Genomic DNA, 144179 nt, shown 5'->3' with positions numbered 1-144179 from the left:
AAAAATGTCTCCTGAAGGATATTCCTGCTGCAGCTGCCCTACTTGCTCCATTTGCCGAATATGAGATCAGCCTCATGGAGGAGTTAGCTATGGAAGTAAGGGTGGAGAGCTGCATAGAAACCTTATCCATGGAAGCCGAAGCTACTGAACCCTGGTGGGTGTCCCCTAACTCTTTCAGGAGTTCCCACTGAAGATGAGTAAAATGAGTCAGGTAATTCAGCAATCTTAATGTAAATGCCGCTGAAGAAAAAGTACACTTCCCATACCTATCCATTGTCCTGGACTCCTTGTTAGGAGGATGATATTAGAAGACGTCTCAGATAATTCCTTCTTGGTGGCCACTGCTACCACCATAGCATCACCTGAACTCCCTTACTAAGGAAAGACTTGTCCTCAGGTGCTGTCATAAATTTGTTTGGCCTCCTCAGGACAGCTTCCACTGAATCTGGAGAGGTCCATGCTTTCCGCGATATGACCCCCGAAAGCTGGTCATAAGGCAACATCACCCAGGAGGTGGAAGGCTGGGAGCCAAAGGCCTCAAGATACACTGATTCATCCTCAGCAGGGTTAGAGGTCTTCCAATCACCCCTCTATCTAAGGATTTCTAGGATGTCAGAGAAAGAGACATCCTCAGAGGGGGATCTAGGGGACCCTTCTGATTCCCCTAAATCAGTGTCTGACGTGACAGACTCAGGTGAGTCAACATGTTTCCTCTTACACAGCCTCTTCCGAGGGAGCTCTCCAGTGGGATAATCTGGGGATGTCTCAGAAGAGGGAGCACCTCCAATGGGAGCTACTTGGGCCTCTGGTTCCCTACGCTGTAGGGGTGGCAGGGGGAAAACATTGCTGCCTGCTGCTGGTGGGACAAAGGTTCCAGAGGAATGGCTTTGGCAGAGGATAAAGCCTTCTCTATAGCTTTGAAAGCCCCCTCCACTCCAAAGAAGACCTCCACTCCGAGGGGGCAGATGGTCGACTCCCAGCAAGAGGGAATGGCTCCAAAGCAGAAGTGGGAGCTGAGCTGAGTCAAGCCAAAGCTCAGAGAGGGAGGGTCATTTCCGACGAGAACCCAGGGTGACTGTCCTCCTCGGAGTCGACAAGAGAGCATCAGCTCCCAGAACCCTTGGCTCCAGAGTGAGCCATCGAGGATAGAGCAATTGGCTCAGAGGAAACAGGTTGAATCCCCGGAGCTGAAGGATCCAAGACAGAGGAACCTGATGTAATAGGTTCTGAGAGTGAAGCAGTTGGAGGAGGAACAGTGGTCAGTAAGGGGGCCGGCTCCGAGACCTTTGGGACTGGAGGGGCCAATTTTCTAGCCAGAGCTGGATTCAAAACCAACCTCTTCACCACCCTCTCGATGTCCTCATCTGATAGGGTCCTGGAGGATCTGGTGGAGACAGAAGGAGACCTCCTTCTCTCCAAAATAGGAGATCTCAATGTAGGAAATACAGTCTCGATGTCAGGCAAAATTTTTGGTACCGAAGGTTGTCTCGGAACCGATGAAATCGACAGCACTGAAGTAGATAAAGCTGAGTCGGAACCAGAACTTCTTGAATCCGATGCCTTAGTCTTTTTTGTCAGCTCTGTAGCTGGGGCCAATGATTTTCTCTTTGAGGATTTTGGGGCTGCCTGACCAAGTTCCAGTTGTTCCTGGAAGGAACTGGTCATGAGACCCCTGTCAATGAGTTTTCTCTTTCTCTCATTCAAAACTCTAGTGCTAAAAGTGTGACAGTAGGCACAGGGTTCCTGTAAATGAGCTTCACCAAGGCAATATACACAAGTGGTGTGGCTGTCTGTAAGAGACATATTCTGCGCACACCTATCACACTTTTTGAACCCCGAAGGGCGATGATCCTTATGATCCTTATCTTTATCTTTTGACATTCTTATAAAGGAATACAAAAAGATATCAACAGTAAAGGTATTAACTACAATAAAGGTGAGAAGAGAAGAAGATAACTTCTTTTTTTTTTTTTTTTAAACAGTCACACACACACACGGGGAGGAAAGGCCCTCTAACTTAAACGGGCTCTATGGCCCTCTAACTTAAAAGGGCCGTACAGTCCTAAGGGGGGAATAGGGGTTGAATAACTTTCAAAACAGTCACACAAGAGACAAGAGAGTATCTATATATAAATCTGAAAGAAAAAAGTAGGAAAAGACTAAATATAGCAAAAAATCATTTTATTTAGCTAACAAGCCAGTAAGACACAACCTTGAAGCTTTCGCGGCAAACGAAATCTAGGAAATTGCTATGAGGCATCATGGAATAGGGGCTAGCCTCGAGCCAGTAAAAGCTCTTGAGCTTTAGTATCAGATGAGTCAGAGCCGACTATCAGCTCCGAACCCATCCAGCAAGAATTACAGCAAGATAGGATTACATAACATCAACAATTAATATGTATTTTCCAGCACTAGACATAGGTCAAATATTAAAGCAGTTGAGTTTTCCACTATGTAAGCTTTAAGATGAAATCTTTTGAAACCTTCTACATAGCTCAGCTTTGGAATTATTGATGCAAATAAGAACAAGCAATATTTGACAACTAGAGGTGTCAATAGGAGTTAACTGCAGATGCACCTGGCGATATCACTCGGATGTAATGAGTTAACTAGAAGCACTGCTTACTGAGTGTCTAGACACAATTCGGACATTAAAAACTGAAGCTCACAGCATATTAATAATAGACTAATGTTAAAATGTAAGTTAGTCCCAATATATGATGAAAGTTAATAATAGGAGATGGGAATTAATAGCCTGTTTGTTTAGTTTAAAAGCAAAATGAAAGTTAGTAATCTTTTTGCTATTAGCTATTTAACATAGTGGTCTTTTAAAAGAAGATGTGTGGTCTGTGAAAGTAGTAGAGAAGAAGAAAATATCTGGTAGAGAAGAAGAAGGTATCTGGTATATAATTACAAGCAAATAATTGATGTCTAAAATGTTGCAAAGTGTGTGAATCTTGAAGGAAGGACATTAGACAGAAAAGCTTATATCTAAGGAAGCAGAGTGACCTTAGGTCAACCGGTGCCATAGGCAAAATGGCTCCACGGTGCCCCCCACCACACCACCCAGTGCCCCCATCCTGGTCTACCTACATTAAATAAATACTGAAAAAGCACCCCTGCTAGAGCGGCACCCTAGGTGACCGCCTAGTTGGCCTATGCCTAAGGCCGGCTAGACAGGGGAAATAAAAATAGTTCAATGGTAGAGAGAGTGAATTGCCAGATTTAGAATGGCATGGTTAGTTAAAAATACTACTGTAGACAGCAATTGAGTTGAGAAGATAAAATAACTCGATGGAGGGGTTAGAATATGGAGATAAGTTGATTGGCGAGAGGATCTGTCCCTCAGAAAGCTCTGTAAGAAGCAGGCAGGTGAGGGCTGGCCTAGCATGTATGCACTGTAGTAAAACATGAGTTAGAGAGCATTCAGTATGATTAGAAATAGGATCAAGAGAAATATTGATGCAAAGAGGGGAATGATGAGTGGTGTGTGGGATAAGTGAGCAGGATGTAATAAACATAGGAATGGGTGATGTGTTGTATTGTGGTTTAGATGTAATCTTATCCAAAAAGATGACAAAGGGGGAGGGGGGACCTGCCTTACTGGCATATGGGTACGTCTTTCCTGATACCCTATCTCTGGCAGTCTACCAAAGCTCAGAGCTCCTCTCCTTGCATGTCTGTGAGTGTGACAGACTAATCACCCAAGAGTACAGGGACTGCCTTTTAGACCTACAGACAGAACCCTTTCAGTTTTCTAGAGTCCAGAGCAAAAAGAAGATGAAACACAAGCTTGCGGACTCCTACTGTTCCAAACCAAAAACTCCACACACACACACACACACACACACACACACACACACACACACACACACACACACACACACACACACACACACACACACACACACACACACACACACACACACACACAAAAAAAAAACACTCAACACAAAAGGCCACTGAACATAACACACCAGCAACTCAATACCCAAACTATGTACATCCAAAAGGAGGGGGTTGTTGGGTGGTCACTGCCAATAAGACAGTGTATTCTGGTGAAGGATGAGTGGACCAGAGATTGCAAGTTATTAGCAGTTTATTGTACACCAATATAAATCCATTTACATGCACATCCAAGACTTACTTAGTACCCTCCCCCATGTACTGCCTTAACTACAGTGGTTGTCAAGGTACAAAACAACAGAACATAGTCACTGTTCTACTTCCTCCCTCTTTAACTTTGTTCCTTGTTTCAAATAGATGAACCACGTTTACTTTAATATTTTCTTGAACCACATTCAAGAAATAAACATCCTATTAACAGTTCAACATAGCCTGTCTGATTTCAGGTCCAATTCACTGTATGTATTTAGGATTTGATTTGCAGACTCTTCCTGCCCATGTCACATACAGATTTTAATTTGAATTAGAAATAGGAACTGTCTTTAGAGGTTTATTTGGTACCAAAACATTACTTTGTACTTCAGAATTGTTTGAATAAGGTTGTTGGTCTTTTTGGAGTTAATTTTTTGGTGATTCAATCAAGAAACTGGAATCACTAGTACACAGTGTGTTGTGGCTTTGGCTCTAGGACAGACAAAATGTGTCTGTGATTTCTTCTGTAGTCTACTCCTTTTGACTGAATGACATAGGACCTTAGTTCAACACAAATGCCCCTCACAATTCCTACACGATCATGACCTTTTGAAGTCTGCATTCTAACAACTTCACCTTGCAACAATGGTCAAAGAAGTTTATTGGTTTTGTCATGGAATGACTTCTGTGAGTGGCGTTTTTTGATAGTTGAGCTTTGACTACCATATTACTCTTTCAGGTTGGCACTAACAACTGTTTGCTAATTGATAGAGTTGTTCATGTTTGTCATGACATCAGTCTTTGAGCTGGTAAACCAAGTGTCTGGTCATGGGGAATGTTTTGAAGGTTTAGTAAATTAAGGAATACATCAGTTCCAGCTCTTTTAGACTTTTCTATGAAATGTTTTGCACTGCAGACTGCACGTTCAGCCAGACCATTAGCTTGTGGGTATTCTGGGCTGCTGGTTACATGAATAAAATCCCAAGATGCAGCAAATTCTTTAAAATGTTGAATAGTGAATTGTGCACCATTATCTGAGATGACTTTATGTGGCTTCCATGGAGTGAGAAGTGCCTCTTTAGTTTTGTAATAACTGCATTAGATGTCAAATTACAGAGCAAGTCAATTTCAAACCATCCGGAGCCGGAGTATAAATCAATTCCATAAGAAAATATCTACTACTACTGCTGACCGTGGTAAATCAGGGATTGGAGTGTAGATGAAGATGTTCTTTTTGCTGATGTGGTTTGTTATTGTTGCAAATTGAACATGAAAATGTCTTTCTTTCAATATCTTTGCACATTGAGGGCCAGAACACAATGCCTCTTACTCTACTTTTAGTTTACTCCATACCTGGGTGACCTCTGTGCAGAATTTTTATAAATTCCTTTTGCAATGATTTAGGAACTACTACTTTTGGGTCTTTCATAATGATGCCATCTTCCACCATGAGCTCATCCTTGAATGGGAAATACTGGTGAATTTTGGCCAGCCTTGGCTGATAAAATTACTCAGTTTTTGAAGAAGTGGGTCTGCAGCAGTGTGGCTTCTTAACTCCCATGATGATGAAATGTGTTTGACTTCTATGATTTCAAAATCAGCTGTTTCATTTTCATGTTGTTCTGTTGTCTTTCTGGGTACATGCAAAAAGGCATCAACAAGATACATGTATTTGCCTTTTGTGTAGATAATGCTAAAGTTGTATTTTTGCAACTTTAACATCATGCGTTGCAATCTTGCTGAGGCTGTATGCATCGGCTTGTTTAAAATTGTTACTAGTGGCTGGTGATCTGTCTCAATCTGGACTGACCTTCGGTATATATATAGTCTCTGTATTTGGAGCATGCAAATACAACAGTAAGAAGTTATTTTTCTATTTATGCACAGCGTATCTCTGAGTCAGAGTATGTGATGTGTATGCAACTGGAATGCCCACTTGAAGACATGCTGCACCAAGCCCATACTAAGAGGCATAGCAGGTAAGTGTCACAGGCTTATGGATATCATAGTATCTCAGTGTGGGTGGACTGGCGATTCTTTTTTTTAAAGTATGAAATGACTCTTGGTGCTGTTCAACCAAGATCGTTTTTTATTCTTACTTGTCAGCTCATGCAATGGTGCAGAAAGCTCACTAAGATTTGGGATGAATTTTCGTAAAACAGTTAATCATACCCAGGAAATTACGTAAAGATCTGGGACTGCTGTTTTATTGATTGCTGTTATCTTTGGTGGATCTGGCTGTAGCCCTGAACGTGTGAACAAGTGAGTTCTTTCAGTTTAAATTTACATTTTAAGGATTTAGCTTGAAAGTGACCTCACATTCACAGTCTAGAAATTTCCTGAGATTTCTGTTAGGTTCCTTTTCTCCATTGTCTCCAACAATAATGTCATCCACAATAATGGCACAAGGATATCCTGCAAATATCTGTTCCGTGGCATGTTGTAATACCTCAAACTAAGAATCAACAAAACAAAATGGGAAAAAATAGATGAATCAATTTTGCTCTCTGGACCTGTCCAAAGAATAAAAATGTCATCCAGAAAACAGACATAAATGTCCAAGGTGGGGGATTCATTTATTGGGTACTTAAATAACTTTACATCTTTTTTTAAGATATACATATTCTGTCTATTCCACTAAAACCAACTATCTGGATGGAAAAATTAGTAAAGATTCAATATTTGGATGTGGAAATTAGTAAAGACTCAGTTAATAAGAGGCTGCTTAGTAATATTTATTGGAAGCCTATGTACTCCAATAGCCTCCTTTATTATTCATGTTGTCACCCAGAACACAAAAAAAAGGCATTGTTAAGGGGCAATATGTTAGACTGGCCAAGCTAGTATCTGAGGTGATGCCCTCTAATATGAAGGGCAAAAGTTGTTTAAAATGTTTAATGGCTCCCTATATAGGATTAAAACTTTCCTTACTCCACATACCAGGACTGCTATTGCTCGCTCCCACCTACTCTCTAATCTTCTCTATGCCTCCCCTTTAATCACCAACCTGAACAAATCCACTCCTAACCAACTCTCCAGCTGTTATAACCACATTGCTAGATTTGCAACTGGCACGGCTTACAGGACTCACCACTGTCATAACCTAAACCTCCTAGGGTGGCTAGAATTGCCTAGCCTATTACAGTACAACCAGCTCATAGTGGCTCACAAAATTCTCATTCATTCTGATAATATGCCTGCACTTAAAAACATAATTGGACACTATAATAACCCAAGGCCACTTCGCTCATCTAATAGACTGCTAGTTCAAATATACAAAACCAACAACTCAGCTGGGGACTCTTTGTTTGCCAACTCTGTTGGCAAAACTTGGAACTCTCTTCCTGCAGATCTTACCCTAGAATGCTCCCTAACTAAATTCAAAAAAAGCCTTAAGGAATATTTCAAAACACACTGGTTATGTCTGTGTTCTAATCCTGACTAGATCCTACTCTATAATTTGAATGCTATGCAATTATTGCTGTACTTTATATGCTATGTTATTATGATTGATATTTTGAATAAGTGATTATATTATTTTGATTAATCAGAGACTGCAAACTATGTGTAACATGTAACTTTTGTGACTTTGTTGTATGTTTTTGCCTTGGAGCTTTTCTTCCCGGGCCTCCACTGAAAATGGGCATGTATCCAGTCAGACTATCCCGGTCAACAAATGTAATTCAAAGAATTTTTGATGAGATCAGTGATAAAAGAAAAAGTGAGAATTTTCCTCTCATTCTTAGAAATGACAGTGACATGGTAATTAACATACAAAGTGTTAATGGGAATGACTATTTTTATTCCTTTGTTACTACTTATACTATGGATTACCCTAATATTTTTAATATACTTAGGAGAAACTGGAGAATTTTATCCTGTTTTGAAATTTTGGCTGGTTTAGTGGGTGAAATCCCATGTATTATCTATAGGGGAGGGAAAAACTCTGAAACAATATTTTGAAATTGCGTATATAGTTACCTTGAACTATACTAATAAGAGAAAAGGTACTTTCAAATGTGGTACCTGTACGCAATGTAATTTTATTTTAGGGAAGGATGAACTGGTAATTAATGGTCTTCACATTAAATATACTTTTCACTGTACCTTTAACTCTGTGGGGGTTGTTTACATCACAGTATGTCAGCAGTGCAGTGCATTTTATGTAGGGAAACCCAAAGACGCTTTAGAGAGCATATATATGAACATACAGCAGAAATTAGAAATGAGAAGACACATAATGCTTTCTTTAACCACATTTCTAATTTCCCTTTACACCATTTTTGATATTTTGGTTTAGACATTATTTATGAGAACATTCCGGGGGGGGGGGGTCCAAGGGAAGATTTAACTGAGGCATGCAAGCTCAAGTGGCAAATTAGACTGAATTCTCTTTTACCACCTAGATGAAATGAGAATTCGTCTATTGCGAGTATTTTAAGGTTACATTCATATTTGGTGTGAATTTTTATAAACATAAATATATTATAAGTTTCATCTGCACACAGATTTTTGTTATTAATATATATTTTTTTGAATGTATATTTTTTAATGCTTTCATTTTAATGGTTTTAAAGAGCTTTCCTGACATCTCAATAGTTCTTTTAGGCATGTGATTTGGAAGAGGGTTATTTAAAGAGTGTTTGAGGTATATGTTTTTGATTTTGATGAAGTCATTGATATAAACTGAAGAAAGTGCTCAATCTAATAAATATTTTTGTTGGCTGGCTTCCTGGGTGATCATTTCTTTCCAGTTCCTCATGTTGGAATGTCTCACTGGTGGAACTGATCCTAAATGGCATCATCAAAACATGAATCTCCCAAATGGTGTGCTGAATGTTGTTAATAAAGATCTGTAATCCAGCAAGATTTGCCAGAAAGAGTTCTTGGCATCTAAAACTGAGAAAACAGTTGAATTTGGCATTAATGCTGCTTTTTCCTCTACCGTGTGCACTGGGTAATGAGGACATTTAAGGGCTTTATTTAAGTCCCTAGGTTCAATGCATATCCGAATATCATTTGAGCTTTTCTTATGGGTAGCAACCATAGATGATACCCATTCAGTAGGCTATGTCACAGGAGTACGAACACCTAAATTTACCATCCTAATTCTGCTTTTGCTTTACTTTGCATTGCTACCAGGATCTTATATGCAGGTCTAACAACTGGGTTTACTTTATGGTTCAGCTTCATGGAATATGTAACTGGAAGCTTACCAGTTTCATCTTTGAAGATGTCAGCATATTCTTTAAAGATATGTTGTGAAAAACTGTCATTTTCATTTGTATTTAGATGGTGAACTTTATTGAGCAAAATCAATCCCATTCTTAGTCTTTCTAGGCCTAGTACTGACTATAGATCTCTTCTAACTACATAGAATTGTAAATCATAGGTGTTTCCTGCAGAATGACAAGAAAGGACTACAGCACCATCTGTTTTAATGTCTTTGCCACCGTAAGCAACTAGTATTATGCACTTTGTTGAGTCAAGGTTCTCTCCAGCTTTTTATTTTATATAAGCTTTTGCTGACATGACATTACATTTGCATCCAGTGTCTCCTTTAAGCTCTTCTGGTCTTTCATTAGTTTCTACATTGCAAAATATTTCACTCTTTGCTGAGAAGTGGGAATTCACTGTGTCAACTGTTTTGCCGATGACAGAAATACCATCAACATAAAAGGTTTCATCACTTTCATCAGGGTCTGCTACAGTCTCAATTTGATCAGCTGTGTTGTTTGGATAAAATTTATTTATAAGTCTGTGTTGATTTGCAGAACTTTTTGAAATGCTTCACAACTGCAGCAATTAGAAATTAGAGGTGGTGTAGCATAGCTCCTCAGTTTACACTTATGAGGCCGTATTGTCTTAGTTTTTTGTTGCACACTGTGAACATCTGCAGCAGCAGATACAGCATGCCTACTAGCATGTTTTTCTGTGATTTCATTTAAATTTCAGTAGCTTTGCTCAATATTAATTCACTATCATGTAATAGAATTTTCCTTACTGTATCATTATTAATGCCAAATACTAGACGGTCCTTTATTAAATCATTTTGTAGATCCCCAAATCTGCATTTCTTCACTTTATTTCTCAGATCAGTAACATATTTTTCAATAGTTTCACCAGGCTTTTGAAATCTTGTACTGAATTTATGTCTCTCCATCTTTATATTCATCTGGGGGTTACATTGTTCTTGGAATTTATGCTTTAAGCATTCCGGATCTTCAGATGGTCCAGCTTGAGCAATGACACGGCAGTTTTCTCTCTCCCCTGCATAAACAGCATGTGTGTATACAAAAGAAGGCTCTCACTTGATAGCCTCTGAGCCTGCCAAATTGAGAAGTATAAATGCTCATGTGTGTGCATCTTTGAATGTGCAGCTGCTATGAAAATATCATAATCTGTGAAAACACACTCAGATCTCCACAACATTGCCACCAAACACCAGTAGTTCAGGTTTACGAAATCCTTCTGCCATGCTATCAATGTATATGCATTTACCTTTTGCACTTCGGTCACTTGTTGCAGGAGACTTAGTTACCAACAACTTCTGACACCATATTGAATGACGATTGGATCAGAGATTGCAAGTTATCAGCAGTTTATTGTACACCAACATAAATCTAGCTGCATGCACATCCAAGACTTGCTTAGTACTGCCCCCCATGTACTGCCTTAACTACAGTGGCTGTCAAGGTACAAAACAACAGAACACAGCCACTGTTCTACATATTCTATGAAAATGTATGGTATATGTAAGTAGGTCTTATGCAATGCACTGTGTTCAACAAACACATTGCCTTACTGGCATATGGGTGGATCTACAAAGCTTACTCAAACTGGGAGGAGGAACGCTAAAGGTCCAAGAGTCTCTAGAGAGTAGTCCTAGTAAAACCTGCTCTGTCTGGATTTAGAAAAGTCATCCAGCTTGTAGTGCTTAGTAAATGTACGGACAGAGGCCAAAGTAATTGCCTCTAGAATATTTCTAGAGTCCACTTGTTTCCAATACTCCACTGAAGAGGAAAAGGCACTGGTAGAATGTGTCATTACCTTGCTGGATTTACCTTTCCATGGAAAATGTGAGAAAAAAACAATGCCAGAGGATGACCAACATGCAATGGTTTGCTTAGAGACAGGCTGGCTATTCTTTGCCCCTGTGTAAGAAACAAAACCTTTCCTAAAGGGTTTCATTCTGTCAGGATAGTATCTGAGCTGTCAGTGCACATCCAAGGTATAAAGTATCCTCTCTCCCTTATTCTTACATTTTGGAAAGAACACATGGAGTTTAATAGACTGATTCAGGGTGAATTCTGAGACCACATTTGGCATGAAAAAGTGGGTTATTGCATAACACAATCCTATCCCTGTGGAAATTCAGGTAAGGCTGTCTGACCATTACATCTTGCAGCTCATAGACTCACTTTGCAGATGAAAGAGCAATAAACAAAACAGCTTTTTCATGTTAAGAAATTCAGATCAGCCTGAGTGGGAGGTTAGAAAGGTGGTAAGGTCAATTTGTCCAGAACATAGTTGAGATCCCACAGAAGAGGAATTTACTTGCAAGGGTATATCACATGCAATACTCTTTTCATAAACTATTTTACCAAAAGAGAAGAAAAAAGAGGGGGATCCATTGCAGGCAATCAGGGATGGCTGCTAAATGCACCTTTATGGACAGCTATGATAAGTCATCCTGAAGTAGCTCCTACAAATATTTCAAAAGCAGAGGAACGTTAACTTCTTAAGGGGACCCTCTATTCCCATTTTTGGCACCACTTAAAAAATCTCACCCATTTATAAACAAGATTTTCTAGTAGTAGGTTTTCTGGCCGCCTATCACACCTGCTAAACATCCTCATGAAACAAGTACCTAAATGGAGCCAAGACTGAATTATTCAGGCTGTTAGTTGTAGTTGATTCAATCTGGGGTGCACCAGTTTATCTTGAGACTCTATGAGCAAATCCAGAATGTTTAGAAGTCTGTGGCAATTGCCCTTGGCCAACACCATTAGAAGGGAGAACCGGATTTCCTGGGTCAATAGGGGGTCACCACAATAATTTTTGGCATTTATTTCTGAACCTTTAGAAGTACCTTGTAAATCTGTGAAAATGGTGGAAACGCATTGCCGGAACATTCCCATTGAAGGGAATGAGAATGTGTCTATCCTCCAAGCATGGTTGCAAGGATGTCTGTAACTGAATTTTTCCAGCTGTCTATTTTGAAAGGAGGTAAACAGATCTATTTGAAGTATTTCACACATCTGGACTAGATTGCGGAATACTACTGATTGAGCTGCCACTCTTGTAGATCAGCTTAATCTTAGTCTGTCTGCCACAACATTTTGGTCTGACAGGTGTACAATTCCTGAAGGGGACCCTCTATTCCCATTTTTGGCACCACTTAAAAAATCTCACCCATTTATAAACAAGATTTTCTAGTAGTAGGTTTTCTGGCCCCCTTTAACACCTGCTAAACATCCTCATGAAACAAGTACCTAAATGGAGTCAAGACTGAATTATTCAGGCTGTTAGTTGTAGTTGATTCAATCTGGGGTGCACCAGTTTATTTTTTTTTTATTTTTTATTTTACATTTGTTGACTGGGATAGTACGACTGGATGCATGTCCATTTTCAGCGGAGGCCCAGGGAGAAAAGCTCCAAGGGTAAGCAGATACAGCATTACATAATACCAGCATTACATATTACAAACAGACTATTTACAGAGATTACATAAGTAAGCAAGTTAAACAAGTTCCACAGGTTAGAGTTAATCCCGAGCGTAAGTCAGGATTAAATTAAATTACACAGTAAGATGGTTAACAGATTTTTTACACATTCTAGAGAGAGTTAGCCAGGCTTGATACAGTGACATAGCCAGTTAAGTGACAAATGTTGTTTGAGTCTAGTTTTAAATTGACCTAAGGTGGAAAGTAAGGTAATATCAGCTGGAAGAAAGTTCCAGGATCTACTTACAGAGCTTGCAAAGAGAGAGTCACCGGCTGTGTTATTAATTTTGCTAGTCTGAATTAGTAGTTTGTTAGATGATCGAAGCGGTCTAGGATTGTTATAGGGGGTGATGATATTTTTAAGTGCAGGAGTATTGTCCGGATTACAGAGGATTTTATAGGCCATAATCAGTTGGTTATACTGGATTAGGCTGGGTAGTTCAAGCCACCCAAGCTGGTTTAGATTGATGCAATGATGTGTCCTAAATGGCAGTCCAGTGGCAAACCTGGCAATGTGGTTGTAGCAAACTGAGAGTTTGTTAAGGACAGTCTTGTTTAAATTCAAGAGTAGAGGGGATGCATACAGAATGGTTGAAAGAAGGTGAGAGCGAGCTATGGCAATTTTAGCTGGAGGGGGTTAGGAAGGCTTTTATTCTGTAAAGTGTCCCTAGTTTTTTATTGATGGTTTTGATGGTTTGGTTAACATGTAGGTCGAATTTTAGATTATTATCTATGATGACACCTAATAGTTTTGTAGAGGGGTCAGGGGAGATTATTGTGCCATCATTTGAATTTATGGTAAAGGTGAAAGCGGTAGACTTACGTGTTGGTGAAAATAACAGCATTTTAGTTTTTTTGGTATTTGGGATCAGACGATGTTCAGAAAGCCAGTTTTCTTTGTATTAAAGGTGGTCTGGGTGGCTGACCATAACTCTATTGGAGATGTGGCCGAGCAAATCAGAGTAGAGTCATCAGCATATTGGATACAGCTGACTTTTGGGATGACAGTATAAAGGTCGTTAATGAAGATGGTGAACAGCAAGGGCCCTAGTATAGAGCCTTGTGGTACTCCAAGCGTGTTAGGTAGAAGGTTAGAGAGTTTGTTCTGCCAGAGGACAGCCTGCTGTCGACCATTCAGATAGGATTGAAACCATTGAAGGACTCTAGTATGTAGACAGAATGTTTGCAGGGTGTGGATTAAAAGTTGGTGATCAACCATATCGAATGCCTTGGAAAGACCCAAGAAGAGGGCTGAGGATATATAATTATTGTTGCGATTATGGTATATGGTGTTGGTAAAGGCTAGAAGGGCTGAAGTAGTGCTGTGATGAGGATGGAAGCCATGCTGAGTGTCTGCCATAAGATGATTATCTTGAGACTTTATGAACAAATACAGAATGTGAAGAAATTTGTGGCAATTGCCCTTGGCCAATACCATTAGAAGGGAGAACCGGATTTCCTGGGTCACCACAATGATTTTTGGCATTTATTTCTGAACCTTTAGAAGTACCTTGTAAATCTGTGAAAAAAGTGGAAACGCATTGCCGGAACATTCCCGTTGAAGGGAATGAGAATGTGGCTGTCCTCCAAGCATGGCTGCATTGATGTCTGTAACTGAATTTTTCCAGTTGTCTATTTTGAAAGGAGGTAAACAGATCTATTTGAGGTATTTCCCACATCTGGACTAGATTGTGGAATACCACTGATTGAGCTGCCACTCTTGTAGATCAGTTTATAATCTTAGTCTGTCTGCCACAACATTTTGGTCTGACAGGTGTACAATTCCTGAAGAGTCAGGGAATGCTGTAAAGCCTGCTTCCGGGCCATCACTCCCAACTGATACAAGGGGTATGACCTTGTACTCTCTTGTTTATTGAGGTACCACATCATTGCAGTGTTGACTGTAACCACCAGAAGAGAAACTGGAGTCCATAGGTGATGAAGGACTTTCAAGGCATGGCTCACTGAGACAGCATTTGCTTGATATTGATGTGGTTTTGTGCATTCTTTGGCCCTGAAGTGGACTCCACTTGACTCTCAGTTCATACAGCTTCCCATGTGAAGTCAGATGAATCTGTCTGAACAGATTGTGCTGGAAGATGAGGGAAGAAGGAAATTCCTAGACTGATACTCAGCTCTGCACCACTGTAACTCTCATCTGATGAAGGGCAGCACTTGTAACTGAGGTTCCTGGGGATGTAGATGCTAGGTCCAACAATTCCAGACACACCACTGAATTTTCCTCATATTGAGATGGGCAAGTGGTATCATGAGTATCATGGACACTATAAGTTCTAGAGTTTTAGGAATTCTCTTGCCAAGGCAAAGTTCCTCCTGGAGAATTCCTGAAAGACCATCAGGTAAGACAGGACCTTGTTGTGAGAAAGATAGGCCATTGTTTTGTAAGAGTTGTTTAAGTACCCCAGGAAGACATGCCTTTGTAAGGGTGTCTGGCATGACCTCTGAAGATTCAACTTGAACCCTAGGTAGGAGAGTATGATTGAGACATTTGCTAATGATTACAAACACTTAGATACAGAGTCTGCACAGATCGGTAAGTCATCCAAGTTGTTGTTGTTGTTGTGTCTTTTGGCTTTTCTCGGTTAGGGGTCACCACAGCGGAACACCCGGTCCACTAATGATTGGCAGTAGATTTTTACGTGCCGAGTTGACGGTCCTGACACACAACCTTCAACGAAGGTATGCCCATTCACGCATGTCTCCACATAGAAGATGCTCTAGCTGAGAATCGAACAGGACAACGTCTTACTGTGAGGCGACAACGCTACTGCAGCACCACCACCGCAGTACATCAGTAAGTCGTCCAAGTAATGAAATATATAAATGACAAGAGTCTATCAGTGAGCCAGTGCAGCAGCAAGACATTTGGTAAACACTCAAGGTGCAGTGAATAGGCCAAAGGGTATTGCAGACAATTGATAATGCAAACCAGACACAACAAATCTCGGATATCTCCTGAAGTGGCGAGTAATGGAGATATGATGATATGCATCCTTCAAGCCCAGGGTCACCATGAAGCAGTGATCCAGTAAAAGAGGAAGCATTGTCTGCAGGGTCATTGTGTTTAACTTGAGGATTCTAACAAAGGCTTTCAGAAAGGACAGGCCCAACACCAGTCTCAAAAACATATCTTTTTTTTTTTGGGAACCAGGAAAGTTCTGGAGTAGAAAGCTTTCATTATTTCAAAGGACGGATCAGTTCTATGACCACCAAGTCCAGCATTTTCTGGAGAATAGGAGGAAGTAACAAAGTTTGGTCAGGCGGAACTGAGGCAAATGTTTCATCCAATCCAACCCGTAATCTCTGCTAAATGTGTTTTGCACCCATTTGCCAGAAACTACTGAAAGCCAAGCTGACTTGTTCAGAGTTAAGTTTCAAGATGGGGCACCCAGAGGAAGACTTGGAATAGACAAGTGTCACACCTCTGCATAGTCATAGGTAGGAAGTGGGGTTTTACTTTTTGGAAAAGGAACCTCTTGTTGTTAGATTTAGTGGTGCACTCATCTTGCCATTTCCTTTTCATTCCTTGGCTTTTGTTTGGCTGGGAATTCTGTTTCTTGGGCTGCCAAAAATTATCCTGCTTAATGAGGGAAACTTGGAAATATGGAACATTTTAGATACCCTTTGCATCAGTTTACCTCTGTCATCCCAGAGTTTAAGGATCAGATTAGCTGATGTACCAAACACAGAGTCAGAATTAAGTGGAACATTCATAATCTCATTTTTAACTAATGAGAAAAGTTTTGACTGTGCAACCAGCCATACCTCCTTATTGCCACAGACATTGCAGCATTTCAAGAAACAGTATTGGCCCCTTCTGAACCACTCTTTAAAGCACGTCTAGACACTTGAGAAACATTGGACACAATGTCTCTGACACAGACTTTTAGCTGAGCAGGTAACAATGCAGCATATTTGACTAAACTATACATACATCTCAACTCAAACTTCCACATAAAACACTTGTAGTTAAACACCTTAACAGCTACCATGCTGTACAGCACCAGCTTCTTTCTCCTAAGATTCTAGCCACTTGCCTCATTTACCTGAAGAGTTTGGCTTTGATGAAAACATAACCTGTGATTCAATAACGCCTACACTATGTACACACCGTTCTGACTGAACAGACGACACAGACATAACTCACACCTTCTTCTTCATAATTTTACTTTTCCTACTGATATTCTTGCAGTTTTAAATATTGACAGGGATTCATAAAGGTTACCACAAAGTGCAAACTACATGCACACTTAGTGTGATTTTTCTGAGTGACTGGAAAGCACAAAAAAATGTGATAAGAATGTTCTTGAATACATATTGTGTATACTTAGTGTAGGCTTTATTGAATCTGACCCATAGTGTTTTTTGTTGGAAAATGTAACTGGGAAACAGGAGCAGGATCTACAGACAAGGGAGCTTGGAGACTAGGCATTGTTGAGTGCACCCTGAATTTCTTCAATACTTTTTTGGGCAAAGAATCATTCATTATAGGAGAATTGCATTTTCTTAAAAACACCTTCCAACACTGTGATTAGTAGAGGGAAGGTTGCCACATCTGGGGCCTCATTCACCAAAAGATCATACAACCTGCTCAACTCAGGAGTAGGTGAGGATTGCTCCCAGTTGAATGCATCCCTAAATATAGCCAGAATTTGGGAAAAAGATACCATCTGTTTGGTTTTCTGCACATGTTCATACTCAGAGGTAGCTGACTGATCAGACTTTGCCACTTCTGAAACATCAGATTCTGAATCCCTTTCAAAACTGGGATCCTTAGATGGTTGAACAGGGTTGTGAGCCCCAGAATTACTCATAACCTGGGGTTGCACCCTGTAATCAATTGCCTGACCAATGGATCTAGCCATAGCTGCCATCTCAGGTGAAAACATAGTCAGAGAATGTTGCCATTCAATGTGGTGGATCTTGTGCCTCTTGTCTGCATGCATTACACTAGTGGGAGAATTCATGGGTGGAGGCATATCAACACTGGCAACAGATTCTGCACCCCTGATTTCCCCTCCACCTAAACAGTTTATTTCTCTCATACCTGAACCAGGTACTATTATAGCCCCAGAGGACATGTTGGACCCTTGTGTCATGGGTAGTTTTGGTATTAACACCACACCAGGGGACATGAAGGCAAAAGAAGGCAAGTGGTCTGATAGCCTGCTTAAGGCTACTATGGAGTCACAAGCCATAGGCTGAGGCATATTTCTTGAGTTATTTCTATGTTTTTTAGCTGCACAAGGAGTAGATGGTGGTACTATATCTGAATTCATCATGTCAAGGGACAAAAAAATATCCAGCTCAGTACCAAATACTGACTGCATGGTCAAATCCCACTATTTTCCCTCTAAATAGCAATCTAAAAACTATTTCTGTAGGGATACTGTCCTGAGCATTGCACTGAGAAAATGGCAGTATTTTTCAGTAACACAGATCACAACACAAAATACATGTCACACAATTTCCCCAATTTTATCCAATAAAGGCTAGTTTCAACACCAAATGACTAATAATATTCTAAGACAGTATTAGACAAGAAATAAATCATAAACTGATGAGAAATGGTTGTTAGAAATGTTTAACATACAAAGTGGTGCTAAAAGCAATCTGAACTCTATTTCTACAGGGGTTACTGTTCTAAAGAATGCACTGAAGAAAATGACAGTTCCAGTAGCACAGTTCCAAGCAGAGAATACATGGAAAAATATTGCCTAATTTTATAGGGAAAAAAAAGCTAGCGTCAGTCAAAATGAATGTATATGCCCTAAACAGTATTGGACAAAACATAAATCATAAACTAATGAAATATTTCTGTTGGAAATGTTTAACATACAAAATGGTGTCAAAATTGCAATTTAAATGAATGCAGCTATTTAAAATGATGTAATCCTGCTCAGTCACCTAAAATAATCATAATCCCAAAGACAAAACTACTATCTAAGCAAGTCTTCCTCTCAAAACTTCCAAATGAAGCTTTTAATTAACAGCATATGCCTTACTGTGCTTGTCAAAGTAAAAAAGAAGCATTTACAAAATTTCTAATCAGAGAAAAAAGTGAAAGTAGCAGAATACACTATTCAGGCACTGATGGAAAAAGGCAGAGAGAGAGAATAAAACATAAAGGATTTTTATCTGAGCTCGGCATCTGAAAATTCAGGGAAAGAAGCAATGCTCTCAGAGTTTATTCTCTTACTGTGGCAATAGAAAACTGAAAGGGTTCTGTCTGTGGGTCTGAAAGGCAGTCCCTGTACTATAAGGTGATTGGTCCATCACATCCACAGACAGGCAGGGGGAAGAGCTCTGACCTTTGGTAGACTGCTAGAGATAAGATAGCAGGGTACTACTACCCATATGCCAGTAAGGCAGTGTGCTTGTTTAATATCAAGTATACTTCAACTATGAAAAGAATAGTTGCAGAGGGGTTGTAAAAGATAGCTGGGCTAGGCTAGTGGGTTGCAGTTGTTAGGGAAAGTATTATGCAGTTAAATCATTTAAATAGTTAAGAGAGAGTCTTAGCTTGGAAATAAGGATTAGTGGATGCTTGTTAGGCTTTGTATATACTTATGTTAAAATCTATGTTATTTGTAGTATATCTTGATAGTAAGGGGACAAAATGGTTTAGTAGTGTGAGTGAGCAGGGAAAGTTAAGTCAGCAGAAATTAAATATCATCAGGCAAAACTGTGCGTTCAGAAGAGGTTTTTACTCAGTGAAAGGATAACATTACAACTAGAAAGACAAGACAGCATACAAAGATATAAGTGAAAAAGAAGAGAGGTAATAGTTTATTTTAGAACATGAATATTTTACTGTGGAATGTAAATGGGTTAACAGAAATAAGTAAACGGGAGAAGGTGGAAGGTGGTATCATATGTACAAAAATGTGTGCTCAGGTAATTTTGCTGGAGGAAACATTTAATGGAAGAAGAGCATCAGAAGTGGATAAGAAAAATACAAATTGTGGGATAGTATGCAAGGCAGAATGCCCAAGGGAGCAGGTGAGTTGTCAAATCAATAAAAGAGAATATTGGGATAAAAATGAAGGAGGCATGCCTAGACAGAATGAGACATCCTAAAGCTAGGATGCAGGAAATTAAGCAAATCATGGAGAATGCAATTACTTCCCAGCAGGGAATGAAGTTAACAAGGGTAGACTAGAAGACGGTATGTAGTTAATATGAATGTGTCAGTGGGGTTTAGAAGGATGAACATAATTTTGGAGGAGAGATATTTAGCTAAATATTTGAATGCATTTGTGTAAAGTGGCAATTCATACCCTGCTGCTATCAGTCCATATCCCTGTACAAGCAATGTTGAGTGATAGAAAAGTAGAAAGGGGAGGAAACCACTTGCAGTGTTTTATTTCATTAATGAAAAGGAAAACACTGACCAGTTATCTTGGCCTGAAAAGTAATGAAGTTTTGGAGGATACTGGAAAGACTGAGGAGGACCTGGCAATTGTTTGTAATTAAGTGAAAGAGGGAATACATTTTTTTAGTAATCATGCAAGCAGTCAAGGTTTTTGGTGATGAGCCAAAACAGTTTTTTAGAAGCAATAGCAAAGATTAAGATGATGCAGGGAAATGTAATAAGTGTTAGGAAAGGAGACTGGGAAGGACAAAACAGGCTAGACAAACAGTAATATTCTGAAATCAATTCAAAAATTACAAAGTACCTGTCACAGAGAATGAGGCAGAAAAAGGATGAATACTTGGTAACTAAATTAAGATATTGCAAAACATGGAAATTGATAAAGATTCTGATAGCATAATAGGATTATGAGGGAATAATATAGGCAATTATGTGGGCAGAGCCCTGTTGTGGAGGCAGAGCGATTGCAAATGATACAATATATGGCAGAGGTGGATTTGCCCCAGGTCATTACTGAGGAGGGAAGAGGATTAATGGCAGAGATTACTGAGGAGAAACTATGGGAATTAGTAAGAAATCATTATATAGGGAAAGCATCTGGGGCTAATGGTCCTGCTTAAAGGACATAATTCTCTTCTCTTCCATTTTTCCATCTTCTCTATATATCAGAATTCTTTTTCACCCCACTCCCTCAATGAACTCCTAAATACTTGCTGCTTCCACTTATTTAGCACATCCGTAGTTCTACAGATCCCTTTTGTCCTTTTACTTTCATCCTTTCAATCATAAACTTCCTAATCCCTAGTTTCATTCCTTTCTTTCTTTCCTTTTTTCTTCCTCTAAAAATATCCTCCTGACCCCCTATTATCTTTCCAAACCTTCCATCTGACCTTATCGTTTTCCAAGCCTTTCAGTCTTTACATGACATTCACTACCGAAATATACCTCTTAAAGTCAGGCATGACCTACTGTCCCACCATCTTTTGGACTCTAACTCTTTCCTTCCCCATCCTGTATATCTTTCTTCTCCCAGTAAATTTATCACATGCTTTCTGCATTTTCCTTAGTCATACTGACACTGATTTAATCTGAACATGCTTCAGTATATAAATTACTAAAGGTAGCAAATCATTTTCATCATTTCTGTTCTCCCACTCAGTTTGTTCAACCATCTGGACCATTCATCTAGCATTCCCTTCATTTCTCTCTTTACTGTTAAATAAACTTTATCTCCTAAATATTCTGCCCTTTTTGATTATGGTAACCTTGCAAAGTGTTGTACCCCTCCCCAACTCATATTACTAATGATCTCTTTGGAATATATTCCAGGTATTGCTCCTTTCCAAACTTTTCAAAAATCTGCAACACCTGAGGCAACATCCCCTCAGCATTCTTCAGTAACATGCACTCATCTGTGAACTGGTTTTTGTCAACCTAGTTATTCATTATGCCAGTTTTCCATAGCCAAGACAAAATTTCTTCTGGAACAGTGGACATTCCTGTCTTGTTTCTCTCTTTAGCAATAATGGAGAATACTAGACCTTCCATAAGTGTGATTCTAGAATATAAAACAATGTAATTTCTTAAGGTCTGTTGTTCTCTATAATAGTCATGTGCCACTGTATGAGCACTCCTTTGTTTATTTATTTATTTATTTGCAGTTGGTTTACCAGGATAGTCCATTGGGCCAAGATGAACCCATTTTCAATGGAGTCCTGGGGAGAAAAGCTCCAAAAACAAACAAGATTACAGTAAGATTTGAGGTTACAATCATTACAAATACTACAGACTAGTGAAAAACATTACAATATGAATACTGAGAAGCCATTACATATTAAGGAACCTTGCACTTAAGAGGTGCATTCTAATATATTCATTGCAAATAGCTTAGTACATGCCAGAGCAGGATGTATGAGTTAGGAGAATAAGTGAAATGGATGTTGCTAGTATAAAGAGGGGAGGAAATTATGTGGGGTGGGAGCAGGAGCATTCCCACTGGGATATTAGATGTGAGTGAAGAGATTTTTTTGAATGAAAAGCAGTTTGAGGTGGTATGGATGGGTGGTGGAAGGGAGTTCCAGAGATGTGCAAGACCATAGGATAGGAGATTTTTACCTGGGGGACGAGTTGGTTTATACAATTCTATTAGGTTTTGGTTGTTAGATCTTAGTAGTATATGAGGGAGTTGCATTTTAAAGACAGAGGAAAGAGAGGAACAAAGGGAGGGGTTGAAAATGAGCTTGTGTGCAAGAGTAAGTTGAGTGTAGGTGAGATGATTGGATAGTTCTAGCCATTTTAGTTTGTGGAGAGATATACAGTGGTGGGTGGAGGACTTATGGCTGGTAGCGAACTTGGCAATTTTGTTATAGCAAGAGGAGAGTTGTGTTTTAAGGGAAGATTGTAGGTTAGTTAGGAGTGGGGCTCCACAGAGGAGGGAGGGGATGGAAAATGTGGTAGAGAGAGTGAATTTAGTAGAGGGGGTGAGGTAATGATTTTGACGGTAAAGCATGCCAAGTTTTTGGTGGGTTTTTTTGATATTTAGTTGTAGGTGGGAGTTGAATTTAAGCTGATTGTCAATTTGGACCCCTAGTAATTTGGCCTCTGATACCAATTTGAGAGATGTATTATTATGGCTAGTGATAGAGAATGGGCTCACATTGAAAGAGGTGGCTTTAGACAGAGTAAATACCTTTAATTTGGTTTTAGAGGCATTGAGTGTTAGGTGATTTTGTTTCATCCATTGTTCAGTAGTTGCGAACGCGTCTTGTGTAAGCTTTAGGATCGTAGGGATGGAGGTACAGAACAGATAATAGTTGAATCATCTGTGTATTGGATAATATTAGTGAAATGGATGGAGTGGCGGAAATTGTTTATAAATATATTGAAGAGGAGGGGACCCAGTATGGCTCCCTGGGGAACTCCAGTTGGGATGTTAAGGAATGAGGAGGTGGCTTGATATCTATTGGATAAGTAACTGGTGAACCAGGTGAGAGAGGAAGGGGATAGGTTAAGCTTAGAGAGTTTAGTTAGAAGACGATTATGGGAGATAGTGTCGAAGGCCTTAGAGAGGTCAAATTGAAGGGTCGATACAATGTGACCAGAGTCCTGGGCTTTATTCACAGTTTCTGGGAAGGAAAGAAGGGCGGTCATAGTGCTGTGACAGGGTCTAAAACCATGACTTTTCTAGGAGTTTAGAGATGGGAGATAGAATGGCGATGGGACGGAAATTAGTGATATTGTTATTGTTGCCACCTTTATGCAAAGGTATGATAAAAGCTTTTTTCCAAATTTGGGGTACAAAACTTTCTTGGATAGAGTGGTTGATTAGAATGCTGATCGGGTAGGCAATGGCTTTGGCAGCTATGCTAAGAAAGTATGAAGAAATGTTATCAGGGGCATTAGAGCAAGGCTTCAGTTTTTGAAGGAGTTTTTTATGGTAGATGTGGGTATAGGTTTTAATGAGAAAGGTGAAGACTGGGAAGAGAGGGTATTTAAGGGTGGTGATGTAGAAGAAATGGAAGGAGAAGCAGATGTGGGGGGTGTAGTGTTGTTAGAGGAGGATAGGGATGAAGTGGAGGGTGTGGTGGTGTTAGAGAAGGATGAAGTTAGTTTGGAAATAGAGTCAATGAAAAAAAAGAGTTACATTGTGTAGCCAAATCTATGTCTGGTGCATTAGGGTCTGGGCTAGGGTTATCTGTTTTACAGGGATTAAGGAGGGTGAAGATTCCTTTCCAAGATCTTGAGGGTTTGTTTTATGGTTGTTTTGGAGTATGGAGAAGTATTTCTGTCGATCAGTGATTACAAACGTTTTGACTTTGTTTCTAAGTGTTTTGTATTCATTATGGGTGGGGGAAGTCTTATTTTTCTGGTAGTATGTCCAGGCTTTATCTCTGAGGTGCATGGTTGCTAGTGTGTTTTTGGTTAACCAAGGGTCAGTTTTGATTTTTGTTCTTTTTGTCTTTATGAGAGCATGGTGGTCTAAGAGGTTTAAGAAAGTTGAGTTGAAGTGGGCAACTGTGTTTTCCAGGAGTAGAGTTTTTAGAGTGTTCCAGTTTATTGCTTTTAGAGAGTTAGAAAACGTAGTAGGGTTGAAGTTTTTTTGGTAGCGAGTAGTAATATAATTATGAGTAAGATGTAAGGGTGAAGGAAGTCGATGTGTGAATGTGGGTAAATGGTCACTAAGAAGATCAGGAAGGGTGCCACTATCAGAGAAATAATGGGGGTGGGAGAATAAAATCCAGTCTAGGGTACTACCACTGGAGAGGTTTTTTGAGGGCCGGGTTATGGAGTTGATTAGCTGTGAGAAGTTGTAGAGGTTGATGTTTAGTGGGTTTGTGGGAGACTGAACGGAGGACCAATTGATATTCATGTCTCCCAGAATTATTGTTTCATTGCTAATATTGGTAGAAAGCCAGGAGAGGATGTCCTCGAGTGTAGAAATATTGTCACCGGGGGGATGTAAAGGGAAACTATACATATGTGTTTGTGTTTATTAACTTGAAGTAGTGCTGGGAGTAATTCAGCATTATTGAAATGGGGAGTAGGGCTGTTATAGGGAGTAACTGATAAGGAGGATAGGTATAGAAGAGCTACTCCTCCCCCTTTTTTGTGGGTTCTATCTTTTCCAATGTTAGAACGGTTGGATGGTGTTATTTCAAAATCTTTTATGTGGGGTTTTAACCAAGTTTCAGAAATGGACAGGATGTCAAGTTTATTATGTGTGAGCCAGGCATGGAGATTAGGGATTTTGTTAGCTATACTTTGGGTGTTTAAAGAGGTAAGTAGGATGGATTTATCTGTAGAGGGGGAGGTGGGGGGGGCTGGGTTAGGATGTATATCTCCAGATAGTAGAACAGTAGTTAGATGTAGGATTAGGTTGGAGAGGTACTTGGACTGCTTAGAATCTAGGTTGAGCTTTATTAGATTTGTAAGGGTTTTGTTAGTTACTGAGGGGGGTAGGTTACTTATGAAGAGTAATAAGTTTATAGGGAAAGAGTAGATTTTTTTTATGGGATATAGGCAGGGAGCTATTGGGACATATGGGTATAAGAGTGGTGAGGTAAGATGGTTGGTTATATGAAAGGATGGTGAGTGGTTAGTGTTAATGGGCTGGGTGAGGTAGTAGATAAGAAGTAGAAGTTGAATAGAAAAGGATGAGGGTTTCGAAAGCATGGTGAGATAGGGCTAGTAAGAGTAGGTATGATTGTGATTGAGTAATTTACAGGGGCAGGTGAGTTGTATGTTTAGGGAGGAGCAGGTGAGAATACAGGTTATGGGAGGGAAGGGAGAGGTGACTAATGTTTGATATGGGGTGGGAATAGGAAGTGAGTGTTGCTAGAGCAATGGAGATTAACTGGCCAGGGAGGGAAGTAGGTGAGGCTATGAAGGAATAAATGTAGAGGTGCTGGGTTAAGAAATATTAAATATCAAAAGGGAACATGAAAATCACTAACATATGTTTCCCAGTATCGTTATGTATCCATAACGAAAAAATATTTAAGCTGTAAAAATCATTATTATATCATATACTCAAAAAGATATTGGCTTGTATAATTTACTTGAACATTATTAAGTCCATGGTTAAACAAAGATGATATCCAAAATCCAACTGTCTATATATGAAAAAAGTCGAAAACAAAATGTCCGTTAATACCAAAAAAAAAAAAGCCTACATATACTCCTGGTTATGTGATAGTCAATCCAATAATCGAATGATTATTCCGTCACAAAAATGTTGATACGCTTAAAGCCTTCAACAGCACCTAATTAAGACACAGTCAAACAGACCACGAAATTGCATGTAAACAACAATGATATCCAAACAGTAATGAAAGTTCTCCTATAATGCAAAACCACCTTCCAATATGGACGCCACACTGTACATAAACAATTTGAACAGACTGAAAAACTGAAAACTCAACTGCCACAAAAGATAATTAGCTCCGTACAGAACAAAGTCTAAACAATATTGTATTGCTGCAAAGACTGTGGCGATAAAGTCCACCTCATGTGATAAAAAGTCCAGGTTCAAGGAATCAGTTGGTGTTCACCTTTTCTGACACCGAAGACACCAGAGAGCATACTATTAATAAATCCACTTGGAAATAAGCAAATGAACCCCCAAACACATTTATTTCAAAGAACGACAGGTATTCACCTCCTCCAAATCCGCTGTTAACTACCTCTCAGAAAGAACTTTTGCATACTCTTGTAAACTGGTTAGTATTCACCTCATCTAAATGCCTGGAACTTCAAGGAACGACAGGTATTCACATCCTCCAAATCTGCTAACATTTTTAAAATCAGAATTTGTTCTTTCTGCATTAGGAATGTTCCAACATCAATACTGTTCCTTATTGCAGAAACTGCAATACTTCAACACACAAATGCACTTTAATATATCAAACTAAAAATCTGCCAAGAGCTTGTAAATCCATACAGCTACCACCTCACACAGACATCGGCATACATTACAAGTTGTGCCAACCATACCTCTAAAGCTTTTGAGCTTGGTGGTACCACAGCACAAAGACCTCTTGTTCTGTTTTCTAACAACAGTAACTGTACCGATCATTCTACCATTCCCATGGTGGTCAATTGAGGAAACAGTGAGATCATGATGGTGGGTGGTATCAAGCGTACACTTCAAGACTAGCTTAATGAGAGAACTGAGTTACATTCAGTACTACAGGATTGCTGTGGCAACTTTGTTTCATTTGACAAGCAGCTGCATGCTTGTCAGTCTTGACCTACCAAGTACAGAAAGTTACAGACTGAGAACTGTTTGCTGTATTTATTTATACTGTATACATAAAATATGTTTTTCATCAACTATGATTAAAGTTTAGCAATGAAAAAATATATCAATAGTAACTAAAAACAGCTTCATATTTTCTTGGCTCTGATTTCCTTCCCTTGAACAGCTTAGTTTCTTTATGAAGCAGAGTAAAACATCATTACACACCTCATAGCTTCTTTACTGAAAAACTCTAAACAAATGCAAATATAATGCAAGGACAATGTCCCAAAATCAGAGACATTTTTAAATGTTGCTCTAATTCACTCAAGAAGTTAATAGAACAAGTTTTGCATTAACATACACTTTCCTAATAAACATAATAAGTATGAAATACTAATGTCTGACATTATTGACTGTAATCCCCAGAACCTTAGGGATTACTGACTGATACCATGCAAAATACATTTATTTTTACTTTGTGTATCTCTCTGTGAGTGTCAACCTTATGTCATAACTAACCCTTCTATTTCACAGACTAAACATGATGGCATTTCTTACTACTGGGATACATTCCTACCAGGATAGAACTCTAGAAACAGCATCCTTTACTGCCAAGGGGTGGAAAACTGTCAGAATGTCACAGAAACATAGGTAGCTCACATAGTGTTCAGTGCCTTATCTCAAACTGGCACTCCATGTCTTTATGTTGATGAGCAAAAAAAGGTAAATTCCCTGATCTAATGTTACTATTTTTCCCTGATCTCCAATCTGCACACTCATATCCAAGTTGAGGAGTAAAATACAAAACATAAATGCAGCCACTGCACTACCTTGCACCCAGGGTGGTTGTCCCCATTGCCCTCCTCTATGTGCACTCCTGGAATGTTACAGTGGCAGCTGAGAAGTTACCATACTGCAGTAGCATTTTGACAGCTATGCAAAAACAATGGTAAAATCCACATTTCTACATTACTGTACTCTCTCTAACCTACCATATCTGTCAAACTCCAATTTATTCAGATTTGAACATACTAGTAATTACATACTGTTATCCCATTAGTTTATTTTCCACTACACCAAACTCCTCCCACACATGATTACAGATACTCACCACCCTCCTCATCACTTGGAGCTGAAGGTTTGTCATTCCACTGTGATGTTCCTCTCCTGCACTACTGCCAAGGTACTAGCTGTGTTGTTAAGCAGTTATCTTTTTCAACACAATGACCCAACAAACTCTATTTTTATGACAATCAAACTATTCCCGGCCAATACAAAACCATACAAGTCTTAATAACTTATTACAGCCTTAAAGATTTTCTAGATGCAATTTATAATATTGAATATGGTTTACCCCATTTTCAGTATAGTTTTCATTACAGCCTAATTTATTTTAAAAGTTTAGTAGGATCCCTTCCAAAAAAAAAAACTCCTCCTGCCTTTAGAATTTTTTCACCATAATAGAAAAACAAGTCAGTTCAATGACTATTTCAGAATGGGTTCACAAATCATATTTTAACTCATCAAAAGTGATTGCACTACTAAAACCAGAGAAAGATGCACCCAAAATTGAGAACTCTCTCACAATATAATAGTTTAATACAGAATGCAAGATTTGTGTGGAACAGATTAATAATTATGCTGTATATTACTTTTATATGTTACTTAATCAATGTTGTTTTATCCTGAGCAAATTAATGAACACTGTATGTCATATTCTCTAAGTAATAATTTCATACATCCAACTAGTTCATGCAAAATACCTTCCAGGAAGCTTATGCAGGTGCAGTGTTTATTTCAAATGGCACTCGAAAATCATTTGACAAAAATAATCATAAACACTTTTTTGTACTTATCACCAAATGAGAAGTTATGTACCTACCATAACGTTCCATGTTAGTTGTCTTCTCTCGCCTTCTTTCTTGCTTGGTGGGTTCGGAGCCGATCCTCGGCTCCGACTCGGCACTTGCTAAGCTCGAGAGTCACTTTTACCAGCTCGAGGCAGCCCCATATCCCATGATGCAAGGCGGTAAGTACCCAGATCTCGTTTGTTGTCCATAGGCAATAACACCTAGCATAAAAGACATCCCAAAGGAAGAAAGAAGGAGATAAGGTTTTGGAGGACCAGTACTGTATGGTCTTAAGAAGTATTCTTCCATGTAGAGAGCAAGGTCTGTCCAGGCCAGGGGGAAGGAGGGAGGGTCGCAAGAAAGAAGGCGAGAGAAGACAACTAACATGGAACGTTATGGTAGGTACATAACTTTTCAATGTTAAGTTGTCAATCTCGCCTTCATTCTTGCTTGATGGGACCGCGTCCCTAGCATCTCTATCCTGGGTGGCTCAATGGAACAGACTCTTGAGAATTGTAGAGCCAAAACTGGCTCTGTCCCTGGAGGCCAAATCCAATTTGTAATGAGAAACAAAGGTATGAGGAGTGGCCCAAGTGGCTGCTGCACAAATAGTGTCTAATGGAAGTCTAGCTTGAAAAGCTGTGGAAGTGGCTAAACTTCTGGTTGAATGCGCTTTAGGTTTCGAGCACAGCTGTTTTCCCCTAAGCTGATAAATTTCGGAGATGACAGCAGAAAGCCATCTAGATAAGGTCACTTTTGAGACAGGAAGGCCTTTTTTGTTATCAGCATAAGAAACAAAGAGTTGATCGGATTTCCTGAATTGTTTTGTTCTGTCCAAATAATATCTGAGTTGGCGGTGAACATCAAGATAATGTAACTTTTGTTCCGATCTGTTTGAGTAGTTTGGGAAAAATACAGGAAGATCAATAGCCTGATTCAAATTACTCTTTGAGGCGACCTTAGGCAAAAAGGTCGGATTAGTTCTCAATGATACTCTGTCTTTGTGGAAGACTAAATAGGGGGGGCGAACAGAGAGAGCATGAAGTTCAGATACCCTCCTAGCCAAAGTAATAGCAACCAGGAATAAAGTTTTCCAAGAAACTAATTTCAGGGAACATGAAACAGCTGGCTCGAAGGGAGGAAGAATCAAGGATGTCAGCACTAAATTTAGGTCCCATTGAGGAGGAGGACTCCTGATTGGAGGTTTCAGGAGAAAAATTCCTTTTAAGAAGGCTCTACAAAGCCTGTGGGACATAATGTTGTGATCTGCGAACCCGACATGAAAGTTCGAGATAGCAGCCAAATGAACTTTGACCGTGGAGGAAGAGGAGCCTGCATGAAAGATTTCCGCTAAGAAATCCAAAACTGCTTGTACTGGAGCAGTAAAGGGATCAATATTTTTGGCTTTTGCCCAATAAGAAAAAAGTTTCCATTTGCTAGTATAAATCCTCCTAGTAGAGGATTTTAAGGAAGCTACTATGATGTCTCTAACAGGATTAGAGATCATAGGAAGCCTGGCTAAGGAAGGAAGTGGAGCAACCATGCTGTGAGGTTGAGAGAAGGAATAGACCGATGCAGCTGACCCGATTGGTGAATCAGAAGGTCTGGCACTGGGTCCAGATGCCACGGCTGCACCAAAAGGTGACGATGAAGGAACGGAAACCAAATCTGTCGAGGCCAATAGGGAGCAATGAGAATAATTTCGGCTCTCAAAACGGTGGCTTTCTGGAGTACTTGTGGAATCAGAGGAAAGGGAGGAAAGGCATAAAGAAGTCCCTGGGGCCAATCCTGGGTTAGAGCGTCTCTGGGGGGATGGCCTGGCAGTGGGAAGAGAGAGAAGAAGTCTGGGCATTTGCTGTTTTGGGGAGTAGCAAAAAGATCGCAACATGGGCGGCCCCATTCTAGAAAAATCTCCTCCACTATAGATTGTTTGAGAGACCACTCGTGAGGCATGAGAATAGCTCTGCTCAATCTGTCCGCTAAAATGTTGGTTTTCCCAGGGATATGCGTTGCTACCAGAAACCAATGAGAGGAGATCACCCATTGCCAAAGTCTGAGCGCTTCTCGACACAAGGGGTAGGACTTGGTTCCGCCCTGTTTGTTGATATACCATACTACAGACATGTTGTCTGTGTGGACTGCAATTGTCCCCAAGGGAAGAAAGTCGTTGAGGGCTTGCAACGTCAAAAGCACTGCTCTCATCTCTAGGACATTTATGTGCAGGTGGTATTCGAATGGTTGCCACGTCCCATGAACCATCCTGCCCTGATAATGACCCCCCCACCCGATCAGGGAAGCGTCCGTAGTGACAGTGGCTACCGGGGCTGGGGGTACAAAGGGTCTGCCTCGATGAATCTGGGGAGAAGTAATCCACCATGAAAGATGATTCTTGCAAATCTGTGTCACCAGTATTTGGTGACGCATGGGAAGTTGTTGGTAAGACCACTGAGTGAAAAACATCCACTGAAGCAGGTGCATAAAGAAGCGGGCCAGGGGAAGAAGGGTAATGGCCGCAGCCATGAGGCCCAACACCTTTAGAACCATTCTGGCTTGAACTTTCTTGCTGGCTAGGATGATCCTCACATGACTTTGAATGTCTGATATTCTTTGATCTGTGAGGGTAGCTGACATCCGAACAGTGTTTAAGATTGCGCCTATGAAAGTAATAGACTGGCAGGGCAATAAGGAGGATTTTTCGTAGTTGATCGAAATTCCCAATTGAGTGCAAAGATTTATTGTGTAATCCCTGGCTTGAAGAAGTTGATGCCTGGTGGTGGCTGAAAGGAGCCAGTCGTCGAGATACGGAAACACCTGGAATCCTTGACGTCTCAGGTGAGCCGTGACCACTGCCATACATTTGGTAAACACTCTGGGGGCTGTAGTGAGACCAAAGGGCAGGGCTCTGAATTGGAAGTGACTGGACCCCAGCCGAAAGCGGAGAAACCTTCTGGAGCGCCTGTGAATTTTTATGTGATAGTACGCATCCTGAAGATCTATTGAGCACATCCAGTTGTCCTTCTCTAGGAAGGGCAGGATTGACTGAAGTGTGACCATTCGGAATCTTGTCTTTCTCACAGACTTGTTGAGTCTGCTGAGATTCAATATTGGTCTCCAGTCTCCCGTCTTTTTGGGAACCAAAAAGAATCTTGAGTAGATTCCGGGCTCTGAATGGTCTGTTGTAACTGGCTGAATGGCTCTTTTTTGTAGAAGCTTTGATACTTCTAAATCTGCAACTTCCCTTAGACCGGGTGGTACATCTGGAAGGGAATTTGTGTGAGAGAAGGGACTTTCCTCGAAAGGAATTTTGTAACCCTCGGATATAATCGACTGTACCCATCTGTCTTGAGTGAGGGAATGCCAGGCTTCTGGGTACAGCGATAGTCTTCCCCCGACTGCCTCCAAGGATGGACAGCCGGGCAACATCTCAGGGATGCTGGAAGGGCTTGTCAGAGAGAGGCTCTCTGCTTCCCTGGTTCTGTGGACCCCCTCTGCCTCTAGAGCTGCGTCTGTTATTATTACCCCCTCTGCCTCTAGGGGTAAACTGACCACGTGTATCCGGCGTGACTCCTTGGGATTTGCGGAACCACATTTTGCCACCCTTCTGTCCTTTAGGGTAAGGTCTAGAAGGGGTGGAAAAACGGACCCCTACGGCAGAAAGAGTCTTGCCGTCCTGCTCACACCTGGTCAATGTATCCTTCACTTGAGGGCCAAACAAAGCTGACCCATCAAAGGGAGAGTTTGTGAAGGACGCCTTAAAGGGATCTGCAAAATTACAGAGCCGCATCCAGGCTTGGCGTCTAAGAGCCACACCTGTACCTGCGGCCCTACTCGCTCCATCTGCTGCATATGATATCAGTCGCATGGAGGAATTAGCAATAGAATTAAGGGTTCCTAGCTGCAAAGCAATTTTTTCTTGAGCCCCTGCAGCTGTGGGATCCTGTACTACTTCACCTAGCTCCTTAAGGATGTCCCTTTGGAGTCTGGTGAAGTGACATAAGTAGTTCAGCGAGCGCATAGCAAAGGTCGCTGAAAAAAACATCCACTTACCATACCTGTCCATGGTCCTAGAGTCCTTATTAGGAGGATGGACAGGTACGGAAGGATCCGCAAGTTCCTTCTTAGTGGCAGCCGCCGCCACCACCATGGCATCAGCAGGGACACCTTTCGTAAGGAATTGCTTATCCGAAGGGGCAGTAATAAATTTAGACGGCCTCCTAGGAACTGGCTTTACAGAGTCAGGAGCAGCCCAAGCCTTTCGAGCAATAACCTGCATAAGGGGGTCAAAAGGCGGAGACACCCAGGAGGTGGAGGGCCGAGATCCAAACGCCTCTAGGTATACCGACAAATCCTCAGAAGGATTATTGGAGGGCCAGTTTCCCCTCTGTTTAAGGAGTTCTAGGATGTCTGAAAAGGAGACATCCTCAGAGGGGGATCTTGGGGATCCCTTCGACTCATCTAAGTCAGTATCTGAAGTGATAGACTCAGGGGAGTCTACGTGTTTCCTCTTACAAGTCCTCTTGCGCGGAGGATCCCCTGACTGATCAGGAGAATCCTCGGAAGAGGGGGTTCTTCCCAGTGGGGAAACCTGAGGCGGAGGATCTCTGGGTCCGGGAGCAAGAGAGATGGCAGAGATATTGACAGGCACCGTAGAGGGAAGAGCTAAGGGAACAGACTGCTGGCTGAGTCCAGTGGCCAGCACACTCTTCATCACCTCGAAGGCTCCTCTCCCAGGGAGGTCCGAGAGAATCCGTTCCGAAGAAACCGGAACTCCAGGGCCCACCGAAAGGGAAGGCTCCGAGGCAGATGTCGGAGCCGAGCTCACCAAGGCCGAGGCTCCAAGGGGAAGAGTGGGGTCGGACAAGGGTCCGATGCCACTCACCCCCTCGGAGGAGACCAGGGAAGCCCGACCACCGAATCCCTCTAAGGAAGGTCTCGAAGAGGAGATAAGAGTAGATGCTGAGGGAGCAGAAGGGGGGGGGGTATCTGTCCCTCAGCCATAGCAGAAACTATTCCCGAAGACTCCAGCTCCAAACTCTGAGGTAGAGTCGAAGGAGGAACTGCAATAGGGTGTGGACTAATAGTCGTCTGTTGAGACGGACTATGTAGCATCTGGGCCAGTGCCTGTGATTTCAATAATCTACTGACCACCCTCTCTAAATCATGGTCAGATAGCCTGGATGACCTAGATGATCGGCTCCGATGGCTCCGTTCCGACAGGAAAGGTGAGGTCGGAGAGTAGATGCTGAGGGAGCAGAAGGGGGGGGGTATCTGTCCCTCAGCCATAGCAGAAACTATTCCCGAAGACTCCAGCTCCAAACTCTGAGGTAGAGTCGAAGGAGGAACTGCAATAGGGTGTGGACTAATAGTCGTCTGTTGAGACGGACTATGTAGCATCTGGGCCAGTGCCTGTGATTTCAATAATCTACTGACCACCCTCTCTAAATCATGGTCAGATAGCCTGGATGACCTAGATGATCGGCTCCGATGGCTCCGTTCCGACAGGAGAGGTGAGGTCGGAGCCAAGAGTATCGGTTCCAAGGAAGGAGACCTGGACCTCTTCCTCGAAGGAACCATCGGAGCCGACGAAACCATCGATGCAGTCGGAGCCGAGGACTTTTCGGCACCGACAGAAGGTCTCGATGCATCGGCTCCGGCCGGAGCCGATACAGACATAAAAGTAAGGGTGTCAGAGCCGGTCGGCGCCGACACCGAAGCCTGAGCCACATGGTGGTCGGAACCAGTCGGAGCCGACACCGATGTGGCTGAACCAGTATCGGCACCGATAGCCATCGATGCCGAAGGTTTATGCAAACCAGGATCGGCTCCAGCCGGAGCCGATCTCGACTCAGAAGGAGTCAGAACCGAGGCCGGAGGCTTAGACACAGAAGCCTGGGCCTTGGAAGACTTGGAAGTCTTGCTCGGAGCCGACTTAGCCGGAGAGCCCTCCGGCTTAAGAAGACCCCTTAAAATTAATTTGTTTCTCCTTTCCTGCAGGACTCTCTGGCTAAAGGAATGACAAATCGCACAGGAGTCCTGCAGGTGGAGAGGTCCCAGGCAGTATAAGCAAGAAGTGTGACCGTCTGTCAGAGACATCTTCTGACAGCACGAGTCACACTTCTTAAAGCCTGAGACCCTTTCCTTGGACATGGTTGCAGAAAACACACACAACACAGTCCCAAAGAACAAGTTATCCCAAAAAAAATTATAGATAACTAACATCACACACACACACACACACACACACACACACACACACACACACACACACACACACACACACACACACCCTAACAAGGGGGGGGGTGGGAGGGGAGAAGGCCTGACTAAAATAAATTAAGGAGTGAGGGAAATTTTAGTCAGAAAAGGGCTTAAAATAAACTAAAAACGTTAAATGTTAAGTTTTAAAGTGAAAAAGGGGCTAAAATAGTATTATATAAAACACTTACCAGGAGCTGGTAAAAGGAGGACCTCATCAGCAAAGCGGCAAACGAGATCTGGGTACTTACCGCCTTGCATCATGGGATATGGGGCTGCCTCGAGCTGGTAAAAGTGACTCTCGAGCTTAGCAAGTGCCGAGTTGGAGCCGAGGATCGGCTCCGAACCCATCAAGCAAAAATGAAGGCGAGATTGACAACTTAACATCTGCAGATTTCATGTACATTATTAATATTATACTATTCCTTTTCCCATTCAGCCTCCCTTTAAAAAAAAAAAGACATTAATTGTTAAGGGTTGCTATCTAAGTCTTTGTTTTGGGGTATGTGGTATGATTGTTTCCTGTTCCCCTGAACTAGTCATCATTGCTCTGAATATACTCATTGCCACTATACATCTGCATGCGCACATTTGTTTCATAGAAATTGCAGATTTCTCTATCAAAATGTAATTTATTAAGCACTAAGGATATTATAATCACGGTGTATATTTTAATACTGGCAGGTGAATCTGTATGATTTTCTTGATGAAAAGTTAATACTAACAAGACACAAACCTTAGTCCTAAAAATAGATTTCTGTGGTGAAGTCTGATGAGTTTGTAGACTGTCTCTTACTAATGACCTAGCAACTTTCATTGACATCCAGATAGCTACAGTTCACAAAAAGTCATTAAAAACTATTGAAAAGCTGTTTCTATAGAAGCATTTCCTTATCACATTACACATCATGTATGAATCCACATTACAAGAACAAAGGGGATATTCACAGCTGTGGGCACTACAGAGGCATTAAACTCCTATCACATTGCATGAAAGTTGGAGAGGGAGATTGATAAATGGATACGTAGAGTAGTGGAATGTAAGATGAGAGATAAGCAGTTCGGATTCAGATCAGGATGCAGCACAACTGACCTGATGTTTGCATGTGGCAGGTAGTTGAGAAGAAGCTAGAGATGAGGAAAGAGTCCAACTGGACATTCCTAGATTTGGCAAAAGTATATGAAAAGGTCCCACGAAAGCTGATTTGGGCAGTACTGTGGTGGTCCAAAATCCCAAAAACATTAGTAGAATTAGTACAGGCTATGTACAAGGACCCAATGACTCAAGTATGAACAGTGTTTGGCCTCACAGAGGGGTTCCCAGTGGGAGCAGGTGTACATCTGGGTTCACCTCTCAGCCTACAGCTGTTCATACTAGTAATGGACTACATTAGCAAACATGTTGGAGGGGACAGATCAACAAAGTTAGTGTATCCAGACAATGTAGCATTACAAGCAGACTCAGAGCAAGAACTTCAACAAAGGATAAGGGAATGGAATGCAAAACTGAATGCACATGTGATGTAACTAAGCACAGATAAGACAGTGATAATGGCAGCAAATTGGGGAAATCAGAAGAAGCTAAGAAGTGAGAAAGAAGGGAAGATAGTGGAACAGGTAAATAGTTTCAAGTATCTGGGAAGGGTTGTTGAGGAGAAGGGAAGTCTGAATGAAGAGGTCAAAGCTAGAATCAGAGGGGCTGCAGCCAACTGGCATAGAGTCTCAGGTATAGTCTATGGCAGAAGAATGCCAAAGAAAGTGAAAAGTAAGGTGTACAAGACAGTGGTGTGACCAGCACTACTGCATAGTACAGAAACCTGGGCAATAAATGCAGAGCAGATGAAGAAGCTAGATATGATGGAAATGAAGTGCCTGAGAATGGTGGTAAGATGCACACTGTGGGACAGATGAAGAAATGAGGACATAAGAGCAGAAGCCAAAGTAGCTCCAATTGCAGAAAAGATCAAAGAGAACAGATTACTGTGGTTCAGACACATGTGTAGGAAAGCAGAAGACAATCTGGTGAAGACATTTGGGCCAGACAGGAAGAAGGTAATAGGAAAAGAGGATGTCCAGCAAAGCGGTGGATGGACTGTGTGAAAGAAGATCTGTGACAGGCAGGTATGAGTGTTGAAGAAGGCAGGAGTGTGGCACTGAATTGAATGAGATAGCAACAGTTAACACGATACACCGACCCCAATTAGCAAATGGGAAAAAGGGTGATGATGATGATTTCAATATCAGGTAGTCTTTCTGACTGGGTTTCCTTTTTGTTGCTGAAATTAGGAGCACATTGATTCCTTCTGATTATGGATGGTGCAATAAATTTTGATTGATGTAGATGACAGAAGGTTCACCCACGGGAAACACTAGCTGATAGCAACAGACTTACATGTGCAGGATTCCAGACCAAGAACTATATATGCTTGCAAAAAAATGTTATGAACAATACAAATTCACACATCAGTCTTCAAAAACAGTACTGTTTCTTCATATCTTTTGGTACACTAAAACCATCAACAATTTTTAAGATGATTTTGACTATACAATCAATAGATTCAGTAGATGTTATATTACAAATGAAGTACCAAACCACAGCCATGTTGTTGGTTTGAGTCGCAATTGTTCCAAGAGGGAGGACATCCTAGAAGGCTTGCAATGCTAGAGGCACCACTCTCATCTGTAGGATATTAATGTTTGAATTGGTCTCTTCTATGGATTATGTGCATTTGACCATCCTTTCCAAGAATGGTCACCCCACCCCAGTTGGGAGGTGTCTGCAGTAACCGTGGCTACTGGGGGTGGAAGAACATGATGATGGCCTTGAAAAACGTTGTCCAACTGAATCCACCAATGCATGTGGTCTTTGCATAAAGGTGTGAGCTTGACCAGTAGAGACAAAGGATTGTGAAAAACTGACCCCTAACACCTAGAGTCCAGTGAAGAATCCACATTTAAAAATGGGTCATAAGAACCAAGGTTATGGCTTCTGCCATTGACCCTAAAGTCTGAGGAATCAGCCTGGCTGTGGGAAAAGAGTGTGAGATAACTTGCTCCACTTGACACCTGATTGTCCATACTCTGTTTTGGTAGAAGGGAGACCATCTGACTTTCATTGTCCAAATAAACACCTATGAACTCCAGTCTCTGCATGGGTTTAACATGTGACTTGCAAAGGTAGATTCTGATGCCTAGGGATTGACATAACTGGAGCAAGTAATCCATTCATTTTTCAAGGAGTTGTCTAGTTGGGATGGTGAGGACCAGTTGTCTAGGTATGGAAGCATTCAAAATCCTTGCAGATTCAAGTGAGCTACTACCATTGCCAAACATTTGGTAAACACCCTGGGGGCTATGATGAATCCATAGGGCAGGACTCTGAGATGATAGTGACTGACACCCAGATGAAAGTGCAGAAATCTTCAGGATTGTCTCCTTATCTTGATGTAATAGTACACATCCTGAAAACTGATGGAACAAAGCCAATCATCCTTGCACAAAAATGGCAGAATGGACTGAACAATGACCATTCAGAACTTTGACTTCTTTACAAATTGATTCAGTTTGCTAAGGTCCAGAATTGGTCTCAGGTCCTCTGTTTCCTTTGGTACTAAAAAGAATCTCGAGTAGGTTCTGAATACTTTCTGGTCTGGTGGGAGATCCTGGATGACTTTTATGTCTAACAGCGTTTGAATTTCCAGAGCTGCTGCCTCCCTTTGACTGGGTGGAATGAAAGGGAACCTCTTCAATTTGGGGGGGAATTTGTGAAAATGGTATGAAATAACCTCTGGATGTGATATTAGCATCCAAGTATCTTTTGTTATTGATACCCAAGTGACTGGGTGCAGTAACAAGGGTCACAGGACTGACCCAAAGATGAGTAGTCTGGCAATCTATCAGTAATGCTTAAAGGGTTTATCCAAGAAGGAATCTCAGAAGCACTGATTTTGCAGGCCTCTTGTGCTGCAAGGATGGTGTCTTCCAATATGAACTCTCCCTCTGCTCCTGGAGGAGATATTCCTCTGTGAGTCTTGGAAAGGACACTGGCACTTAGGGAACCACATTTTCCCTAACTGATTCCTGGAAAATAACCTCTGAGGGGTAGAAAAATGGATTCCCTTCAGCAGATAAGGTCTTTCCATCCGGCTCACTCTGGAAAAGTGTTTCCTTAAGAGTGGAGCCAAATAAAGACAGTCCATCAAAATGAGCATTGATGAACGAAGACTTTAAGGGAACCGTAAAGTTGCACATGCATGTTTTCTAATGACTGCTTTAACCTGACACCTGTGTGGTACCCTCAGCAGCATGGGAAATTAACATCATGCAAGCATTAGTGATGGATAGAAGAGTGGTCAGCTGTGAAGAAAGCTTCCTGTGGTCCTTCACAGATATGGACTCATATAAGGATTTGGAAAGCTCTTTATTCAAAAACCACTGCATCCTGGTGAAATGTGCCAAGTAGTTCATCACTGTAAGGCAAAGGTCACTGAGGTAAAAATGCACTTCCCAAATCTGTCCAACACCTTGGACTCTCTGTTAGGGGAACAGACAGAAGAGTTCTGCCCTCCCAGCTCTTTCATCATAGCTGCTGCAGTGGGCCCTGTCCTTAGGAGGGGCAAGGAACTTAGCAGGACACTGGAGAATGGGTTCTACAGTATCTAGTTCCATCCATGACCAGTGAGAGACTAGGTCTATAAGCTCATCAGCCAAGGGAGTCAACAAAGATGAAGATGAGCTACACCCAAACGCTTCCAGGAACACTGAATCCACCTGGAAAGGGGAATCAGAGGACCACCTACCTTTCTGCCTGAGGATTTCTAAGATGTCACTGAAGGTGATATCGTCTAGTGGAGATCTTGGGAACCCATCCCCTTCGTCAAAGTCAGTGTCTTCAGAGAAACACTCCTGAGGGGAAATCTATATGCCTCTTCTTGCACTTTCTCTGATGGGAAAGTTAATCAGTGGGATTTTCTGGACAAGTGTCCAAAGAAACAGGAAAGTCCTTGAGGGGTACTGTCTGGACATTTGATAGGGCTGCTTGTCCCTGTGTAATAGGTCTGTGAGGCTCAGAGCTTGGAGCTGAAGATGAAAGAGTAGCCATGTCTCTTGGATGAGATAAGACCCTTTCCACCACCACAAAAGCAAAGAAACTTGGATAAGCCATACCTGGCCCCAGCAGCACCAAAGCTGCAGATGCTACCATGCCTTCACCCTACCTGGATCTCTGCCTCAAAGGCGGAGTCAGACTTGAGTTGTCCAATGTCAAAACCCACAAGTGGCAGGGATGGATCCAACATCCTTGGAGTTGAACCAAGCTCCCTGGACCTGGCTCTGGTATTTCATCTCTGAAATTCATACTGGTACAAGGGAACTGGTGCCAGAAAAGTCTGGGATGCAGTCAGAGTCAAAGACCTAGCTGTCTTCATATCCAACTCAGACATTCTCTTGGTTCTTGAATCCAAAGGCTGCAAAATCACTGACCGGATCAGAACAGGAGAAATCACAGTGTGGGAAACAGAACAGAGACTCATGGATCCGATGGGAGATGGAACCAAGATAATCTCCATCTGAATCTGAGCTCTGAGGAACTTCCTCATCATCCTATCCACCCCAGCTTCAGATAGGCTTCTAAAGGATCTTGATGGAGGAAGTAGTAGATTGTGGCCAAGACTCTTTCTTCATGTTCTCTTGTAGGAAGGGAGAATGGAGCTGAAGAGAGGCAGGATCCAGAGAGAACTCTGGGGACCATGTCCTTGGAGACTTAGACTGAGTAAGTGTCAGATCCGACTGTTTTTTACTTTGGATCCAAGTTTCTTATCTGATTTCTTCTGTACTTAGGCAGGAGGCTATGAAGTAGAAAATGACTTTGAAGACTGGGTTGCTGACCACTTTCTTGATTCTTTGCCTTCAAAGAAGCCTTATGGTTTGTGTGGGGTTTGAGAACATGAAAGAGAAGAATAGGAGGAAAAGGATTCAAACCCTTTAGGAACAGTTTGTTACATCAGTCATTAAGGGCCCTAGAATTGAATTCAGCACATAATAGAATAGTCAGTAGTTAAAGGTGACACACTAGGACAATAAACTCACTCCCTGTGGCCATCTAAATTAGAGATCTTGTGCCCACAAGAAGTGCATTTCTTAAACTCAGTGGGTTTGTCAGCCATAATCACAAAAATGCTTAAACAAAGGAAAGAACAAAACATTTTTTTTTAAAGCAATCAACAATGGTAGGGTAAGGTAATTACCCTCTAAAGGGTAGGAAAAAAGAAGAAAGGAAGTATCAGCAATGGTACTGAGAGCTACCAACTGGTAGAACCAGAAGAAATTATAAATTACAACCCTAACTCAATATAACTCCGAGAAACTGAGGTAAGAGAAGAAGATGAGATTAGAATGGATAAAACTATAAAAAAGGTACTCACTTTAATTAAATATTACACCACAAATCTCTGTGAGAAGTATCCACATCTGTAGCTATAAGGCAGCAAATGAGATCTGATGTATTGCAGAATGACTGGGGCATTGTGGGTAAAAGGAGGAGCTCAAGAGTTGGATCCAAAAGTCTAGTAAATGCAGCGAAGCTGAATCTGAGGTTGAACTTAAGACCCATCAGATGAGGAACGAATGAAAAGGACAACATCGTATCTCAAAAATTAGCACATAATGGCATAGGAATGTAGTAAGTACAGGTTATCAGAGACTGGATTGTCAGTAATACCCAAATTGCTGAAGTCACCATTGGTGCATAACAATGTGTACAATGAAGTGAAAGTAAAAGAAAAGAAGACAATAACATTAACTTGAAAGCACTGGAAGACATCAGTGAAAATTGTACCCAGGTTAAGTAACTGGTAGTCACTAATATTAAGAAAGGTTCCACTGACAGCGGGATAAAGTATAGTTAAGTAAGTTGAACTTACCATAATAGTATATGTTCAAATGAGCACTGCTGCAGAAGCCTTAGCTATGTGGATTACATCCTGTCAAGTGCTCAAATTGTCAATCAAATTGAGATGAGCTGACTAAAAGACAAGTTTGGGTACAAAGCCCTTCAGAGCTTTCCTGCCAGCAAACAGAGAGATGCTGAGCTCTGAAAGGAGAACACTAGGAACAACATAATGTCCACACCCTGGCATAAAAAAAAAACTACACCAAAAAACAAGGGGGGTGGAGAGAGGGAGCAGCTACTGCAACAGTGATCATTCAAACATCTACCATTATGGTAAGTTCAACTTATACAAATGTACTGTGTTCATCATGTTAATCACTGTTGCATTAGCCATAGCTATATGGGTAAATTACCTTAGAAAGCTACATATGAGAGGATAGAATAGAAGAGTCCAAGAGCTGCTAGAGAATGGGTTTATTAAGGCTTGATCTGCACCTAGAAAAGGAATCAAGCTGATATTGCTTTTAAAAGTGTGTACAAAGGAAAAAGTAGCAGTTTCTAGAGTACTTGTAAAACCAAGCCCTTTCCAAAAAGCCACAGATGAAGCCAAGGCCCTGGTAGAGTGGGCTGTAACCCTGCAGGAACGGTTTTGTTATGGTGAGTATAACAAAAGGTAATGCCTAGACAACTATTTGGAAATATACTCTTTTGATACAGGCTGTCCCTTCTTCCTACCATCACAATAATTGAGCAATTATTCTGAAGATCTGAAAGATTTAGTTCTTTCAAGATAGAACCTGAGTTGTCTGTGGACATCCAAGGTACAGAGTATACTTTCTCTCCCATTTCTAGTTTCATGAAGGAAAATGGGAGATGGATAGTTTGACATAAAGTAAACTTAGATAGCACTTTATGCATAAAAGAAGGATTAATTCTCAATGAAACCTTTTCCCTATGAAAAACGAGCTGACTCACAATAAAAGCTTGCAACTCAAAGACCCTTCTTGCAGAGGCCAGAGGAATAAGTAAAACTGTTTTCCATGTTAAGAACCTCAAGTCATCTAGATTAGCTGGTTCAAATAGTGCACGTTTTAGTAGAACACAAAATTAAGATCCCAAGTAGGGGCCACCATTGCTCTTGGAGGCCTATAATGCAAAACCCTTTTCAAGAGCATTTTGACACAACACTGCATTGAAAGAGGAGGATCCAAGGGCAGACATGCTGAAACAGCTGATGAATGAACCAGATAATGGAATGAGGAACATGATAGGATAGTAACCAGAGAACAACTAGCCCTGAATGGGTGCTGGTTATGTTGTTTGGATCAACTAGAAAATCTTTAGCAATGGTTGATATATGATTTTCTAGTCGTATGCTTTCTTGTCTCCATTAGTACCTTCTGCACATCTTCAGTATATAGAAGGAATTAAGACCCTGATATCCATGTAGTCAATTGAATATGACTGATGTTGGGGTGTATCAAACACCCTTTTCTTGTATAAGTAGATCAAGTCTGTGAGGAAGCTTGTGGTCCATGGCCATATCTAAAAGAAGGGAGAACCATGGTTGCTTGGGCCAGAATGGCGTCACCACAGTGATCTTGGAAGACTCCTTTTGAATCTTCAGAAGTACCCTGAATATTAGTGGAAAGGGTGGAAAAGCATACAGGAACAATCCTGTCCATGAAAAAGGAAACGTATCTGTCTTCCATGCCTTCTTACATAGAGTCTTGGAGCAGAATGCTGCCAGCTGATTATTCAGAGAGGATGTAAAGCTGTCTGCTCAAAAACATCTAACAGATGGATAAAATCTTGAAAGACTCCCTGATCTAGTTTCCATTTGTGAGGGTCTGTCCTAGTACTGCTCAATTTGTCTGCTATACAGTTTTTATCTGACAGAATGTAGGATGCCTGTAGAGTGAGATTGTGCTGTGTACCTTTAGCCCAATCTAGCATAGCTAGTCAGCAAAAGGCTATGACATGGTTTCCTCTTGCTTGTGATGTACCACATAACTGTAGCATTGTCTGTAACTACTTGAAGAGGTCCCGGGGGAACAATGTGGTTCAGGGAGTTGAGTGCTTTGATAAGCATCTCCTTGATATTTATGTGATTGCATCTGTCCTTTATGTCCCACACCCACTGCACTTTTATTCCCTCCTGAAACTGCTCCCAAGCAAAGTCAAAAGCATCTGTGGTGACTGACTGCTTTGGACCAGAGATGGAGAAGGACATACCATGATCTAAGGATATGTGTTTAAACTCAAAGATTGCAGTTCTGAAACCCTAGCACTGAGATTTGAAAAGATAAAGGGTGTGGATGCTGGGACCAAAGAGATCTCAGATACCACTGTAGCTTGCCCATGTGGAGTCTTGCCAGTCTTGATACCCAAAATCCTGAGTTATACCATCACAGTCACTGAAGTCTGAGTGGAAAACCTTAGAAATAGATCTAAATAAACATCTATTTTTTTCTTGTGGAAGAAAAGCACTTTAAACTAAGAAGTTTAGTTGATATCACAGGAATACAATCCCATATGAAGGAGTCAAAGAAACTTTTGAATGGTCTCTTGGAATACCAGCTTGTCTAGGAGATCTCTCATTCAAGACAGAGATTCCTGACACTTTGAAAAAGACTCTGCAGATACAACCAAGTCATCTAAATATGTAAAAATGTGGACACCCTGCAATGTACTATAACTAGAACTAGACACACTGAGAATGCTCTTGATGCAGTAGATAGTCCAAAGGGTAAGGCAGAGAACTGATAATGTAATCTGGGCAAGCAAAACCTTAAGAAATGTCTGAGGTCTGGATGAATAAGGATGTGATGATAAGCATCTTTTAAGTCTCATATTATTAGGAAACTTGAAAGAGGAAGAAGATGTAACAGGTTGTGAAGAGGCATCATTTTGAATTTGGGTACTACCACAAACAAGTTTAGGAATGAAAGCTCCAGAACTGGTTAAATTAGGGGTGTAAACAAAATAGTCTGATCTGGAGGATGAGGAATGACTGCCAGGAAAAGAGATATTTCCTCCCACTACCATCTGTGACACTGACAAATGTTGTCAAAGAGAAAAACGGAGATTCAGACATTAAGGAAGAAAAAAGGGCCAGGGTAGTTGGATGTCACACAGATATGGATCATGGTCAAATGGGGCCGTAGGTAGGGTAATGGGTTAAGGGCCCCCAAAGCAGTTCCTCTGACAGTCCCCCAAAGCCATTACAATGCCTCACTACTTGGCTATTTCTCCCCAGTTACCATAAACACTGCTCAAACCTGTCAATGTGCAGATCATTTACTTCTTTACTTTTACAATGATTAGAGATATTAAGAACTTTTATTTTCAATTTTATAGCACAAACACTAATAGCCATTTGCTAAAGAAAACAATACAGTCTCACAATGAAAACAGACTTAGCATGAACAGTAAGCATCTCTGCCCTTGAAACTCATATTCATTGAAACCCACATAAAATGCATCTGGCCAGTGGCAGATTTTTGTCTTTGGGCTGTTTTCAAAGCATAGTCCCCCTTAAACATATTTTTTTGGACTATGCATACATGTATGTGGTCCATACGTCTCAACCTGGAAACATCAAAAATCTGGACAAAGGCCCGTAAAAAATAGGTACAAATCTGTTTGCTGATTAACATGAAATTTGCATATGTAATTATGTAACCCCACCCTCTCCAGTGGAATTGTGGGATATCAAATTTCAAATGCAAACTGAAGAACAGTCAACCAAAATATCGCCCCAGAGACCCAGACTCTGTAGTAAATGGTAACCATTTTCTTTTAAATGTGTAGTAATGATGTTCACTGGGAAGGGCGAAGATGATGAACCTTAGGATTTTTTTTTTTGGTGACTTGCAGTATGTAGGTTTTATGGTAAAAGTAGGGCATTTGATGGTAGGTGATATTCTAATCTTAGCAAAAGAATATCATAGTTTGCTAGGACCTCCAAAAGTCATTCTTCATGGACTACTGATCAGTGGGGTAGCTACAGTTTGTGCCACCTGGGGCTGTATTTGAGTTTGCCGTCATTCCCCCCCTCACAAAATCATGGTTGAATGGGGCCTCCCCCCTGCAGCTATTCCAATGTCCCATTACTTGGCTATTTCACCCCATTTACCATAAACACTAATGTGCATAATGCTTTATTTCTATGATGATTTGGATTTCATTTAAAAGTTTTATTTTACATTTTATAGCACAAACACTAATAGACATCTGCAAAACTAAGTAATGCAGTCTCATAATGAAAATAGACTTAGCATTAAATCTTCTCTGCTCTTGAAACTCACAATCATTGAAACAGCATTGAAACCCACATTCAAAGAAAATACATCTGGCCAGTAGCAGACAAGATTAACTTTGGGCTGTTTTCAAATCATAGGCCCCTTGCGCACGAAACATACATGTGTTCTTTGATACACCTTCCTGATTGTATTAAATTGTATTCTTGTATAATACAGTACAGTTGTTAGAGAGCATTTAAAATTTATTGTTTTGAACATTTTTCCAGTAAACAATGAAAGAAAATGCATGCACCAATAATGAGAAAACTGCTCAATTCAGAACATTTCCATCATAAAAGTTTACTCAAGCATCTAGAATCCACCAGTATCAGTAAATATGCACAATCTCTGCAGAAGTAAAAGAAGTAAAATTAATCTAAATAATTCCACATTAAAGAGATCTGTAACTAATGAAGAGGTTACTGATAGCAAACAACTTTATATTTCATTGTTTCATCTACAAATAAAGTGAATGTTGCCCTTGAGGAATAAATTACCTTTGTTACATTAAAAACATGATAAGCTAGTAATATTGTAATAGTAATAGTAAATGCTAGTAATACAGGGAATGGATGGCAAACTGATAACAGGTTCACAGTTACTAGGTATCTCTGCTAAATAGGACATTCTCAGGACTGCAGCATCCACCCCCTTTAAAAGTACAACACAGTACAGAATCAGCAATGCATCTACATACTGTGTGAGTAGAACCCACAGCCTTATGCATTAAAAGCAAGTATTCAACCTGTTATGCTATACTATTAACAATGCAAACAGATTCAGCATAAGCAGCCCTAAACTTCTCTTCTCCTGAAGCTCTCAGCTCCTTGTAAAATCCACTCAACACTCAACTGTATCTCTCAACTTTGCAGCACAAGAATTCTGGAAAAAGCCAACATTTATTGGGGGGGATAAAAGCCCAAAAAAACAGGGACACATTTTAAACATTGCTTGTATACTCTTAGAAAGTTGCTAAGAATAAAATGCTGTGTTACCACCATGCGTTGCACTGCCAAGTCTTGAACCCAGGACTCTGTGCACTACAATCAGAGCAACATACCACTATGCCAAATCAGCTGTTTCCTGAAAGATAAGAAGACTGAAACTTAAATGGCTATCATTTAGTGAATTCAGTTCTCACCATAGCTCTCAACCTCTTAGCAAAAGACACCTGGACAAAGCCAATAATGGGGGAATACAGCCCCCAAACATATTCAGTGAATTCAGTTCTCACCATACTTGTCAACCTCTTAGCACAAAACACCTGGACAAAGCGGATTATGGGGGAATACAGCCCCAAACATAAGGACACATTTCAAATATTGATCTTATAAGCTTAGAAAATTGCTAGAATAAAAGGTTTTGTGTTACTATGTATTTTCTGAAGAATATGAAGTCTGAAATTCAAATGCCTGTCATTATTTAGTGAATTCAATCCTTCACTGATTACAAAAATCCAGAAAACCACAGATTTTATGAGGAACAGAACAGGACAAAAATATGAGGCAAAAATCTGGACAGTTTTCACAAGTGGTGGTGAGTAGGGAATTCAGGCTCTTGCTAACTATACCCAAGGTACACAGTTTGAGCCTGAGTAACTGTAGCCAATGAGTATATTTAATTGGGGCATTTCGCTCATGCACGCACATACACACACACACACACACACACACACACACACACACACACACACACACACACACACACACACATACACACACACACACACACCACACACAAAGTGGAATATTCAACAAACCTGAATATTCCCTTGCAGCTTTACTACAATTCCTTCCTTGTAGTAAATCAACCATAAATTCCCTTACAGTTTCAAAGCAGTAAATAAACCATAACTTCCCTTGCAGCTTGAAAGTTGTCGCTCATGGAAGAAGATGGGGTTGGGAGGGTGGCCTAATGGTTAAGGTGTTTGCCTTACAAACAAAAGGTGCAGGGTTTGAGTCTCACAAGGGATAATTGGCTAGGCTTAAAATGTCTCGCAAGGGCAGTTAGCTTAGTACTAATCTATGAACCTATGAACCTATGAAGTGCCCTTAGCTGGAAATGCTCGCACAAGCTCAATTCCAACAGGCTGTTCACGGAGCTGATGTCATCCTGCATGTGATGACGTCAGGTCAAATGGTGAAAAATCAAACATTCAAAAATAACAGCCAGGAAAATTGAAAATTAAGGGGTGCCACTTGGGAATTGTGGCACCCCATTATTTGGATCTCAAAACTGGTAAAAACCGAGAAAAATGGCACTGTTGGGAGATCTTATGTGGTCTTTGATGCACTGTCCTGACTGCATTAAATTATATTCCTTGTATAATACAGCAGAACATGTTAGAGTGCATTTTCATTTTGTAGGTTTGAACATTTTTCCAGTAAGCAATGAAACAAAATGTATGAACCTCCATAAGGACAAAACTATTCATTGCAGAACATTTCAACCACAAAAGGCCACTCAAACTTTTATCATTACAATCCACCAATATCAGTCAATATACACAGTCTTTGCAAAAGTAAAAGTCATCTGAATAGTTCCACATTAAAGAGATCTATAACTAATGAAGGGGTTTCTGCTGGCAAACAACTTTACATTTCAGTGTTTCATGTATGAATTCAGTGTCTTCTGCCTTGAAGTATAAACTGTCCATGTTATATTTAAAAAAATAATTAGTAAGCTAGTAATATTTTAATAGGGAAAGGCTGTCAAACTGGGAACAGGTTCATAGTTACTAGGTATCTCATTCAAAGGAGGACATACTCAAGAGTGCAGCACCCCTATTCTCCCTTAAAGGGGGCATTGAAATATTAGCAATCCGTCTACATGGTATGGGAATAGACTCCACAGTCTTTTGCAACAAAGGCAAGTATGCTCCCCCTTGTGCTATTAACACTGCTTTTAAAATTTATAGCACAGACACTGATGATGGTCATTACCTAAATAAAACAGTTCCACATTGAAAACATATTTAGCATGAGCAACAGTAAACTTATCTTCCCTTGAAACTCAACATACATTGAAATGAACAGAAATTCAAAATTCTTTGAAAATGCACAGAAACTCAACAGTCTTTGAAAATGCATACAAATTCAACATGCTTTGAAACTGCACAGAAACTCAACATGCTTTGAAAATGCACAGAAAATCAGCAGTCCATCAAATGTTCTTTCTGATGACAGTTTTGACTTGGTGTAGAGGATTTAGACTGTAGGGACCTCTATTTAGTGTACATGGTTTGAGCCTGAATGAGTTAAATAAACTCCCATCCCTAAATGGGGCACTGCATGCACACATGCGCATGTGCGTGCACACACACACACACACACACACACACACACACACACACACACACACACACACACACACACACACACATAGACACCTCTATATTACATGAATAACCTGTTCTCTGTGTTCATCTGGAATGTCCAAATCCATGCTCATCTCTTAAAACTCACCTGCTCTGTTTCAGTGTCGAAATGTGCATTTGTCATACTACAGATGAACGTATAGACACTACTAAGGATGCATTATGTGCATGTGTTCTTAAAGAGGAAATGTTAAGTTTTGTGGTAGACCCTCCAACTAGTGGGTTCCCCAAGCCTGGTGCTGAATCTGGCTCTGATGTCACAAGGTTTCTTTCATAGTCATTCAGACTTCTTGGACTTTCCTTGTTTTTGGGAGGTTTGAGACTTTGTTCACCACATTGCCATTTCTTACTATACACATATTTACCTGAATTTTGTTGAGACTGATAATTCTGTTTTTCTTTTTGCCAAAATTTGATGAGGAGATAAAAATTCCCTTGGACAATTTGGAAAAGGATGGCTGAAAAATCTTAGAGATTCCTTAGATAAGCTACCTCTTTCATCATACTTTTTGATCACTTCTGAAGCAGAGCAGCAAAACATTAAATATCTAAGGGAGAATTTAAAATCTCATCTTTAAAATCATCTGGGAGGTTGTGAGAATGCAGCCATGCAATCGTCTACAAAACAGTAGCAGTGGCTATAGCCCTGGAAGAAGTATCAACAGAATCATATACACTGCAAACGATGAGTAGTAATTTGTACAATAGAAGAAACTTAAGTTATTTAAAGCAGATCTTTCCTCATAGGATAAAACATTCCTCATACTTTTACAGTTTGACAGACCAAACTTCAAAACATGAGCCTGAGAATTCAAAATTCTGAAAATCAAACTTGCTAAACTATACATTAACATGAGCCTAACAATTCCAAGTTCTTAAAATCAAAGTTGCAGAAGTATACACTTTTTTTACACACCTATCAATAATTTTCCCATCCTGAGTAGGGGTGAAATTAAGTAAGTGCTTAGCAACAGTGGAATCAACTAACATTATAGCTGCTGGGTCAGGTTTGGGAATAGTTTTTATCAGCATCTGTTTGACTATCAGGAAAATTGCAGGCATTAGCACATATATCCTCTAAAACAGACTGAACAGGAGGAATGGGTGTAGATTCTGGAAAACCCTTCTGTATCAGCTCATAGTATTTCCTGAAGGACTGAGATACCTCACTGTTGTCCCATTGGAAACACTGGCACACTCTAGTAATAGACTCAGAGAAAGAGAAGACCCCACATGGAGAATTAGAAACTGAACTTTCTCTGAGCCTGAATCAGAAATCTGAGGAAAAACCCTTATATTCATTCCTACATTTTCCTCTTCAGATTCAGAATCTTGAATCTCTTCAGGAAAAAAAGGAATCCCTCATTCTTTAACCAGAAACTACTTTACAAGAAAGATCAATAGCCTGGATTAAATCCTGATCTAGATCTGTTAAACTACTCCTATCCTAAGAAATTTGAGGAGTAGTTGATAAATGCTTGGTTTTCTGTTTTATTTTTCCCCCATAGGAAAAATGGGACCAACTGTGTTACTAATGGCAGCAGCTACTTCCCCAAGGATATGCACATCATTCTCACACAACAAGACGCTCTTCCTCAGCCCTCTCCCAGGACCAATAAGAGTGTCTCTCCCTTGTCCACTGAGGATACCCCAACAGCCTGGGAGGATGTGGATAACCCCTGGTCCACAGTGGCTGCAGGTACTACACCAGAGGGAATTGACATAAAAAATGGTCTTAGGTACAATGAATAACCACAGCAGATTCACCCACCTGAGACTGAGGCAAATTGCTACTTGCTGTTGTGGAAAAGGCTGTTTGCTTATTATTTTTTTTTGAGGATTGAAGAAGGACCAACAGTAGAACTAGTGTTCTGTTTCATGATCAAGCCAAAAATTGTGCATCTTTCCCAGGTAAGACAAGCACTAATTGCCAGTACATACTACCAGTCCATAAAAGTTACTTTTTTGATAGAAAAATACAGTAATAAGCATTTTAAAATGCAATGCAAGCCTCATAAAAGAAAAATAAACCAAATTTCTCCACAGAAAAACATTGTTTCAGTTACTCAACACTACTTTTAAACTGACAGGAAAAAAAGCAAGTAACTCATTTTAAAAGTATGCTACAGTCTCAAGACAGTCCATTAAAACAAAATGCTCCTAGCTTTAAAATAAGTTTCCTGAAGAGGAAAGTAATAAAATATCAACAAAATTAAGAAAATGGATTTTTTTCCCTAAAGGGAACTTATCTGCCAGCAAAGCAAAGTACAAGCCAGCTGTTGGTCCTTGAAAGCCTCAGAGCAGCGTACTGTTCAATGGGAATAAATCTTTGAAGGGCTTTGTGCCCAGACTTGTCTTTTAGTCAGCTCAACTCAAGCTGCTTAAGAGTTTGGCCATGTGGAGGCTGCTCTGAAGATTTGGGAAGCTATTATGTGCCGCATACCACTGTAAAAACACGTCTCCTGTAATTTGTGTGTATACTGATCATGTCTAAATAACTAAATGTGTCTGCAATTTTTCTTTGTCGGAGCTTTTCTCCCCGGGCCTCTGCTGAAAAAGGGCCTTTTCGGCTCAGTCAGACACCCCCGGTTAACAAATGTAAAATAAAATAAAATAAAAAATATTGTATCCTTGGCAGGATATAACCTATATAGCTAAGGCTACTCCAGCAAATTTGGTGACTCCCTGATGGGTGAGGAAAGTAAATCTATTTTTGTCTGTGAGTTGTTTAAGCTGGTAGAGCTGATTTCAGTTTGATCTGTTTCATTTTGTTTTCTGTTTTAGGAAATCTACTTTGCATAGTATTTTTGTTCTGTGTGGCAGATAGACACTTATATTACCCAAACTGCACATTTCACATTTTTTAATGGTTAATATGTTTCTTGAGTGATACTTTAGTACACAGAGAATATCTGTAGCCTTGTCTTTTCTGATAAGATTCAACGCCTACAAAATCTACAAGTACTGCTGTTGACTCCTTCCTTGCTGATTATTTTTCCCACTTTCCCAACCACCCTCTCATTCCTTGATCTGCTTTTTAAACTTGGTGAATTTTAAGCTGCCCAATCTTACTATAAATTGAGCTTTATAAGCTCCTCTCTTTATACATCACTGTTTACATATTGATTTATTTGCATTTCTTTGTGCTTACTTTGAAAAAAATAATTGTGCCTTTCATTGTCTGCTTTACTGTGAATTCATTATCCAGCAAGCAGTTGGATAAAGTAGTATATTTTTACACTCTAGTAAGCTGTTTTCTATGTTTTGACATCCAGAGGACAGTGGATTTTATATGTAGTGGCAGTGGATGTTAGCTTGGTCAGTATAGGTTGGAGAGACACACTAGAAATTGTATTTTATTTTTTATTTTTCTATTTATTTTACATTTGTTGATCGGGCTAGTTCAACTGGATACATGATCATTTTCAGTAGAGGCCCAGGGAGATAAGCTCCAATTAAGTTAAATAAATCAGGAAATAGAAAAAAAAATAAAACGTTAAATACATTGTTGCTGGAGATTAACATCAAAGAACTTAACATCAAAGAAACTTGACTACAAATGTTAGCAATACAGTAGTACTAGAAACATATTTATATGCTATAGGGTTTGACATTCGACATGTAGAAGACTAGGAAAAAAGAAAAGATTCAAACTAATTATTAAGGCTGTTTAAAATATTACACTCAAAAGTAAAAAAAGTTGGCATACATACAAAGTCGAACACGTGCTCAGAGCAGGATAAATGTTACAAAGTACATACTCAGGGGTAGTTCCCAGAAAAGAGAAGACTACAATCAGAGTAAAGGAGGCTTACTAATCCCACTTTAAGGGTTTTGGGAGGGAGGAATACAGTAATGTTGTACAGGGGGAGTGTTAGTCTGGGTTAGTACACGGGCATAGCCATTGTGTTTTAAGGAGTATTTTTAGTTGCTTTTTGAAAAGTGGTAATGATGAAAGTGATGCTAGTTTGCTGGGAAGCCTATTCCAGGTTTTCCCCACAGAATTAGAGAAAAGAGAATCACCTGCTTTGTTGTAGGACTTTTGGATGGCTACTAGAAATTTATTTGCTGAGCAAAGGGTAGTATGATTTATGTAGGGGGAGATTAGGCTACAGAGAATAGGAGTATTGCTGGGATGATACAGAATCTTATGGGTGATAGTAAGTTGTTGAGATTGTAGCTGGTTTTGCAGTTCTAGCCATCCTAGCTGTTTGAGATTTAGACAATGGTGGGTTCTAAATGGGGAGCCGGTGGCAAATCTAGCAATGTTGTTATAGGAGGTTGCTAGTTTATCAAGGTTTCTTTTGGAAAGATTAGTATAAATGGGGGAAGCATAGAGGAGGGTAGAGATCAGATGGGTGTGGGCAATGGTAGTTCTGGCTTCAGGGGTAAGGAAAGGTTTTATCCTGTAAAGGGAACCAAGTTTTCTGTTAACTGTTTTAATAGGTGTGTTAATATGCGAGTCAAAGTTATGGTTGTGATGAATTATTATGCCTATGAGTTTGGTGGTTGGGTCAGGAGCTATGACAGTACCTTTGTCGGATGTAACTGTGAGATCTATTGGGGAGGATTTAGTGTTGGAATAAATAGCAATAATTTAGTTTTTTTTGGCATTAAGGAGGAGGCAATGTTGTAGGAACCATTTTTCTACTGAGTTAAATACTGTTTGGGTGATAGATTGGAGCTCGATTGAAGAAGAGGCAGTACAAATTAATGTGGAGTCATCTGCATATTGTATGCAGGTAGCTTGAGGAATATAGTTGCTGGTGGATGCATTTTTCCATAATTTTGGCTAAAGGAGAGAGTAGGGTTATAGGGTGAAAGTTAGAGAGTTCGGTTGAGTTATCACCCTTGTGAAATGGGATAATGTGAGAGATTTTCCAGAGAGATGGGCTAGAGCTTTCAGTAATGGTTAACTTAATTAGGGTGGAAATGGGATAGGCAAGTACTTTTGCTGTAATTTGCAGGTATTCAGATGGTAGGACATCAGCTGAGGGGGTACATGGTTTAAATTTGTGAAGTAGGGTATCGATGAGGGATGTAGGAACTGGTTTTAAATAAAAGGTAGGGTGTGTGCTAGCCAGGGAGGATGGGAGGGTTGAGCTAACAAGGTGGTAAGGAGTTTCCTAGAGATTGGACTGTTTCCGTAAAAAAGGTATTGAAAGCATCAGCAATCTCATTGGGAGTGTTAAGGGAGAGACCTAATGGGTTTGGCATCTTGGAGTGGCCTGGGTGTAGAAGTCTATTTATACCCGACGAGAAAGTTTGTGTTTTTTGTTGATGCTTCTGCTGGAGTTTAAAGTAAAAGGTTTTTTTTGTCAAGAAGAATGGATTTTAGTTATACCTGCATGTAGTTGTTTTATTGGTTGGGAGGCTTATTAATCAGATCACCTTGCTTTCAGTGCCTTTGTAAATTCTGCACAATTGAGTGGCTCTTGGCTCATTTCTACAAAGTGAAGTACTTTTATTGAATAATCACACTTTTATAGTCTGTTTAAAGTGCACTGCTGTTATCTTAAATTACTTATTGCCTTTCATTAAATTTAAGGAAACCCATACATCATACCTGAAGTTACTAGAATCACTCATCATCCAGCTCAATATCATACTCATGAGCTGTTTTTAACTACCCATCCATTAACTGGGAGACATGCATGACCATTAACATGTAGGTCCAAAGATTTCTTGACTTTGTAAATTCAAATGCCCTGAAGCAGCTAGTCTACGTGCATCTATATTACGGCATCAAATGGGCTGTTAACCTAATGCCCTTTTATCAACACATGTTAAGCGAAATACAAAAATCCCCAAATGGCAACAAAAGCTATTTTTTTTCCAGGGGAAAAAAATCTCTAAGCCAATACAAAAAAAAATTCAGACCATACAAAGTGGGGGGCTTTGCCCCCACACACCCCTAACTAAATATACCAACTCTGAGATCATATTACAGTGGAGGAAAGGGCAAATCCCCGATAATGGCCAAGCATTTTTTTTCCATGGGAAAAAATTTGCTTTTGTGGTCATTCTGGGTTTTTGTATTTTGCTTAATGTGTGTCGATAAAAGGGCATTTGGTTAACAGCCCGTTCAATGCTGAAATATAGACCAATCTGCACTCCTACTAGAGGAACAAATATCTTATATCTGGTACAACCATGTAAACAACTGCATAGAAACAGCAATAGCAGATCAAAATAAACTTAGATCAAACCACAAAAACAAGCCACCCTGGTGGACCCTTGGTATTAATAGGTTGTACAACAAAAGAAAAAAAATCCTGTCGAGAAGTAAAAGGGAATGTGCATAACAGATCAAAAAGTCCCTCATTAGTCTAAACAAGTGAATCAGGGAGCTAGTCAAGTCTCTGAAAGCAAACCTTGAGGTAAAAATAGCCCTCCAAAGTTCAGGATAACCATAAGGCATTTTTCAGTTATGTCAGCAGTCTTAAAACAATGTGTGAAATTAGTTGTAAATAGCATCACCTATGCTCATCAAGAAGATATTGCAAATTTGCTAACCAAATAAATCCAGCTGAAATTTCAAATCCCCATCACCCCACTTCTCCACAAAACATACCCATCACCACTCCACCATCAATTATCACCAAAGAACAGTTTGCCACTGTGCTCTCTAAAGCTAAAGACACAGCTTCAATGGACCCTGATGATATACCAGGTTGCCTCTTTAACTGCTTAAATCAAGAATTATCAGGCCTTTAGAATCTCTGTTTAATCACAGCTTCTGGACTGGCTTTGTCCTGATAGACTGGAGGACAGCAACAGTCAACTCTCTGCATAAAGGGGGACTACTGATCTGGGAAATTACAGACCCTTAAGTTTGAATAGTCTTATATGTAAAGCCATTGAAAGAACAATCATGGACTTGATAAATAATGACATAAGAAACCTACAAACACTGAACACAACACAATTTGGCTTTGTCAAGGGTAGTTCATGCCTACTGAGTCTGGTAGATTTCTTTGAGAAAGTCACTAAGGCTATGGATGAGGGTAAAAACAGTACATACCACCTACCTTCACCTGGCCAAGGCATTTGACACAATGCCTCTCTCAGGTATTATAACTAAACTCACAAAACTGGGCATAAATCCCTATGTCATCAGATGGATAGACAATTGGCTGATGGACAGAATACATACAGTTAAAGTGGGTGAATACAGATCCAGCAAGAGGCCATTTATCAGTGGTGTGCCACAGGGCTCAGCTGGGACCACTTCTGTTTGGAATATACTTCTCTGATGTCAAGACTAATGTGGAAGACCTCTGGATAACAAATTATGCTGGCAACTGCAAGCTGGGGGGCAATCATTGAATTTCCTAGTGGTATAGATATCCTTCAAGAGGGTCTACATCAGAAAAATTATTGGTGCCAAAACCATGGCCTAAAATGTAATGTGAAAGAATGCACTATCATACCCTTTGGGAAGAAATATACCCCTTCAAATTACAACATCAGTAGCACACCCCTAAGAGTACACTCAAAGGTGAGAGATCTAAGTACACAGATAGTAGCCTGAACTTTGACTGCCATGCATCCACAGTGGTGAGGACATCCTTCTATGTGGCACATCTTATAAGTAAAGGTATGGCATCCAAATCCAATGAAATTATAATCCAGCTAGACTCAGCCATCATTAAACCAACAGTCGAATGCAATGCACCATTTAGCATGTACCTGACTGGCACTCAAAGCAGCTGAAGTGACCTCAGATGTTCCTCACAAAAAAAAATACAGGGTGCAAACATGTCCTATGTGGCTAGACTAAAAGTCCTATGCCTTTACTCTGTCTCCTACCAACTATTAAGGGGTAACCTATGCCTGGCCTAGAAGGGCTCACAAATCCAGCCCTAATGGAGCTGCTACACATCCACAAGCCAAACAGCATGACAGTCACCTGATCTAGGGATCTAAACTTAGTGACTCAACAAAACATGCTGGAGAGACAGATAAGTGTCTCAGAGATTGCCCCTTCTTTGGAACAGGCTTCCTATTTACATTAAGCAGAGCTCTTCCCTGGACCTCTTCAAATGCAGTTTGAATCAATGGATGAGAAATTGCAAATTCACACCTGTAGTACTGTTTATATCTGTTGTGGACAGGGGCCAATTTCTATGATACTTAAGACATAGACAAAAATCCATGCCATACTCTTCCCCCAGGAGCCATATATTGCGTAAAATGGGGTTATATTGGCTAATCCTTGTAATGGCTCTTAAGCTGTTAGCCTAGTAATCTTCTATGAATCTATCAACCTGTGAGAAGTGATCAATATGATGAACATCTATGAGCAAGCCAAGGTCGGATAACATGAGAAAGAAAAAACATTTTCGAGAGATAAAGGAAGAACTGAATATTTCTTAACATATGCAGACCTTTTCATATTCTGACATATTTTGCAGCAAGCCTCCAGTTATGTGGCTCTGTCTAAAATCAACACATTAAGATGCAAGCCAAGTAGCTGGGCTATCCTTTGAACAGTGCTGAAGCAGTATAACATATAAGCATGGTGTGTCTGCCTTAGAATTCACAATGTGATTTATTTAATCAAATTTGTTAAGTTTATATGAAATCTAGAACCAGAAGCAAAGTCTTTCTTTTGAATCTGTAGCTACATGATTTGAAATAAATTATGTTGAATAATAGTTGCCTGGCTAATCCTAGATAGGAAGTGGACACCCCATTAGCTGTGCATGTGTGGGAGAGAGACTGAGTATGGTGCATGGCTGAGTTTGGGAGGACAAATTGCAAATGTGCAAATGACTGTGTGTTTTGTATGATAGGTGCAAGCACAACTGCATTATGACTTTTTTATCTACACAACAGCAGTCACATTAATCTTCCTCATCAAGGAAAGATCGTTTAAGAATTTAAAAAAAGCAAATTAAAACATTACTTGTATTGCTGCTGTTAATACTTGATATTTCTGCTACAGTAGATCTTCGTAAAAATTCAAGCAAGACTGCCAACATCCTTTGCAAACATAATGATTAAATGTTGTGTTACCAAGCATAACAAAACAAAAGAAGGTAAAAATATCTCTGGATTCAATGAAGAGAAAACATATTCAAGTGAGGTCATGAAGTTACTTGCCTGTTTTTCTTCTCCTAATTAAAAATGATGCATTTCTTCTATAATGTGTATTCTTAGGCAAATAAAAAACTTGTAATACCGATATGACCCTTGCATTATCACATCTGTCAAACATGTCTTAAAATGGATTCTCTCTTTCAAATATGTTGTTGAAAGGCATAATGAGGCAAAAAGAAACTAAGCGATTTCAGAGACATAGGCATGCATGCTTAAAAATAAGGCTGTTTTCAAAATGAGAACTTCTACTGGGTAGTCAATGAATCAGGATTTAAAATTAATGCTGTATGAATCATATGTATAAATCATACATATGATAAAAGAATGTAATGCAACTGCTTCCATCTGCTCAGCTTAAAAAAAAACTGAGAAAGGAGTGGACTTAAAACTTCATTAATGAGCTCAGTCACAATAATTTCCAAAAATCATGAAACCCAGGTAGTGTTCCAAAGCAACAAGCTTGTGTTTGTCACAGACAAGCGATCCTCAGTAACAAAAAAATCAGAAATATTTTAATAATGCTAAATATATCAGCTTTTACACACTTAGAAGTAGGTGTGGAAAAATATATGTACTGTTTAATTTTAAACCAGCCTATTCATGCCAAACAATATAAACAGGGGTATAAAAGTGCATTTTAGAACAGCAAGTACCCACTCCACATAGTACTACTGATTAGATCAAACTAAATCCTAGTTAAGGAAAACACTGTCTGTCTATTTGCAACCCACATTCCAAGATCAGGTATTAAGAAAAGCATAACATATACATATGCTATGATATGTTTAACATTGCTAAATATTTCTGATTTTTGTGTTACTGATGATCACTTGTCTGTGACAAATAAACGCTTGTGCTTTGGAACACTATCTGAGTTTCATGATTTTTGGAAATTATTGTAAATGAGCTCATCAGTGAAGTTTTAATACCACTAGTTTCTCTGCTGTTTATTTCTTCCTCAACCCTTGTGGTGGTGAGGGTGGAACTAGACCGATTCCTGTGATTGTTCATTTTTTTATATCTGCTCAACTTTAAAACAGCATTATATAGCTACAAAGGTTCATTTGAGATACACCAGAAAGATCAATGCCACTCAGAGAATGGCATATATTTTCTGATTACATAGCAGAATTATGCATGTACAACTAAGTTACATCTATTTGCCAAACCATATTTCTGATTGGTCTGTAGGACCCTTAGGGGCACTTGTAATTTCAGTATCAAGTAAGTTTTAATGGCAGAGTGAAAAATCTGGAAATGAAAATCTCAGAGAACCACAAAACCATTTTAAACTTTCACTCCAACAACACTTAAGCCAGCATGGATTGAAATATTTATTTTGACCAGTAGGGTGTATTCCATTATTTCTATCTGGAGTATAACACCATTATCATCATCATCACCATGGCAACACCAACACAAATATGCTGTACATCAGATACTCTGTTTGTGCATCTGACACTCTGTTTATCTATCAAGCCATTTTCTTATCAGTATCTTACATAAAAATGCATTATGTCCAATATATTTATACACATTTACTGTTCTTATAAGGCCATGTATCTCTACATGCATACATTCTTACTCATACAGTGTGCAGTGCATCTTAACAGAAAGGTATTTGCACATTATATGAGCTGTTCACAGATTTTCATATTTGCACTTTAAATCAAATACCTATAGACTTTCACATACAAATATAACTGTGTTCCTTCATACAGTTTGTATAAATACTTTTATAAAGAATATGGCTGCAAATTTATACTGTCCGTGACATCAAGTATAAAACATACATAGAACTTAGCAATAAATCTAGTACAGCACACAGTGCATCGTGCATGACAATGTTCTCATCTTAACATATGAGACTGGATGTCACCCACTACAGCTTCACAATAATAAATGCTTGCACCTGAATTTCATCATTATAAACAATGTGCAGTATTTGATTCGTCCATAAATATAGTAATAAAAAAATTACCATTTTGGAAGCAGACCACAGCATGTATGTAGCTCATGGAGGAAAAAGATCAACTTAATAAGTCCTTCTCCAGCAAGACACCTGATCATAACAGCATTTGGCAGGGTTATAATTGCTGCTACTCCCAAGTGCTGTAATGACTGGGTCTTACACTGGACTATCAAATGACAATGATTTCCAGCAAAGAATTACAGCAAAAAGTAAACCAATTCTATTTCTGCTTTCTGACTTGCCTCTGACCTATTCCTGAGTAAGACTCACATTTTTGTTCCATCCCTCATAACTTTTTTTTTTCTGGTAAATCACTGAAGATTGCAGTAAATCAAAACTGTCAAGATTAGAGTTTCATACTTCTTATTGTTCAGAAAATGACATATTGATGTAAAAAACTGTTGTTCTTTTAACTTTTTAAGTTTGCTCAAGACTCTGAGATGTGGGAGATACAGGCTTTTCATCAAAAAGTAAGAAAAAACATTTTTCATTTGGATTCTGCTTAAATATTTTAAGTTGCATTTATAGTGACAGATGTGCTAGTACATTTTTGTACTTCTCTGTTTTTTGTTCATTTTTTTAGTTTGTTTTGGGACATAAGTCTTGTAGCTTTATTTGGATTTGCATTAATTGTGTATATTACTGCAAGATTTTAGCATTATACTGTACTTATATTTCCATTAGTAGAATTGCATATAAAAGGGTTTTTTTTTTTGTATTTTGAACCTAGTCTGGAAATCTTGTAGCTTCTTTCATAGTTGTGGCAGGACTATAAACTGCTGCTAGATTTGAACCTCATTTATTTATTCATTTATTACAGGCTTACTGGTGATTTTCTGCATGGTCTGGGACCTTAGTCTTTGGTGTAATTGCAGTAGTAGCAATATTGTGCATTCTGCTCAAGCATTTGTGATTCTGTACTTTTATAGTTATAAATACCTACTTAAAAAAAAGTTATTCCAGCAGTCAGATGTCTTGTTGTAGTAGTAGCAACACTGTGAATTCTGCTCCAGGATTTGTGCTTCAGTATGTTTTGCTCTATATACCTGCTTAAACATTGAATTACAGTGCATTTCTGTTTATCTTGCTTTTATTTTTCCATGTTCCGAGTCTGCCCCACCTTTCACTGAGGTGTTAACTTAAAAGTTTCTGAAAATCTAACTATAAGACTTGAGGTCCTGTATTGGGATTAACTGATTGGATCCCTATTTAACAAGCTACATTTATCCAGACTCTTGTCCAAGATTCTGAGAGGCTTGAGACCTGAGTTTTTTTTAAAAAAGTGAAGAAAAAAGCTTTTTATTTAATGATCTGTATGATGATATTTGTTGTACTTCTCTGCTTTTTGTCTATCTGTTTGACTTTCTTAGTTTGTTCTTGGACGTTAGTCTTGTAATATCATTTATACTTGAGTGAAGATTGTGTATTGCTGCAAGATTTTAGTATTGCTCAAACATTATATTGCACTCCTATTACTATAAGTAGAATTACAAGTAAAATGTATGTTTTTATATTTTGAACCTAGTCTGGACAGTCTTGAACTTCTTTCACAGTCCTTGGCAGGACTGTGACCTGCTGCCAGATATTATAGAATTACTGATACATTTCTACAAAGTCAGCGGCATACACCATCGGCAGAATTGCAGCAGTGACAGTACTCTAAATTCTCCACTGAGGCATTATGCTAAAAGTTTCTGAAATTCTAACCAGAGGGCATGAGCTCTAGCACTGGCTTTAAATGACTGGATCCCCTCTATCAAGGCTGCTGTATTTAGCAAAAAGCTATATCCACCTAGAGGTTTTGTTCAGGACTCTGAGAAGTGTGAGAGGCAAGCATTTTATTAAAAGGGAAGAAAAAAGATTTTTATATACTCATAAAGACCCATGTGGAGATACTTTTTATGCTTCTGTGGCTTTGATTCATTTATCAGTTTGCATTTTTTAATTTGTTCTGGAACTTTGTCATGTAACTCCTTTTATTGTTGTGTGAAGACTGTGTATTACAGTAAGACTGTACCATTGTTTATACATTACACTGCACTTCTATTTCTGTAAATAGAATTAAATGAAAAGGTAGCCTTTTCTGTATTTTAATCTCAGGACAATCTTCAACACAACTTCTTTCACAGTTGTGTCAGCAACGTGATCTGCTGCCAGACTTGAGACCCATTTAGTCAATATTATAGAGTTACTGGTACATTTCTGCATGGTCTGTGGCCTTAGTCTGCGGTAGGATTGCAGTAATGGCAGAATTTGGAATTCTGATCCAGGATTTGTGCTTCAGTACTTTTCATAACTACATATAACTACTTAAAATTGCATTACAGTGCTTTTCTGTTTACCTTGTTACTGGTTTCACTATTTTCTTTGAGTCTGCCCCACCCTCCATTGAGGCATTAAACTAAAAGTTTCTGGAATGCACTTGAGTTCCAGTACTGGAAGTTTCTGAAATTCTTATCACTGTGTGTGAGTTCTAGTACTGGCTTTAATTAAATGTATTCTTTTCTTGCAAGTCTGCTACTTTTAGGACAGAGTAACATTGATCCAGTGTCTCGTGTTCAAAACTCTGAGAGGTGTGAGATATAAGCTTATCATCCCCCTCTTTCTGAGTCTGCCCCACCTCCCACGGAAGCATTAAGCTAAACTTTTCCGAAAACTTAACCACCAGACTTAAGCTCCTATATTGGCTTTAACTGATTATATCCCTGTCTGCTATATGTAGCACATAGCTACATCCTCCCAGGAACATTTGTTTCAAGAATTTGAGAGGTATGAATAACAGGTTTTTCTACAAAACAAAAAATGGTTGTATTATAATTTTACAAAAAATATTTAAGTTGTGCTTATAGTGACATGTGTGCTGATACTTTTTTGTACTTCTCTGCTTTTTCCTCTGTTTATGTATTTGAATTTTGTAGTTTGTTATGAGATCTTGGTCTTGTAACTTCATTTGTAGTTGTATAAAGACTGTGTATTACTGCAAGATTTTAGCATTGCTTACACATTATACTTCACTTCTATTTCCATAAGTGGAATTAAAAGGTACCATTTTTGCAATTTGAACTCAGACTTGCAACTTCTTTAATAGTAGTGTCAGGACTGTGAACTTTTGTGAGATTAATACTTCATTTAGTCATTTATTACGTTATTACTGGGAAATTTCTGCAATGGCAGGGGGCTTTAGTCTGTGTTAGGATTGCAGTAGTGGCAGGACTGGGAATTCTGCTCCAAGATTTGTGCTTTGTTTTTTTTTTATGACTGCATATGTCTGCTTAAAGTTGTGCTCCAGTAATCTGGTACCTTAATCCCTAGTGAGACTGAAGTAGTCCCAGTATTTTAAATTCTACTCGAATATTTGTGCTTCAGTACTTTTCATAGATGCATATACCTGCTTAAACTTGCATTATAGTGCCTTTTTGTTTACCTTGCTACTGTTTCTCCCATGTCATTTGAGACTGGCCAAACCCCCACTGAGGCATTAAGCTAAATATTTCTGAAAATCTATCCATAGGTTCATAAGACATTACTGGGCTAATGGCTCAAGAGCCCTTACAAGCCTAGCCAGTTTTACTCAGATTTTACCTTATTTTCCATCCCTAGAGAAAGATAACAAGGGTTAGTAACCATGATTCTGACAATTTTTACAGACCATCTTTGTCCATAAGGGTCATAGATGCCACCCTAGGACTGAATTTACAATTTTCCACCCATTAGTCCAGATTGCACTTGAAGATGGTCAGGGTAAGGGCACTGCTTCATATGAACAGGAAGCTTATTCCAGACAAGGGACAATCTCTAGGACATGTCTGTCTGTCCAGCACAATCTATTTCTGTCAGAGATCTGGTTTAGATCCTTGGACCAGGTAACTTTCATGCTGCTAGTTTTGCAGATATGCAATATTTCAATCAGGGCTGGGTCAGAGACTGCCTGATAGATCAGATATAGATCACCCCCTCAATAATCAGTAGGATACTGAATACAATGATAGGGCTTTTAATCAGCCTGCTTACAACATGTTGGTTATAATCTACATTTTTTGGTGAGAAACTTCTGAGGATGCTCCAACTGTTACCTGGCAAAATATATGCCAAGGGGTGCAGTGTAATTGATTATTGGTCTGATGAGGCCTGAGTACAGTGGTACTATGCCATTCTTAGATCTGGATGCCATGCTCTTACTTATTATTTGATCCATATAGAAGGATTCCCTCACCACTGTGGACACATGGTGGTCAAAGTTAAGATTATTATTTATCTGACTACCCAGATATCTCACCAATGGGTCCACTCCTGTGGGTGGTGCTATTAATGTTGTAGTTTGCAAGGATATTTATAGGTTCATAGGTAGATACTAGGCTATCTGCCCTAGGGCATTTATAAGCTTGGCCAGAGTGTATTTGGCTTCCGCCTCCCTGTTAGATTAGCCTACTGTGCCTCTGTAAAGTAGGTCACAGAAGGTACCCTTTAAGATTAGTTTACTGTGCCTCTGTCTAGCAGGGACACAGAAGAGATCCCAGGGGTGAATTTGCGATTTCCCATCCACGCATCCAGATTTCGCTTGAAGAGGGTCAGTGAGGGGCTATGTCTAACATGAACTGGGATTCTATTCCAGAGTGAGGGGAGCCTCTGGGAAATGAATCTGTCCTTCCAGCATGTCCTATTTATTTTTGTGCTGATGTTTAAGTCTCTGGAGCGTGTAGCTCTAAGGGACTTGGATTTTTTGAGGTAGAGCATGTCCATTAATTCTGGGTTTGACATGGCTTTATATGTCAGGCATAGATCGCCTCTGAATAGGCAGTAAGCAACTGAGTAGAGCTGGAGTTTCTTTAGTCGAGCTGCATAGGACATCTGTTTGTAGCCCATGATCCTCTTGGTGAGGTACTTTTGGGGTCTCTCCAGTTGCTGCAGGTGTCAGGTAAGGTACATCCCAAAAGGGGCATTGTATTAAATTATAGGCCTGATGAGTGATGAGTAGAGGGGCACAATGACCTCTCTTGATCTAGATGCGAACCCTTTCGTGATAAGGTGTGCTATATAGAAGGTCTTTCTAACCACTTTAGCAACGTGATTATCAAAGGAGAGATTACTATCTACATTGGTCCCCAAATCTCTAATTACTTCTTCTGTACTTAATGGATTACCACCTATGTGGTAATTTGTGGGCACCTTGTTTTTCCCAAAGGGGATGACTATGCACTTTTTAGCATTTAGCTTGAGGCCGTGGCTCTGGCACCATGCATCCATCTCTGTGAGACCCTTTTGGAGGATGCTTGTGTCAGCTGGAGATTTGATTATGGCCCCCAGTTTGCAGTCATCTGCGAACTTTGTCAGCCATAATCCCCCTGTGTTAGCCTGAACCTCAGAGAAGTATATACTGAACAAGAGAGGTCCCAGAACCGAGGCCTGTGGGACGCCACTTGTAACTGATTTGGATTCGGACATGGCATCTGCGATTCTGATCATGTGGGTTCTATCCCTGAGCCAGTTTGCAATCCATCTTGTGATATATGGGTTGATATTTAAGCTGGTAAGCTTATTTATGATGCCCGAGTGGGGTATTGTGTCGAAGGCTTTTGCGAGGTTCAGGTAGGCTGTGTGGACTACCTTGCCGTCATCTATGGCTTTGGTAACTGTTTCAAAGAAATCAACTAGGTTTAAGAGGCAAGATCTGCCCTTAACAAAGCCGAAATGGGTAGGGTCCAGTGTCTGGAGGCTCCCAATGTCTTTGTTTATGAGTTCCATGATAATACGCTCCATAGCTTTACAGACCAGACTAGTCAGGCTTATGGGGTGATAGTTCCCGGGGTCCATTGTAGCACCACCTTTGTGGAGTGGGACCACTGTAGCTGTGCGCCATTCTTTGGGTACATATCCTGTAGTAAGGCTAAGTTTGAACAGTGACTTAATGTGAGGGTTCAGTTCTTCTTGGAGCTCGTGTAAGACACAGCCTGGGACACCGTCCGGTCCCATAGATGCTGTGTTTTTTGCTTTGGAGAGGGCAGCTTTCACCTGTGCATCTGTGATGTCAGGGAAGTTACATTCAGTTGGGATAGGCATTTGCTCCTTTGGGGGGGAGGGGGGGAGTTTGCGCTGAATCTGTCAGCCAGGATGTTGGCTATGTCTGTAGGTTCAGTATATTTTGTACCGTTATGCAACAATTCAGAGCATATCTGGGAGTTTCCACCCATATTCCTGACATAACTAAAGAAGGCCTTGTGATTATCTTTAGTGTCTAGGGCAATTTTTCCTTTGAAACTGGCCTTTGATGATTTTATGAGGGATTGAAGTTTCTTGCTAATACTGATTAGAGATGCCTTCCCTTTTTGGGATTTTGCTCTGTCATGTAGTAGCTTCCTCCTTCTGTTGTATAGCTTATTTATGGCCGGGGTCCACCAGACAGGTCTCCTGTTTTTGGAGGAGTGAGTCTTGGTTTTATTTGGGATAGCACGATCCATGCATTCCTGCAGGTGTTCATAGAATGCATTTGTAACCAATGTACCGCAATCCGAGGACCTGAGCTCCAGTATTGGCTTTACATAAGTGGATCCCTCTCTTCTAAGTCTGTTATATTAAGTACACCCAGGATTCTTTGTTCACAACTCTGAGAAGTTTGTGATACAAGCTTTTCCACAAAAGAAAAGGGAAAAAAGCTTTGCATTTGAATTCTGCTTAAATATTTTAATTTGCACTTATACTCACATGTGGTGGTACTTTTTTGAACTACTTTGCTTTTTGTCTATTTATCTGTTTGATTTTTTTTAGTTTATGGGACCTTAGTCTTGTGATATCATTTATAGTTGTATGAAGATTGTGTAGTGCTGCAAGATGTTAGTATTGCTTATACATTACACTGAACATATACTTCCATAAGTAGAATTACAATCAAAAGATACCTTTTCATATTTTAAACCTAGTCTGGGCAATCTTGTAGCTTCTTTCACAGACATGGCAGGACTTTGATCTTCTGCCGGATTTGAGCTTCATTTAATCATTTGGCACAATTGCAGTCATGACAGTATTGTGAATGCTCCTCCAGGATTTGTGACTGAGTACTTTTTATGGCTGTGTAGCCTTGCTTAAAGTTGTATTCCAGTAATTTAGTGTCTTAATCAGTAGTGGGATTGTAGTAATTGCAGTATTGTGAATTCTGCTCCAGGATTTGTGTTTTAGTACTTTAAGTTGTGTATACATGCTCAGAGTTTTATTAGAGTTTCTTTCTGTTTACCTTCTGACAGTTTCCCCCTGTCCTTTGAGTTTGCCCCCCTCCCTCACTAACGCATTAGCTAGAAGATTCTGAAAATCAAATCACAGTACCTGATCTCCAGTACTAGCTTTAATTGAGTGGATCACTACCTAGCAAGTCTGCTATATTTAGCCCAGGGCTACATCCACACACTATCTTTTCTTCAATACTCTGAGAGGTTTGAGGTACAAGCTATTCTAGAAAAGTGAATAAAAACAGTTTTTAATTTAAATTCTGTTTAAATACTTAAGTTGCACTTATAGTGATCTGTGTGGTGATACTTTTTGTACTTCTTTGCTTTTTCTCCACTTATCTGTTTGCTTTTTTTTCATTTGTTCTGGGACCGCAGTCTAGAAAACTCAGTTATATTTGAGTTAAAACTGTGTATTACTGCAAGATGTGTGTATTGTTTATACACTACAATCACTTCTATTTCCATAAATAGAATTCCATGTAAAATGTAGCTTTTTGTATTTTTAACCCAGTCTGGGCATTCTTGTAGCTTCTTTCACTGTTATGGTAGGACCATTTTCTGTTGCTTGATTTGAGCCACATTTACTACAGCATTACTGGTACATTTTTGCATGGTCTTTGGTTTGTGGTTTCATTCTGTGATAGGATTTTATTAGTGGCAGTATTATGAATTTTTGCTCCAGGACTTGTGCTTCAATACCTTTTTATAGCTGTGTATACATGTTCAAAGTTGCATTTCAGTAATCTGGTGTCTTACTCTGTGGTGGGATTGCAACAGTATCAGTATTATGAATTTAGCTCCAGGATTTGTGATTCAGTACTTTTTAATGCTGTATTCACCTGATTAAAGGTGAATTATACTGACTTTCTCATCACCTTGCTCATGGATTTCTCCTGTTTTTTTAGTCTGCCACCACTTAGGCATTTGCCACAAGTTTATGAAATTTTAACTAGAGGACTTCAGCTCCACTATTGGTTTTAATTGATTAGACCCCTCTTTAGCAAGTCTGTTATATTTAACACAGAGTTATATCCATCCAGAGTCTTTTTGCTGAAGATACTGGAAAGTGTTAGATACAAATTTCCATCAAAAGGGAAACATACATTTTATTTAAATTCAGATTAAATATTTTAAGTGGAATTTATAATGCCCTGTGTGGTGATACTTTTTCGCTTCTCTGCTTTTTTGTTCATTTATCTGATTATGTGTTTTTAGTTTGCTCTTGGACCTTAGTCTTCTAGCTTCATTTGTAGATCTGTGAAGATTGCGTATTACTAGAAGATTATAGCATTTGTATACACAATACTACACTTCTATTTCCATAAGTAGAATTACATGTAAAGGAATCATTTTATGTAGTTTGTACTTACTCTGGGAAATCTTGTAGTTTCTTTCACAGTTACAGCAGGCTATGATCTGCTTCCAGATTTGATGTTCATATAGTCATTCATTACAGCATTATTGGTAACTTTCTGCATGGTCTGAGACCGTAGTCTTTGATAGCATTGCATTAGCAGCAGTATTGTGAATTCTCCTCCAGTAGGTATGATTCAGTACTTTTTATGGTTGTATGCAACAGCTTAAAGTTGCAATCCAGTACTTCGGTGCTTAATTAGCAGTAGAATTGCATTAGTTGCAGTACTGTGAAATCTGTTCCAGGCTTTCTGCTTCAGTACTTTTAGCTGTATAGACCTTCTTCACATTTTATTACAGTGCCTTATTGTTTACCATTCTGTTTCTCTCCTGTTTTTTGAGTCTACCTCACCTTCTACTGAGGCATTATGCTAAAAGTTTCTGAAAATCTAACCACAGGACATGAGCTGCAGTATTGCCTTTAACCTAGTGGATTACTCTCTAACAAGTCTGCTGTACTTAAAGAGCTACATCCACTTATGATATTTTGTTCAAGGCTCTGAGAGGTTTGAGATACAAGCTTTTCTACAAAAGGGAAAAAGGTTTTTATTTAAATTCTGCTAAAATATTTAAGTTGAATTATAGTGACTTGCATGGTGCTGCTTTTGTTGTACTTCTCGGCTTTTTATACTTTTATCTGTTTTAATTCTTTTTTAATTTGTTCTGGGATCTTACCCTTGTAAGTATTTCTAGTTGTGTGAAGACTGTATATTACTGCAACATTTTGGCATAGTTTATACATATCCTGCACTTATGCTTCCATAAGTAGAATTACAAATAAAAAGGTATCTTTTTTATTTAAACCCAGTCTGGACAATCTTGTAGTCTCTCTTTTACTTTCAAGGCAGGACTGTCATCGTCTGCCAGATTTGAGCCTCATTTAGTCATTTATCACACCTGTACTGGTATATTTTTCCATGTTATGCAGTCTTAGCCTTTATTAGGATTACAGTCTTGGAAGTATTGTGAATTCTCTTCCAGGATTTGTGATTCTGTACTTTTTGGAGCTCTATATATATTTTTGCTTAATGTTTTATTTCAGTAATATGATGCCTTAATATGTGGTGGGATTGCAGTAGTGGAAGCACTGTGAACTCTGCTCCATAATTTTTGCTTCAGTACATTTAGCTGTACCTTCTTAAAACTGCAATGGTTTTCTGTTTACCTTGCTACACTCATTTCCCTCTTCTTTGAGTCTGTCCCACCTTCCACTGAGCATTTCACTAAAAGTTTCTGATAATCTAACCACAGGACTTGACTATCACTGAGTGGATCCCTGTCTAGCAATTCTGCTGTATTAAGCACAAAGATAGAACTGCCCATGACTTTTTTATAAGACTCTAAAAGGCTTGACATACCAGCTTTTCTGCAAAAGGGAAGAAAAATGCCTTTTATTTATATTATGCTTAAATATTTAAGTTGCACTTATAGTGATCTGTGTCATGGTGCTTTTTGCACTTTTGTTTTTGACTGTTTGCATGTTTTTAATTTGTTCTGGGAACTTCAGTCTTCTTGTTGCTACATGATAATTGTGTTAAACTGCATGGTTTATACATTATACTGCACTTCTATTTCCATAAGTATAATCACATGTTAAAGGTAGCTATTTCTATAATTCAATCCCAGTCTGGACAATCATGTACTTTGTTTCACAGTTGTGGAAAGACTGTGATCTGCTGCCAGATTCAAGCCTCATTTAGTCATTTATTATCGCATTGCTGGCACATGTTTACATGGTTTGGGGCCTTAGTCTCTGGTGGGATTGCAGAATTAGCAGTATTGGGAATCCTGCTCCAGGATATGGCATATATTAAGTAACACAGCCTACTTTCCACCTAGGCTGTGTTCATAGGTTAAATAGCATAGCCTACCTGCAACCTAGGCTGTGTGCCAAGTAGCACAGCCTGCCACCTGGGCTGTGTGCATAGGTTAAGCAGCATAGACTACCTGCCACCTATGCTGTGTGCATAGGTTACACAGCATAGACTACCTGCCACCTAGGCTGTGTGCATAGGTTAAGTGGCAAAGCCTACCTGCCACTTAGGCTTTGTGCAAAGGTTAAGGAGCACAGCCTACCTGCAGCTGAGGCCATGTGCATAGGTTAAGTAGCACAGTCTACCTGCTACCTAGGCTGTGTCATACCTCTCAACTGTTCTGATTTTCAGAGAATGTCCAGAGTTTTGCATCATATTTTTGTCTGTTCTCCCCCCAAAAAATATGGTTTTCTGGGAAATCAGTAAGGCCTGAAATCACTAAATAATGACAAACATTTGAGTTTCAGACTTCATATCTTTCAGAAAATGCATGATAAAGGGACATGGCTAGGATGCTGGCAGGTTAACAGCACAATTCCTTAGCTCTGCTATCTAAGTTATAGTTTTGACAGAAATTTTCAAAAACCTGGACTTGTAAACTTTTCAAACTTAAGGATTTACATCTGCCTAAGACAGTGAAAGACTACTTTGGATTATTTTGTCTTTATTATCCAAATTTTCTGTCAAAATCTTTTCAGAGAGGTCTGTTTCACACTTTTTCAAGATGAGTTACTCAAAAAGCAATTCACAGGACTTGTCTATGAAAATGAACTACATTCTTTACTTTCTACTATGCAAGATCTTTGAAACTTGATAAGATGGACAATAAAATAGCTTCCTTCAAAGAGAAATGTACAAAACAAATGCAGCAGTTACAAGAAATAATTATGCAACATAAAACTTTAATAACAGATTTGCTGATGATACCTAAATCTCATAGCTTAAATAAAAGTGTTCTTATTTAATGATCTCACAAGTATAATAATACAAGTTTACATCTATACATTGCTTAAACAGATAGATCTAAATGACAAGTTTTAGTATATTCATATTAAAGAAAGTTTCAATACACTGGAAGCTTTTTAATAATGCATTCAAATGTTAAAGTTCTGTGTAAACAGCATTGCCTTAAGAGTAAACATTACATTATCAAAAATATATTTCATAAGAAGATAAAATGATTTTTAAGATACTTTCTGTTATAATGAAAGTGACTGGATAGTCAAACTAAGGTATGAGTTTCTGGTAATGGTGCTAAAGGGTGCGCTTGAATGGCTATGCTCTTTAAGGGTGGGATTTGTTTCCCCATAGTTTGCTTAGACTGTTTTTTATTTCAATTTAAAATGTTTTACTGTTCAACACTTTTTCATTGGGTGCCTATGAATTACAATTATTTTGTTACATCAGGTGAAAATAGATCATTCTTTTTAGTAATATATGTTTGTTCTTTGATAAAAGTACTTACACATGACTAGCAATTTTATAAGTTGTAAGTTAATTATGAAATGTATTTCTATTATTGTAAATGGGTTAAATAATAGTAGTAAGAGGTGAAGTCTTTTAAAATATTTGAAAATGTTCAATGCACAGATAATATTCCTACAAGATACATATCTTGTACAAGAAGACATAAACAAACTCAATACAAATAATTATACAGTTCTAGTAAGTTCACATTCTAAACAAAAGAGAAGAGAAGTAGCATTCCTATGGAAAAATTCAATCTTAATGCCCAAAGTTATTAATATATATCATGACAAGTCAGGTATGTTTTGTTTAGTAACTATATCAATAAATGCTAAGGTATACACTCTAGTAAATCTTTACTTGGTACCTGGACTAGGAGTCAGAGGGGCCAAGCAACACTTGGAAGGTAATATACAATACTCTAAAGGAAATATAATAATTGCTAGAGACTTCAAGTGTGCATTGAATGATAGTGACACTACGACAAAAAATAGTTATAAGAAAACAGCAACATCAAAAGTATCTGATTTTAATGACACTAATATTGTAGATATTAATGAATATGCTGATACAAAGTCACTGTCTTTTACACATTACTTGCATTAACATAATACACAATCAAGAACAGATAAAGTATCTATCTCAAGAGACTTAACTATAAAACTAGACAAAGTCAAAGTAATCACAAGCCCATTATCAGACCATAACACAGTTATATTTGACTTGGATCTGAATACAAAATAAAGGATAACTATAACTAGAATACCATCCTCTATAACAAACTTAAAACATTTTAAAGAATTTTATAGTAGACAGATACAAACCTTTCTGTGCATAAATCTCACTGAAGACATATCAGAGATATATGTATGGAACTGTTTGAAGTCATTTTTATATGGCAAAACATTAGTACGTTTTTTTTGTGTCTTTCGGCTTTTCCCTGTTAGGGGTCACCACAGCGGAACTCCGGTCCGCTAATGATTGGCAGTAGAGTTTTACGTGCTGGCTTGCCGGGCCTAATGCACAACCTTCAATGAAGGAACGCCCATTCACGCATGTCACCACACAGAAGACGCTCTAACTGAGAATTGAACGGGCAACAAGAAAAAGTAGTGGAACAAAAACTTATTGGACTTACAAACAAATATTGACAAACAAAATTTGACATTCAAACAGGGAAGAAATACTTAAATAAACTGAATGAAATATATAAAAAGTACTTAGAAACACTACATCACAAAACAATGATTAATCTAGAGAAGATTACATTAAATTTCATACTCAACAAATCCAAGAAACCAGAAAAGAATAGCAAATAGAACTAAAAGATTATAAAAGCAAATCAGATAAAAAAGAATATATTCAAGGTGCTAAGAAAAAAGTATGAGATTTGAAGGAATATTAGAAGCCTTTAAACTATATTTTCACAAAGTCCATTTGTAAAGTACAAAAATAGAATTACAAAACATATTAAAATCCTTTTTTAGAAAACATATTAAAATTAAATTATCAGATGATCATATAAAATTAATAGTATAAAACAACGAATCCTGCCAAAAACTGGGTAAACGCTCAAGCTTCGCACAAAGATAGATAAAATGTCACAATTTCCACACAGCGAGAGCGAAGCAGAGTAGTTGTATACAAACTGTTTATTAAAACAAGAACACACTGCAGGTGGGAGTATATATAAGCATAGAAGGTTTTAATTATATGACTTTTAGGCATTTTTGATTTTTGTATTTAATTCTCTTGTAGGCGTCTAATATTGTATTTTCCTTTAAGGTTGGATGTGCTGACTACTTTTATTGTTAACTGATTGATTGAGCTAGTATTTCAACAATTAACCATGGTCATCTTATATAAATGGTTTCACTTGCTTTGGTTAAAGTGATCTGAAGAAGCTCATATCTTGAGTGAAAGCGCTTATCCTACCTGCAATGTGTTCTTGTTTTAATAAACAGTTTGTATACAACTACTCTGCTTCGCTCTCGCTGTGTGGAAATTGTGACATTACATCATATAAAATTAATACACAAATTACAATGACTGAACCTAAATCCCAAACTAATAAGTTGAAGGTAAATAAAGTCCCAGGTATAGATAATATTATTCCCAAAATGTTTAAATTACTAATTAAAGAAGCATTAGCTTTATTGTTGAAAGTGTATATACTAGTAAAAGATGATAAAAGAATTCCTCCTTCTTGGAAATACACAGTCATTTCACCCATTTTGAAATTGGATAAAAATGCAAAGAAATGTTCATCTTATTGACCAATCTCTTTACTGAATGTGGACTAGAAAATGTTCATGGTAATAAATGCAGCTAGAATGAAACAGTTACTCCCTTTGTTAATAAATGAAGATCAAACAGCCTATAAAGGGCAGAAATACTTATGATAATATTAAAAGAATCTTGCCCTAATTCACTATCTTAACCTTACAAACTGTAATATGACTCTGGTTTGTCTTGATATAAACAGTGCCTTTGATTCAATTCACTGGGACTATTTATTATTGCCTCTAAATGAATACAGATTTTCCCTAAAATGTACCCTATTAATAAAATCACTTTATGAAAAATCTCTAGCTTATACAGAGATTGAATCATGCTTTTCTAGTTCTAATATAATTACATAAATAAATAACAGGAATGCCCCTTAGCTCCATTATTGTTTCCTATAGTCATAGAATATCCTGCTAGCAGTATTATGATGAATCCAAACATTAAAGGCATACAATTAAATAATAGTTTAAAATGAAAGTTCATCTCCTTGCAGATATCTTATTAATCTTGAGGGACAATGATAATTCATTAAAAGCTCTATTAAACTTAGTTGAACAATTTCAGAGGCTGTTGAGCCTTAAATTTAATGAAATCAAGACAAAGATATTACTTATAAATTCTAACAAGAAAGGCTTAGACAAGGAATGTTCTAATTATATAGCTGTTGACAACAAAATTAAATACCTAGGGCTTATACTAACAAATTATTTAAACGAAGCACTCACAACCAACTATACTTATATCTCAAATCATATTAAACATACAAAAATAGAATAAATTATTTTTTTCAGTGGAGGATAGGTTTTATATAACAAAAATTATTATTTTTCCAAAAGTACTATACTATACACAAACATTTTCTCTTCCACCCACAAAATCTAATATAAAACAATTTAATAAGGTAATGATAAAATTCTTATGGTACCTTAATAAACCCAGAATAGATACAAATCAGCATTTAACAGGTTGGGAGGCAGGTCTTCTAGATATTGAGATGTATGCATTATCGTCTATCATAAAAACAGTTTCATTATGAGTATATACCAAATAATTCAGCGAGATAGAAACAAATACATGAAAACATTTGTTAAAATCAAATCATTCATTGTCACCACTTTACACAGAAATACTATCTTACAATCTTTTTTGGATGATAAGAGAGTTTATAGGGGAGAATATAAGCAAGCATATATATTACAAATTTATAATGAACATATCAAAACATATAAAAACTATCTGAATAAAAACCCATATATTAAGGCTTTGACATTTATGTTATACCCTATTGCTTGTAACAGAATAATATTAATACCTTTGATGTGGACACAATCAAAATTCTAAGAGAATAAAAGGGCTAATTCACTGGCATCAACTGACAGAAACTGTGAAAGTTCTAACAACGGCACAAGTAAAAAGAAAATTTAATTTAGACAGTAATATGTGGTGGTTAGTAATACAGGATATAAGGCAATATATTATAAGTAGACTAGAATCAATGCACTTAACAACTAGACATGTTCCTAAATTTATTAAACATATGATTTTCCTAGCTTCTCACATTGTTCAAGGAAAGGCTATTTTTCACAAATTTATAAAATAATTAAAAACATGAAATTATACCATAAAGAAAATGTTAGGACCACTATAAAACTATTAATAATCAAATTCCTAATGACGATGATAAAAAAACTAATACTAGTTTCCTCACCTTCATTACAGAGGCAGCTATTCTCATGGAAATTTCAATACAGATCTTATATAACACCAATCAGAATGGAACTAATGTTCAAATGAGATATTGGATGTTGGAGATGTAAAGTAAAAAGAAAAGCTGACTGGCAACAAATGTTTAATGACTGCTTACTGCTTAAATCATATTGGGATAAAATGAATTTTTTTTTACAAATTAAAGGACCTAATATGAAAAGGTGATTAGCCTGTCTGCCAAGTAGACTATGTGCAAAGATACATGATACAGTCTAATTGCCATCTAAATTGTACGAGATGATGTGTAGAAGGAAAAGCTGTTAGGATAGGCAATGTAAGACTAAGAGAAAAGAGAATCTGGCAGAAGTAGAAGATGAACAAACTATATTGCTGCCTAGGCTTTGTGCAAAGGTTACCTTGCACAAACCTTCTCCTGCCTAAACTGTTGCAATAATTTGTGTAGCACAAATGACTAGTGCCAAACCCATGGCTTAAAACTTAATGCAAAGAAATGTATTATAGCACCTTTTGAGAAGTCAGCCACCCAGGAAAATATGTCATCAATAAGACACCCCTAACCCACTAGACAGGTATCTGGGAACACATGTGGAGAGTGATCTGGTCTTTGACCAACATTTATCCAAGGCAATAAGAAAATCTTTCTATGTTCCTCAAGTTATAAGTAAGTGCATGGCATCTAGGTCCAGGAAAGTCATTGTACCACTATACAAAGGCCTCATCAGACCCATCACTGAGTACAGTACCCCCTTTAGTATGTACCTAACCAGACAGATGCAGCAACTGAAATATCCTCAAAGGTTTCTTACAAAATTCAAGGCATAAACACAATGTCCTATGTGGATCACCTCCAAGCCCTATTTCTATAGAAAGTACCCTGCAGACTGCTGAGAGGTGATTTGTGCCTAGCATACAAGGCATCCCAGGACCCCTTTGGGATGAATCTTTTGCAAACCCATAAAACAACATCAGATCTACTAGATCTAAAGAACTAAATATTGCTTGCAACTTAATTAGAAGATGTTGGAGAGACAGATACGTATGTCAGATAATTCCCTTTCTCTGGTACACACTCCCCATTCACATGAAACAGAGTCCCTCCTTAACCTAATTAATCATAACTTTGACTATTAGATAAGAAATCAAAAATTCACACCTGGTCTACAGACGCAATCAGTAAATTATGTCATAACCAACAGTCACTTGTATATAAACATCTAAAACATATAACTTTCAGGGCATTTTGGTTTGCTAGGCTTATAAAGGCCATAGCGGTTGTTATTCTAGTATACACCTATGAACCTATGAACTTATGATATGTGTTTCAGTACTTTTTATAACTGTATATACCTGGTTAAAGTTGTATTCAAGTAAGTTGGTGCCATAACCTGTCGTTGGACTGCAGTAGTGGCAGCACTGTTAATTCTGCTGCAGGACTTGTGCTTCACTTCTTTTAGCCTTATATTCATCCTTAAAGTTGCATAACAGTGCCTTTCTGTTTACCTTGGTAAGAATTTCTCCTGTTCTTAGAGCTGGCTCTACCACCCACTCAGGCATTATGCTAAATGTTTCTAAATTCTACCCACTGGACTTGACCTCCGTATTGGCTTTAATTGGTTGGATCCCTCTCTAGCAAATCATCTATATTTAGCACAGAGGAACATTCATCCAGAGTCTTTTGTTTGGGACTCTGAGATGCATGAGATACAGGCTTTTAATCAAAATACAAGTTAAAATCCTTTCTACTTTAAATTCTGCTTGCTTAAATATGTTAAGCTGCTGTTATAGTGACCTGTGTGGTAATATTTTTTTGAGATTTCTCTGTTTTTTTTTCCATTTATCTATTTGCATGTTTTTAGTTTGCTCTGGGGCTCTAGACTTCTAGGTTCATTTGCAGGTGTGTGAAGATTGTGTATTACTGCAAGATTTAGCACTGTTTATACTTTATAGTGCACTCCTATTTCAGTAAGTAGAAATAATCTTTTTTGTAGTTTGAATTCAGTCTAGATAGCCTTGTGGCTTCTTTCACAATCACAGCAGGTCTGTGATATGTTGCCAGATCTGAGCCTCATTTATTATTTTATTACAACGCTACTAGTAAACTTCTCCATGGTCCAGGGTGTTAGTCTTTGGCAGGATTGCAATAATGACAGTATTGTGAATTCTGTTCCAGAGTTTGTGCCTCAGTACTTTTTAGAGCTGTATGTACTTGCTTAATGTTACATTACAGTGCCTTTCTGTTTACCTTGCTAGTGTTACCCCCCTGTTATTTGAGTTTGTCCCACATCCCACTGAGGCATTAAGTGAAAAGTTTCTGAAAACCTAACCGCAGGACTTGAGCTTCAGTATTGGATTTAAATAAGTGTATTCCTCTCTAGCAAGTTTGTTGTATTTATCACAGAGATATATCCACCCATGATATTTTGTTCAAGACTCTGAGGGGTTTTGTTTTCAAGCTTTTCAAAACAGAAAATAAGTGTTTTATTTAAATTCTGCTTAAATATTTTAAGCTGCACTTATAATAACCTGTCCTTTGATACTTTCTGTACTTCTCCACTTTATGCGCGCATGTATCTCTTTTTTGGTCTGGGACTTTAGTCTTGTGGTTTCATTTGTACTTCTGTGAAGACTGCGCATTACTGCAAGATTTAGCATGGTTTATACATTATACACAATTTCTTTATCCATAAGTAGATTTACATTTAAAAGGTAGATTTTTTTTTTGCATTTTGAACCCAGTCTGGACAATTTTGTAGCTTATTTCACAGTTCTGGCAAACAGTGATCTGCTTCCAGATTGCAGCCCCATTTACTTATTAATTACAGTATTATTGGTAAATTTCTGCCCATTCTCGAGCCTTGGTCTGTGGTAGGAGTGGAGTAGTGTCAGTATTTTGAATTATTCTCCAGAATTTGAGATTGGTACTTTTTATTGCTGTACATCACACACAGATTATATATATATATATATATATATATATATATATATATATATATATATATATATATATATATATATATATATATGTATATATATATCTATATAGATATATAGATATATATATATATATAGATATATATATAGATATATATATATAGATATATATATATATATAGATATATATATATATATATATATATATATATATATATATATTGCAGTAGTGGCAGTATCATGAATTTTGCTCCAGAATGTGTGCCTTAGTAGTATTAGCTGCATATTCTGGCTTAAAGTTGTATTAAAGTGCCTTTTTGTTTACCTTGCTAATGCTTTTCCCCTGCTCTTTCAGTCTGACCTACCACCGAGTCATTAAGATAAGAGTTTCTAAAATTATAACTACAAGACTTGAGCTTCTCTATTGACTTTAATTGAATGGAACCCTCTCTTCTATATTTAGCACAGAGCTACATCACCCAGGTATTTTGTTCAAGACTCTGAGAGGTGTGAGATGCAAGCTTTTCATCAAAAGGAAGGAAAATTTCTCCTTAAATATTTTAAGTTGCACTTATAGTGACCTGTGCTGTGATATTATTTGTACTTTTCTGTTTTGTCCATTTTCTGTTCTGTGACCTTAGTCTCAATGCTCCTCATGTGGTTCTGTGAAGATTGTGTATTACTGGAAGATTTTGGCATTGTTTATATATTATACTGTACTTCTACTTCTATAAGTAGAATCATATGTAAAAGGTACCTTTTTAGTATTTTGAAGTCAGTCCAAACAATCTTGTAGTTTCTTTACAGCTGTAGCAGAACTGTGATCTACTGCCAGACTGAAGCTTCATTTAGTAATTTATTACAGTAATACTGGTAAATTTTGGCATGGTCTGTGGCCTGTGGTAGGAATGCAGCAGTGGCAGTATCATTAATTCTGCTCTAGGATCTGTATATATTTGGCTAAATTTGTATACTGTCAATCTGACACCTTAATCTCTGGTGCTTCTGCAGTAGTGGCAGCATTATCAATTCTAGGATTCTTGTTTCCATACTATTTATGGATGTATATACCTGCTTAAAGTTGCATTGTAATGCCTTTCTGTTTACCTTGCTACCATTTTTTTCCCTGTTCGTTGAGTCTGTCCCAGCCCTGTGAGGCATTGAGCTAAATATTTCTGAAATTATAACCACACAACTTGAGTTCCAGTACTGGCTTTAACTGAATGGATCCCTTTCTATTAAGTGTGCTATATTAACACAGAAATATACCCATCCAGGATCTCTTGTTTAAGACTTTGAGAAGTGGGAGATACAAACTTTTTATCAAAAGCAAAGCAAATAAAAATGCTCTTTATTTAAATTCTGCCTATATATTTAAGTTGCACTGTTGCCCGTGTGGTGATACTTTTTTTGCTTTTTTTTCATTTATCTGTTTGCATTTTTGTAATGTGTTATGGGACCTCAACCTTGTAGCTCCATTTGTAGTTGTGTGAAGATTGTGTTACTGCAGGATTTTAGTATTGTTTATACATTGTACTGCACTTCAATGTCCATATATAGAATTACACGTAAAAGCTATTTTGTATTTTGAACTCAGTCTGGACAATGTTGTAGCTTCTTTCACAGCTGAGGCAGGACTGTGATCTTCTGCCAGATTTAATCTTCATTTAGTCATAAATTTCTGCATGGTTTGGGGCCTTATTCTGTGGTAAGATTGCAATAGTGGCAATACTGTAAGTTCTGCTCTAGGATGTGTGGTTCAATACTTTCATAGATGTATATACTTGCTTAATGGTGTGTTACATAATTTGGTGCTTTCAGTCTGTGGTGAGATTACAGTAGTGGCTGTATTTTGAATTATGCTCAAAGATTTTGTGCTTCAATACTTTTAGTTGTATATACCTGAATAACATTGCATTTCAGCATTTTTCTGTTTACATTGCTACTGCTCTTTCCTGTTCTTTGAGTACACTCCACCACTCACTGAGGCATTAAAGTAAACATTTCTGAAATTCCAACCACTGGACTTGAACTCCAATTTGAATTTTTTCTCCAACCCTCCAACCCTTTTCTTTTTGTGGTTTTAAAAGGTCATGTCTCTGTCTTCCACCCTCATGGAAATCTGACTTCTAAAGTCCCTTCCTCCCCTCTTTCATTACTATTGTCTCTTGTGTACCCTATTTAAATATTTTCTAGTCCTTCATTTTCCATATATCGATAATATTAAGTACCCATCCATCAACCAGTATTAAACTTGAGTAAACCTCTCTTACTACAAATTGTCTCCTGCTCATTTTCCTAGGCCTTCCATCTGCTTGGGACCCTAGCCACACTCTGAAGGTATCCTGAGTGAGTCCTGCTCCATTCATAGCAGGAAAAAGATGTATTTCATTTGTTTTGCACTTTAGTTAACTGTTTTGGCTGCTACTGCTTCATTTTTGCTTTATTTTTTGATTTTGCCTTTAAATCATTCTAAAGGTCCCTAATACTTTAAATTACCTTGTCAAGATAGTTTAAGTTTATGGTGTAGCATTACACTCACAGGCAATGTTTCTTGTTGTTATTACATCAAGAGATTAACAGTGCCCTGTAGAGACACATGCACCTAGAAAGTAAATGTTACCTATAAAACTTCCCTTAGAACTGAAACATGTAACTTAGTGTCACTAAAAAAAGCCATTGTGTAGAGGCAAGGTTAGAGCAGCTAGTTTGCACTTTAAACAGCACTGCTATCAAATCTTAGCCAATCTAACCTAGTCCATACTCCAAAGATCACTAAAGTAGACCTCTCTATAACCCACTCCATGACCTACATTAGCCCACCAAAATACACGTCCAAACAACATGGGTATGCAATTTTCAAATGTCTCTGTAGCCAACTTGGCAGATATGGCATCCCAAGGCAATGTAGCAATAGACTCATGTTCACAGACAACCAATCACTGTGTAAAAAAAACAAACACAGTGTGAAAGAGATGCGCATATACAATTTCACTTGTGGCAGAAATCAAGCATACAAACAAGGTTGTCAAGAAAACACACACACTACATCTACCACACACAGTGACCACCACACACACAGACCAACCTACGCTGAAGCACTAAAAAGTAATCTTCCCAAACTTCAAAGACCTCCTCAGTGTACAAACAGTAATGCAACACTCAGCAATCCCTAAAGCACTCAACAAAAGCAACACCAAACACCATACATATTCCTACACTCAGTGGAGAAACAAGAACAAAGGCCATAAAGCAAGACAATACATTAGCCAAGACTCGTGTTATAGGGGACTCAACTGTATAACACACAGATGCCCTACTCACCAGACTGAACAAGGAGAAGTAAATATTTAGTTGCTTATATAGAGCCAGGATCCACCAAGTTGCATAGTCACTACACCACAGGTACCAGTATGATGTTATCATAGTCCATGTGGGCATCAATGTCATGAGGCATAGTGTCCTGGACTATATGAAGAGAGACACTGTTGAGCTCTCTGAATACGTGTCTCAAGCAGGTATGTGTCTTTCATTTAGCATCATTCTACCTTCACCAAAGATGATGTCTCAGTATGAATAGAAAATGACTGACTTCAACAATTAGCTTAGTTACTGGTGTTTCCAGGGGGATTCAATATTTGTCAGCATGGGAGGACATGGTTAACAGACCATGATGCACTGCAAAGGATGGTCTGCCCTGTCTCCCCCAGGCTTCTGAATATTGGCTAAAACTTTATTCATCCGCTTAGAGCCTCTTTAGGAAATGTCAAATTGGCAAACCTACTGACATAGCAAATAAAACCAAAAGAAACCTAAAGGTGGTACTTCTGAATCCTAGGCACCTAGACAAGAAACTCAACAATAGGCTGTCCTAATTCTGGAGATATAGACATCTGTTCCATTACTGAGACATGTTTAAATCCATAGAAAGTACTCTGGTAGTACAAGGTTTCAGTGCCTTCCATACATTTAGAGCATCAGATGCATAAACATGGACAAAAGGTGGAGGAGTCTCAATCTATATTAGCAACAAACATAACTCTACATTGGTTAAACAATACAATGGACAGGAATTTATCCAGGTGCAAATCACCATAGACAAAGTCCCATGCCACACCATATCCTGCAAAGCTATAAGTAACCCTCTATGTCCCTATAATTCCATAGCCCATACCTAGACATACTGGAGACACTCACTATTAAACCAAGAACCCTATTCATTGGAGACTTTACTACCCCAGTATAGACTAGGAAACCTACGCTGCCTCATATTTGTAAACATAATTCCTGGATTTTATTACTATAAATACCAGTCACCAGATATTGTGTATACTCACCAGAGGTTTAAACATACTGGATGTGGCCCTCACCAATATGGGAGAGTGCTACCCCCCCCCCCCAGTGTTATATCCGCACTGGTGAGGCCAGACCATAAAGAAACCCCAGCAAAACCTGTAACACTTAGGAACTATTGCAAAGCAAACTACACCCTATTAAACAATTGTTTATCAAAATTCAATGCCCTTTCCAACCTTGAGTTCACAACAACCTATGCTAAATTGTTTATAGAGCTACTGTACAACCTTATAAATGATTGTATAGAGGCTGCTACAATTTACTATCAAAATAAGGAATGGGACTTAGGAGAATACAGGTTGATTGAATGCTTGTTTTTAAAATGTTGTAATGTTGAACTGGAAGTGGTCAAAGTCATATTAATGAATGTGAGTATACATTTGGCAATATGATGTTGACTTTCTGAATGGAGATCGCGGTTCAGTGTGGATTGGGAAATGTATCCTTTTCCTCACTGTAGTGCAATTTTCAGAGTTAGCATATATAACATACAGGGGGTGAGGGGCAGCCCCCCACATGGGGGGTGCAGAGGGACAAAATGTAAGTGGAAACACTGACTTTCGAATCCAAAAGTTTGGGAGTTCTAATGTCGATCTTCATGTTTATCAGGTTCAATAGTTGTTTTAAACGAGCTTCCAAAAATCGACATTATTCATTGATCTTTAAACATAAAACACTGTAACATTCCTTATTTTGATAGTAAACCAGCTGCTCTAACTACTAGACATAAGCACACAACAAACTCTAAAGACAAACCATACTGGTGGACTCCTAACCTTAGTAGCGTATATAACAAAAGGAGAAAAGTCATGACTAAAATCAGGAAGGGCAACTCCCATAATGGTAGGACCTCTCTAATTAAACTAAACAGAAAATTAAGATGATTAGGTAATTACAACGTCAAGATAGTCTCACAGACTGAAGATAACCACAAGGCCTTCTACAACTGTATCCAAAACATCAAAGGCAGCACACATCAATGTGCTGAACTAGTAGTCAATGGTGCCACCGTCACTGAGCAGAGTGACATAGCAAATTTGCTGGCTGACAAATTCAGCCCAAAAACATCACCCCCCCACTGTCCCCTGACTTCTGTACATGAAACACTTACTAGCATTAGCATAACCCTGCAACTGTTAACAGGGAGTAGGTCCTAGGGGTGCCCCTTAAGGCCAAAAACATACCCTCTGTGGGTCCCAACAATATCCTAGGATGCATCCTAAATAGCTGGAAGCATGACCTTTCCAGACCACTTGAATCACATTTCAACTATAGCCTCAGAATAGGCTTTGTACCATGAGAATGGAGGATTTCAATAGTTGTCTCACTTCACAAGGGTAGACCATCGACTGACCTTGGAAAATACAGACTTATTAGTCTGGCTAGTGTAATATGCAATGCCATGGAATTAATTTTTGTGGAAATGATTATCAAAGACTTAGTCAAACTTCAGACACCGAACACCCAGTTTGGCTTTGTCATGGGAAGGTCATGCCTATTAAACCTGGTGGACTCTTTTGAGAAGGTTACCAAGGGAATGGATGAGGGGAAAACAGTGATACCACCTACCTGAACCTGGCTAAGGCATTCAATACAATCCCAGCTCAGGTACAGTTGACAAACTCACTGAACTGGGCATAAATTCCTACATAACTCACTAGATTTCCAGCTAGCTCAAAGTCAGTACCCAGGAAGTCAGTATTGGGGATACCAACTCCACTAACAGACCAGTTACTAGCGGGGCACCTCAGGACCCAGTACTGGGACTGGTCCTAATTGGTATCTACTTCTTGGATGTGAAGGCTAATGTCAAGGGCCTATATCTGACCAAGTTCACAGATGACTACAAATCAGGAGCTATTATAGGTTCCTCCGTGAAACAAGCACCTTAGAAGTGGGTCTAACACAGACAATGACTGGTGCCAAAGTCATGGACTAAAACTCAATGCCAAGAAATGCATTATAGCACCTTTTGGGAAAACTGACACCCAGGCTAGTTACTCTACTGATAAGACATCCCTGAGAGATGACACAGCAGTAAGGGATCTGGGAGCATATGTAGAAGGTAATCTGGCCTTTGACCAACATGTGGCCAAGGTGGTAGGAAAATCATTCTATGTTGCTAAACTTATAGGGAAGGGTATGCCATCCATGTCCAAGTAGTGCCACTTTATTTGGCCCTTATCAAATCCATCATTGAGTATAATGCACCCTTGGACATGTACTTGAACAAACATGCAACAGTTGGAATGCCCACAAAGGTTCCTTACCAGGAGAATCCAGGATGTAAATACATTGTCCTATACAGATTGCCTTAAAGCATTATCTCTATACTCTGTCTCTTACAAGTTACTGAGAGGTGATCTATGCCTGGCATACAAGCATCATCTGATCCATCTCTGATGGATGTTATGAATAGCCATAAAATAAACAGCATCTGAACCTCTAGAGTCAAGGATTTAAGTTTTGCTTGTGACATAAATAAGACATGTTGGTGAGACAGTTATGTGTCTTAGAGGATCCTCATGCTCTGGAACAGGCTCCCCATCCATGTGAAGCAAAGTCTATCCCTAACCCTATTTAAGCATAACCTTGAGCAATGAATGGGAAATTAGAAATTCACCTTGGATCTAGCCCATGTCTCTGATAGAGGCAGACAGTAATGCCCAAACTAAAACCCCGATGACCTCTAAAAACATCATAACATACCCCCTCCAAATAAATGTCCATGATGCATAGGGACAGAATTGGGTTGGATTGCACAGCTAGGCTTTAAAAGGTCATGGTGGTTGTTAGCCTAATATATAACTATGAACCTATGAATATTTAAAAATGCCTGTAATCGTTATCCTCTGTCTCTTGTCAATAAGGTGAGGCGTATGCTTCTGTCTGACAGTGCTTAAGTGATTTACTGATTTTCAGATCCAGTATGGAACAGATAAGTCTCTATGTACTACAAAGAATCTATGTCTAGAACACATAATAATGCAGTTATGTTCTAAGACCTGATCATAGTCCTCTGTGGTATGGAACTGCGGAAAATCTTGTGTCATACAGACTGTATTTATACATTTATCATCAATGTATGTATATATCCAATGTCTATAGATGCAGTGATACACTTGTCAATTTTCTATATCTACTGACTGCATTATTAATACTTCAGCAAGTGAAAAATGTAATATTCTTTGCCTTTGTGTCTAGTATAGATACTAACTGTGCACTGGATACTTGTAAATTTTTATATAGTATTCTGTACTTGCCTTTTATCATGGAGAATGGCTGAAAAACATTATTGGATCAGTTCATTCCCTCAGTTTGCAAATTCAATGTAATTAAATAACTAACTATACAAATAAATTGAGAAATGGATATATAGTTATAATGTATCACTTAATTAAGAAACTTAGAAAGGAAATCATTTTCTTTAAATCATGTTTATTGAAAATCACACACCTTGACACTGAACAGTGTGTGAACTTTGCCCATCCTTATCACAAAAGAAAAAAACACTTTTGCATATTGATATTATGTTGCATTCAAAATTGTGCATCTCAGACATGCATTCACATCAAAATACTTTGCAAATATTGTGACTCCCCTTACTATCCTGGGTCAGTTACTAAGAAGCTTCAGTCCTCACTACTGACTCCATTAAGAGATTGTCACTTAAACAGCAGTAATATTTCAAAATGTCCCCTAAGAGCACAACAGAAACATGCTCTATAACCTGGGACTGGACTGTATACTTCTGTTCACCCCAAATATAATTCCTTATTACGCATTTCAGAGCAATGTGTCCCAGTTTAAGACCTCTGATACATTCACACTTAAATTAAATCTCACACATCCAAACACTTCTGGGAAAGCCTGACTCAGATTTCCAGCTCTTTACCCTTCCCAAAATAATACGGTAACACATTGCCACCAACCAGAGTGTCTACATGACCTTTTAAAGGAGTGTCCAATTATGAAAATGATATATTAAAATAAATTATAGCAAATAACCTAAAGCAGCCAGGCTTTTGGAATGGCATGGGAAGTTATCAAAGCAGGTATAAGCACTCTCAAATCACTAAAGAAAATACTGATTGACCAGCCATAATGTAAGTCAATAAAAATATTTAATAATGAGCAAAATTATTACAAATATAAAACAGCAATTTCCAATAAACAAACAGAAGTCAATCACCAGGAAAATGAAATCAATATTGAAGGACAGAAATCCAACATTTAGAAAAACTCTAACTGATAAGTTATAATTGTTCCTATCTGACTAAATTACACTAGCCCTGATATAAACTAAATTATTACAACAGAGCAAAGGCAGGCATACAGTTCTTGGTGAGTCCTTCTGGGTGTCCACTGCACAGTACAACTGTGAACAACTGACAGCTGCAACTGGCAACTGTTACTGGCTGTTAACTGACAACAATTGACTTCAACTGTCTTCAGCAGGCTCTTTTATAGACTAGCTTAACTGTCACAACTGTTCCAGTTCTACTTTTCATTTCATATTTTGAAAATCAACCAACAACTGTTTACTAAAGTTCTTTCCTATCTTTCAGCCTCTGACAGTAACACAGCAACTGTCCATATTCCGATGACATCATCTTCAGATCAGTTTATTCTGAGACAGTCTGCATTTAGAATCTTCTTCACAATTATGTGCAGTTAAAAATGTAACACTGTTCAAGTCTTTAAAACATTCTGTACAAACAGAGTATAAATTAACATGCAAGAACTTATTTACAATATCATAGCTAGTCATGCTGGCACATAATACACAGGTTAATCTAAAAGTTTGTACAAAACTTCAGCCAGACATACTAGCACAGATGACTGTGTCTAATTTCTTCACACACACACACACGCACACATACACACACACACACACACACACACACACACACACACACACACACACACACATTAACAAATTAACTTTTTTCACCCATTGCCCCTATAATGTTCTTCGTTTTTTTGTAATCAAATAGAAGGTCTAATCCATCTGCTACCTATTTACCAGCCTTTCATGTTATGACATTCATGCCTCTTATCTTTCTTTGCTAACTGCCCTTCCCTCCCTCATTTGTGCTGCCTTCCTTTCCATAATGCATTTGATTTCTGTTTTATCTTTTGGCCCAGCTTTAGTTATTTTCTCTTTCTGCTATAATCCATTGTTCTATCTTGTCTACCTATACATAGCTAATATACTCTGACTTCCATGTCTTGACAATTATCCATTTCTTCAAACATGCCATCATGTACACACACCTGCCCATCTTTAATGCATCACAATCTGAATACCAAGAAATTTGGCTAGAAGCATCACTCATCTTCCATGGTATCCTAGAGAAAACAATGAACAAACTTTATTAATTATTATTCTGGGCCAGAAAAAAAATCTCACAATCTCTCTCTTATGCAGCAAGAGAAGCTATAAACAAAGAAGTTTTATTTGGTCAGCTGGAATATGGCCTATTCTTGTTTGTTGAATCCCCCAAAAGAGATACCAAAACATATCTCCAACAAAGTATGCAGATTCATCATACTCTGCACAAGATAAGAACACTGCAGTCTACCTATTAAAAAACGGCTCCCAGCTATGTCATTTCTTACAGTTCACCTTCTTTCTTTCTCTGGCAGCAAAACTCACACTGAAAACATTTCTCTACAATCTAAGAAATGAATCCTATTCTCTCCCAGTACTACGCACCCACATAACTAAACTTTGCTGCTCTAACCACAGCTTCTACACACTTGCTTACAAACTATGGCAGTAACTCCCATATAATCTCAGAAGCATTACTTCATGCTCATCTTTCTGCTCATAGCTAAAAGCTTGTCTTCTCACGAAGACAAAATGCAATTGCCCTCAGAATGTTTATTTAACTTAAAAGTACTCTATGTCCTGAACTTCCCTCTTTCTCTTCTTTCTTGATATCTAAACCACTGCTTTAAATTATCTCTGCTGGACTCTTTCTTGCCTCCAGCACCAATACAGCATAACACAAATTACAAAAAATATAAATATTCACAGATGACAACGATAAAGACATTAGGTTTATTGCATCTGTCCAGAGATCAAGTGAGCTCTATAGCACTTCACCACTTCTTATGTTATCCCAACATATATAAATATCCTATGTATGTCTATACTACACCATCTATATTTCAGTGTACACCAGGCCCCACATGCAAAACATTTTCCTAATACCATACCTATTTGGAATATTACACTGTCCAGTAGTCAGCCTTACCAGTACCACTGTCCTGTTGTTCTCTTTAACTCTCAGCCACCAATCTGACCCAGATGGTACAGTGTAATCATATATATCACCTCTTTATAAGGCAGTTGGCATGTTTCTTGTGCTATCAACTTTTCCATTTATTCATGGGCCACCATTCTTTAGAAGTTTTTGAAATACACTATTCCATAGTGAACCATGTGATGCCTTGTTTCTGATGCAGCCTCCATAACTGAGCAGAATTCTCTAGAAATGGTCTCACTATTAAATCAAACAACGTGTGGATCACATTTGCATCTAGAGTTCAGACGAGCCCGCACAATCTGAAAGCCTCAGGTTACAGTTAGCAAAGAACCAATTTCATGAACATAAAGGTAAATTGATCTAATAAAGTCAGACAGTGTGTGTGTGTGTGTGTGTGTGTGTGTGTGTGTGTGTGTGTGTGTGTGTGTGTGTGTGTGTGTGTGTGTGTACGTGATTTGTACCTATTATCTGTAGCAGTACTATACATCACACACTGAACTGGTCATTGTGTTTGCCATACATATGCATTATAATGGGCCTGTCTGCACCTCATGCTTAGTGCCATGACAACCCTTGATTTTAGTGCTTACCTTGCCACCAAAGGAATCACAACTCAAAGGTATCTGGTGACGTTCCATGTGGCTAACTTCTTGCAGGCAGTGTTCCATAAGTATTACTAATATATATATATATATATATATATATATATATGGTTGACAGATTCAGGAGCTGCATTTGTCTATGTATAATTGGAAATCCCAGAAGCCTTGCATGAATGCTGTCAACTTTAAAATGTCTGTCATCAGAAAGCAGATTCTATACAAACTTGTGATTCTGTAGAACTCTGCAAGATTCTGTAGCCCTTCAAGGTTGATGAAAGTAATAGAGATTATCCAGAAGATCTAAGCAAACATATATTCTCCATCCTAGGTAGACTTCTTTGAAGATCAAACTGGGGTTGATAGTTCTAGAATAAAAGATTCATCATTCCTGCAGGAGTTAGACTTTCTGTAGTTTGCAAAAATCTTGGCGGTATAATTTAGGGTAAATATGTTAGGATAAGTTTGATGTGTCTGTATGTGTCTAGACATTTAAAAAAACATGCACATTTTTCTGAGCACCTCACAAAATAGTATAGTTTACAAATGTCAAATGTTATCAATAACTGTCAAAACTAATGCCTACACCACAGATCTGTAAACAACTTGCATTAGGTAGGCTTCAACTGTTTTATAGTGTGTGTGTGTATGTGTGTGTGTGTGTGCGTGCATGTACATGTGCATGTGCGTGTGTGTTTGTGTGTGTGTATGTGTTTGTGTGTGTGTATGTGTGTATGTGTGTGTGTGTGTATATATATATATATATATATATATAGATATATATATATGCAGGTGGGTATATCATAGTAATAATAAAGTGAAAAAAACTTGTAAATGTCTAGTTAAGCCAAGAGATGCGTATGAAGTATGTGAAATAAATTTGAAAATGAAGGAGGTGTAGTATATAAAGCCTGAAGGGTTAAACAAATTCCAATTCTGTTAACATATGCAGATGACATTATAATAATTGCAAAGTAAAAATAAAATTTGGACAAAATAATTAATAATTTCCACAAATTAGTGTCTAAAGGTGATAGGGATGCCTATAAATAATGAGAAAAGTAAAGGTTTAGGTGATGTAGTAAAGATAGGAGTATATATTTCACAATGAAGGAAATGACTGTGTTTGGTATAAAATTTGGGAAAAAGATGTAAGTAGAATTCAGTGGGAAAAATAATAGAAGAAATAAAACAAACCTGTCTTTTCTGGGGAACATATAAATTATCATTCAGAAAAAGTGCTTATTTGATAAATTCAGTACTAATGGGAAAATAGCATACTTAGCAAATGTATTTGTGTTGCCAAGAGTATTTGAAAAGGAATTGTTGCATATGATTTTTATTTATATAAGGATCTAGATTAAATCCAGTAAAAAGAGGAGTTTTGTATATAAATAAAGAGGAATGAGGTTTATGGTTAATTAACCCATTGGCATATGCTGCTTCATTAAATGTGTACAAAGTGTTAAAAGTGTATAAATGAAAAAGTAAGAGAGATTAGCAGTAAAATTGTGTAAATGTACGCATGATAATTTTGGGGCATGGTAAAAAAGAGTAAAAGAGAAAAAGTGTGTATAAGTGAAGAAATAAAATGTTACTAAGAAAAAATATTTTTGTGGAAATAAAAATCAATGACACACAAAACATAGAAAAATATGATATAAAAATGCAATGATAAAACATTACTGTGTAAAACCATGGAAAAATCTAACAGATTAAAAAAATAAAGCTATTTTATAAGAAGCAAATGGTGTAATCAGAAAGTAGAATGTCAAGATTTTTTGGAGACTGGTAATAGATAAATTACCAGTAAAAGGAAATATACCATATAGAAAGAAAAGTGACAAAATATGTTTATATTGTCAAGAAGAAGAAAAGAAAACTGTGGAACATGTGTTTTTGAAATATAAGAGTAAAATGTTTTGGGGGAAAACTAAATAAAGAGATTTTTTAAAGATATAAAAGTGGATAAAATAAACTTGGATATGACTGAATATGGATATTATAAGAATAGAAGTAAGGAATATGCTAAATGGATAGCTAAAACATTATTTTTATGTCATATGGGTTATATGGAATGAAAGAATAAATGAAATTATGTTTAATGGTAAATAGATTTTTTAGTAGTAATATTAAGTAAAATCAGATGGTTATGGAAAAAGAAGTAGGGATCAAAATTTTGAATGACTGTAAAGGAAAATATGATTGTGTGCAAATATAATTGTATATGTACATATTTGTATATTTGTAAATATTTGCAAATGTGTAAAGATGTAAATATGAGTTCTGCTCTTTTATTTTCTAAAACTTATCATGATATCTTTTATATCCACTTAAGCTACTACTAGCTTAGTCAGATAGGGCCAAAGTTTAACATCTTATCCAAAGACATCACACTGAGCAGTGCTAGATCTCTTTTGTGCCACATAGCAGTGTCAGTATTGGGAAATTAAAGCAAGTATATGGGGTCAGAATAGAATCGACATCCTTCTGCTTTTCCTGCATCAATAAGGGGTATGCTACACTTTAGCCACTGACACTGCATCCTGCAGAACTATTTTTGATCTTAGATTGCACCTTTAGCATGTTCTTTGTGATATTAGTAGGTGGACGTTATTCAGAGATTTGTTGACTTTGGATAAAAGTCTCTAGAATAAAGTTAGCTCTGAATGTGTTTGCTAGAAATTGGCCACATTTATTTGGTTTCAATGGAAGGTGCCATTTGAATAGGTTCCAAACAATGTTGGGTGTTATTTCTTAGTTTTCTAATGTAGCTAAAGAAGGATTTTTAAATATCTAAAGCTTCAGATACTAACCTACATTCATTAGTTGCTTTATTAGACCAAACACTATTTTTCATGGTTTAGTAACATTTTTAAAACTATCAAAGCACTCTGAAACACGGTAACCAAGGCTTCACGAGTGAAAGACAGCAAAAGTTTAATCTAGTTTTAACGCACCAAAACACACAACAGTGTTTTTGTCCTCGTACAACCAAGACTTCATCAGAAATACAGTTAAAACACATTACATTCCTTATATAGTGAACCAATAACCAATCAACCATCTTAACCCCTAATAATTAATTAAATAATTAATATCCATACAACCTTATCTAAATTACAAATACAACTATTAAATACTGCTTTAAGCTTTGTCATTAAATATTTCATTATTAAATACTTTTTATTCACCTCATTAAAAACATGTTAAAAACACCCCAAGTCCAACTCATTTGTTATAACATTGTAATAATAAAATTGTAATAGAAATCTAAACTATTTTTTTTCAATAATTTTTATTTATTCTTTTCATTAATACAGAATAGTAAACAAAATACAACAAGAAGAGGGAACACATATTTGCAATAAACAGTTGTTATACATTGAAGGTAATATAAAGAAAGATAAAACAAACAATAATATTTACACTATGTACATAGATGCTTTCAATATTCGGAAGAAAAGGTGTTACAATTCGGTAAGAGTTGTTGTGAGTTGAAATCTAGTAATTTTTGTTTATGAATTGATAAAATAAGATTAAGAAAGCATCCTATTATTCCCGTCCCAACCCTGCGCCTAACCACTACTCCCATGGACCAGGAATAAAGCAGGGAGTAAGGAGTTATTAGTTTTAGAGATCTATAATTCAATAAAGTATTTACATACCGAGTTTTAATATTTAGGTAATAAATGGTAACTAGTGTTCCTGCAAATATTTTCTCTACATTGGCAAAGCTTAACAAGCTAATTCTCTAAAAATAACACCACTAATCTATCCCTAACCTCCTCAATGGATTTTTTATAAACCTGATAGAACAACTAGAGTGTATAAGATTGGCAATAATTAAGAGCTGTAAATTTGAAAGTTATTAGTAGAACCATTATACTGGTTAGAGGTCCATCTAGGTTATTCAGTTTGTTGTATCATCTTCATTGTTCCCTATATAGGTAGCATAGCAAGTTGTTTTTATTCCTTAAACAAGTTCAAGTCTTTTGAAAAGAGGCTTTTAAATTTGTAGTAGATTCCAAAGATTTTTATAGGAATGTATATATGAATGTTAGTATGACATAGTGTTATATTAGAAGTTATTGGTAGAACTGTTAATCTTTTCCTTTAACATTTCTCACTATCATTGAGCTAATAATAAGTTCCAATATTATTTTGTGTTCACCTTTGCTTCCTGTTCCTCTCTTCTCCCTTTCCATCCACACCCTTTCTTCCCCTTTTATGCAATGTGTAGTAAACTAATATTTAATATATACAAAATTGTGTATTTTCACTATGCAGTTAAAAACACAACAATCACACCATCTATTGGTTAAAAGGCCACATTACATATTAATCCAATATTTTGTCAAAACAAAGACATAATTATAGTTTCATAGTTTCATAGTATAGTACTAGGCTATCTGCCCTAGAGCATTTATAAGTCTAGCCAAAGTGTATGTGGCTTTCGCCACCCCATGTAATGATATAAAAGTGTACAATTTAAATTAAATTTAGTTTACTGTGCTTCTATCTAGAAATTATACAGAGATGACCCCCGGGGTAAACCTACGATCACCCATCCATTCGTCCAGATTTCTCTTGAAGATAGTCAGTGAGGGGCTCTGCCTAATATGGACAGGTATTCTGTTCCAGAGTGCGGGAAGCCTCTGGGTTATGAATCTGTCCCTCCAGCATGTCCTATTCATATTTGTGCTGAGGTTTAGATCTTTAGCTCTCGTGGCTCTGATGGATTTGGATTTTTTGAGGTGGAGCATGTCCATTAATTCTGAATTGGACATGGCTTTGTACGTAAGGCACAGATCACCTCTGAGCAGGCGGTATGCTACTGAATAGAGCTGGAGCTTTTTCAGTCTGGCAGCATATGACATATGCTGAAGACCCTTGATCCTCTTGGTAAGGTACTTTTGGGGTCTCTCCAGCTGCTGCAGGTGCCGGGTGAGGTACATACCAAATGGGGCATTGTATTCAATCATAGGCCTGATAAGGGAGGAATATAAGGGTACAATGACATCCTTTGATCTGGATGTGAATCCCTTCATGATAAGGTGGGCAAGGTAGAAGGTCTTTCTAACCACTTTGGCGATGTGGGTGTCAAATGAGAGGTCACTGTCAACTTGGGTCACAGGTCTCTGATTACTTTTTCCGTACTTAATGGATTACCACCTATGTGATAATTTGTAGGTACTTTGTTTTTTCCAAAGGGGATGACTATACATTTTTTGGCATTTAATTTAAGGCCATGACTCTGGCACCAGTCATCTGTTTCTGTGAGGCCTTTCTGGAGGATGCATGTGTCAGCTGGTGTATCGACTATGGAACCTAGTTTGCAGTCGTCTGCGAACTTTGTCAGCCACAACCCCCCTATGTTTGCCTGCACATCTGAGAAATAAATGCCGAACAAGAGGGATCCCAAGACAGAGCCCTGTGGGACTCCACTTGTGACTGGCTTAGAGTCTGACATAGCTCCAGCTATTCTGACTTTGTGGGTTCTGTCCTTTAGCCAGTTTACAACCCATCTTGTGACAAACGGGTTTACATTTAAGCTGTTGAGCTTGTCTATGATGCCTGAGTGAGGTATTGTGTCGAAGGCTTTTGCCAGATCCAGGTAGGCTGTATGAACTGCTTTGCCTTCATCGATGGCTCTAGTGACTGATTCAAAAAAGTCCACCAGGTTTAAAAGACAGGATCTGCCTTTTACAAAGCCAAACTGGGTAGGGTCAATTGTCTGTAGGTCCCCGATGTCTTTGTTTATGAGTTCCATAATGATCCTTTCCATAGCTTTGCAGACCAGGCTAGTCAAGCTTATGGGGCGGTAGTTTTCAGGGTCTGTAGAGGTGCCACCTTTGTGGAGTGGGACCACTGTAGCTGTACGCCAGTGTTCAGGGATGTATCCTGTAGCAAGGCTAAGATTAAACAGCGTTCTTATGTGCGGGTTTAGCTCCTCTAGGAGTTCACGTAGTACGCAACCCGGGACACCGTCAGGTCCCATGGATGCTGTATTTTTAGCTTTGCTGAGGGTAGCTCTCACCTGGACATCTGAGATTTCAGGGAGGTTGCATTCAGCTGAGATATTTATTTCGTCTTTTGGGGGAGAGGGAGGGGAGAAATTTGCACTGAACCTGTCTGCCAGTATGTTGGCAATATCTGTGGGTTCAGTGTATTTTTTGCCATTATGAACTAACTCTGTGCATATCTGAGGGTTTCCGCCCAGGTTTCTAACATAACTGAAGAAGGCCTTGTGATTATCTTTAGTGTCCTTAGAGATTTTTCTCTCGAAGTTGGCCTTTGATGATTTTATTAGCGAACGTAGTTTTTTGCTAGTGCTGATCAGGGATGCCTTCCCTTTATCGGATTTTGCTCTGTCTTGCAGTAGCTTCCTTCTCTTGTTATAAAGTTTGTTTATGGCTGGGGTCCACCAGATAGGATGCCTGCCTTTGGTGGAAAGGGTCTTGGTTTTATATGGGATTGCATGATCCATGCATTTTTGAGATGCCCGTAGAAAGCATTTGTGAAGGATTCAGCAGTGTGGGATGTGGTTTCCACTGGCCCAGGGGGCTTGAAGGATACCATTTCAGTCCTAAGGAGTGTAAAGTCAGCTTTTGAGAAGTTTCTCACTGTGGTCTTTTGTGCTGGGGGTGGAGGTGGGATATGAATATCTAGGGTTATTAGTTTATGGTCTGATCTCACTAGTGAGGGGTATACTTCCGGTGTTGAGCATTTTGTCCCCATGTTTGTGATGATGAGGTCAAATATACTATTTCCCCTTGTGGAGGAGGTGACTAGTTGTTCCATCACATTTGAGTTGATGAAGTCCAGGAACCTTTGGGCTAGGGTGTTGGGGCTTGAGTAATGCACCCAGTCTATGTTTGGGTAGTTGAAGTCTCCCAATATGATGGTATTTGGTGAGACATTCATATCCTCCAGTGTCTTCAGGAAAGCTGAATGGAATTCCTGAGATTGAGAGGGTGCTCTGTAGCATGCTACAAGTTGTATAGCAATTTTGCCTACGGTTAGTTGTACATGGATGGTCTCCGATGCTTCGTGCATTGCCACTAACCTGGAGGCATAGCTCTTAACCTTCCATGTCCAAAATGAGGAACATTATCCCTCATAATGTGGAACAAATGGGCAAAATGTGGAACACATACTAATGGCTTACTAACAACTTCAACTAGGAAGGTCATAGGATGGTTAAAATATGCTGGTTTTACTTATAGAGAAAATCTTTTAATGAATTAATATGATTCATTTCTATTTACAATGGATTTCACTTAGAAAAATTTCTAACACTGAATGTGTGACATAGTCTTTCAATGTGGAACTTTCAGGGAACTTCGAGGAACATGAACTTTTTAAGACCCCAAATGAGGTACGTTCCTCGTAATGAGGTACACTTGAGAGGTATGCCTGGAGGTGTGGGTGTCTTTAATGAATATGGACACTCCCCCTCCTTTTGTGGTTCGGCCCAGGTTTTGTGGCCAAAATGCATGATACGAGGTATAACCTGGTACGGCTGGAGTGCTCTCAGGAGCCTTGAACCAGGTTTCAGTTACTGCACAGACATCTATGCTCTCCATACCGAGGAGTGCTTCGAGAGCCTGCATCTTGAGATTTAGACTTCTGGCGTTGAGCAGCATTACCCTTAGTTTTTTTCCTTTATTGTTTTTTACGGTGGTGGGTTTGTCTTTTGAGCCTTGCCTAAAAAAGGCCCTATGGGGGTGGCAAGAGCCTTAGCCAATATCCGGAAGCCCAGTGGTGACAGGTGCAAGCCGTCCCTTGGGCAGCGTGGCTTGTCCAGCATGTCATCCCAAGCAGACAGACATTGGATCCCCCTAGAATGACACCAGTAATTGAGCCAATTATTAAAGCTGATCATCTTGTCTTTGTATTGTGGCATCATTCTTGGTGAGGGCAAGTTGCTGCTCAGGGTCAGGGTCATACCAGCCAGGGCTACATAATCAGAGAGCTCCTCTATGTCTCTTTTCATGTAGTCCAAGGAGGTACGTCTCAGGTCATTCACGCCGGCATGGACAATGATGGAGTCATATTTGTACTTGCTTTGGAGTGACCTGAGTGCTTGTGTTATGTGGCGGATCCTAGCTCCTGACAGGCAGCTCACCGTTACCCTCTCTTTGTTCAGCCTGGTAAGTGGGACGTCAGTGTGTCTGACTATAGAGTCACCTATTACTAGTGTATCAGGCATAGTGTTACGCCTTAAGGGCTGTGATTGTTTGGCACACTGACTTTGTGTACTATGTGTTGCATGTGCAGAGTTATGAGATGGTGTTTTCTTGGACGTCTGCTTTGGGAGCCTCTGTTGTTTTGGTAAGTTTTTTATTAGAGCCTCCGAGTATGTCTTTGTGTTATTATGTGTTTGGTTTGCAGTTGTGGTTGGTTTATATGAGACTGCGTTTGTTGTGTGTGTGGTTACCTTCTCCTCCTGTCTGGTCTTGCTAGTCCTGTGTTGAGAGAGTTCAGCCTCCAGTTTGGCTATATAGTTGCATCTCTCACATGTGTTTGTGTTTGTTGGGAGGAGGAGAGGGTTGTCTGTGTACATGAGACAATTGTAACATTGTCTCAGGATTCCCAGATTAACCAGCTGAACTGGAGAGGACGTCAGTAATATACCACTCGACATGCCAGAATAGTATAAGGGGGTGATGTGTAACTGGGTCAGAGAGAAGACTTTGAAGGGAAGTGGGTATTAGCATGGGTTGTAGGTGGATGTAGTGCTTACATTAGTTTAAGGGTGCTTCACTTAAAAGAAAGGTTTTAGGAGCAAGTGCTAGGCTTATGATAAAGCGAATAGACTGATTTTGTTGAAATTAGAGCTTTCTTAAGGGAAAAATTGAAGTGCAGACTTGGCGGAGCCAGGAATAGTTTAAGCCTGTTTAACCGGTGCTGCGCTATGCGCACAATCGCGCAAAGCCGCGCAAAAGCGGATTTTAAACAGGGAACTTCAAAGAGCTGGAAATGGTCCAAAACGACCAATTACTACAAGCTCTTGTGCTGAGGTCACTCCTTCAGGGACAGATAGGCTGCTCAAGGCTCCCCATTCCTACTGGTGAGCAAAGAAACTTCCTTCTATCCAAGTAAGGCAATGGACAACACAGGAACTACACCACAGTCCAGAATACAGCAAGCCTGTATACTGGTCTAAACTAGTCGAGAAAGGCAGGAAAACAAGGATAATTTTTTGTTTTTTTTTTGTTTTTTAGGTTAAAAAGTACACAGAAATGCAGGAAAAACAGTAATAAATCACTTACACAGGCTAGCTCACTTTAGTGGGTAGTCTCAACAGTTAAATTTAACAAACAAACTTTCGACCAAATGTAACTTTAAGTGCAGATAATGTACAATGCAAAAAACAGGTAATAAAGCAGTTTAAGAAAAAGAAGGTCTCTCAGGTAAAAACAGAAAAAAAATACTTAGATCAGGAAAGTAGTCACTTTTCTCAGTTCTCTGCTGCTAGCACCACTCTGCAGGACCACGAGGAGCCGTTTCTGAGTAGTATAGCCAGAAAAAAATGCTCAAGGGCGGATTTAAAACAGGGAACTTCAAAAGAGCTGGAAATGGTCCAAAACTACCAATTACGACAAGCTCTTGTGCTAAGGTCACTCCTTCAACGACAGATAGGCTGCTCAAGGCTCCCCACTCCCACTGGTGAGCAAAGAAACTTCCTTCTATCCAAGTAAGGCAATGGACAACACAGGAACTACACCACAGTCCAGAATACAGCAAAGTCTGTATACTGGTCTAAACTAGTCAAGAAAGGTGGGAAAACAAGGATTTTTTGTGGGGGTTTTTTTGTTTTCTAGGTTAAAAAGTACACAGAAATGCAGGAAAAATAGTAATAAATCACTTACACAGGCTAGCTCAATTTAGTGGGTAACCTCAACAGTTAAATTTAACAAACAAACTTTCGACCAAATGTAACTTTAAGTGCAGATAATGTACAATTCAAAAAACAGGTAATAAAGCAGTTTAAACTTGTTCAAAGTAAGAAAAAGAAGGTCTCTCAGGTAAAAACAGCAAAAACATACTTAGATCAGGAAAGTAGTCACTTTTCTCAGTTCTCTGCTGCTAGCACCACTCTGCAGGACCACGAGGAGCTGTTTCTGAGTAGTATAGCCAGAAAAAACGCTCAAGGGCAGATTTTAAACAGGGAACTTCAAAAGAGCTGGAAATGGTCCAAAATGACCAATTATGACAAGATCTTGTGCTGAGGTCACTCCTTCAGCGACAGATAGGCTGCTCAAGGCTCCCCACTCCCACTGGTGAGCAAAGAAACTTCCTTCTATCCAAGTAAGGCAATGGACAACACAGGAACTACACCACAGTCCAGAATACAGCAAAGCCTGTATACTGGTCTAAACTAGTCCAGAAAGGTGGGAAAACAAGGATCTTTTTTTGTTTTTTTTTTGTTTTTTAGGTTAAAAAGTACACAGAAATGCAGGAATAAATCACTTACACAGGCTAGCTCACTTTAGTGGGTAGCCTCAACAGTTAAATTTAACAAACAAACTTTTGACCAAATGTAACTTTAAGTGCAGATAATGTACAATGCAAAAAACAGGTAATAAAGCAGTTTAAACTTGTTCAAAGTAAGAAAAAGAAGGTCTCTCAGGTAAAAACAGCAAAAAAATACTTAGATCAGGAAAGTAGTCGCTTTTCTCAGTTCTCTGCTGCTAGCACCACTCTGCAGGACCACGAGGAGCTGTTTCTGAGTATTATCAAACGAATAATACATTTATTTGTTTATATAATGTTAACAGTACACCAAGACTCAATGAATATGTCTCACTGGCCCCTGTTCTCAAACTTAGGTCTGCTAAACTCTAACCAGGTCCCTATTATATTAATAAATAAACTTAACATTATATAAACAAATGACACATCCGCGGTGGTTCAGCAGTAGCATTGTTACCTCACAGCAAAAGGTTGTCCTGTTCGATTCTCGGCTCGAGTGCATTCTGTGTGGAGTCTGCATGTCCTCCCCGCAGTCAAGTGGCCTCCGAAAGACATGCGTGAATGGGTGTGCCTCCGCTGAAGGTTGGGTGTCGGGCTGGCAACTCGGCACCATAAAAATCGACTGCCAATCATTAGCGGACTGGAGTTCCTGTTTTTTGTTTATTTTGTTCTTTATTTCTTTATTTATAGCACTTTGCGCACTGTGTATTTTTCTAGCTAGTTTCACTGTGTGTGAGGTATTAACTGGAAATTGTCCACTTTTATTAAGCATCTGTTGGGTTGTTTGTTTCTGATAACTTGTTGCAGTTAAACTCTTTTTTCTAGAGGCTCCTTTAGCTGTTTAAAACTTTCATTTAAAGGCTCACTGCTGCTTTTCAGCTGTGAGAAACATTTCTGCAGTTTGTTTCTAAGTAGTGGGGATATTTGTAGCATTTCCATATTCAGGATTGTATTTGGGCCTAGTGTTTGTGGAGGCTGTGTGTCTGAGCACATATTCAGGGACATCCTGGTTTAGCCAAAGCCATCAGGCATTTCAGTGAGAGAGAATTGTTTGAGGTCATTGGCTGACTGAGGTCACCTGGACTACAGCTTAGACTAAGCACCTCATTGGTTCTTTTGAGATTTCTTTCTTAAAAGTTGTCTCAGGTTTCAACTTTCTGTTACCTAAGAAGTTCAGTTGTGAGTGTTCTGCCATTTCACACTGAGCTAATCGAAGGAAGGACACTGAGCAAACTCGGAGCTATAATATATGACATTAAGTATCCTGTTTTTTCTTTATTTTGTTCTTTATTTCTTTGTTATTTATAGTACTTTGTGTACTGTGTATTTTTCTAGCTAGTTTCACTGTGTGTGAGGTATTAACTGGAAATTGTCCACGTTTATTAAGCATCTGTTGGGTTGTTTGTTTCTGATAACTTGTTGCAGTTAAACTCTTTTTTCTAGAGGCTCCTTTAGCTGTTTAAAACTTTCATTTAAAGGCTCACTGCTGCTTTTCAGCTGTGAGAAACATTTCTGTAGTTATTTTCTAAGTAGTGGGGATATTTGTAGCATTTCCATATTCAGGCTTGTATTTGGGCCTAGTGTTAGTGGAGGCTGTGTGTATGAGCACATATTCAGGGACATCTTGGTTTAGCCAAAGCTATCAAGCATTTCAGTGAGAGAGAATTGTTTGAGGTCATTGGCTGACTGAGGTCAACTGGACTACAGCTTAGACTAAGCACCTCATTGGTTCTTTTGAGATTTCTTTCTTAAAAGCTGTCTCAGGTTTCACCTTTCTATTACCTAAGAAGTTCAGTTGTGAGTGTTCTGCCATTTCACACTGAGCTAATTGAAGGAAGGACACTGAGCAAACCCGGAGCTATAATATATAACATTAAGTATCCTGTTTTTGTTTATTTTGTTCTTTATTTCTTTGTTATTTATAGCACTTTGTGCACTGTGTATTTTTCTTGCTAGTTTCAATGTGTGTGAGGTATTAACTGGAAATTGTCCACTTTTATTAAGCATCTGTTGGGTTGTTTGTTTCTGATAACTTGTTGCAGTTAAACTCTTTTTTCTAGAGGCTCATTTAGCTGTTTAAAACTTTCATTTAAAGGCTCACTGCTGCTTTTCAGCTGTGAGAAACATTTCTGCAGTTTGTTTCTAAGTAGCGGGGATATTTGTAGCATTTCCATATTCAGGCTTGTATTTGGGCCTTGTGTTTGTGGAGGCTGTGTATCTGAGCACATATTCAGGGACATCTTGGTTTAGCCAAAGCCATCAGGCATTTCAGTGAGAGAGAATTGTTTGAGGTCAGTGGCTGACTGAGGTCACCTGGACTACAGCTTAGACTAAGCACCTCATTGGTTCTTTTGAGATTTCTTTCTTAAAAGCTGTCTCAGGTTTCACCTTTCTGTTACCTAAGAAGTTCAGTTGTGAGTGTTCTGCCATTTCACACTGAGCTAATCGAAGGAAGGACACTGAGCAAACTCAGAGCTATAATATATAACAGTAACTATCCTGTTTTTTGTTTATTTTGTTCATTTCTTTGTTATTTATAGCACTTTGTGCACTGTGTATTTTTCTAGCTAGTTTCACTGTGTGTGAGGTATTAACTGGAAATTGTCTACTTTTATTAAGCATCTGTTGGGTTGTTTGTTTCTGATAACTTGTTGCAGTTAAACTCTTTTTTCTAGAGGCTCCTTTAGCTGTTTAAAACTTTCATTTAAATGTTCACTGCTGCTTTTCAGCTGTGAGAAACATTTCTGCAGTTTGTTTCCCATCCTCCCTCCCTTTTGGTATAGTGTTTTTATAGTTGGTGGCTTTGCAGTTGCCTGCCCCTACTGTAAAGTTGATCTGGGACCCTCCTCCCAGTCTAGTGGCATTGCCTCATTCTACCTAGTACAGGGAGAACATATGAGAAGGCCAATCAGCTTAGTTTCTGCTACTCCTTTCTCTCTTTCCAATAAAAAAAAAAAAAAAAAAAAAAAACTTTTTCTAAGCTTGTTTCCTGCCTTTCATGTGGGTAGTCTAGCCTGGATATATATTTGCTGTGTCCAAGACTATTTGTAGGCTTCTAGGGCCCAAGCCTTTCTGTGTTGGAGGGAAGCCTTCTAGCTTAATTTTGTTTCTTAGAACTAGCCAGTGTTTTGTTTCAGCACTTGTTCAGAACTTATTGTAAGCACTAAATAAGCTACAAATTACTACAACACTCAACTTTCCTCACTGTCTAGGGGAAAACAGTTTCTAGTACTTAACAAATAAGCACCTATCCAGGCATGTCTAAGGGTCAGCCCCTGGTGTTTTCTCCTGTCTACCTGATGAATATGGGTATCTTGGGGCAATGCAGTAATTGCCTCATGTACAGAGACAACCCTCTCCTCCTACCACCCGACACTACAACCTGTGAGAGATGCACTTATATAGCCAAACTGGAAGCAAAGCTCTCTTCACCCAAGACTGGACTAGACAGTCAAGAGGAGAAGGTAAACACTTGCACCACACCACACTCAGCACATAGTCCCTCAAAACCTACACCACCAAAACCCACACATAGAAACACAAAACACACACCTACATTCACGGAGGCTCTCAGTAAAAACCTGCCCAAGCAACAGGGACCTCCAAAGCAGAAACACAAGCAACCTCCACCCCCCAACACAACCCAAATGACACATAGCCCACAAACTCAGTGTGCCACTCAACCACAGCCCATAAGGCATAACAACATACCCAACACTCTAGTCATAGGTGACTCTATAGTCAGGCACACTGATGTTCCACTCACCAGGCTAAACAAGGAGAAAGTTGCTGTCAGCTGCCTGTCAGGTGCCAGGATCTGCCTCAGCACAGCTCCTCGTGGTATCCAGCAGAGTTCCTAGAGCAGCAGAGAAAGGAAAAAAGCAACTTTCCAGATTTTAAGTATTTTTTCTTGCATTTTCGACCATTTGTGTTATTCGACGACTGTTTCTGTCTATTTTGTAGTGGTATTACCTGTTTTTCCTGTTTTTATAAGCTTTAATTGTTGGTTGCACTTCTTAGTTTAAGTTTGCTTAAAAGTTAAACTACAGGCTAATACACTCAAGTGTACTAACTTTTGATAGCATTTAATCGAAAAGCAAAGCATTTATTGTTTTCTGTTCTGTCTGTGAAAAAAAACTTGAAAAAAAACCAAAAAAAATATTCTTGTTCTCCTAACTTTCCTGGCTAGTTTGTTCCAGTGATCAGATTTTGCTGATCCCTGGGCTTTGTCTTGGTTCCTGTACTTCTTCATTTTCTTTGTTTGGTCAGGGGGAAGTTTCTTTACTTACCAGTGGGAGTGGGGAGTACTGAGCTGCTTGTTTGTCCTCAGAGGAGTGGTTTAAGACAGTAACTTGTAGTTCAGTGGCCATTTTGGGTCATTTCCTGCCTTTTCCAGCCCCCTGCTATAAAGCACGCTTTAGCGTGCTTTAGCGCGATTTAGCGCGGAGTTGCCACGCGCCGGTTTAACAAGGTTAAACTTTTTCTGGCTCCATAAAGTCTGTTCTTCATTTTTTCCCTTAGAACTGCTCTACTAGTAACCCAAACAGTATATCCCTTGACTAAAAAGCGCAGCACTTGTTCCTAAAAGTTTTTTTTTTTTCTCAAAAAAAAAAAAAAAAAAAAAAAAAGAGCTCAGCACTTGTCACTTCTATATTATACAAAGTCCCTCACTTGCGACCCCCCCCCCCCAGGAGTACCCACTTCCTTACTAAGTCCTCTCTTATTCAGTCTCATACCTAACTTCTTAATTTTTCTAGCATGTCGAAGGGCCAGATGCTGGCGTCCTCTCCTGCCCAGTTGGTGAATCTGGGAATATTGAGGCAATGTTACAATTGCCTCATGTACACAGACAACCCTCTCCTCCTCCCACATAACACAAATACTTGCGAGAGATGCAGCTATTTAGCCAAACTGGAGGCTGAGCTCTCTCAACTCAGGACTGGCAAGACCAGACAGGAGGAGAAGGAAACTACACACACCACAAAACCAGCCTCACATAATGCTACCACACCACTGAATCAAACACATAAACACACAAAGACATACTCGGAGGCTCTGAGTAAAAATTTACCTAAACAGCAGAGGCCTCCAAAGCAGACACCCAAACAACTGCTAACTCAAGACACTTCACAAGCAACACATAAACCACAAAAATCAGTGTGCAAAGCAGTCACAGCCCTTAAGGCCAAATACAACACCAAACATACTTGTCATAGGTGACTCCATAGTCAGACACACTGACGTCCCACTCACCAGTCTGAACAAGGAGAGGGTCACAGTAAGCTGCCTATCGGGCGCTAGAATCCGCCACATAACACAAGCACTCAGGTCACTCCACAGCAGGTACAAATATGACACAGTCATTGTCCATGCTGGTGTGAACGACCTGAGACGTACCTCCCTGGACTACATGAAAAGAGACATAGAGGAGCTCTCTGATTATGTAGCCCAGGCAGGTATGACCCTGACCCTGAGCAGTATCCTTCCTTCACCAAGAATGATGCCACAATATAGAGACAAGATGATCAGCTTTAACAATTGGCTTAATGTCTGGTGTCATTCAAAGGGGATCCAGTGTCTGTCTGCCAGGGATGACATGCTTGACAAGCCACGCTGCTTCGCAAGGGATGGCTTGCACCTGTCACCCCTGGGATTCCGGATATTGGCTAAGGCTCTTGCCACCCCTATAGTGCCTTTTTTAGGCAAGGCTCAAATTCTAAACCTACCACCCTAGAAAACAAAAATGGGAAGAAACTGAGGGTAATGCTGCTCCATGCCAGAAGTCTAAATCTCAAAATGCACGCACTCGAGGCCCTTCTCAGTATGGAGAACATCGATGTCTGTGCTGTAACTGAAACCTGGTTCAAGGCTCCTGAGAGCACCCCGGCACTATTAGGTTTTACCTCATATCATGCGTTCTGGACCCAAAACCTGGACCACACCACAAAAGGAGGGGGTGTATCCATATTCATAAAGGATACCCACACCTCCAGGTTGGTGGCAATGCACGAAGCTTCGGAAACCATCCAGGTGCAACTAACCATAGGCAAAACTGCTCTACAAATTGTAGCATGCTACAGGCCACCCTCTCAAACTCAGGAACCCCACACAGCCTTCCTGAAGACACTGGAGGGTATAAATGTATCTCCAAACACCATCATATTGGGTGACTTCAACTACCCGAATATAGACTGGGAACATTACTCAAGCCCTAACTTTCTAGCCCAATGGTTCCTGGAGTTCATAAATTCAAATGCCATGGAACAGCTAGTCACTGTTCCCACGAGAGGAGAAAATATACTAGATCTCATTATCACAAACATGGGGACAAAATGCTCCACATCGGAAGTATATCCCTCATTGGTGAGATCTGATCATAAACTAATCTCACTGGAAATCCACATCCCACCCCCACCCCAAACAAAAAAGACCATAGTGAAGAACTTCTCAAAAGCAAACTTCACACTACTCAAGACTGGTGTGGTATCCTTCAAGGCCACTGAGCCAGTGGAAACCACAACCCAAGCTGCAGAAGGCCTTACAAATGCCTTCTATGAACACCTCCAGGACTGCATGGATCAGGCAATCCCAAATAAAACCAAGACTCTTTCCACAAAGGGCAAACGTCCAGTCTGGTGGACCCCAGCCATTAACAAACTTTACAATAAGAGGAGAAAGCTATTACATGATAGAACAAAATCCATAAAAGGGAAGTCACCCCTGATCATGATTAGTAAAAAAAATATGAGCACTCATAAAATCAACTAAGGCCAATTTTGAGAGAAAAACTGCCATGGATTCAAAGGACAATCATAAGGCCTTTTTCAGCTATGTTAGGAACCTGGGTGGAAACTCCCAGATATGCTCAGAATTAGTCCAAAATGATACAAAAATCACTGAACCCACAGACATTGCCAACATACTGGCAGACAGGTTCAGTGCAAACTTCACCCCCCTCTCCCCCCCAAAGGAGAGATAACTATCCCAGTGGAGTGTAGCCTCCCAGACATCTCAAATGCGCAGGTGAAAGCTGCTCTCTCTAAAGCTAAAAACACAGCATCAATGGGACCGGATGGTGTCCCCAGCTGTGCGCTACACGAGCTAAATGAGGAATTAAATCCGCACATAAGGCAGCTGTTTAATCTCAGCCTTACCACAGGATACATGCGCAAGGAGTGGCGTACGGCAACTGTGGTCCCACTCCACAAAGGCGGTGCCTCTACGGACCCTGGTAATTACCGCCCCATAAGCTTAACAAGTCTAGTCTGCAAAGCTATGGAGAGGATCATAATGGAGCTCATAAACAAAGATATAGGGGACTTGCAGATATTGGACCCGACCCAGTTTGGCTTCGTCAAGGGCAGATCATGCCTTTGAACTTGGTCGACTTCTTCGAAACAGTCACCAAGGCCATTGATGAGGGAAAGGCAGTCCATACAGCCTACCTTGACCTTGCAAAGGCTTTTGACACAATACCCCACTCGGGTATTGTAGAAAAACTTACCAGCTTAAATGTAAACCCATATGTCACAAGATGGGTTGCAAACTGGCTTAAGGACAGAACCCACAGGGTTAGAGTTGCTGGCGCTATGTCAGACTCCACGCCGGTCACAAGTGGTGTCCCACAGGGCTCGGTCCTTGGCCCCCTATTGTTCGGCATCTACTTCTCAGAAGTACAGGCCAACATGGGAGGACTTTGACTGACAAAGTTTGCAGACGACTGAAAACTGGGCGCCATAGTGGAAAGTGCATCGGACACGGATATCCTTCAGAAGGGACTCACGGAAACAGATAGCTGGTGCCAGAGCCATGGCCTGAAGTTAAACGCCAAAAAATGTATAGTCATACCCTTCGGGAAAAACAAGGTAACCCCAAGCTACCATATAGGCGGCAATCCACTAAGCACAGAAGAGGTTATCAGGGACCTGGGGACCCAGGTTGACAGTGGCCTTTCTTTTGACACTCACGTTGCTAAAGTGGTTAGAAAGACCTTCTACATTGCCCACCTGATCATGAAGGGATTCACATCCAGATCTAGTGAGGTCATTGATCCCCTGTACTCTTCACTTATCAGACCAATGATCGAGTACAATGTCCCATTCGGGATGTATCTCACCCGACATCTGCAGCAATTGGAGAGACCCCAAATGTTCCTCACCAAAAGGAAAAAGGGACTCCAAAATCTGTCATATGCTGCCAGATTGAAAAAACTCCAGCTCTATTCAGTTGCATACCGTCTGCTCAGAGGTGACATGTGCCTGACATACAAGGCCATGTCCAACCCGGAATTAATGGACATGCTCCACCTCAAAAAATTCAAATCCACCAAAACCACTAGAGCAAGCGACTTAAACCTTAGCACGGATATAAATAGGACATGCTGGAGGGATAGATTTATCACGCAGAGACTCCCTATGCTATGGAATAAAATCCCAGTCGATGTGAGGCAGAGCACCTCATTGGCTCTGTTCAAGAGAAATCTTGACCTGTGGATGGGAGATCGTAGGTTTACCCCGGGAATCATCTCTGTGTCACTGCTGGACAGAGGCACAACAAACTAATGGGCACAGTATTTTTTCATATAAGGGGTGGCGTAAGCCACAAAACTTTGGGCTAGGCTTATAAATGCCTTAGGGCAGATAGCCTAGTATAAGCCTATGAACCTATGAACCTATGAACATAATGCATGCACTCAGGTCACTCAACAAGTACAAATATGACTCTGTCATTGTCCATGTTGGTGTGAATGACCTGAGACGTACCTCCTTGGACTACATGAAAAGGGACATGGAGGAGCTGACCGATCTTGTAGCCCAGGCAGGTATGACCCTAGCCCTGAGTAGCATCCTGCCATCACCCAGAATTATACCACAGTACAAGGACAAAATGATTGACTTCAACAATTGGCTAAGCTTCTGGTGTCATTCTAAGGGGATCCAGTATCTGTCTGCCTGGGATGACATGATCGACAAGCCACAATGCTTTGCCAGAGATGGCCTGCACCTGTCACCCCTGGGATTCCGTATACTGGCTAAGGCTCTAGCCACCCCTATAGTGCCTTTTTTAGGCAAGGCTCAAATGACAAATTCACCACCCTAACAGGTACAGGCAAGAAGAATCTGAGGGTATTGATACTCAATGCTAGAAGTCTAAACCTCAAAATGCACCCTCTCAAGGCCCTCCTTAAAATGGAGAACATCGACATCTGTGCAGTGACAGAGACCTGGTTCAAGGCTCCAGAGAGTATTCCTGCATTACCAGGCTATAATTCATACCACACCTTTCAGCCACCTAACCTGGACAGAAATACTAAAGGCGGAGGCGTGTCCATATTCATTAAGGATATCCACACCTCCAGGCTAGTTGCTCAGCATAATGCATCCAAGATTATCCAAGTGCAACTAACTCTGTGCAAGACCGCAATCCAAATTGTAGCTTGCTACAGATCCCCCACCATACCCCAGGATTCCCACTCCTCATTTCTTAATACACTGGAAAATATTAGGGTACAACCTAACACCCTAATAATGGGCGATTTACACAACCCTACCATTAACTGGGAAAACTACTCATGTACCAACTCTTGTGCTCACCGTTTTCTGGAATTCATAAATTCCAATGCCATGGATCAACTTATCCACACCCCCACCAGTAGCAGCAATATCCTAGACCTAGTTATTACCAACATGGGCAACCAGTGCTCCACACCAGAGGTCAATTCCTCGTTAGTCAGATCTGACCATAAGCTAATCACCCTAGACATACATCCCTCCCCCACCCCCCATTAGGGAAACCACAGTAAAAAATTTCTCCAAAGCCAACTTCACACTTCTTAAGACAGAAGTGGCAAACTTCACGACACCCATGCTGATGGACAATAGAGGTATGACTGCTGAATCCTACACAAATGCACTTTATAAGCACTTACATGAGTGCATGGATCGTGCAATCCCTAACAGAACCAAGATGCTATCCTCCAAAAAAAGGAAGTCAATCTGGTGGTCCCCTGACATAAACAAACTCTACAACAGAAGAAAGAAACTGTTGCAAAAAAAGAGTAAAATCCCATGATTGGATAAACTCCCTGGTCAGCTTCAGTAAGAAGCTGAGATCCCTCATAAAATCCTCCAAAGCTAGTTATGAAAACAAAATCACCACTGACTCTAAAGACAACCACAAAGCATTCTATAGCTATGTCAAGAATCTCAATGGCAACACTCAGATCTGCTCTGAGTTACAGCACAATGGCACTAAATATACAGAACCAATGGATATTGCCAACATCCTGACAGATAGGTTCAGTGCTAACTTTACCCCTCTGTCATCCCCTAAAGGGCCCATCTCTATACCAGAAGAATGCAAAGTTCCTGTAATCACGGCTGCACAGGTAAAAAACATACTATCCAAAGCCAAGAACACAGCATCCATGGGACCTGACAACATCCCAGGCTGTGTTCTACATGAACTACAGAACAAAGATGAGTTGCCAACTGGCTCACTGACAGACCCCCACACTGTGAAAGTAGCTGACTCCAAATCCAGCTTCAGACCAGTGACAAGTGGAGTACCACAGGGTTCAGTCCTGGGTCCTCTCCTGTTTGGTATCTACTTCTCTGAAGTACAGGCCAACACAGAAGGTCTTTGGCTAACGAAGTTCACAGATGACTGCAAACTAGGAGCCATAATTAAAACTCCAAAAAGATGTGGACATCCTACAAAAGGGCCTTGCTGAGACAGATGCCTGGTGTCAAAGCCATGGCCTCAAGCTCAATGGCAAAAAGTGCATTGTCATTCCTTTTGGTAAAAACTCAGTACCCATGAACTACCACATAGGTGTTAGTCTACTTAACACCGAAAGTGTGATAAGAGACCTTGGGACACAGGTGGACAGTAGTCTCTCCTTTGATAATCACATCGCCACAGTAGTCAGGAAATCCTTCTATGTGGCACACCTTATCGAAAAGGTTTCTCATCCAGGAAAAAAGAGGCCATTGTTCCCCTCTACTCATCACTCATTAGACCCATTACAGAGTACAATGCCCTTTTTGGTATGTACCTCACAAGACATCTACAACAACTGGAAAGGCCACAGAAATACCTCACAAAGAGGATTACCGGCCTCAAAGAGATACCCTATGCAGACGGTCTCAAAAAACTGCAGCTTTACTCCATTGCATATCACCTACTCAGAGGCGATCTCTGCCTAACACACAAAGCTATGTCAAACCCACAGCTTTTAGACATGCTCCACTTAAAGAAATCCCAGTCCCTACGAGCTACATGCTCTAGGGACCTAAACCTCATCATCACAATAAACAGAACATGCTGGAGGGATAGATTCTTGTCCCAAAGACTTCCCATACTCTGGAACAAACTACCTATCTATATCAAACAAAGCTCCTCATTAGCACTGTTCAAGAAAAATCTTGATGATTGGATGGGAGATAGGAAATTCACCCTAGGGATCACTTCTCTGGCTCTGCTCGACATTGGCACAGGAAAATAATTTTCTTGGGTAGCGAAAGCCAGGGTACCTTTGGCTAGGCTTATACAGGCCCTAGGGCCAATAGCCTAGTACCGACCTATGAACCTATGAACAAATACATTTATTATTCAAGATATTGGGTTAATATGTAATGTGGCCTTTTAACCAATAGATGGTGCTATTGTTGTGTTTTTAATTGCATAGTGAAAGTACACAATTTTGTATGTATTAAATATTAGTTTAGATTTCTATTACAATTTTATTATTACAATGTTATAACAAATGAGTTGGAATTGGAGTGTTTTTAACATGTTTTTAATGGGGTGAATAAAAAGTAATAATTAAATATTTAATGACAAAGCTTGAAGCAGTATTTAATAGTTGTATTTTTAATTTAGATAATTAAGGTTGCATGGCTATTGATTATTTAATAAATTGTTAGGGGTTAAGATGGCTACTTGGTTATTAGTTCACTATATAAGGAATGTAATGTGTTTTAACTGCATTTCTGATGAAGTCCTGGTTGTACGAGGACAAAAACGCTGTTGTGTGTTTTGATGCATTAAAACTAGATTAAACTTTTGCTGCCTTTCACTCGTGAAACCTTGGTTACTGTGTTCCAGAGTGCTTTGAGTGTTTTGGTTCTAGTGATCTTTGAAGCACTTTTTCCTCTTTTGCTGTACTTTGAGATTTTTAAAACTATCTTTTTATGGCGGGGTTTAGATCTTTTTATAATTTATATATATATATATATATATATATATATATAAATATATATATATATATATATATATATTTTTTTTTTTTTGTAAAGTTTACTTATAATATTGGGCCTCAGAGTGGTTTGTTTTTGAATTTCCCATTACATGTTGCTCTGGTTGTGATCACCAACACTGCATTAATCTAAATGGTTTAGAACTCCTTTGTGAAACAAACTGCTGTTTCAATGTTGGAGTTAATGCCATCATTAGTAAATTTTGAAATTTCATCATAAAATTAGATAAAGTCTGTATGTTTGAAATCCTTTACTTCATCGATACTTGCAGCAAAGGCTTTAGAGATTTTGAAGGTTTATGGTCTGACTTAGCTGGGAAAGGATATACAAGGGAAATAGTACATGAAATGGCTATATTTGTAAGGAAACTATGATATTATATCCTCCAGTAGGTAAGGCCTAAGGATAGGTACTGACAGGGCAGAAGTGGCCTTGAGCAGAGCTGCCTTGTAACTCCTGTATGATCCCATGGAGCATGCCCTATAAGAGGATGTAAGTTGAAATATGGAGACACTGCTATAGTTGCCATCAGGCATGAAGGCATTGTAAGAAAAAGAAAAAACAGGTGTGGAGGAAGTGCTCTCTATATTTAACACAGGTCTTTGCAACTACACAAACAAGAATGCATTCTAAATACAATAGAGCTTCACAATTAGGCAATTTGTTGTTCATTATTTTGTCATGGGAAAGAGCCACCTTAATATGATCCACTTTAAGGGTAGATAAATGTACATAAGCTGAACTCTGCCTTAAAAAAGCACTGTGAAGGGCAGGGAGCTGCAAAGGTTTTAGCCATTATGTAGAAACCTTGTAACTCCTTTGTAATCCAAGCTGGACTGTTGAACAATTTATCCCATGCTGACATATACTGAATCCCTGACAATGACATCAACTATTTAGCAAATTGCTGTAACCAGTTATCTTTTGTTTGTATCTGGGCATATTTCTTGGACAAGGAAGAATTCCACTCAGGACCATTCTCTTACCTATTTTGTTCACATTAATGGATAGCTTTGACATATCTCTCTGTGTGCCTCTCAAGGTTTTGCATCCAATTCATTCACTCCCATGTGGACTATCGATATGTCATAGTCATATTTGTCAGGTGAAAGGAATGTCAGAAATCCATCCATCCACAACTCCATCCCTTTTTCTTATTTATGCATGGGGGGGTCGGCATGTCACTTCAACAATGACAATCATCTAGACCCAAGGTTTACACCACCTGATGGCTACCCCTGTCAGAAATCCTGGTGCCCAGAATACAACTTACTCTAACTCTGTCTTTGTCCAGCCTTGTGAGTCTAGAATCTGTCTGCCTAACCAAGCAATCACATATCACTAAGACATTTTTATTAGTACAGTGGTTGGAAGTAATACGTCTGAATTTGTCTCTTGTTAACTCTTTTTTGTAACTATGGAGGAAGGAGATGAAGTATTGGGTTTTCGCTAAGACTTAGTCATCCTAGTTCCAGACATTTTTATGTGATTTTCTTCAGATTGTGGAGGAGGTATGTGCTGCTTGCAAGTCATGTTTTATTATTATTTTTTTTTAATGAGAAACAAGCATCCAGGTTAATGAAATATGTATTCCTCTCACACTTAGAATTAGCTCTATTGAGTATTTTCATTATCTGCCAGCATAAGGCAATTCCAAACTGTTTGCGGATACTAAGTGCTAAGAGGATGGCAACAGAAGGAAACAAGCAGTAGAACCTTCCATTTTTGTGAAGTTTTAATGCGTTTAAATTCATTTTTACTTTTTGGCCTAAGAAAAGAAGGACCACAATATGCTACATTTGACCCCCACATCTTGAAAATGAAAGCTATGTACTTACCATAATGATAGATGTGTGTTATCTGCTTCTGTCCTTCCTCACTGGATAGATGTTTGGATTCAAGATAGAGCATACGTCTGTCACTCTCAGACTCTGTATCCAAAACTCAAGATCTTTCCTTACCCATAATGTTATGCTAGGCAAGAATTACCTCAGATTATGTCTTCCCATATATTATTAGTAAAATTTTCCTGCACATAGTGTTGCAGGAAGGCACCAAAACACTACATTTAGATCAAGAGCATGGATAATACATAAGCTGCAGCGGTAATCTATGTGGTCACTCTAAAACTAGAATAAGAAAGGAATTTTCAGGCTGGATGAAGGAGGGGTAGAAGATGGGGGATGGAAGCAGGCAACACAAATCTATTGTTATGGTAGCTACATATCTTTCATATCTGGTGTGTTTTCTGTCCATTCCTGCACAGATGGGACAACGTCTACAGTTACTATGTCTCTTGGGAGGTCTCATGGAAGGATATTCCAGAGGCTAGCTAAACCAAATGAAGCTCTGGATCTGGGCTGCAAATCTAATTTGTAATAGGATATGAAGGTATGAACACTGGACCAAGTAGTTCAAGCACAAATGCTTTCATTCAGAGCCCTGGAAAAGAAAGCAGTAGAGGCGGCCTCCAACCTGGTGGAATTAGGTCTTCTAGGTAAGGTCAAAAGTTTCTCCTTGTAAACTTAGAAAATACGAACTGAAAGCCATCAGGAAAGAGTTGCTTTAGTAACTGCTTTACCCAGTTCTGCTGAGGAGTAGGACACAAACAATAGGTCAGTTTTCCTAAATGTCTTGGTGTGGTGAAGGTAGAATTAGAGCTGACATCCAAAAGATGTAGCATATATTTTCCTTTGTTTTCAAAATGAGGGGAAAAAGACGGGGAGGTCAATTGACTGGTTAAGAGAATGGTCAGAGGATACCTTAGGTGGGAATGAGGGATTTGTCTTTAAAATAACTATGTCCTTGTGAAAAATCAAATCTGGGGTCTTATAGGAGAGAGCATGCAATTCAGACATTCTTCTTGTAGATGTGACAGCTACTAAAAATTAGTTTTCCAGGTAAAAAAAATGTGAATTAAAATGGGGATGTAATCAAGGTCTGTAGGAGAATAGTGATGTTCCATGGAGGAACAGATTCTCTAAGTGGAGGTTGTAGTATGAAGGTACCTCATAAAAATATTTTTGATAGCTTGAGAGAAGCAATAGCTGTTTGATTTTTCACAATTTGGAAACATGAATAGCAGCCATTTGCACTTTGACTGTGGCATGACTAACTCAATCTTGAGAAACAGCAGCTGAGAAAGTGGCAAAATTTCCAATACAGAGCATCTTTTCAATTTGCTTTTATAGATTTTTCTGGTGGAAGGATTTCTGGGCTTAGGATAGGACTTTTATTACTGGCGAGGACAGCCTGGACTGTCTAGCCATCATTGGAATTGGAGAAAACATGTGATTGATTTGAATGCATTTTTATCCAGGTGAAAATTCCTGGAGGAATGAGATAAGGATCTAGAGTGGAATCCAGTATACATGGTGGATATACCAGATGAGGCCAGAAAAAGGGACACCACACTTGTCAAAGCCAAAAAGGGGCAATGAGTATCACTGTAGCCTTGCTCTGCCTTGCTTTCTGTAAGTATTTTGGTCAAATAAAGGTAGAGACAATAAGCAACCAGGAGACTAGAGGGCCTAGTGTGGGTCAGAGCATCCCTCTGAGGCATTCCCTCTGCACTTGTTGTTGGAAGGGAAAGCAAATATAGTGCAGCATGGTTGGCTTCGATGGCCAAAGATTTGACTGACCACTAACTGATTGAAGGATCACTTGTAAGGAAGAAGGATAGATCTGCTCAACTTGTCTGACAGAGCACTGGACGTTTTTGGGGTATGCATTGCTACCAGAAAACAGTGACATAGCCCGCTGCCAAACTGTTATGGCTTCTTGACATAATGGGTAAGATACCGTTCTGACATGCTGTTGGTCTAAATCAAAATCACACCTCTGGGAAGGGAGTCTTGAAAGGCTTGCAATGTTAAGAGATTTGTCCTCATTTCCAGGACATTGCTGGCATCTGAAGGGGACCACATACCATTGACTCCACAAAAATGAGTCTCCTCAACCCCAGTTGGGAAGCATCCATGATCACTGTGGCCTGGGGGAGAGGACAGAATAAATGACAGACCCAGCAGTGCTGTTGGCAACCCCAAACACCAAAGAATATGAGGCCTTCAAATTTTTGTAAAATAAATGGGAATGTTCATTGGTTGCAATTACATAGACTTTTATGCCACCAAAGTCCACTGAAGCACTTTCATGTAATATCTTGCCAAAGGAACTAAGGTGATAGCTCCCATCATTGAACCAAAAAGACACATAATCAGTCTTGCTGGGGGGGGGGGGTGAATGTTCAACAATGCTTGTGCCTGCTGATGAAGGGAAAGGATCCTGTTTTCTGGCAATCTGGCTATCTGCAATTTGGTGTCCAGGTCTGCCCCCAGTAAATTCCATGGTCTGGACAGGTTGTAGCTTTGATTTGGCTATGATCACAATAATCCTCAGGAAAGCACAAAGGTTGAGTAAGGAGCCACTGGCTTGTAGAAGATGATTCATGGTGGGAGAGGTCATGATCCAGTTGTACAAGTACAGAAGCACCCAGAACCCCAGCAGCCAGAGATGGGTTGTGACCACTGTCATGCATTTGGTGAATACCCAGAAGGCTATGGTGAGACCAAAGGGAAGTTCTCTAAATTGGAAATGCCTGTCTCTGTGCCAGAAGTGAAGACACCTTCTGGAGCATCTCTCCATTTTTTATATGGTAGTATGCATCCTGGAGGTCTATAAAGCATATCCAGGCATCCTTCCAAAACAGTGGCAGGATGGAGTGCACCTTGACTATCCAGAATTTTGATTGCTTCACATACTGATTTGAATGACTAATATTGGTCTGAAGTCCCCAATTCTTCTGGCAATAGAAAGAACTTTGAGTAGACAACAGATCCTCATTGGTCAGGTTGGAACTCCTGGATGTCTCTTTTGTCCAGCAACTTTGTGATCACTAGTGCTACTGCTTTTTTTTCATGAGGTGGACCACTGGTTAGCCTCTTTGTTTGGGAAGGTAGAGACAAGAAGTGAATGGTGTAACCTCTGGTTATTATCCTATACACCCAAAGATCTTGAATGGTGGATACCCAGGTTATGGGATGCAGGGATAAGAACTCCTGACTATTTCCAGAGAGTGACAGTTGGGCAACTGTCAGGAGTGCTGAATGGACCTCTTGGAGAATGGATCCTGAAAACCCTACTTTGGTAAACAACCTCTGCCATGTGGGTGGCGTTCAGAGTTGCAATTACACCCCCTGGGGAGGCTTATCTCTTGAAGTCTCCAGGTTTAAATCTTGAGATTTATAGAACCATAACTTCTTTTAACCTCTCTGGTTATGTGAAAAAGACTGCTGAGGAATGAAGACTTGGATACACATGGCATCACTTTTGGGTAATGTCTCTTATGTCTCTTTCACCTTAGGTTCAAACAAGGTGGAACCATCATAAGGGGCATTGATGAACAACATTTTATGGTGTTCCACAACATCACATAAGCACATTTAAGCATGCCAACTCACAGATTTCAGTACCTGCAGTTCTAGAAGAACTCTCTGTCCTGTTAGATAATAGATACATGGACACATTTGATGGGGACTGAAGGTTGACCAGTTGCATGTCAACAACCTTTCTCACCTCTGCAGAAATGGACATAGAGAGGGAATTGACTAGCTGCTTGGACAAGTTCCTCTGAAAACAGTTGATGTGTGCCAGATAACCCACTGATCCGAGAGCAAAGGTCACTAAAGTATAAACTCACTTCCAAAACCTGTCCAACAGCAAGGTCTCCCTGTTTGGGGTGGACAGTGGAGCTTTCTTTTGTGAGCTCCTTCTTGGTGGTGGTAGTCACCACCAAGAAACACTGCTCCAAACAGGTTGGTCTTTGGGGAACACCAACAGTTTGTGTAGCCTACAAGGTATCAGTTTGGCAACATCCAGCTCCTTCCATCCCTATTTTGAGATAAGGTCTATATCTCTTCTACTGGGGGGAGTCATCCATGTAGTAGATAGGCCAGTGCAAAAGCTTCAAGAAATGTTGAATCCTCCTGGGAAAGGGCTTTGAAGGACCACCTACTTCTCTGTCTTAGATGTTCTAAACTTTCTCAGCACAAGACATTCAAAAGGGGAGGATCTGGGATACCCATATCATGACTCTGATGAAGAGATAACATGCCTCCTTTCAGCTCTGACATGCATGGTTTGAAACTTATACTCAAACCTGGTAATGCCAAAAGTAGAGAGGTGAATCATAGAAGGAGAGATAATCTGTTGAAAGGATGGGAAGATGATGGCAACAGGCCCCAGGATGGGAACAGACCCCAGAAATTGAGAGAGGCCAGAGCAGGGAGGATCTGTGATTGGATTTACTATTATCATGGCAAGAATACTCCTCATCATTCTGTTCACATCAGCCTCAGAAAGACTGCACAGACATGAGGGAAGAATTTTGCAGAAGGGGGTCGTTGAGAATGATGGGATGGCCTGTCTTACAAGAAAGGTGATCTGAGTCTAGGGAGACCAGATCTGGGGAGAAGTACAGCTCCAGTAACAATAGGGTAGAGGCTTTGAGCCAAACTAGATCTAAAGGCTGTGGATCTGACAGCTTAGATATCTTCAGCACCTGGTCTGAAGAGGATGATCAATCCAGGGACCATTTTTTGGCCTCATTCCTTAGGCTTGGCGCTCTTGCTTGCAACAATGTAGCAAGCAGTTGCTACAATTTAGACCACACATGAAGTGCTATACCACTTAGATCTGACAAAAAATGCAATACCGTCTTTTAAAAGCTAGTATTGTGTTAGATATTCGGATTGGTTGATCGCATCCCCAACACTTTGCGCACAGGGCAGTTGCCTCTCTCACCCCACCCTAGCTATACTACTGCATCTCTATTATATATGTATGTTGTATAGCCTGGGTTCTTTCAATGTGTTCCCAAATAATGGAAGTCACAACTTACAGCCTATCATGTAAGATGGCATAGTGTTCTGTGACACATTTAAATTGGGTTTTCTCTTCTTTACAAATTTTGTACATACACACCAACTGCAATAACATGACCTTCTACGTCTACACAACCATCACTTTTTCATTCATTCATTTTCCTACACACTCTAACTACACTATGTAAAACTTTAATTTGGCCATTTATTATTCATGCAAATGAACATTCACTCACTTGAGTAGGCTAATCATATGCAATTACTTACTGAGTAAATGAGATACAAGTATTGGCAGACACATATTCATTTGTCAGTATATAAACAATATAGTAGATATAATGGGAATTATTGTCATTTGGAGCTCTCTTCCTGACTTTCCTTGTACAAGATCAGTCATCTAGCAGTATGGTGGATGTGATATTGTGATGATGCTGGCACCAGGCAGTGGCTCACAACTTGTATATGCAAAGGGATAATGATGTTATACTACTATATGTACATGGTTGTTTGCTGCTAACTGCTTTGGCCCTACAGATGAAGAAGAGTACATGTAACAAGCACAGAAGCATAATAACGCTAGTGAGAAGGTTCTAGTTGCTGTGTACCAGGAAGTAAAAGTAACTGTGGAGTGGGCTATTTCACACTTGAATAAGGAGATAGGGCAGCACTGCCAGCATGCAAAAGCCCACTCTGCAAAATGGACAGAACATCCTGTCTCAGAAAATTCTTTCCTAGAGCACCTTTCTGTACAGAGACTCTTGACACACAAATGACTGTGTTATAGAAGAAGCTTACAGAGCAAAAGTGGTAGGATTCATGAATGTGTTTTGATGGAGTGAAATGGTGAAAGCACCTTACACTGATATACACTTCAAAATTCTAATTGCAGAGTGAAAGTGAGATTTATAAATGTTATTCCATCAACAATAATGTACAGAAGAAATAATATTAACTTACATTAACTCTCTAATCCCTATTCATCATACCTGTCAGCCTCTTAGCCCAAGAAATCTTGACAAAGCCTAAAATAATGGGGGGACAAAGGCTCAAAAATAGGAAAAATGTTAAACATTACTCTTTTAAACTTATATAGTTTCTAGAAAAACAGGATTTGTGGCAACATGCATTTTTTGAACAATATGAAGTCTGAAACTCAAATGTATGCCATTATTTACTGACTTCAATTCTTGGTGGTTAACCAGACATTTTATGAGGAACACATCAAAAATGTGTGGCAAAAATCTGGATAGTTGAGACCTATGTTCCTCACACCACTAACAACATCTTGCTTTGTGCAAATGGCATTGTCATTTGGGATTCTGGCAATTCTCCTGTGGCTATCAATAAGAACACATCGGTATCTTGTATGACTTGAGCCATATCTCTGAACATAAAGGTCTCAAGGTGAACTTCAATAAAAACAATACAATTTTTTGGCACGCAGAAAAGCCTTATCTCATGCAAGTTCAGCTGGATAATAAGAAGAACCAGTAGTAGCCCCCTAAAAACAGTTGAATCTTTAACTCATTCAAGGCTATAGCATCTTTTTCTACTTCTAGTTCACACTCACACGTTCAGAACTTTCTCGGGTCTGGCTTTGTTTACTAATGACATATCAGCTTATAAAAGGCAATATTAGAAAGCAGAAGGACGTATTAACAGAATGACACTAAGATTGTTCATCTAGCATATATTGCAGGAGAGAAATTAATCACTGTTTATCACTTATCGTTCATATTTTCATATTTATGTTCATATTTTCATAACTGTGAGACCTACATGTTTTTGAGGGGCGTGGTGTGATATGCCTTGGTGGGAGACAGAAAATTTCATTGTCATTGTCCTTTTATATCAGCGTATACCTGATATATTGCCAGTTAGTAATTATGAAAATAAACAATGTTTCCCTATATACTTCATACTTCTTAAAGCAAATTACTTACAAACTGTTGTATGACATTAGATGAAACCTTAGATGTTGTCGAAGAAAACTGTCTGTCAAATTTGCACTGTAAGTTGCATATCTTGAGAAATTTCAATGTTTTTTTTCTGCTAATTATACAATTAAGCATATATTTTCATACTTTTGTAAATATCTCAATAAACATAGACTCATAGAGAAATTTCTTGTTGTCATGTGGACGCTTATGTCTGGTTAACAAATTTGTTCTAACTATATATATATATATATATATATATATATATATATATATATGTATGTAGGTCTAGGTTACACATTTTTCAAGATAATTATAAATTGTGAAAGTTTAGCAAAAATATAATTTTGTGTGTGTGTGCCTTATAGTATTTATGCAAGACTGTGAATGCACTTACTATTATCAGAGCAAAGAATGCTTCTTACTGATAACTTTGCAATTTATACAGTTTTAATACCTTTTATAGTTCACAAAATATTTACTTTTGTTTATCTTACCCTTTTTAAGTTTATTTTTTAGAAAATCCTCTGGAATGCAAGCTGTATGTAGGCATTGACATTCTACACCACTTAGGTGTTAATGAGTTAAATGTCTTGGTGTTTGGCTACACCACCCTTATTGACCTTCCTCACAGACATTTGCAATTTGGATAATAATGTTACATCTCTTGGTTATTGATAACATTCAGTCAGGAATCTTCTAACAAAGCAGGGGGCAGGTATTGGTAAAAATGTGTTTCTGCTCATACTTGAGATCTCGCTTCTCATCATCAGCTTCACCTTTGTCAAAAATACTCTGAAACTACAAACAACACAAAACAACATCTGTCATTTCATTGGTGATGAGGCAAATACGACATCACTACCTTGGATTTGGTTTGTTTTCCCTTCCCTCTGAGGATCAGATTACTCATTAGTGCACTCATTGTCAAAGTCCTCCATTTGAATCAGTAGAAAGCCTTATGCCACCAGCTCATTACTAAAGAATTATCCAGGTCTCTGATACTCTGATTCTTTTGCTGCCACACCTTTCACTGCTCTCAACTTCCTACATTGCACAGATAGGGCTTTTTCCTGTTTTAGCCCACCTATCTAATGCATCTATTGTCTTATTTCCTTTTGTAAGCAGATAAAATCATGTCTCTTACTTCCTTTTGTAAGCAGATAAATCCTATCTGCAAGAGTAGTGTGATGCATTTAAACTGTAACCTGGTCTCCCTTTGTTATTACTCTTATCTGTCTTTTCACTGTGCTGCAGTACTGTTCCTATGTATTCATCTACATTTTGTAATTAACTGGAGATTTTATGCACTAAGTAGTACTAAGCTTTAGATAAATAGTACATCAACTATCTACCTTGCACTACTTATTGTATATTATTTGTTATCACTATTCTGTTGGAAGCACTAGATATTGTACTGCCTGACTGCTTTGATTTTGCTTTTAAATTATTTTTGGAAATGTGGTAACCAATGTACTGACTAGATGTTTTCTTTTTTTGTTGATCAAGTTTTTGAATGGTAACTTTATCATGACTGAAAAGGGTCCCCACTGTTCTAATTCATCCACCAGCTAAATAAGTAAATGCATGCATGCATACATACATGAATAATAATCCTAATAAAACTTTGCACTACGCACTAATTTAATTTATTTATTTATTTATTTTACATTTGTTGACCGGGATAGTCCGACTGGATATATGTCCATTTTCAGTGGAGGCCCGGGGAGAAAAGCTCCAAGATAATAAGACACATTGAAAATTTAGTAAATGCTAGTTTCAAGCAGATTACAGTCAAGCAATACCAGCATTTAGCACATATGGTACTTACTATAAAATGCTTTACAAAACATAACATTATTTTCAAGTTAAACATACATAACATTACATTCAGGTTTAAGACACACTGAGCAGCAGTTATACAAATGACCCTTCCTGAAATGTAGTGGTAGAAAAAAAAGTTAGAAGTAGTTGAAGGTAAGGCACCTAAGAAATAGAGAAGTCACTAGTCAGGGTTAGTGCAAGGACATAACCAATGAGTTTTGAAGTATTTCTTGAGTTTGTTTTTGAATTGAGTTAGTGAGGGTTCTAGGATCGAGTCAGCTGGGAGTCTGTACCATATTTTTCCAACACAGTTGGCAAACAGAGAGTCCCCAGCTGAGTAGTTGGATTTGTATGTTTGAACTAGGAGTCTAGTGGATGATCGCAGTCGCCGGGTGCTGGTGTAGGGGCTGATAATATTTTTTAGTGTAGGTGTATTTTCTGGTTAGTAAAGGACTTTATGTGCCACTATTAGATAAAGCTCACTCAAATACAGCTCAGCATACTGCTTTAATACACAACCTTTGCAACTTGCTGTCAATATGAGGGACAATGAAACACTGTTGCCACTGACTGCATTACATAATATTACATCATATTTGTTTGACAATGGAAGGAAACAATAAGCTTGCCTAGTCTGCCCTTTTAATTGTCTTAACATTCTAACCCTCCTCCATCTCAACCTTCCTCCTACACTTTTTCTACCTATTCCATACCACCTTGAGTGCATCTGTTATTTCCTTCTCCACCACCCATTCTGGCTGTCTATTCCATTGGTCCACAGCCTTCTCTGTGAGAAAAGTATTTTTTGTTGATCAAGGGAGTAGTTATTCCGTAGACTCTTCTGTCTGTGTCTCTTCCTTCATCCTCTGTCCTGCCTATTCAGAATGATCACTTCACTTCATTGTGTGCACCTATATTATGTCTGTTGTGTCTATTCTGGTTCCAAGTGAGAAAGACTATAGCTACTCTAGCCATTGGCCATTTTCCTTCCATACACCACATGGATCTCTCTGATAACTTACCCTTGAACTCCTTCAAGCAGTATGATGTCCTTATCTATATGTATATACATGTTGTATTATAGCTGACATCTAGGTTGCATGGATAAGTAGAGCAAGTACCTGCTCTCCTGCTTTTGTGTCCATGTACACTTTCTTTGGGGCTCACTGTTCTGGCAGTATGTACAGCTGCACTGCAGTTCCTTCTTTGCTTGTTTTATACCTCCCAAGTTGTTATACAGTTTCATACACATACCTCCAGGTTTTGTTGTGCACAAAGCATACCTCACTTTGGTAACTCAGCTATATGCGACAAGTGCATAATAAGTGGTTTAAAAATCTCATTTGACTTAATTTTGGTTAGACCAAAGATGTCAGTAAATATACAGAGCAGCACTCCCCTTTCCTAAGACTCCAACATTCTTATATTAAAATGTAAGTTAATGTAAAAGTAAAATGTCAGAAATGGAAGTGGGCACAAAAATAAACAGAGGAACAGTAGCAGAACCAAAACTAAATCACAAAATGGAAGGTATATATGCATTTTTTGTGCACGTGTTTATGTGTGTGTGTATGAGAACATCAGCAACAGAGCAAAGATGAAATCCTAGAATGAAAGGTGTGTTTCCGCTTGCTTGCATATATGTTTGTGTGCATGTGTGATTGTTAAACTAAAGGAGAACTATATGTGAAAAATGTAGGACACACAAACATACACACTAATACAATGCAACAGGACATTGACTAAAACACAGGATGTAAGTTATGTGTGTGTATGTTATTGCAAAATGAAATGTGGCACATTGCTAAATAGAAGAGTAGCAGATAGACAAGGATTAAATCCAGGGATGGAGGATGTTAGTGAGTGAGTGAGAAAGCATGTCTGTTTGCATACATGCAAACATAATATCATATCCGGAGAGAGAGTTGCCAGAAAACAATAAAATGTTTCAAAGAGTTGAAGCACTGAAGAACCAGGGTATAAATTAATCTACAGGAAGACAAGGGGATAGAGAGGCTGAGAAAAGAAAGGGACAGCAGTATACATGCATAGATTTATCATCTGCTTTAAACTCCTTCCAAGCAAGCACTTCATATGGTATTTAAAGGTAAGAAATTCCTATATGAACAGTTCACAGTCTACAGAGGCAGCTTGAATATGTTAAAGTGAAGGGAATATATTATTTTTAGTGAATGCAGAGAAGTGTCACAGATTTATTTGTTTTAGCTTAATTCAAACTCAGACAGTATGTTTATAGGTCATAAAAATTCAAGTATATTTTTGTAGTTGAAAGTAATGCAGGGTTTAGCTAGAACAGTTTGATGAGCTCTATTAATCGGTAACAAAACTACAATGATTTCCATGCAACTTAAAAGCAATGGCTGATATTCCTTATCTGCTATCACAATTGGTACCTTCATGTCATGCCATCCTTTATTGTCTTGGAATCACAGTCTCTGAATGCACTAAAAAATGTAGACTAAAGTGGGATACTCTGATGTAGAGTAAAAAATACTAAAGGCACTAGGAGGACACAGAAAAAAGAAAAAAATAATTATGTATATAAACTATACAAGAATAAAGAACCATTTTTTCCAGAGGCATTTCTTTTTAGCATACGAATTTCAGCTTCTCACACAGCCCATTTAAACAGCAAGCCAACCTTATTATTGTTTTATGTTAAATGTTCCTTCCAACTGGAAAATTACTTCCATCTCCTCTTTCCAGTATAAATGCTGACATGATACACTAGTTTTTTTTTTCCTGCAGACTCTTTCTAAAAGATTGCTCCTTTGAGATGGTACAGTAAGGAAGGTATTTAATCATGATATACAGTTTTTGTCTTTTCCTTTTTCTGAGTAAGTAGCATGATGGGATTATGAACCTATTATGATAAATGGTGCATTTTAAAGTTCTGCTTGTTTTTTACTTTGTTAAACTCCTATAATATTTATAAGTTGGTACCTCCTGTAGCTAATAACAATGAGTTGGAAGCAGACATTGCTGAAAGAGGTGATATTTACTGTTACTCATTGTCTGAATATAAGCTGAAGCAGCTCCTTCTGATAACAGGACTATGTACAATAAAATAAGAATAATATTCCTTAAAGATCAGCCCACCTTCTATTTTTATCTTAAAGCTAAGATGGTTACAGATAGCTTATGCTTCATTAAGTCATTAATTCACATATTTATTTAATAGCTGGGTGAGTGGAGTTATCCTGGATGTTTATTTTCTAGCTATGACATTTGCACAAGGCTTAAAATAGTTGCATCCAATATGATATAATTTCATCCCAGGCATGGAAGCAATTGTACAGTTAGTAATTCATAAGTGAATCAAACCGAAGACTTTTGATTTAGTTTTGAGACTTGGAAAACAAGAAGGCCCAGAAAAGATAAAAGCAGGAAAAAAAAACATACTGATAAGGGAAGGAGAAATGTTGATCATAGTATAAATAACTGTCTTTCGGCTTATCCCGGTTAGGGGTCACCACAGCGGAACTCCGGTCCGCTAATGATTGGCAGTAGATTTTTACGTGCTGGCTTGCCAGGCCTAACGCACAACCTTCAATGAAGTAATGCCCATTCACGCATGTCGACACACAGAAGACGCTTAACTGAGAATCGAATGTGCAACGTCTAACTGTGAGGCGACAATACATACAGCAAACCAGTTGTAGGAAATATGCTACAAGCAAGAGGATGAGGTTAATATCAAGTCTGTTTACAAAAGTAAGAATAATAGGCCACCTGTGTGAATTTATTTATTTATTTATTTGTTTATGCTGCAAAACTTCACATTGTATTTTGAATTGAACTAATTGTGATATTTATAAATGCAACACTCATCATCATCATCATCATCTTCTTTCGGCTGTTCTCATTAGGGATCGCCACAGTGGATCATCTGTTTCCATTTCTTCCTGTCCTCTGCATCTTGCTCCATCACACCAACCACCTGCATGTCCTCTCTCACCACATCCATAAACCTTATCTTAGGCCTTCCTCTTTTCCTGTTACCTAGTAGCTTCATCCTTAGCATCTTTTTCCCAATATACTCAGCATCCCTCCACAGCACATGTCCAAACCAATGTAATCTTGCCTTTCTGGCTTTGTCTCCAAACCTTCCAACCTGGGCCGACCCTCTAATATACTTATTCCTAATCCTGTCCACTCTCGTCACACCCAGAGCAAATCTTAAAATCTTTAACTCTAACACATCTAGCTCTAACTCCTGCCTTTTTGTCAGTGCCACTGTCGCCAACCCATATAACATAACTGGTCTCACTACCCTCTTGCAGACCTTCCCTTTCACTTTTACTGGTACTCGTCTGTCACAAATCACTCCTGACACTCTTCTCCACCCAATCCATCCTGCCTGTACTCTCTTCTTCACCTCTCTTTCACACTCACCATTACTCTGAACTATTGATACCAAGTATTTAAACTCAATCACCTTTGCCACCTCTACTCCTTGCATCCCCACCATTCCTCTATCCTCCCTCTCATTCACACACATATATTCTGTCTTAGTCCTGTTGACCTTCATTCCTCTTCTCTCTACAGCATATCTCCATCTCTTCCAGGGTGTCCTCCACCTGTTCCCAACTCTCACTACAGATCACAATGTCATCTGCAAACATCATAGTCCACAGGGACTCCTGTCTGATCTCATCTGTCAACCTGTCCATCACCATTGCAAATAAGAAAGGGCTCAGAGCTGATCCTTGATGTAATCCCACCTCCACCTTAAACGCATCTGTCATTCCCACCGCAGACCTCACCACTGTCACACTACCCTTGTACATATCCTGTACCACTCTTACATACTTCTCTGACACTCCCGACTTCCTAATACAATACCACAACTCCTCTCTAGGCACTCTGTCATATGCTTTCTCTAAGTCTACAAAAACACAATGCAACTCCTTCTGACCTTCTCTGTACTTCTCCATCAACACTTTCATAAACGTAACACTATGAAGTCATAAATTCACAGTTGTATTCAATGAGAATGCATGGTTATATGAGCTGTGAATCAAAGTTATACTATGATCATACTTTTTTTTGATCCTATGAACTTTGAGCAGGACAAATGCATAACTAAATGTTTTCAAATATGGCTAGAAAGTCATCCAAAAATACCAGGTCTGACTCAGTAGCTAATTCTACAGGAATTCTCACATTCTAAGATAATACTTTTACAAGTCATTTCAGTTTCCCTAATTATCCAAGTTTACAAACAGCATAATGAGTTCTTGCAATTTCAGTATCAGGAGTCAGTAAGATACAATGGGTAATGTTCCAAAGTTCATGGCCTGATTAATCTTGACCATTCCAAACTGCAGAATGCGTTATTGACTATTACAATCCAAATGAGAAAGAATGAGGTTATGAGGAATACAATAATCTCCTCCTTTCTGTCTGTAGACTATTTTATCTTCACATAAGTATAGTTATGGGATTACTAAAACTAAATGCAACTATAGAGACAGACCATCTAAAGAGCATGCATTCTAATTCAGGAAATCAATTGAGAGCAAGTGTTAGAAATGTGGGTACCCCCCAAAAACTTATGTTTGGGGTCTCCACAGTGATACTATTTACAAATCACACAAACATACAATCAAACATTACTCTTCCATGATGCATTCATATTCATTTATACATATATGACAGTCTGCTCAACCAAATTCTAAATCATGAATGGTAGACTTACATTGTAGCTTTCAGCTGCAATGCTATTAAATTGTGATAAGACATTGTACCACCTCAAATTAACCAGTCATAGAGAGCCTTTCAATCTGTTATATTAATTTACAGTTATGTTCAAGCATACCAAACATCTCAGACATATGTTCAAACTATAACATTAAGTATGCCATTGTAGACACAGACCCATAGACAGCTCTTAGAAAATTACTCTATTATTACACATAAAAGATTAGCCAAGAAATTTGGCATATGCTTTTTCACTCAGTTTATTATGTCCACATACCAGCAGTAGTTCAGTGTTTACATCCAGGACCTTTTTACTAGCATTTTGTGGATTTATTTCAAACTAATATAAGGCTCCTCCAATTATTTTAAATGGTAGTGCATTGAAATTCAAGCAGACCTGGTAGTAAAACATGTTCTTTAACCCATTATAACAAAGCACAGACAGAGGAAATGAAATTAGTAACAATGACATTAGAACATTTCAGCATAATTTACAGTACCATTATACTTATTATTCACTAGGTCATTTAAGTATGGGGAGATGCCTCAAGATTGGAGACATGTGCTTGTTAAACCTATCTTTGAAGTAAAGGAAAACAGGACAAATCGAGAGTCATATAAGCCTTCTTGTATTGAAAAATAATAGAAAAGTTTATTTTGGGTAATTACCGTTAGAACTGGAAAGACCCACGGTGGTGGTGCTGCGGTAGAATTGTCGCCTCACAGTAAGATGCTGTCCGGTTCGATTCTCAGCTAGAATGTCTTCGGTATGGAGACATGCGCGAATGGGCGTACCTTCGTTGAAAGTTGTGTGTCAGGGCTGGTAACTTGGCACGTAAAAATCAACTACCAATCATTAGCGGACTGGAGTTCCACTGTGGTGACCCCTAAACGGGAAAAAGCCGAAAGACACAAACAAAACCGTTAGAACTGGAAAGGTTGAGACTTGAAACCATATATCAGCATGTATGTGTTGAAAATAGATAAAGTTCTTTAACAATATAAATGAAAAATTGTGCTTTGATGTAATTTATATAAACAACTTTAGCCTTTGATAGGGTCATATGTAAAACACTGTTTGATAAATTAGAACAACTAGGTATTGATTTAATATTGATAAAATGGATAGCTGCATGACTTGCACATTGGACGTGGCAGGTATTGTACAGCAATTGTGAGGTAGAATTCTAGGATACAGACAGGGTGTCCCACAGGACTCTGCCCTATGCCCATACAGATCTATCTCTGCCCTATGCCCATACAGATCTATCTTTTTCATCTGAGGTATTCTACAGTCTGTATGTAAAATGAAAATAGGTCAACAGATTACATGTGTTACAGATGGGGCATGTCTGCAAAAGAACTATTGACAATTTGGGCACAGGAGAATAATATGAACATAAATACATCTAAAAACTAGGCATATGAAATGTGGGAGATGTAGACAGAAGGGTGAATATTTAATACAGCACTCAGTGATAGGCATACGAAATGTGGGAGATGTAGACAAAAGGGTGAATATTTAATACAGCACTCAGTGATTGAAACTGTAGATTCAAGGACCTGGCTATATAGGTGGATCCAGCTTTTTAGTATTGTAGCAACCAACTGGTTAATGATTGCTATAGAACTGCATGTTGTATAAAAATTATACAGTGTAGCAAATCAGAAGTGATGAAGTCATTGTTTCTAAGTTACAACAGACCAAAACTGGAGCATGGAAAAACAAGAAAACCTTATAAGAAAACACACATGAGTAAACTGGAAAGAGAACCGTGGAACTATGCCAAGAACATCCATGGATGTGAAAATTTAAGTTACTGTGAAATATCTAAACATGTACAGTGTCTCATAATAAGAAGTTATGTACCTACCATAACGTTCCATGTTAGTTGTCTTTTCTCGCCTTCTTTCTTGCTTGATGGGTTCGGAGCCGACTCGGCACTTGCTAAGCTCGAGAGTCACTTTTACAAGCTCGAGGCAGCCCCATATCCCATGATGCAAGGCGGTAAGTACCCAGATCTCGTTTGATGACAAAGGGCAATAGCACCAAGCATAAATACTTCCCAAAGGAAGAAAGAAAGCCTACAGGATGAAAGAAGGACCAGTTTCGAATGGTCTTCAGTATAACAATCTCTTGTAGAAAGGTCTGTCCAGGCCTGGGGGAAGGAGGGAGGGTCGCAAGAAAGAAGGCGAGAGAAGACAACTAACATGGAACGTTATGGTAGGTACATAACTTCTTAATGTTAAGTTGTCAATCTCGCCTTCATTCTTGCTTGATGGGACCGCGTCCCTAGCACCTCTATCCTGGGTGGCTCAACGGAACAGACTCTTGAGGACTGTAGAGCCAAAACTGGCTCTGTCCCTGGAGGCCAAGTCCAATTTGTAATGGGAAACAAAAGTATGAGGAGTGGCCCAAGTGGCCGCTGCACAAATAGTGTCTAAAGGAAGTCTAGCTTGAAAGGCTGTAGAAGTAGCTAAGCTCCTAGTTGAATGTGCTTTAGGTTTTGAGCACAGCTGTTTTCCCCTGAGCAGATAAATTTCAGAGATGACAGAAGAAAGCCATCTAGATAAAGTCACTTTAGAGACAGGAAGGCCTTTCCTGTTATCTGCATAGGAAACAAAGAGTTGATCGGATTTCCTAAATTGTTTAGTTCTGTCCAAATAATATCTGAGTTGGCGGTGGACATCAAGATAATGTAATTTTTGTTCCGATCTGTTTGAATAGTTTGGAAAAAAATACAGGGAGTTCAATGGATTGATTCAAATTAGTTTTGAGGCGACCTTAGGCAAAAAGGTCGGATTAGTTCTCAATGATACTCTGTCCTTGTGAAAGACCAAATAGGGGGGTCGAACCGAAAGAGCTTGAAGTTCAGACACCCTCCTGGCTGATGTAATAGCTACTAGGAATAATGTTTTCCAAGAAAGAAATTTTAGGGAGCAAGAAACAGCTGGCTCGAAGGGGGGAAGAATCAAGGATGTCAGCACTAAATTTAGATCCCATTGAGGAGGAGGATTCCTGATTGGAGGCTTTAGCAGGAAAATTCCTTTCAAGAAGGCTTTACAAAGCCTATAGGACATGATATTGTGATCTGCGATCCCGACATGAAAGTTCGAGATAGCAGCCAGTTGAACTCTAACTGTGGAAGAAGAGGAGCCTGCATGAAAAATCTCCGCTAAGAAGTCCAAAACTGCCTGAACTGGGCAGTGAAGGGATCGATATTCTTGGCTTTAGCCCAATAAGAGAAACGTTTCCATTTGCTTGTATAAATCCTCCTGGTAGAGGATTTTAAAGAAGCTACTATGATGTCTCTAACAGGGTTAGAGATCAAAGGAAGCCTGGCTAAGGAAGGAAGTGGAGCAACCATGCTGAGAGGTTGAGAGAAGGGATAGACCGGTGCAGCTGACCGGATTGATGAACCAGAAGATCTGGCACTGGGTCCAGATGCCATGGCTGCACCAAAAGGTGACGATGGAGGAACGGAAACCAAATTTGTCGAGGCCAATAAGGAGCAATGAGAATCATTTTGGCTCTCAAAACGGTAGCTTTCTGGATAACCTGAGGGATTAGAGGAAAAGGAGGAAAGGCATAAAGAAGTCCCTGGGGCCAATCCTGGGTCAGAGCGTCTCTGGGGGGATGGCCTGACAGAGGGAAGAGAGAGAAGAAGTCTGGGCATTTGCTGTTTTGGGGAGTAGCAAAAGGATCGCAACATGGGCGACCCCATTCCAGAAAAATCTCCTCCACTATAGATTGCTTGAGAGACCACTCGTGAGGCATGAGAATAGCTCTGCTCAATCTGTCCGCTAAAATGTTGGTTTTCCCAGGGATGTGCGTTGCTACCAGAAACCGATGAGAGGAGATCGCCCATTGCCACAGTCTGAGCTTCTCGACACAAGGGGTAGGACTTGGTTCCGCCCTGTTTGTTGATATACCAAACTACAGACATGTTGTCTGTGTGGACTGCAATTGTCCCTACAGGAAGAGAGTCGTTGAGGGCTTGCAACGTTAAAAGCACTGCTCTCATCTCTAGGACATTTATGTGCAGGTGGTACTCGAATGGTTCCCACGCCCCATGAACCATCCTGCCCTGATAATGCCCCCCCCACCCGATCAGGGAGGCATCCGTGGTGCCAGTGGCTACTGGGGATGGGGTACAAAGTGTCTGCCTTGGTGAATCTGGGAAGAAGTGATCCACCAAGCAAGATGATTTTGCAAATCTGTGTCACCAGAATTTGGTGACGATTGGAAGTTGTTGGTAAGACCACTGAGTGAACAACATCCACTGAAGAAGGCGCATGTGGAAGCGAGCCAGGGAAGAAGAGTAATGGCCGCAGCCATGAGACCTAATACTTTTAGAACCATTCTGGCCTGTACCTTCTTGTTGGCTAGAATGATCCTGACATGACTTTGAATGTCTGAAACTCTTTGGTCTGTAAGGGTAGCTGACATCCGAACAGTGTTTAAGTTTGCCTATGAAAGTAATAGACTGGCAGGGCAATAAGGATGACTTTTCAAGTTGATCGAGATGCCCAAATGAGAACAAAGATTTATTGTGTAATCCCTGGCTTGAACAAGCTGATGCCTGGTGGTGGCTGACAGGAGCCAGTCGTCAAGATACGGAAACACCTGGAATCCTTGTCGCCTCAGGTGAGCCGTGACCACTGCCATGCATTTGGTGAACACTCTGGGGGCTGTGGTGAGACCAAAGGGCAGGGCTCTGAACTGGAAATGACTGGACCCCAGCCGAAAGCGGAGAAATCTCCTGGAGCACCTGTGAATTTTATGTGATAGTACGCATCCTGAAGATCTATTGAGCACATCCAGTTGTCCTTCTGCAAGAAGGGCAGAATCGACTGAAGAGTGACCATTCGGAATCTTGTCTTCCTCACAGACTTGTTGAGACTGCTGAGATCCAATATTGGTCTCCTGTCTTCCGTCTTTTGGGGACCAAAAGAACCTTGAGTAGATTCCGGGCTCTGAATGGTCTGTTGTAACTGGCTGAATGGCTCTTTTTTGCAGTAGTTTTGAGACTTCCAACTCTGCAATTTCCCTTAGACCGGGTGGTACGTCTGGAAGGGAATTTGAGGGATAGAAAGGACTTTCCTCGAAAGGAATTTTGTAACCCTCGGATATGATCGACTGTACCCATCTGTCTTGAGTGAGAGAACGCCAGGCTTCTGGGTACAGTGATAGTCTTCCCCCGACTGCCTCCAAGGAGGGACAGCTGGGCAACATCTCAGGGATGCTGAAAGGGCTTGTCAGAGAGTACTCTCTGTTTCCCTGGTTTTGTGGACCCCCTCTGCCTCTAGAGCGGCGTCTGTTGTTGTTACCCCCTCTGCCTCTAGGGGTAAACTGACCACGTGAATCCGCGTGACTCCTTGGGATTTATGGAACCACATTTTGCCACCCTTCTGTCCTTTGGGATAAGGTCTAGAAGGGGTGGAAAAATGGACTCCTACGGCAGAAAGAGTTTTGCCGTCCTGCTCACACCTGGTCAACGTTTCCTTCACTTGAGGGCCAAACAGAGCTGACCCATCAAAGGGAGAGTTTGTGAAGGACGCCTTAAAGGGATCTGCAAAATTACATAGTCGCATCCAGGCTTGGCGCCTAAGAGCCACACCTGTACCTGCGGCCCTACTGCTCCATCAGCAGCATATGATATAAGCCGCATGGAGGAGTTTGCAATGGAGTTAAGGGTTCCTAGCTGCGAAGCAATTTTTTCGAGCCCCGCAGCTGTAGGATCCTGCACAACTTCACCTAGCTCCTTAAGGATATCCCTTTGGAGTCTGGTGAAGTGACAAAGATAGTTCAGCTTAACGATAGCAAAGGTCGCTGAAGAAAACATCCGCTACCATATCTATCCATGGTCCTAGAGTCCTTATTAGGAGGATGGACAGGTACGGAAGGATCTGCAAGTTCCTTCTTGGTGGCAGCCACCACCATGGTATCAGCGGGACACCTTTGTAAGGAATTGCTTGTCCGACGGGGCAGTAATAAATTTAGAAGGCCTCCTAGGGACAGGCTCTACAGAGTCAGGAGCAGTCCACGCCTTTTGAGCAATAACCTGCATAAGGGGGTCGAAAGGCGGAGACACCCAGGAGGTGGAGGGCCGAGATCCAAACGCCTCCAGGTATACTGACTCATCCTCAGAGGGATTGTTGGTGGGCCAGTTTCCCCTCTGTCTAAGGAGTTCTAGGATGCCTGAGAAGGAGACATCCTCAGAGGGGGATCTTGGGGATCCCTCTGACTCATCTAAGTCAGTATCCGAAGTGATAGACTCGGGGGAGTCTACGTGTTTCCTCTTACAAGTCCTCTTCTGCGGAGGATCACCCGACAAGTCAGGAGAATCCTCAGAAGAGGGGGATATTCCCAGTGGGGAAACCTGAGGCGGAGGATCTCTGGGTCCGGGAGCAAGAGAAGTGGCAGAGATGTCAACAGGCACTATAGAGGGAGGAGCTAAGGGAACAGACTGCTGGCTGAGTCCAGAGGCCAGCACACTCTTCATCACCTCGGCTCCTCCCAGGGAGATCCGAGAGAACCCGCTCCGAAGAGCTAGGAACTCCAGGACCCACCAAAAAGGAAGGCTCCGAGGCAGATGTCGGAGCCGAACTCAACAAGGCCGAGGCTCCATGGGGAAGAGCGGGGTCGGACAAGGGTCCGATGCCACTCACCCCCTCGGAGGAGACCAGGGAAGCCCGGCCACCGAATCCCTCTAAGGAAGGTCTCAAGAGGAGATAAGAGTAGAGGCTGAAGGAGCAGAAGGGGTATCTGTCCCCAGCCGTAGCAGAAACTATTCCCAAAGACTCCAACTCCAAACTCTGGGGTAGAGTCGAAGGAGGAACTGCAATGGGGTGTGGACTAATAGTCGTCTGCTGAGACGGACTATGTAGCATTTGGGCCAGTGCCTGTGACTTTAGTAGTCTACTGACCACTCTCTCCAAATCATGGTCAGAAAGCCTGGATGACCTTGAAGATCGGCTCCGATGGCTCCCCTCCGAGAGGAGAGGCGGCCGAGCCGAAAGAATCGGCTCCAAGGAAGGGGACCTAGACCTCTTCCTCGAAGGAACCATCGGAGCCGATGAAACTACTAAAACTGTCAGAGCCGACAACTTATCGGCACCGACAGGTAGCTTCGATGTATCGGCTCCAGCCGGAGCCGATACGGCCATAAATGTAAGGGTGTCGGAGCCGATCGGAGCCGACACCGATGCCTGGGCCACATGGTGGTCGGAACCGATCGGAGCCGACACCGAAGTGGTCGAACCAGAGTCGGCACCGATAGCCATCGGTGCCGAAGGTTTAGGTAACCCAGAATCGGCTCCAGCCGGAGCCGATCTCGACTCTGAATGAGTCGGAGCCGAGGCCACAGGCTTGGACACAGAAGCCTGGGCCTTGGAAGACTTAGAAGTCTTAGATGGGGCCGACTTAGCCGGAGAGCCCTCCGGCTTAAGAAGGCCCCTCAAAATCTTTCCTGCAGGACTCTCTGGCTAAAAGAATGACATATAGCACAGGAGTCCTGCAGGTGAAGAGGCCACAGACAGCACAGGCAAGAAGTGTGACCGTCTGTCAGAGACATCTTCTGACAGCACGAGTCACACTTCTTAAAGCCTGAGACCCTTTCTTTAGACATGGTGTAAACAAACACACACACACCAGTCCAAGAAATAAAATTAAATATACCAAAAGGTATCACTAACAGACACACACACACACACCCTAACAGGGGGGATGGGATGGGTTTTAGTCTGACTAAAAGTTTAGAGGAGACAGGGAAATTTTCTGTCAGAAAGGAATTAAAATTAAGTTAAAACTAATAATTTAAGTTTTTTTTGTAAAAAGGGGCTAAAATAGTAAAGTAAAAATTCACTTACCAGGAGCTGGTAAAAGGAGGACCTCATCAGCGAAGCGGCAAACGAGATCTAGGTACTTACCACCTTGCATCATGGGATATGGGGCTGCCTCAAGATGGTAAAAGTGACTCTCGAGCTTAGCAAGTGCCGAGTCGGAGCCGAGGATCGGCTCCGAACCCATCAAGCAAGAATGAAGGCGAGATTGACAACTTAACATAGATATTTAAGACAAGATCTTAATCAGTATGTAGGACATTTAGAGACAGCTATGTCTGGGAATGTTTTGGATTATCAGAAAGTAGTAGAAGATCATTAGACAGCCTATGTAGAAGATTAGGTAGGAATGAGAGATGTACTAATAGGTTCTCTGACAGAGTAGTTGAGGCATGGAATAGACTACCAAATTATATTAAACCATACCCTAAGTTATACAGTAAACTATCAGTTAACTCAAGCAACCAGAAAAAAAAAATTGAAGAAATAAAGTACAATTTAGTGTTGCACTTTCTGTCCCCACCCCCCCACCCACAGAAAAATACCTTATGCTTTTAGAGCTTTAAAAAGGAAGATAGGAATAAATTCCCTCTCTCCCCAACCAAGAACAAGTCAAATCAAACAAATAGTTTTGGGTACAGTATTAGTCAGGCCTATTTTTAATAGTATCTCTCAAGCAACCAGTTATCCAGCATCTACCAATCCCCATGGGTGCCGGGTAACTGAGAGTTTTCTGTATAATTTTAAGAACATGAACCTATGAACAACTTGGGCACTTATTAAAGAAATTAGTGATTTTATATATTGGTAGATGAGAAGAGTGTTATAGCCTATACTTGAAATATTTCTATGCATGCATTTTAGAGGAGTCTATATTACAACATTGAACGCTTAAAACAGCAAACGATGTTTAATCGACCCTATTTCAGTGAAAGCTGAAAATGTCAACACCTCAGAGCAGCGATTTCTTTCCTAGGGAAAGAAATTGCTGTTCCAACCAAAAAAAACAGTAAACAGTTCCAAATACATACACACTTACCTTAACCCTAATTCCAACCCCCCCCCCCAAAAAAGTAAACAGCTGAACACAGATATGCACTTAACTCAACCATACATCTAACACAAAAAAAAAAAGTGAATAGTTTAAAACATATATGCACTTACCTTAACCCACACCCTAACCCTAAGGTCAGCAAATGTTGCACATTAAGTTCGGGAGCTATACCGGATAAGGGAATCTCTGGGACCACACTACAGTGCAGAACACGGCAAAGTAATGAAGCGGCCAAGCGACTTCTTTCCCAGGGAAAGAATTCACTGAAAGCCACTTCGCTGTTTTGCCTGTTCAATGTTTTGGGTTCGATGAAAACGCATTTGACAAAATGCGTTTTTGTCATTATAATAGGAACCCTTTTAGAGCTGTCTGTCAGGAATGGACATGTTCCTGGGTCACATTTGCATACTCTACTTCAATTTTCTCCATTGCAGAAATGGAAATATATAACACAAATCAAGTGCTCTATTTTCTAAGTATGTCCTGCATTTACCTGCCCTTTGCTTGTTGCAGGGGGTAACAGCTATACCAGGATCAGAATGTTTCCATCTCCAACTACACCCCTCAACACCCTACATTAAAAACAAAACACTACACAGACCAATTTTGTACCCTCTTTCTAAGCCAACACCAAGTCAGTTGAGCAAGGAGTCTCAGAGTAAGTCACTGATGTGGCAATGTAGGGGGACAATGTCATTACTCTTCACCCCTCTAAAACACCTGCAGCATATAGGGAATAAAGCTTTAAATATACTAATATCCTGCTACTTGGAGTTGTATATTATATGAGGCCTGTATTTCTAGAAGTCAGTTTAGGTAAACATCTAAAAGCATTCCCACTGTCCACATGCGATTTGTGCTGAAAATTCAGAAATACAGATATTACATTGTGTCAGAATGGAGAAGTATATCTGTAGGCTTAAAATATATGTGTTTTCAAGAATTCATGTGTTTGCAAGTAAAGAAAATAATTCTACAAGTTAAAATTCTTAAACTGTAACCACCAAAATTCTTTAATGTATCATTTTTATTGGACAGCTCCCCTCAACCACCTGTTGGAGACAGAATGCAGGCATAGTGTTTTAGGTGGTGTCTATAGGAGATGTTACTTGCTCCCTAGTGAGGAACTTCTGTGGACGTTCCAACTGTTAGATGTGCCTGGATAGGTACATACCAAAGGGGCATTGTAATCTGTTAATGAATGTCCTTTATGGATATTGGTAGCTTATAAATGCCTGGTCCCAATGTCCTGTTTGGATACAAGTCATCATTATTCTTTTGAGAAAACTTGGATAGGCAGAGAAAGGCCCCTCAGGACATTAGTCTAGCAATAATCTATGAATCTAAGAATTATAGGTCTGATGATTGCAGAATACAGTGGAACAATGACCACCTTGCACCGAGATGCCATACCTTTGTTTATAAGTTGCAGATCACAGAAAGATTTCCTCACTACTCTTGTTACGTGATGGTCAAAAGATAGAGTATTGTCTATGTGGGTCCCCAATTCCCTGATTATTGGCTTGACTCTTAGGGATGTGTTGTCAATACGGCAGTTACCAGGAGTAGCTGTCTTCCTGAAGGATACTATTATGCATTTCTTTGCATTTAGTTTTAGTCCATGGCCTTGACACAAGTTATTTATCTGGGTCAGCCCTTCCTAGAAAACATAAGTACTCGTGGGGGAATTCTATGACTGATCCAAATTTGCAATCATCTGCAAATCTGGTCAGTCAGAGGTCCTTGAAATTGGCTTTGACTTCAGAGAAGTAAATGCCAAAAAGGACTGGTCTCAATACCAGTCCCCAAGGGGCTCCACTTGTGACTAGTCTCTTTGGAGAGGTGGACTCCCCAATTCTAATTTCTTCAGTCTTGTCTGTGAGTCTGTTGGCTGTCCATCATGTGACATAAGGGTTTACACTTAACATCTGGAGTTTGTCAAATGCCTTGGCCAGGTCAAGGTAGACAGTGTGAACTGTTTTGCCCTCATCCATTGATTTGGTAACCCTTCTGAAAGAAGTTGGCCAGGCTGAGTAGGCTTGACCTGCCCTTGACAAAACCAAACTGGGTTGGGTCCAGAGTCTGCAGGTTTCCTATGTCATTACTTGATAATTTCCATGATAATTCTTTCCATGGCTTTGCATAGGAAACTAGTAAGCCTTATGACTCTGTAGATGGCCCACCTTTGTGCAGAGGTATAACTTGCTGTTCTCCATTTATTAAGTACACGAACTGTTTAGAGGCTATGGTTAGAGGCCCTGATAGGTCATGTTTCATGCTATTTAGAAGGTATCCTGGGATATTGTATGGGCCTATTAATACACTGTTCTTGGCATTAGAGAGACTATTGAGGACCTGTTCCCTAATGATATTAAGGGGAGTTATATTTGATGATATTTCCTGAGGGGAGGATGAGGGGAAGAGAGGGGTAAAGTTAGAGCTGAATTTGTCTGCCAGTAGTTTCGGTATATCTTCTGGCTCAGAATAGGTGACTACATTAACAAAGAGCTCTTTAGACAACTGTGTATTGCCTTTGAGGTTGCAGACATAGTTAAGAATGCCTTGTGGTTATCCTTGGTATGGCAGGCCAAATTTACCTCAAATTTGTCTTTGGTAGATCTTATTTTTCACCTAAGTTGTTTGTTTAGTTTGATGAGATTGCTTTTATCCTGCTGGGTGCTACATCTCTTAATTTTTGCTATGATTTTTTTCCTTCTGTTTTAGGACTTGTTGATATTGTGGTTTTACCAGGGTGGTTTGTTTATTGAGTTAGTTCTGTTCTTCTTCCAGGTGGGTACAACTGCCTCTGTGCAGCTATTAACATGCTTTTATAGGGCTTCTGTGAACAGTTCTGCTTAAGCAGCACTGTTCTCAGGGATTATGGCTGCTTGAAAGTTTGCTTGGTTATCACTTAATAGTAGGAAGCTAGCCTTAGAGTAATTTCTGAGCATTCCAATTTTTGCTGGGGTTCCATGTTTTGTTTTTTGTTTTTTTTTAACTTGAAAAGAAATCATTTTGTGGTCTGACCTTATCAGATAGGACATTACACTAGGAGTGTGCAGCACTCAGCCATATTAGTGAAGAACATATCTTGTATGTCTGTGCCCCAGGTTGGTGTACTGACAAGCTGGTCCAGGAAGTTTGTATTTACAAAATCCATGAATCTTTGTGCCTGTACATTTGGTGTCATATATGATTCCCAGTTAATAGGGGGTAATTAAAATCTCCCATGAATATGGAATTGGGTTGGATGGTGTGCATTTCCAGTAAGCTTAAGTACATCTTAAAGGTTTCCTGGCTCATAGAGGGGGACCTATAGTTCACAACAAGTGGTATGGGATTTTGCCTAAGGTGATTTGAACATGGGGGAGCTCAAGTGCATTTTCCTGTTTGACCAGCTTTGAGGTATATTTAGTTTTGATGTAAATCGTGACAATTCCACCTTCAGTCTCTGTCTAGTAGCTGGTCTAAATGTGTGGAAGACATTATAGCTTTGCACTGCCTGAGTGCTCTCCATGGCTTTAAACAAAGTCTCAGTGACTACACAGATGTCAGCATTCTCCAGGGTGAGGAGAGCTTGTAAGGAGTGGAATTTCTTGTTTAGATTCCTAGCATCGATTAGTAACACCTTTAGATTTCCTTGAGCTTGAATTGCTATGTTACAAGTACTTTCAGTTTGGCATTGCCTAAAAAAGACAGTATGGGGGATGACAATGTTTTAGCTAACATTTGAAAGCCTAAAGTGGAGAGGTGTAGGCTATACATGGCAAAGCAGCATTGTCTGTGGGATATCCATGCTAGCAAATATTTCACTCCCTTAAAATAACACCAGAAACAAAACCAATTATTAAAGATTAAAGCCAGGCATTTTTTGTTTGTATTGTGGCATCATCCTTGGAGACTGCTCAGTCCTCGGCTCATACCAGCCTGGGACACATACTCCAAGAGTTCCATGTTGTCTCTCTTCATAGAGTCTAAGAAGGTATGTCTCAGATGATTTACATCCACATGGACTATGACTGAGTCATACTGGTACTTGTGGTCCAATGACCTAAGTGCATGCATAATGTGGCAAATCCTGGTCCCTGACAAGCAAATGACTGTGACTTTCTACTTGAGAGAGGCACCAGTGTGTCTTATAATAGTGTATTGTGTGTGCAGCGGCTAGCTTTATAGGCCTAGAAACAGATGCTCCATGGGATGTGGCTGTATTTGTTGATGTGGGAGTTGTTTTGAAAGAGTGTATTCGGGGCTGCTGTGGTTATTTGTTATGTGTATTTTGTCTATGAGGCCTTTGGGATTTAGGAAGGTTACATTTAAGTGTCTCAGCATATGTGGGTCCATGTGTCTGCATTGCACTGTGTGTGATTGGTGCAGCATTGTAATCATTGACAACCTGACTGACATTAAGAGTGCTTTTATGTGAGAGCTTTTCCTCCAATGACAATGTGTAAATACATCTCTCAGATACCTTATCAGTTTGTTTGAGTATTAGCCAGCTGTCAGCAAACATGAGGCAATTTCTGCAATGGGTCAGGATTCCCATATCCACTAATCTGGTAAGAGAGATAGTGGGAAAGTTCAAATTCATAGCAAAATACCCATTCTTATTAATTAGACAGTTGCGGTGAAAATATAAAGTAATGTCAGGACTATCTGGCGTACAACTCATTTCAAACTAAAGTTGCCCTGTGTGCAACTAGGTATTGGTGAAATTTCATGGGTGCTTTTATAGGAAAAATGTTAACTCAAGGTGCCTGCGATTATACAGGGTACTGTCAAACACTTGTAGGGAAATTACTAAAGTTGACCCTGATGATTTATGGATGAAGTATTTAGGGAGATATTCTGAAGTTAGGTTAGACAGTAGCTAATCAAGCAGTACTTACTGAAAAGAAAGAGTTAGCTTTAGCAAGAATGATTAAAAGAGGGGAATAACCTGATTGGCTAGTACCTGTATACTGTTAGTGCTGGTCTCATCACACCTTCTTGCTACTGGGATACAATGGCCTTCTCTTCCCAGAAGCAAAACAGTAATGCCAAATCCCAAGATAAAAAGCAGGCTATATACTCTTTGGTGATCAACAGTCTTGTCCCAGATGATGCAGGGTTCTGTAGGCTTGTTGTAACCTTTTTCTGGTAGATGCCTTGAATAACAACCAGATCAATCAGAAATGTCTCAGACAGACACTCACTGCCGAATAAGAGACAATCAGAAATCAATACCTTCTACTCTTTCTCTCAATGGGAGCAAAACATAAGAACAAATTCCAAGCTGGCACCTGTGTAACAGTTATAAGGCTTTCTGGTGTCCAGCAGTCTCCAGGAAATAATTTCCCCATGCTCATTAGGTACTGGAAAGAAAACTGGGAA

Source organism: Protopterus annectens, chromosome 15.part0, assembly GCF_019279795.1.
Source record: "Protopterus annectens isolate FY-2018-M chromosome 15.part0, PAN1.0, whole genome shotgun sequence".
Classification (NCBI taxonomy): domain Eukaryota; kingdom Metazoa; phylum Chordata; order Ceratodontiformes; family Protopteridae; genus Protopterus; species Protopterus annectens.
This window is presented reverse-complemented; position numbering follows the sequence as displayed.